We start from the raw sequence: 120,773 nt of genomic DNA, 5'->3' as shown, positions 1-120,773 counted from the left end.
AATGGAAAACATGACTTTATTCCTATATCTTATCTGCTTCTGAACTTTGAGCTCTACTGTTTTTCCAGGAGTGCCTACAGAAGCTCTTCAGACCTCTGTCCTTACAGCCTGATGATTTTTTTTTTAGTGGGCATATAATATTTTTTAGTTATTGTTTCTCTGGGGTACAGGATGCGCTACTGGGCAGAAAACTCCTGTAAGGAGGTCGTGTGTGGATGCGAAATCTGCGTCCTGCTCAGAGCGCGCAGCCTGGAACCCAGAGCCGCAGCTCGGCACGGGGTTTTTACATGAAAGACAGCGAGTCTGGCACTGTGCATTCCCCGAATAATTCTAGAGAACCGTGTCCTGCGTCACTTTCAGCCATTCGGAATTGCCATTTGACGGTGCTGGTGCCAAGAGGGACCGGGGGATGTTGCACCTTCCTCTTCAGCTGCAATTCCAAAATCAGCTGGGGGAGGATTCTGGAGATCTGGGGTGTGTGTCTGTGGTTTGGGGTTTTCCTTGTGCACATGGTTTGGCTTTGGTTTGTTTGCTTGTTTTGGTTTTGTTTTTTAATGCAGCAAAAACTAATTAGTAAAATTTCTTGAGTAGCGTGGGCAGGTTATGGAAATGAGTTGTTGCTCCATTCCAAAGCCATAACTTGGCGTGTTTCTCAGAAATGCACAGCAGCCGTTTTTCCCTACATGAAGAGTTGCAAAACTTATTAAAAGAAGGGAAGGATGGGCATGCGGGGAGCTAAAATTATCAGACTTTCCGCTTTCTCCCCAAGCCCTGTTGGAGTTAACGCATTTAGATTTCTGGTGAGAGCTGATCCAAGTGCAGGAATCCCCCAAGTGAAGTCGGGACAAACTGCAGCACAGACCCCAAACTGGTGACAGCCCCGCAACCAGTAACACGACGTGAGACGCCCGGTCGGGACCCGCGGTCCTGGCTCTGCCGGACTCGCGAGCAAAGCGAGCGCGTTACGGCCAAGCGCCGTTTCTGTTTGCAACCTTCGTTTTGCCGTTTCATCTCCAGGTTGCCGCAGCCCGGCCTCCGGTCTGAGAACAGCGACCGAGGGGCAGCTGACGCTGGGCGGTGACTTTGTCCCCGCGTGTCCTGCGCCGCGTGCTGCGCGTTCCCGGGGATACGCGAGTGAAAACTGGGGCGTTGTGTTTGCGCCGGTGAATCGGGAGCCGCACGAGAGCCGCGGCCGCACGCTGGCAGCTCGCACAGGGAGCCGCCGGCCTCGCCACGGAACCGCTGCCGGCTTGGCTTTTCCAGCAGGAATCCCGGCCGCCTCCCGCCCTGAGCGACGCCGTGCAGGGCCACGCGTTCAAACGTTGTGCTTTCCCTGTGAAATACCAGCGCGCTTGCATCTCCGTGCTTCAGACTCCCGCGCCCCATCAGAATTACTTAATGCCTTTACCAGAAAGGCAACTTTCTCCATAAGCTTTGATAAAGCTATGGGGTTTATTAGAAAAAAACTGTTGAAAAAGAGGACTTGGCTCTCAAAGGGTTTGCAGCGGTGTTAACCTGCGTGTCTGCTCGAGCAGCCCGTGTGGCGAAATCCAGGGTATTCCTGTCTGAGCAGGAGATGTCCCTGTTGTGTTATTTCTGATCTGGTCCTGCCCTGACCGCAGCGTCACTGTTTCCCTGTCAGCTCTTTTTAGGTTTTCTACAGAATTTCCTCCCTAAGGTTTTTCAGACAGTGGGTAGCAGTTGTGAGAAAGGAGATAAGAATCAGTTCGCCTCTTTGCGGTTGTATTAAAGCTACTCCGTACAGGCAAAAATCTGTGAAAAATGATTCCTCCCGAGACAGCGCAAGCGTGGAGGTGTCAGCTTTCTGTGAAGCCTCAGATATCACTGATGGTCCAAAGGTCGCACGATGCTTAAAATTAAACCTGCGTCCTGTTCCAGCCCCGGTTTGGTAACCGTGCCCTGGTTCTTATGCAACCCCGTGATTTCCGCAGGTCCGGGCACCCCGCACCTCCCTCTGACAGAGCGATTTCTGCAGGGTGCGAATAGAAAAGGCGCCCTGTGGATTCGGCGTCGGCTGCACCGTGACCGAGTTCCTGGGCTGGAAGCAGAACCGGTGCCTCAAAAATGGGAGCGTGGGGCAGCACGTTATGGAGCCGCCCGTCCAGTCGAGGTTTGTGATGGAACGTGATTCCCCAGCCATCGCCAAGGGACCGGGGAGGGTGGCAGGACAGGCGGCCTCCCCCAGTGCCCCCTGCTTTGAGAAATCGTGTGCTTAGTAACTTAGGGTGGTGAATTCATAGGAAAATTCCTACTTGGCCTGAAATGATGTCTGGCGGTCTGTGAAAATTTAAGCTTTTTGTTACTACCAGGAAACAACTGGATTTTCTTATACAGTGTATCGTGGATTTTACTTTACTCATTTTAGGCATATATTGATTACAGTAATCCATCCACTCAGTTTAAAAAAAATACAGAAATCCTGTTAATTGTCACAGGAGATAACTTCAGCAGTTTGAATTAACTTCAGCTTTGTGATCTGTTGCTGTTGGAGTGCTGGGCTGTTCCGTCCCATCAGGAATCGGCATCGCTCCCCAGGGGCTGATTTGATCCCGTTGTTTCTGCTGGGGAGGGGGGGGATCTGGGGGATCTGCAGGATCTGCATGGGACGGTCACCCCGTTGGGAAACGAGATGAAACGAATGGAGTTTGCTGTATTATGGCTGGTTAGTTCTGGAGGCTTTTCCTGATATTGACCATATAAATATTTTTCGGCCACCAAAAACTCGTTGCTATAAATGAAACAGGGTGTGTTAGCAGCTGTAATTGCAGGTTCCTTTTCCACGTGCCTCAGGGACTGGCTCCCCGGCCAGTATCCGAAAGCCTCAGTTTGAGCCCCCCCAAAACGTGTGGTGAGCCCATGGGTGCCAGGGCAAGGGGCCCGTTGGGCTTGGGGGCTACTGAACTTGGCACCCAGCCCCTGTGTGCTGGGGGGGAATAAAGCAAGGGGGGGGACCGGGACGGACAGACGGACAGACAGACAGACGGGTCCACAGACACTATGGGTTTGGTGACAAACCAGTTCAGCCTGGGAGAGGAGCGCGGAACCGTGTGTGGTGACACGGGGACGCCCCCACTGCTCTCAGCTGGTTTTGGGGGGTGGCAGGAGCCCCGCGCTGTCCTCGCCCGCCCCGCCGTGGAAAATCACCGGGGGGGATCACCTGCCAAGCTGTCCCCGGGACGGCGCCGGAACGATCAGCACCCGCTGCCGTTCTGGGGACAGACGGCGGAGAATTTGTCCTTTGGAGCGTCCCCCTCGCCGTGGACCCGCTGGCAAGTGCTGGGGCTCCGGAGGGGACCCCAAACCCCACACGGGGCCGGGGAAACGGCGCGAGCTCCACGGACAGCAGCTCAGACTGAACAGGCGATAGAACCTTTTCCTGATAAACCCGGGGAAAGGTCGGTGTCCGTAAGGTCTCGGAACAGCCATGGTCTGGCTGCGGAAATGCTCTGAGCTCTGCTCCTGGAACTGAATTTTGCCAAAATAGGGAAACTTTAGAACATTGGGGGCTACACCAGGCAACGTGGCGTTCGGGAGCCTCGTCCAGCCGCGCTGGGAGCAGAAAACTGCTTTTCACCGAACTTCTGGATTCTGTTTGTGTGCTTCCATTCTTAGACGTTTTTAATTGAAGAGCAGGACAAAACCCAACCTCTGGTGGTCTCTTAACGGCGTGTTTGGCAGGCCGGTCCCCTCCCCGCCCGCACCCTCGCCGGCCTTGGAACAAACCTTGTTTTTTTATCACGGGCGCCTCCGGCACAAATTACACGTCCTGCAAACCCCAGATACCGCGGGACGCCGCCCTGAGCCCCGGAGGGTATTTTGGGGTGCGGACACGGTGCTGGCGGGGCCACCCCGTCATTGGGGCCGTCCTGAGCCTCGCCTAAAATTAGCCCTGGGCCCCGCTGCGCCCGCCGGGGCTCGGCGCGGACCCGCCGGCGCTGGGTCACCGCGGGTGCCCGCTGAGGCGGCTCCTTGGCCCGGAGGCGCCGCCGACCCCCGGGACTGCGGTTTTGGGCGCGTTTGTGCTTCTCCCCCCCCCCCGTTTTGGGGCAAAATCGCCCCAAAATGGCCAAGTCATAAGAAATGCTAAACGCGCTGTTTCCAGGAGCGGTTTCGCCGCTCGGGGCTGCGCGGCCGCGGGGGCGGCGGGAGCGGCGGGAGCGGCGCCTTTATGGCCCCTCCCACCCTCGGGGAGGGGGCGTGGCTCTGGCGGGCCCCGCCCCCTTGGTGTGCGCCAGAGCGGCTGCCATTGGCTGCGCGGGCGGTGACGTCAGGGATTGCCGTTGTGCCGCGGGGCCGCGCGCGGCGCCGTTTGCGTTGCTTTAAAGGGGCCGCGCTCGCTGCAGCCCCGGCAGCGGCGCCGGCCCCGCCGCACCGGACCGCGCTCCCGGTACCCGGCCCCGGGCACGGCCGAGCCGCCCGCGCACCCACCGGCACCGGGGCGAGCCGGGCGCTCCCGGGACGTTCCCACCCGGTAAGGAGGCTCCGGGGGCTGATCGAGGCGTGAGGCTGCACCGGGGCGGCCGGTGCCGGTACCGGGAGGTGCCGATCCGGTAGGACCCTGCGGGGACCGGGGCGGCCGGTGCCTGAGGGTCCCCACCCGGTGCGGCTCTCGGAGGAGCGCTGCGGCTGCCACCGGTACCGGGAGCGCTGACCGGGCAGGAGCCTCCAGGGCACCGGCCGTGCATGAGTCAGCCCCGCCGCGGCTGCCGCCGGTACCGGCAGCACCCGGAGTGACCGGGCGTGAATCGGCACCGGTGCCGCTCCCCGGGCGGCGGGCGGGGGCAGCCGGTACCGGAGCCGGCGCAGCAGCAGCCGCGGTGGGTTCCGGCGGCACCGGCACCGGCACCGGGCGGCGAGAGGCTGCGGGGGGCGCGTGCCCGGGGGGGGACCCGCGATCCCGGTTCGGGCTCCCGCAAACCAGCCGCCGATCCGGCAGCCCCGCCCGCCCGCCGCAGCAGTTTGGGGCCAAAACCACCTGTTTCGGGGTGATTTGTGCTGCGGAGCCGGGAGCTCCGGGCCCGGCGGCGGCTGCGGGAAAATAAACAGCGGAACGGAACATCCCGAGGGGCCGAGCCCGGTCCGTCCCCCGCCCGCGGTGGCGCCTCGGGCTGTGGGGGTCGGGGCTGGCGGGGACGCCCGGGATTTGTAATTAATTTGCTCATTTGCTGCTGCGCGGGGAACTGCGGAGCTGGCCGGGGAGGGGAGGCGGTCGGGGTTTTGTTTCAGGTTTGGGTCGGGGGTTTATCCCAGATTTGGGTCAGGTTTTATTCCAGGAGCGGGTCAGGGTTTTATTCCAGCATTGGGTCACATTTTATTCCAGGATTGGGTCAGGTTTTATTCCAGGAGCGGTGAAATTGCCTCCTCGTCCCGGTGACGTGCCCGATGTGCAGTTTTCCCCTCTGATTTTTGGGCAGCAGGACTCTGTCCTCTGGTTTTGTCCTTAGTACTGTCTGGGGCGGGGGGTTGGACAAACGCATTTGCCAAAGGTCAGTGGTTGGGTTTGGAGTTAAAATCTTAAAAAACCTCAAAGGTGTTGTACACACCAGAAATGTCAAATGGTTTTTGAAGGTTAAAAAACGTGAACAGCAGGCAAGAGCAGAGGACGCCGGGGGATTAAAACCAGCCCAGGGACTGCGCCTGCCGTGGGGGAATGTCCCCGTGTCCCCTCACTCTCGGGGCTCAGCGGTTCCAGTTCTGAATTTGGGTGCTGCCGCTCGTCCTGCGCTGAACCCGGGACGGGATTAAGCCCGAAATCACACAGCAGCACCGAGGTCCCGGGACACTGATCCGTGGAGATAACGAGGGCGTGGGGTGCCGCTGGCTCAGCCTCTCCCCCCGGGGCCTCTCTGGGGCAGAAGGATCCCCAGGGTGGGTGGAGGAGAAGAAAACAGGGAGATTTGGGGGATAAACTACCCTGGGAAGTTATCCTCCTGGTGAACCCAGCAGCTCACCGCTTTTATCAGGCATATTTTGACCCTCATCCCAAACTCAGTTTGTTTAAGTCTTTGCTTGATGTGATTAATGAGCAAATCTCTGCTCTTCTTTTCTGTCCAACATTCAGGCTTCGCATAATGTCAGGAAGCGCGGCCGCTTTGCGTTGGTTTTGGAGGGAGCCCCTTTTGTGCAGAAGGTGGACGGATGCGCTCCGGGGAAGCGGCCGCCGGGTGAGTCATTTCTGTGCAAAACCGCTCTGCCGGGACACGAGCCATGAGCGATTTCCAACCGCAATGATTCTGTGAGTTTGCTGCTCGGTCTGCTGACCTCGTCTGCCCCGAACCCGGGACGTGAGCTCCCAGCCCATCCTGTTCTGCAAAATGCAAACGTTTGGGCCCAGGGCAGCTTTCTGGGGCAGCTCCCCGTGTCCCCACCGTCCCTTACATGGGGTTCACCAGCCGTTCCATCGGTACTGCAACATCTCCTTGAGGCCTAGACCCACATTATTTTTCTCACCACTGGCACCTGTTTAGAATATAATGAAAAAAATTACAGTTACTCTTTCATATTTCATCTTTTTTCAGTTTCTCTTGGTTTGGACCAGAAAATCGTGGCTAAAGCCACTCCTGGGGTGGCTGTTGCATTATTTGGCTTCAAATGGTGTCTGGAAATAAACATCAGCTTTTGGTGGATGCTTCTGCACAGAAATAACTAGTTTGGTTCGAAGGTTTCACAAAAAGCCATTTTTCCAAGATTTCGAGGCAAGTCTGGTCTGGAGAGCCCGCTCCCCTGTGCACCGTCCACCTTCCAGCTGTGGTTTGGTGTTTCAGCAGAGCCGTGAAGCGCGGTTGTGCCCAAAATAGTTGGATGCCGGGATCCAAACCAGCCACATCCCACACGGGTCACCTTCGGCTGGAAAACTCTTCCTATTCTCGTACTGGTGGCAAAAAAAACCATTGAACTCCTCCCAGTCCCAGCTCACCCGAGCTACTGGTGCCCAGTTAAAATTTCCCATGTCCCAGTGAGTTGTTCCTCCCGTAACCATCCGCTGGAATTTCCAGCCGGGCTTGGCCGCCAGGTTGGTTTTTTTGAGGCTGTTTTTTTCTGAGGTTTCTCGTCTCTTTGCTTTGATCACCAGGGACCACAAGAGGTCGGCAAAAATCAGGAGCCGTAACGGGGGCTCTGCCTTCGCTCTGGGGCAGAGACGGGAACATCCTCCCCAGAGCTGCCAGGGAACCACCATCGTTCCAGGATAATTACTGCATTAAAAGAAACACCCCAGACTAATTATACTGGAAGAAAATCAGGGCAATTTTGGCACGGGGTGTGTGTTGCCGGGGTTCAGGGCCGAGCCGTTCGGCTGGCTGCTTTCACGTGCAGCAAAGCCCGGCGGCTCGGGGGAGTTAAGCGGGATCAGCGGCTTTAACCGGGCTCTGCCCGCTCGCCCCCCTCCCGGGCACTAATTCCTCCGTTCCTGGTGCAGAAGGTCCCGAGCGTGGGAGTTCGGGGCAGGACACAGACCCAGCCATGCTGTGACCAACCATTAACGACCCCCAAACCATTAACGACCCCCAAACCATTAACAAACCCCGTCTCTGGTTTGCAGGCAGGGGAGCCCTGAGCCGCCTTTGGCCCCGCGCTGCCGGCAGAGGATGCTCTGAAAATGCGAAGGTGCTGCGGGGGCGCGGGGCTGCCATGCCTGTTTAAGGTCAGTGCCATCGTCACCACCCTGTCCCCTCCCAAGAGGATTGTCCCCTCTGCTCTCAGGGACAAGGAGCAGGGTTCGGGTCCCCGTCCTGCCGACCTCCGGCCGCAGACAGCCAGGAGGTCCCGGGGGCTGTGGGGGCCACGGTGGCTTTAGGAGGCCAAAGTGGGTTTAATTTGGATTTCGAGCAGGGCAGGAGGCGCTCAGGAGCCTGCGGTCCCTGCAGAGCCCGACCCGCCTCTGAGGATGGAGCAGAAATCAACCTGCCAAGCGTCTTCCTCTGTCCTGGCAGCAATAGGGGACCGTGGGGACACAAACACCGTTGCAGAGGTGGGACAGCCCGGGCGGGCGCTGTCCTTGGGAGGACGCCTGCGGTGTCACCGGCACGGTGACCGCGGGAACGGATTAGCGGTGACAAAATGATCTCTTTAGAGGCAGATAAATGGCTGAGGGCGGGAGGGAGGGCCGTCCGTGGGGGATTAGCCCCCGCAAGCCCAGCCAGGTGAACGAGCTTCCTGGGGACGAGGAGCGTCGCTGTCCCTTGCTGTCCCTTGCTGCCACCGTCGCTGTGCCCAGGCTGGAGCCGAGTACCTTGAGCTAACTGGGCCCGGTCGTTCCCCGGCAGGGTGTGGGGATGGCCAGCCCCCGGCCTCCCAGATACCTCCTGGTCTTCGATTTTGACGAGACCATCGTGGACGAGAACAGCGACGAGTCGGTGGTGCGGGCGGCGCCGGGGCAGGCGCTGCCGGAGCGGATCCGCCAGACCTTCCGCGAGGGTTTCTACAACGAGTACATGCAGCGCGTGCTGGGCTACCTGGGCGACCAGGGCGTCAGGATGGGCGACTTCAAGGCCGTCTACGAGAGCATCCCCCTGTCCCCCGGCATGCCCGACCTCTTCCAGTTCCTCTCCAAGAACCACGAGCTCTTCGAGATCATCCTCATCTCCGACGCCAGCATGTTCGGGATCGAGTGCAGCCTGCGGGCAGCCGGGGTCTACTCGCTCTTCCGCAAGATCTTCAGCAACCCCTCGGGCTTCGACAAGCGGGGGTACCTCACCCTGGGGCCCTACCACAGCCACAAGTGCCTTGACTGCCCGGCCAACATGTGCAAACGCAAAATCCTCACCGAGTACCTGGCCGAGCGGGCGCAGGAGGAGGTGGAGTTCCAGCGGGTCTTCTACGTGGGGGACGGCGCCAACGACTTCTGCCCCGCGGCGACACTGACGGCGGCGGACGTGGCGTTCCCGCGGAAGGGCTACCCCATGCACCGCCTGGCCCAGGAGCTGCAGCAGAAGCAGCCGGGGGCCCTCCAGGCCACGCTGGTCCCCTGGGACTCGGCCGCCGAGATCGCCCGGTACCTGCAGGAGCTGCTCAAGAAGAAGGGCTGAGGTTGGGCCGGGGCAGGCGCCGGCGGCCGGGCCGAGCGGGGCTCACGTCCTGCGCCCCGCGTCCCGGCTGCGCTCCCGCCGCCCCGGCTCCCACTCCCCGGGATTGAAGCACTTTCTCCAGGTCCCACTTCTCCTTCCTTGTCCAGGCGAAGCCTTCTCTATGCAGCTCGGACATCCGCCCCGCGGCGGGGTGGCAGCACTAATAGTGATTTCTTTTTTTTTTTTTTACTTTTTCTTTTCTTTTCTTTTCTTTTCTTTTTTTTCTTTCCCTTTTGGCTTCACAAGAGCAATCCCTAAAAGCCGTGATGCCACCAGCCCCAGCTCAGCAGCTGAGCCTTTGCCACGGGGTTAACTGTCCCTTGAGACTTTATTCTCTGAAATAACATGACACGAGGAACAGGAGACCTTTGGGAAAGGTGGTACCTTGGAAATAAAACCTCCTGTAGTGCCCAGGACAGGGGCAGAGCGAGCGCGTCCCGCTGCGGGGGGACCTGCCCTTGGCTTCCACCTCCATCTGCTGCTGCTGCTCCCAGGGAAACGTCCCCGTGTCCGACAGGTCACCCCGTGTCTGCTGGATCACACCGACCCCCGGGGGAATCTCCCCCTGCCCGGGGCCAGAGGTGCTGAACCCCCGTGAGGTCCTGGGGCACTTTGGCATCAGGTCCCCCCTGCCTCCCCCAGCATTAATTGCCCTGTCTAATTGCACTCTGCTGGGAGCCCTGCTGGCAGCTCTTGGCTTCTCCCGGATTTCTCCGCAGCCTTACAGGTCTGAGGGCGGCTCGGGACCCCCCAAAACCGCAGAAGCCCCAACACACACCTGAGCAGCGGGAAATAACCAAAGCAGCCCCGAGTTGTTCCTCCTCTGTCACCTCCCCCCTCTTCGCTCTTCCTCCTCCGGCCCCTGGTCAACTGTGTGGAACTTAAAGCCATGGAATTAAAACGAAACACATATATACGTGTATAGATATAGATCTGTATATTGCAGACAGGTACACGAGTTGCATCCAGGACATAAACCTGGGCGTGAAGTGGCTCGGAGCCGCACAGACATGTTGTTTCTCTTCCTCGGGGGGCACAGCAGAGCAGGCCGGGCTGAAGCGATGCTCGGGGGGACCCTGCGGGGACCCGCGGCTGGGGCCGGGGCCCGGCCTTGGCCCCTCGGAGGCTCAGGCCGGGGGGACAGCAGGCAGGTCCCCGGGCTGCGGCGGGCGCTGCTCTCCTGCTCCCCGTGGGCGTGTGGCCCCGTGTCCTGGTCCCGCGGGGCCGAGAGGGTCACCAGGACCAGCCCAGGGGCCCGAGGTGCCACCCGCTGCGTCCCCATCGGCCGGGAGCTGCGGTGCCCAGTGCCGAACCTCCCAGCACCAGCCACGGTCAGGGATGCTGCCCTTAAAAATGTGAAGAAAAGGCAAAGGGGAGAGGGGCTGGGTGCTCCAGGGTGGGGGCTGCGGGATGCGGGGGATGCTGGATGTGGGGGTGCAGGGGATGCGGGATAGGGGATGAGGGGGACATGGGGGCTCAGAAGGGCTCCACGTAATTGGCGGGGAAGAAACCCGCTTCCTCGCCCATGACGCCCTCGCACCAGCCGTCCGAGTAGCGGCGGGTGACGAAGAGGAGGGCGCCGGGCGGGAAGGAGAGCTCGTTGTCCTTCTGCCGCGTGTAGGGGTACAGGGCCACCACTGCGGGGGGACAGGGACCGTGGGGCTGGGGGCACAGGAGCAGCCCCCGGCATCGCCCCATCCCAGTCCCGCCGGTGCCGGGGCAGAGCTGGGCCCCCAGTGCCGCGGTTGAGGACGGGGGCTCAGCCAAAAGTGTACGGCAAAGGGACGGGGAGGGTCTGGAGACCACTGTACCTTTCTCCAGGTAGCTCTCGGGGACCCAGGGGGGGTCCTCTGCGGCGGGGGGTGGTGGGGGGGCCACATCCTCAAAGGCGGGCAAAGCCGGTGGTGGCAGCAGCCCGAGGTCGTCAGGGGCTGCAAAAATCACGGAAAAATCACAGAGACAGCGGGTTCCACGGGGAGCAGCGGCCACGTGCAGCCCCCCTGTGTCCCCACTCACCCCCCATGTCCCTGCTCACCCCCACGTTTGGTCCCCACTCACCCCCACACTGAGTCCCCGAGTGCTCACCTGGGGACACGAGGTCCAGCAGGGACACGGGCAGGTCCCCCGGTGGCGGGGGGGGCAGGTCCCCAGGGAGGGCCGGGGGTGGCGGGATGGTGGCCACAGGGAGTGGCGGGATGGTGGCCACAGGGGGTGGCGGTGGCCCCGGCGGGGGACACACATCTTCAGTGGGGGCTGCCGGGGCTCCACTCGAGCTGGGGGGGGCGGCAGTGTCAGGGTGGGGGCGGCTCTGTCCCTGCTTTTTGAACACAAACACTTGTCCCATGCCAGGACGAGGTGCCACTTGCCATGGTCACCACGTGGGCAGATCCTGGTGTCTGCGTGTGAACCCCAAACAACCCCACGCCCCCCAACAAACCCCCTGAACGCCCTGGACAAACCCCCTCCCCACCCCCAGCAAACCCCCGTCCCCAGCAGGGACCCTCCGTCAGGGGATAATTTTGCTCTAGAGAGACAAGTGCTGCCCAGGGCAGCAGATTTCCCACTCCCAAAAACCGTGTTTTGTCAAAACGCCTTTGCAGCAGAACTGCCCTGGCAGCAGTGACGGTGGCTGCCCTGGGCTCCCCTGAGCCCCCGGCTCCCCCGTGCCCCCCAGAGCCCCCGGTACCCGGCAGACGCCAGCGAGGAGGAGGAGGAGGCCGTGGAGAGCTTGTCCTCGGGCACCACGGGCGGCTGGACGGGCTCGGGGACACAGGCGCTTCTCCTGGGGACAGAGTGGCTGCTGACCCCCCTGGCACAGGGATGGGGACAGGACCCCCACGGCAGCAGCATCGGGCGAGCCCGAGGTGCAGCTGGGGGCTCTGTCCCCACCCTTGTCACCTGCTGGGTGACACAGGTGAAGCCCCCGACCCGCAGCCTCACCCCAGGGTGCCCCCCGCCTGCGCCGCCGCCTTCGTCCCCCTGCGAGCCAGGGTGCCGGTGCGGGACAGCTGGGTGCTGTGGTCCTGCGGGACAGGGGACACAGGGACACCATGGGGCAGGGCAGCTGCAGCTGCCCCACGAACTCGTTGAACCCCAGAGGGCTGCACCCCCTGTGGGAGCAGCACCCCGAGGTCCCTGTCCCCCACGTGGGAGCAGCTGAGCGGAAGGAGCCGCCGGCGCTGGGTGCGGAGGCGGCCGAGAGGCACCAGCCACCGTGGGAACCGCGGCCCCGTCACTGTCACTTCCCCCGCGGTGGCTTCACCCGGGGCTGGTGCCTCCCAGGCTGCCGAACCCCCCCACGGGTCCCTTCCTGCGCGGGAGCTTTTGGGGGTGGGAGAAGCACCGTGGGGGGGAGGGCAGCTTAGTCCCCCCACACCAATGGCCTTTGCTGAGCATTGTGTGCCTCAGTTTCCCTTTGCCACACATGACCGTGTCCCCTCCCCACACTGGAAGCCTCGGGGGAGAGTCTTGGCTGCAGGACACGGACAGACCCCGCTGCTCCATCAAGGGGCGGCTGAGCCCCCGTGTGCACCCACCAGTGCCACCCTGGGGACACTGGGGACCCAGAAAGCCCGCCCGGGGTCCCAGCCCCTCGCTGACCTTCACACCGTGGCCGACGTCGTCCAGGACGCTGAAGCTGAGGGGTCTCCTGTAGTAGGGCTCCAGGCAGGGGGGGCCGGGGGGGGGCACGATCTTCTGGTGGGACGGGAACGTCTTGCTGGTGGTCAAGGAGCCGATCTCGCGGCGAGACACCTTCTCCTTGTGCATGTCCACCCTCTGCGGAGGTGACACTGTCCCCACTGCCCCTTCCCGGGTCCTCCCCACATCCCACCACCCTCCCCAGCCCCGTATTGGCAGCAGGATTGAGCCCGAACCCCCTGGTCTGGCTAAAACCGCAGGGACAGATCCTGCTCTGCTCTGTCACAGCAGGACAAGTGACACCGTCGATGCCACCACAGGGGACTTGGCCTGTCCAGGAGCAGGGGACAGGGGACAGGGCAGTGCCGGGGAGACGCGTGAGCCTCTGCCACCCAGAAGCTGTTTTCGTGCCGTGACACGGGGCTGGGTGACCCCCCCGGGAGAGGCTCCTGCATCCCCCTGCAAGGGGACGCTCCGGGGGTGAGCGCGGGGAAGGGGGTCCCCAGCCCCTCCAGCTGCCCGAACCCCCTCCCAGCACCCAGAGCCCCCCGGATGGTCCCACCTGGGCCACGCAGCCGACCGCGGCCTCCAGCTGGCGCAGCTCGGCCGCCTGCAGGTCCAGCAGCCGCAGGAAGGCGCCGGCCAGGCTGCTGACCTGGTAGGTGACACTGGCCAGGGACTGCGTGCTCAGCGCCATCGTCTCCTCCAGCGCCCGCCGCGCGTCGCTCGCCTGCGGGGAAGCGGCCGCTGGGACGAGCTGCCCGGTGTCCCCACGGGGTCACACGGGGGCAGAGATGCCTCCTTCTGCTTTCCAAATGCATCAGCCTGCCTCCAGCTCCGCAGCGGGACACACGGTCACACAGACACACGGGCAGGCACCCACCGGCGGTGCCACTCGGCTGTTCCAGCTCTAGGGATTCCCCGGGATTCCTCCCCAAATGCTGCTGGTCCCACAGGTGACAGAGCTGAGAGCCCAGCTCAGCCTCCTGCCACCCTTGGGGACAGCCAGCTGTGCCACCAGCGGCCACACCTGGGGACAGCCGGCCATGCCACCGGCCAGTCACACCTGGGGACAGCCGGCCGTGCCACCGGCGGCCACACATGGGGACAGCCGGCCGTGCCACCAGCCAGTCACACATGGGGACAGCCGGCCGTGCCACCAGCGGCCACACATGGGGACAGCCGGCTGTGCCACCAGCCAGTCACACCTGGGGACAGCTGGCCGTGCCACCGGCCGTGCTGGGGATGGTGTCTGTTCTCATCAGACCCCCAAGGCCTCGCCCTTCATCCCAAACCCACCCAAGAGCTGAGCAGAAAAGCTGCTGTGCAGCAAGAGGGGAAACTGAGGCACGAGACAAAAGCCCGAAGACAAGCAGCAGCACACAGTGCTCGGTGGGACATGAACAGGGATGCTCAGGCTCCCGTCCCCGTGGGCAGAGCCACCCCCCAGGACCCCCCATCCCACCCGGGCTCCCCGCTGCCCCCAGCATCACACCCAGCCCCAGCGCCGCCGCTCGTCCCGCGGCGTCCCCGCCGTCCCCGTCCCCTCACCTGCAGGTAGTTGCTCTCGCAGTAGTCGGCCACGCGCAGCAGGTTGCCGTGGTGGTCGCGCAGCAGCTGCCGCCCGGCCGGGATGTCGCGCTGCCGCAGGCGCTGCAGCTCCGCCATGGCGGCCCGGGCCCCACTTCCTCCCGCCCGCGCGGAGCCGCCGGCGGAGCTGACGCAGGGCCCGTGGGCGCCGCGGTGTCCCCGTCCCCCCCAGGGACACCCCGCGGGCGGGGAGCCCGCCCCGCCACCTTCGCTGCGGCTCTTTGGGGTGGCCAGGGGAGGTGGGGACAGGCTGGGGTCACCCCGGTGGGGCAGGGGGTGACAGCTGTGACAGAGGGACTGTCAGCACAGGGTGGGGTGAGCGCCTGAGAAGCTGCCGAGACCCCAGCCACCCCCTCTGCCACCCGTCATGAGCCACCGGCACCGTCCCAGCACGCGTGGGGCTGAGCCGGGCTCGGGGACATCCAGGGACGGCAATTCCCGTCCCCTCGCCTTTGCCACCCAGAGCGGAGGGCAGCGCTTGGTCCTGCACCGCGGAACGGCCCCGAGCGCCCTGCGCACCCCACACGGCATCGCCGGGTCACCCCGGCCCTGCTCAGCGCAGGGCATGTGACGATGACACCGCGGAGGCTCAGGACGGCGTGTCCCCCTGTGCTTTGCTCGTGTTTCACATCCCCGCGGGTGAGGCCGTGGCGAGGGCAGGAAATTCTCACTCTGAGTGCTTGGAAATCCCCCCGCCCTCCTCCTCCTCCCAGGCGCTTCCTCAGCCCCCCCGGGCTCGCCCCCAGCTCTGGTCACTTGGGTGAGGAGCGAACTCCTGCCAAGGCTCGGCCCTTCCTGGCCGGGGGTGAGCGGAGGGATGGATTTCCTCCCCAAACCTGAGGGAGCAGGAGCCACCCCAGCTGCTCCGGCCCTGGGGACAGCCCCAGCCAAACCCCGGGGACCCCCAGCCCAGCTGCCCCCTCGCCGTCCCTCCCGGACCCCGCAGAAGCTGCTCCCGTTCCCACAGGGGACGGTCCCTCTGTCCCAGGTGGGGCAGGGCACCCATGGCCAGAGCCCAAGGGCCGCCCCACCCGCCCTTCCTCCCATCCTCATCCTCCCCCACCGATTTCCCCGGCCTTTGGGGCTAATGCCCAACACCTGACCAGCTTATTCCTGAGTCTATTATCAGCTTAAGGACCAAAGACATCTGCTCCCGCAGAGCTGACGGAGTCTCGGAGCGCGAGGTGCAGCCGGCGCCGTCTCCTCCCGGACGGGACGGTCTCTGAACATCTCTGCTGCTGAGCGGGGTGGCCCCGTGTCCCCAAGGTGAGTGGCTTTATTTCCCCCACGTACAAAGAGCACCGTGGGGTCCACGCGGTTTGGAGCCGCCTCCGCCGTGGGTCGGTACCGCGGCTCTTGGCTCTGCCGCGAGCATCTCCCGGGGCCGGGATGGGCTCGCACCCGCGGGAGCCGCTGCACAAACCCGGCAGGGTCTGCGGAACACAAGCCCGAGACCTCCCAACGCAGGGCCAAGGCACATCCCAGCTTAACCACCGTTATTGTTTTATTTAAAAGGTTATGGCCAGGCTTTTGAATCCAAGTTTTAACATGGGAGGAGATCTTGGCAGTGCAGGCGGGCTGCGCGGGAATCACACAACCCTTGGATGGGCTCTCGGGAAAAAAACAGGGCTTTTCCAACGCACATGGCCCAAAACACCTTCTGCGGCAGCAAACAGTGCCTCTGCGTGCAAATACCGGGTTCACAGCAAGGAAGGGGCCATAATCCGTGTTATCACTTACCTGGGGAACGCATAAGGAGGGGAGAGAAGGAAAAAAATATATATATATATATATTTAGTTCCTTAGCAAACCTGCAAAGATGCTCTCACCCAGGCACAGGACACCGATTGGGAAGGTCTGGTTTGCACATCTGGGCATCCATGTGAGTTCAGCCAGCCCCAGCTCCTTGTGTTTTGGGGGAACGGCCCCTGTGGCAGCAAAGATCTCCTTGAAACGCAGGCTGGATCCTCCTCTGCTGCCCTCAGGCCGCCTCTGGCGCTCGCTGAGCCTGCGGAGAACAAGCAAAGTGACAGCAGGTGCTGCAAAGGGTTTGGAAGGTGCCTGGAAGGTGCCTCCCGCCTTGGTGGGGTTTTAGCACCAGCCCGTGTCTCACCACGGGGCAGCTCGGACACGAGCAGCATTTGCAATGTGATCAGGGCTGAAGCCACAGTCCTGCTGTGCACCAACCTGCCCTTTCCCCGCGGGTACAGGGAAAAATGGCTCAGGACATGACGGAGAAGGAGCTGCTGAAGATGGAGCTGGATCAGCTGAAGAAGGAGGTGAAGAACGAGAGGCAGATGGTGAGTTTGTCACCCAAAACACAACAGGGCCATTCCCCGGGGCAACTTCCTGACCCAATCATGCTGCAAAGGGGAAAAAAACCGCAACCCCTGACATTAGCCCTCAAATACAGGCAGAAATAGGGGTGTTCACACCTCTCCCCTTGAGCGAAACCCCTGCGGGGTTGCCCCATGTCCTGCAGCCCCGCGCCCACCCAGCTGCCCGGGACACCCTGGGGACACTCTTGGGGACACCCCACGCTGGGTGGGGTGTTCACGGCCGCGGGTCCCCCCTCCCGGCCCCACACGCGGGTGGGTGGGCAGCCCACAGCGAGGGCCCGTCCCCGGGACCCCCGTGCAGCGTCTCCTCCCTCGGCAGGTGTCCAAGACCGGCAAGGAGCTGAAGGAGTACATCGAGTCCATGGCGGGCGAGGACCCGCTGCTCAAGGGGATCCCCGAGGACAAGAACCCCTTCAAGGAGAAGGGCGGCTGCACCATCAGCTGACCGGCCGCCGCTGTCCCCGCCGGGCACGGGGACGGTCCCCTGCGCAAGCCAGGACTGGCGCAAACCTCCGAAAACTCCGAAACCTGCTTTTCCTGTAGTCTGACCTCAGCGCCAGGGAGTCCAGAACCAAAGTGTAGCATGTCTGAAGCAACGCAACAGAAGAAAAAAAAAGAAAAAAAGAAAAAAAAGAAAATAAAAAAGATAAAATGAGAGGGGAAAAAGGAAAAAAGAAAAAAAAAGAAAAAAGTAGAAAAAAAGGAAGGAAAATATTTTTTTAAAAGAAAAAAAAAAGGGGGGGGAAGGAAGAAAAAGAAAAAAAAAAAAAAAGGAGAACGACCACCTGCCAGCACAGATGAGGCTCGGCAGCCAGCGCTGTGCCCCTTCGTGCTCTCACAGCTGATTTTCATTCGGTTTCCTGCAAGCAAAACTTCTGCATGTTTGGCCAGCAGCTTTGCAAGGCCAGAGCAGCTTTTCCAGGACAAATTTCTGCCCCCCGGACAGGCCCAGCGGAGCCTGGGGGCACAGCCAGCGCTTCAGCGCACACGTGTGGGGTCTGCTCTTTGGGGTGGTTTTTTGGGGGAGGACATTGGGTTTTTCTAAGTCCATTACATCTTTCAGCAAACTCTCCCAAACATCCCCAGATGTTCAGCCCCACACAGCAGCTGTTTATTTCAGAGTCCCTCGGGTCCCCACGAGCCCCGAGCCCGGCCGGCGGCTGCTGGGGGGTCACATCGTCCCACGGCGCGTTCAGACACAAAGATAACGGCTGCGAAGCCACAGCAGCACCGGGGCTCTTCCAGCCGCGGGCGGGCTCTGTGCGGCGGCGGTGGGGCAGCCGCACGCCGGGGCGTCGGGGGCGGGCGGCCCCGATGCGGGGGCTGCGGGAGCGCGTGGGGGCGGACCGGGACCAGCTCAAACACGGTGCTTGCAGGAAAACCGCCTCCCACCGCCCCCGGAGCAGCGCTTTCCGCAGGGGCCGGCGCCGCGCCCGCGGGGCTGGGGGTTCCCCACGGAAGAGGCTTTTCCTGGGGTGGGGGCTCCCCCGCTCCCTGCAGCCAGCGTCCCCCGAGCACAAAAAAACACAAAGGTGGTTTGGTCCTTTTCTCGCAGACGCTAAATAAACCCGCCAGCTCCACCGCGGCCTCTGTCGTTCTTGGGGCCGAGCTGTGCCTAATCCGGGCCGATCCTCCGCAGCGCGGCCACGCCCAGAGGGGATTGACCCGTTAATCGCCGTTAAACGGCTGGAAACCTGCGTCAGAGCCGGCTAAGCCGCTTCTGAAGGGATTCGGGACGCTTCTGACCCAACCCCGGGTTACGGCAGGGCCGAGACTTGGGGGCTGCTTCCCCCAAATCCTACACTACCAACCCCCATGACACCGGAAACGCCACTGCGCCCCGGGAGGCAGCGCCGCCGCACTTTAAGGCGTGGGAGGCGGGGCGGAGAGCACTTCTAACCAATAGCAGTGCGGGAAAGCGAGAGTGTCATCCCGCACGCCCAATCAACAGCGTCATCTGGCTGTGGGCGTGTACCACCGGGCCCGCTTTCACGCATGCGCAGTGATGAGCCGGCGCCGCCACACTTTAATGCGTGGGAGGCGGGGCGGAGAGCACTTCCAACCAATGGCAGTGCGGGAGGGTGAGAGTGTCATCCCGCACGCCCAATCAACGGCATCATCTGGCCGCGGGCGTGTACCACGGCCCCGCTTTCACGCATGCGCAGTGATGAGTCGGCGCCCCCGCACAAAATGGAGCCCGGCAGGGACGGTAGCTCGTAAAGAGTGACACCGGTGACACCGGCTGTCCCCCCACTCCCCGTCCCGCTTCGCAGCCGCCTCCGCGCCGGGAGCGCGGCGGAGACGAGCCAAAAAAAAAATAAATAAATAAAAGGGAGAAACCGCGAGGTCCCACCGAGATTTGAACTCGGATCGCTGGATTCAAAGTCCAGAGTGCTAACCATTACACCATGGGACCGCTGCGTCCTCTTTGCGCCGCCGCCCCTTCAGTCTGTCACACCCGCGGGTGACACCGACCCGCGTCCCACACCCGCAACCTCCGGACCCTCCCGGGGGGGCTCAAGACCACCGAGAGCGACCGAACGGTCGCTCTCGGTGGTCTTGAGCCCCCCCGGGAGGGTCCGGAGGTTGCAGCGCACTCAGGCCCGTAGCATCCCCGGGATGTCCCCGAGCGTCACCGCTGCCCCCCCCTCCTCGTCCCCAGCCTTCAACACCCGGTTCCCCCCCTTATTTCTCTATTTTTTCCCTCCATTCCCCCCTCTATTTCTCTATTTTCCCTCTATTTCATTCCCGTATGTCTCTATTTTCCCTCCATTCCCCCATTTATTTCCCTATTTTTCCTCATTTCACCCCTTTCTCTATTTTTTCCTCTTTTCACCCTTTTATATCTCCTCTATTTCACCCCTTTATTTCTCTGTTTTTCCCTCCCCCAGCTCCATAAAAAACCCACAAACACACTATTTTATTTTTTTGCTTTTTTTTTTTTTCCCTCTTTATTTTTGAAGATGAAACAGTGGAGAAAAGCGGTTTGTGGCCCCCCCAAAAAAATAAAAAAATCAAGCTGTCTGGAAGAAAACTGGAGCCCCCGTCCATCCATCCCCAACTCCACCCCCCACCCACAGCCAGGGAGAGCACGGATTAAAGAGGCAAGAGAGGAGGGGGAAAAGCTGGAAAGGAAACAAATCAGCTGAAAAGAGGAAAAACATCATTACAGGAAAGTATGATTTTTTTTTTTTTTCTGAATAACCTGAACTTGTCCTGGGGGGGCTCCCATGGGTGGGGAGGTGTGGGGTGCTCCCAGGTGCGGGGTGATGTGGCCCCCAAATGTGGCTCTGCGACCCCCCTCGTGTTGCTGCTGTCCTGCCCCCAAAACAGTTTCTGGGGAAAATAATAATAATAACAAAAATGAGAAACATTGATTGCAATTTCCCCAGCAAAAAATGGGTTCAGCCCTGCCGGGCCAGCGGAGCGAGGAGGATGGGGGTGAACTGCTGATGGAAGAAGTGAATACCCATGTCCAAAAGGAAAAAAAATATAAAGAAATGGAAGATCGAGCATGAAGAGAAAAAAAAAAAAAAGCGACAAAACATTAGTCACAACCAAACATTTCGAACTGCTGAGGTCTGGAGCTTTTACAACTAATGACCACTTTAAAGTGAAAAGAAATCCCAGAAATTCTATTTTTAAAGAACATTTTTCTTTGGAAAAAGAGAGTAATTTTTTTTTTTCCCCTAAACTACAGCCCGTCGAGTTGCCCCTACCTGGGTTTTACCTACTGGCGCTAAGAGGTAGATAAACAAACCAGAATTGGTTACGGATCAGGTCTGTGGGTTCCGTCAGCGCAGGAGCCGATGGAGGGGACAGTGACACGGGGGTCACGGTTTGGGGCCGGATTTCCTCCTGAGGTCGAGGAATTTGATCCCAAGGTGAATCCGGATGCGCTTGGAATGAACAGATGCAATTAACTGCTGGGTAACGAACGCTCACACCAATTATGGCCGTTGGAAAGATCACCCTCTGCCGCGATTCCAGGCAATCCCATCGATTTCCCAGGACGATGGGAGCGCCTGGTGAGCCCCACACCATCCTTGTCCCCTGTCCCTGCTGCTGGACCTGGTGGCACTTTGCAGAGACTGTTCCCAAACCAGGCCAGAAAAAACGGCCTCAGCTCTGGCACACGCTCTGGCACACATCCACCTCCCGGAGATTCCATTTGTTTTTTAAGCCAAAAAAAACCCTTTTGCTGTTGGCTTGTGCTGATCTGCAGCTCCCAAATGCTTTCCACAGTTCATAAGCCACCGCTCTGCCGCCGTCTGGCACAGCATCCCACCACCACCGTGGTCTGGCACAGCATCCCACGGGCACAGCATCCTGCTGCGGTCCAGCAAAGCATCCCACTGCATCCCATGGACACAGCATCCCGCTGTGGTCCAACACAACATCCTGTGGACACAGCATCCCGCTGTGGTCCAACACAGCATCCCGTGGACACAGCATCCCACTGTGGTCCGACACAGCGTTCCCCGGACACAGCATCCCACTGTGGTCCGACACAGCATCCCATGGACACAGCATCCCACTGTGGTCCAACACAGCATCCCGTGGACACAGCATCCCACTGTGGTCCAACACAGCATCCCGTGGACACAGCATCCCACTGTGGTCCAACACAGCATTCCCTGGACACAGCATCCCGTGGACACAGCATCCCGCTGTGGTCCAACACAGCATCCCGTGGACACAGCATCCCACTGTGGTCCAACACAGCATCCCGTGGACACAGCATCCCGCTGTGGTCCAACACAGCATCCCGTGGACACAGCATCCCGTTGTGGTCCGAAACAACATCCTGTGGACACAGCATCCCGCTGTGGTCCGACGCAGCATTCCATGGACACAGCATCCCACTGTGGTCCGACACAGCATTCCATGGACACAGCATCCCGCTGTGGTCCAACACAGCATCTCATGGACACAGCATCCCGCTGTGGTCCGACACAGCATCCCATGGACACAGCATCCCACTGTGGTCCAACACAGCATCCCGTGGACACAGCATCCCGCTGTGGTCCGACACAGCATCCCATGGACACAGCATCCCGCTGTGGTCCAACACAGCATCCCGTGGACACAGCATCCCGCTGTGGTCCGACACAGCATCCCATGGACACAGCATCCCGCTGTGGTCCAACACAGCATCCCATGGACACAGCATCCCGCTGTGGTCCGACACAGCATCCCCTGTCCAGCCCTGGGCTCCTCGCCAGCTCTGAGGTAGTTTGCACGTGCACATTCCCCGCTCACAGCACCTGCACGGCCTCCAGAATAAAAATAATCGTGGTTTAAGAGCCTCTGGCTGGTTTTGTTCTGCTCCACTCCGGATCTCATCCACAATCACAAATGAGTTAAAAAAAGAAGCAAAATTTTTAAAAAATAATAATAATTTTTTTAAAAAGCCTGATTTCACCGAATGGGGACACATCTCTCTCCTCCCCATGCACTGCAGATGCGGAGCTGCCGCCGGGCATCCCAAATTAATTAATCCCGAATTAATCCTGCCACCCCAGCCCAGCCCGAGCAGGCGCCGGAGCCAGCGCCTTGTCCAGTGGCTGTGCCTATCAGGAGAGCGCACGGTTCAGGGGATTACACCGACTTCATCCACGCAAAACAAAAAGCTACAGTGGAAAACAGAAATGGAAAATGGGGAAAAAAAAAACAAAACCAAAAAAACCCACAACAAACACCTCAGTTACTAAATTCTCTGAAAACAAGAAAGTTCCAAAAATATCAGAAGCCTATGTTGCGTGGAGCACCAAGGGACAGGGAGGGAAGATCTACATCAATAAAAAGAAATGGAATTAAACTAATGTCTTCAACTGCCTAAGAGCAAGTCTGTATTTCTGATCTTTTTTTTTGTTTTAAGTCAAGAAAGCACTCAAAATAGTTGGAGCTAAAAATTAAAAAGATTTTTTTTTTCTGGCATTGATTAACTATCTGACTAACTTTTACTGCTTTTTCCCCTTTTTTTTTTTAATGTGTTTAAAAAATAAAACCAACCCCCAAACCTAATGCCCAGGAAACATAAAATGTCGCTCAGAGGCAGGTTCTTTGCAGTATTTACAGTGGATTTTCCTCTAGTTGGACTCCACAGAAGGGCTGGGGGGTCACCGCCCTGGCGTGGCTCCGAGCGGCCGGGAACGAGCACAAACAGCACCCGCCACCCGGGGATTTTTCCCTTTTTCTTTTTCTCCAGCTGAATGGCAAGAGGAGACACCATTAAAACGAGGCGAACCCCCAAACCCCAGCCCCCCGCGCGGCCGCTCGTCCCAGTGCCACTTCGCAGGGGACACGGCACCGAGGGGCACCCCGCGGGGGGAAGCTGAGGCACGGAGAAGTGCTTTGGCTGCCCGCAGCCCCCCCAGCAGAACCCCGTTTTTCCCGTGCCCCCCCTGCCCCACATCAACCCCCATCCCTCCCCACCCCACGGGCGCTTCCAGACCCCCTGGGGCAGGGCTGGGGCTGCTCCTTGATCGTGGGGGAAAAACAAATTAAAATGAAAAAAAATCAGCCCAGAATTCTTTCTGCTGGGATAAACACAATTTGGTTCCCCCAAATCCCCGTTTGTTGGGGTGCGAAGAGCAGCCGGAGGAGCTGCTGCGGGGCCGGGGGTCCCTCCTGCTCCTTTTGGGGTTTTTAGAGGGTTTTCTTCTGCTTTTCCACCCCAGGCCTGACCCAGGGGCTCACCCGCGTCTGCTGCCCCCCACCTCACCCACCCACATCCCAGCTCATCCCAGCTCATCCCAGTTCGTCCCGCTGTCCCTCCTCCCAGCTCAGCTCCAGAGAAAGACGGGAGATGCTCGGAGGCGGCTTCCTTACTGCAAATCACTTTATATAAATAATTTCCCTTGGGAAAAAGAGATTCCCCCCCAAAAAAGCACCGACCGCTTCTACCTTGGGGCAGCAGGACCAGCGTGGAGGGGGAAGCACCAAAGGTTTCCCTGAATCACCGGATTTTAGGTCAAATCTCACCGCAACAACCAGATGGACAGGACGGGGGGTGCTCGGGTGGGATTGGGGTGGTTTTCATGGTTTGGTTTTGTTTTGGTTTTTATCCCTCAATGATACAGTTTGAACCAGTTATCAAAAAACGCTTGCTGTTGGAAAAGACAATTATAATCACCGATGTCTGAATACAGTTCTGTGCAAGGCTGAGAAAAAAAAAAAAAAGTAGAGAGCCAGAGATTTCAAGTAATAAACTGGTTTTTTCCAAGGACAAATGCCAGTCCTCCTTAATTAAAAAAAAAGAAAAAAAAAAAGAGCAAAAGCCCATGGAAGCTCCTCTCCCAGGGAGGGCCAGGAGCTGCCAAGCCCAATTTTGCTCCTTTGACCCCACTTTTCTGGGAAAAAAGGGTCAACGCTTCCCTCCAGCAGCGATGGGCACAGGGTGGCGGACGGGAAGGCAGCGCCCCCCACGCCAACGTTCACTGCACCACCACCGAATTTTGCATGATTTAAAAATAATGTTCAAAAGAGGGTCTTTTTCCTGCAGGTACAGTGAAAAATACCAAGATGGGACTTAAAAAATAAACCAAACAAAGCCCGTGAACCTTTTGGAGCAGGAGAGAGGGTCAGTGCTGGGGCTGGGCTCACCCCCCTCCTCCACGTGCGCCTGGAGAAAACAAAAATTGGCTCCCGTTCGTTTCTCTCTTTCTCACTTTTTTTTTTTTTTTTAAAATCGCTTATCCTCGGTAAAACGGAGGCAAATCTCTGTAAAACATTTCACAGCATCATAGTGGAGAAGATGGTTTGACGCTGCCCCCGCGGCAACACGGGAGGCCGATCCGTTTGGGTTCGGAGATATATATAAATATATATATACATATACATATATATGGCTTCCAAGTGTTAGAAAACAAATGGCCTGAGCTGGTGCGGTTTAAATCCCAGCAAGCCCCGCGTCCCTCACTTTGCATAGTCCCCGTGTCCCGAAGCGGAACATTCCTGATCCCAAAGCTCTTTCGTAACCTGATTTCTCGATGGAGTTGGATGAGAAAAGCTTTTCAGCCAGTGGCAGGGTTGGGTTGGGTCTGGTTTGGGTTTTTTTTTCAAATTTAATTTAAAAAAAAAAAAAGAGAAAGAAAAAAAAAAGAAAGAAGTTGGGTTTTACCAATTGCAAAAGTTGGTGGGCTCCAATTTGTCCAAGGTCTCAAAGAGTCGCGACATCCGACAGCTCGTGTGTGCTGGTGAAACTCGTGAACTGGCATGAAAAGGCCCCAAAAAGCAGCTGCTGCTGCTGCCATCTTTTCCACTATGGCTGAAATCCCTGTCGTTCTCCATAGAGAGCTCATAACACCTGCTTACCTGCACATAACTCCTGGCTCATAAGAAATTATGAAACTTAACTTCTCTTTTCATTAAAAAAATAAAATATTCAAGACTATCAGCTTTTATATAAAATATCAGCAAGCCCCCCAAAAAAAAAAAAAAAAAAAATCAATTGCTGAGGTAACTTCATACCTTGAGGTAGCTTTTTTTTTCCTTTTCTCTTCTTTTTTTTTTTTTTTTTTTTTTCCTGTTTTTCTCCTCTCGTTGCTCACACACAGCGATCCCTGCCCCCCCATCTCCCCGGCGCCGCGATGGTTTGGGGACAGTAACTGCGGCCGCGGCCCCTCGGCACCAGCCCCCGGAGCCGCGTTTTCCAGCCGGGTTTGGCTTCGGGAAAACGCCGCTCGAGCCGGGGGGGCCGGTCCCCACTTGGGAAAACAAGGGCTAAAACATCAGTGCGAGGTTTGTTCCAAATTGCCTCCTTCCAGCCCCAGACCGGCTCGCCCAGGGGGCCGTGCAGGATCCAGAATCGTCCCTCTCCTCCAAAATTAATCCCAGTTTGGCTTTGCCACCCTCCCGTCCCGATTTGCAGGAAAATCAGTGTAAATCCGTATTTGGGCTGGATTTGCAGCAGAAAAGCGCGGGGAGACGAGCCCTTCGCCTGCCCGGGAGAGGCGGTGGCAGCAGTTACTGTCCCTGCCAAATCCTCAATATTAAAAACAAACCATTAAAATATATCTGAAATATAAAATCCACATAAGAGTGACGGGAATCAGTGACCATATTACATTCGGCTGACATATATATTTGGTATCGTCTCATGAGAACAGTTTTTCTTACCGCAGAAAGGAGGGTGGTGGTTGGTTGCCTTTTTTCTTTTTTTAAATAGTGAAAAAAAAATGGTTTTAAACTAGTAAAAATGTGCCAAATTTCAAGACAATTTTTTCCCCACCTAGAGAAATTTGGAGCGGGGGAAATAAGACACGAATTGCCCCAGGGGGGTTAATGCGAGCTGGCACCTCCCTGGTTTGCTAATAAAAATATTCCCTGGGTGTTTTCTGAAAAACAACCTGTAATTGCCCATGGCCGAGCCCTTAGAGGCTCTGCCGGCACTTCTGCATGCACCGAGTTACCATAATCCAATTGTTAACCAAATTAATCCAGTATTTCCTACCAAGCAGGGGGTTCTTTGCTTCTCTGTTTGTTTTTTTGGGTGGTGGTTTATTGCTGTTACTGAAGGGAGGAGGGAAAAGCAGCTCGTCCCTCGCCCCGGACACTTCACCTCGTCTAGGACGGGTCGTCTCCTCCGCAGCGGAGATCACTGAGAAAGAATCACGTGTCCCGTCTCTGACGTTATTTCACAGGCTCAAAACAAAAACAAAAAAGTAAAAAAAAAAAAATAGTATTTCTTTAAACTAACCTAAAATGAAAAGAAACATTTGAACATCCAAAAAAAAAAAAAATCATCCTGGAAAACAGAGGTGCTGTCCTGGGGTTTTATCTTTTTTTTTCCCCCTGCAATGGATCTTGTTATCAACAGGGGTTGGTAAGAATTCACTGGAACTCGTCTTGGAAAAAAAAAATTAAAATAAAATAGGTAAAAAAAAAATCAAACTTAGAAGCTCCAAAGGCTGCACGTGGCTCTGGGAACGTCCAGCAGCTGCCGGGGGGAAGCGAGAGGTTGGGGCTGGGGCGGGACCCCAAAGGCGACTGAAATCTGGGGCAAATTCTGCGCCCGAGAGGGGCCCTGAGCGGCACCTCTCGCTCCATTTCAGTAGCTGTCCTGGCACACGGAGCTAAAAAAGGACCCAATTTCTTTTCTTTTTTTCTTTCTTTTTTACCCTAGCATCTACCCGGGAAGCCAATCAAACTGCCTTTCAATCTCGATCAGTTAATGAAAAAATTATCATCTGTCTACGGTAACTGATTCCCAGCCACTCTTAAGCCCGGCCTTGGCTGCTCGGTGCTGCTGCAGGAGCCGCTCTCATTTCCTCCGCGCTTGCGTCTGGCTCTGTCCCTTCTGGTGCTGCTGCTTCACCTGCGCCAGGATGTCCCGGATCTTGCGCTGAGCCATCTGCGGGGACAGGGACAAAGCGGGGAGCTGGGGGACCCTGGGGCCGGCGAGACCCCCGGGACAGGGACGTGGCTTTGCACAGAATCACAGAATCACTTTGGTTGGAAAACCCCGTCAGGATCACAGAGTCCAACCGTAACCCAGCCCCGGCACTGCCCCGTGTCCTGAGAACCTCATGTCCGTCTGTCCAACCCCTCCAGGGATGGTGACTCCAGCACTGCCCTGGGCAGCCTGTTCCAATGCCCCACAGCCCTTTGGGGAAGAAATTGTTCCCCAGATCCAACCTTGACCTCCCCTGGCGCAACTTGAGGCCGTTTCCTCTGGTCCTGGCGCTTGTTCCTGGGGAGCAGAGCCCGACCCCCCTGGCTCCCAGCTCCTTTCAGGCAGGTCAGAGATCAGAAGGTCTCCCCTCAGCTCCTGTTCTCCAGCTGAACCCCCAGCTCCCTCAGCCGCTCCCATCACACTCGTGCTCCAGCCCCTCACCAGCTCCGCTCCCTTCTCGGAACTCTTTGAACGCATGTGGACACAACCCCGTACGAGCCACCAGAGAACCCCGGGGTGCCGGGGGGGCTGCAGGGCCATACCTGGCTGGCGTAGAAGTGCCCGATGATCTTGACGATGACCTGCTCGTTCTCGTCGGGGGTCTGGTCCCGCGGCACCACCACCTCGGCTGCCGTCAGGTTCTGCAGCTCGTTCACCTGTGGGGAGGGACCGTCTCGTTGAGTCCCCCTGGGGAATCCCAGCCGGTTCCCCAGGAAATCTGTCCCTGGGACGTCCCCAGGCACCCCCCCGGCTGCTCCTGTCCCCATCCCAGCATCGCTCCACGTACGGTTTTGCCGCCTTTGCCGATGACGCGGCCAGCAGCCGAGGCGGGGACACGGATGTGCGTCTCCAGCTTCACTTCTTCCTTCGGCCCGAAGAAGTTCTCCTCCTTCAGCTTCCCGTAAATCCGGCCCTGTGCCTGCGGGGGGGAGCGGGGGGTCAGGGGCCATCCGAGGTGTCCCACCCCCGCATGCCCCCACCATCCCCGGCGCGGACAGCATCCCGTGAAACCCCAGTTCTTGGGCTTTCCAACCAGCTCGGCCCCAGGGAGGTGCTGGGTTTACCGAGCCACAGGCCAGGCTCAAAATTGGGGTCACTCCCGCTGCTCCCCCCTCCCAGCTCCAGGGGGTGACAGAGGGACACCCCGAATTTCCCACAGTGACGGCAGCGCGGGGGGAACCTTGAACTGAGCTTCGGGGGGGCCGGTGATGACGACCATGCGCACTTTGGAGTCCGGCGTCTCCGGGGGGGCAATCTGGAGGGGGAGACAGACGGTGGCTGTGGCCGTGTCGCCCCCCGCGCCGCAGGATCGGGCCCCCAGCCCGACCACCTGGGCTTTCCAACTGGTTTTCCCAGCCAGAAAGGCCCCGGCTCAGGGTGGGACTGGCGGGGACGGGGTCCCCACCCTACCTTGATGGAGGCACTTGCGAAGCGGGAGAGCTGCTTGATGTGCTGCCCCTTCTTGCCGATGATGGCGCCGACCGCCTGCGCGGGGATGAAGACGTGCACGGTCTCCTGCTCCGGCGGCTGCGGGGACAGTGTCACCACCGGGGCTCAGTGTCACCACGCGGACGGGGCTCCAAGCCCCCCCCGGTGATGCCCACTCCCCTCCCAGGGCTGCGGGGCCGAGCACCTTCTGTGGTGCATTTGCAATAGTTTAAAGCCCGGATCCTGGGCTTTAAGAATTTCAGAAATTTGTTGGCCCTGCGGGTGGTGAGAGCCTGGCCCAGGTTCCCAGAGAGGTGGTGGCTGAACCATCCCCGGAGACACCCCAGGCCAGGCTGGACGGGGCTCTGAGCAGCCCGAGCTGGTGCAGATGTCCCTGCTCACGGCAGGGGGGGCACTGGGGGAGCTTGAAGGTCCCTCCGACCCAAACCATTCTCTGATTCTACGATTCTCGGCGCAGGGGACACCCCGGGCCGGGCGAGCGGCCGCTGTTCACCCACCATGAAGGAGCTGTACGGCGCGGCCCCGGAGACGCTGCTCGGCGGAGGGGGAACCGCGCTGGAGGAGGCCGGGAAGAGCCCGACCGCCGCCAGGTTCAGGCCAGGGATGAGGTGAGACTGCAGCTGAGGGCGAGAGGAGAGAAGAGCTCGTTTGTTGGATCGGGGCGGCCTCCCCGAGAGCCCCTGTCGGCCCGGAGCCCACTCACGCTCATGGCGGCCACGTCGTTCTCGTAGGCTTCCCGCACTTTCTTCATGATCTCCTGCTCCGCGCGGCAGCAGTTCTCGATGGAGCCCTTCACCGTGATGGTCCTCTCGGGGTTGTACAGGGTCAGGTCCTGCAGGCTGCAGGGAAAACCAGGTCAGCGCTCCGTCCTCTGCTCCTTCCCATGGGGGCTACCGGGGACACGCGGTGTCACTGTCACCACGTCCCCAGTCAGAGCAGGGACCACATCACAGTTTGAACTGGGATGTCCACTCTGCTTTCACCCCAAAAAATAGGATTTAAGAGCAAAACCCCAGTCCCAGGCATCAAACCAGCCGGTCCTGAGCTCTGCCCGGCTGGGGAGGGGACACCGAAGGGATGGGGAGGGGACACCGAAGGGATCAGGGGGACACACCAAAGGGACAGAGGGAATACAGAAAATACAAAGCCAAGATATTTCAAGAGAGCGTTGCAGAATAAAGCACCCGGCCCACAGGTGCCTTCCCAGCTGATGGGCAGCATCCCTGCCCCTCTCGCCGCATTGCCCGTCTCCTCCTCATCCTCGCCCCCGCCCCAGCCTGAGGAAGGTCAGCCCGGGTGTCCCCAAAGGCAGCGAGGAGCCTTACGATGAGATGGTGATTTTTGTCTCCGTGTCCTGCTCCACTTTCTTCAAGTTCCGCCCTTCTTTGCCGATCAGGCGCCCCACGAAGTTGTTATGGGCCAAGATTTTCAGAGGCACTTCATCAGCTCTGGAGAGGGGAATGGGTGGAAAAAAAACCCCATGAAGGATGATTTCAGCCAGGAGAGGCAGGGTTCGGTATAGAGGGACAGGGGAAGCTCAGGTCCCCCTGCTCCAAGTCCCCCGGTCCCCACAGCAAAGCTCCTGCACACAAGGGAGCATCACCCGGCGCTGGGACGGGACCTGAGCCCAGCGAGGAGCAACACAAACGCGGGGGGAACCTTACGTCTTGGTGTCCTTCGCCTCCTTCTGCATGATCTCCAGAATCATCTTGCAGGCGGCGGAGCAGCCCTCGGGGGTGGAGTGGATGCTGATGGCTTTTTCGGCAGCTCCCGCGTTTTCTTTCCGGTGCACATCGATCCTGCAGGGACAGGACGGGTACTAGGCTTGGGGGGGACTCTGCAGCTGCTCCGCTCCCCCCACGTCCCCGCAGCCCGCCCGGAGCTCACACGCAGCTCTCAGGTTATATGCACCCCGGGAAGGCAAGAGGAGTTAATTCTGGGCTCAATACTCAACATGGACGCAGCAGCTAGGGGCTCGAGTCACAGAAATCCAAAGGTGGCACCAGCATCTCTTTAGTTTAAACAACGGGAGTGATGAAGTGGTGGAACAAACCCATGCCTGGGGGGCAGGATGGGCCATCCATCACTTCACACCTCAGGTGAAGCCTTCCCTGGGGGACAGGAGCCGCAGCCAACACGAGCTCGGGGGCCAAACGCAAGAGCCGGCGGGTGAAGCTCAATGAGCTCACGCTAAATGGGACCAGCTGAAGCAGTGACGTCCCCACGCACCCACCCAGGTCCTGTCCCAGCAAAGGAGACATGTGGGAAGCACAGCCCAGAAAGCCGGGCTGGGGCCTCAGACAGCCCGTTCCCCCCAGAAAAATCAATCCAGCCTCATGTATCGCCACAGAGCCCGCCGCTCAGCGACCGCGAGACAAGGGACTCACTTGGACTGCGTCTGCTTGGTGATGTTCCTGATGGTGGCCCCTTCCTTGCCGATGATGGCTCCCACATACTGGGTGGGCACCAGGAGGCGGAGGGGGATGTCCACCGGCTGCTGCTTGGCCGGAGCCCCCGCGGTGACGGGGGAGCCCTGCCGGGGAGCGCCCCGCGCCCCGAAGCCGCCCCGCCGCCCGTTCTCCGGCCCCTGCGCCGACTGCTCGTCGGGGATGTAGGAGACCTTCAGCGTGTGGTTCTCCAGCTGGTGCCCGTTCAGCTTCATGATGGCTCTGGAAAGGGACAGGGGGTTGGGGGGGGTCCCACGCCAAGTGGCATCAGCATCAGCTCGACTCAAAACGGGCCAAGCCCTCCCTGGGGTAACGCCCGGCGAGGAAGCACCGGGAGCGGGGCAGACATCAGATGCCGTGGGGACCTGGTGGGACTTCCCAGTCAGCCTGGCTGAGCCGAAGGGTTTTCAGGGGAACGTCTCCAAGCAGGGATGGGAGCTCTGGGTGCAGGACAGGACCGTGCTGCGAGCGGTTCCCGTGTCCCCTTCGCCTGGTGATTTTTGGCCGGTGTTTCCACCCCGCTCCCGGCAGGAGCTCGGGGCTGCAGGAGCCGGAGCTGTCGGTAGATGGGGCCGGCAGCAAGAGCAATGCGAGCCAGAGCAATGCGAGCCTTCGGCTTCAGCCACAGCTCCCGCAGCCCCAGCAAACCACCCTGGCTTTCTGCGGAGACAGCACAAACTGCAGCTCTCCAGAAAGCAGTTAGTGACTCAACTCTTGGAAAAAAACACCCAAAACACTCTAAAATTGGCGGAACAGGGACTTCCCCTGCCAGCAGCCCCATCCCTGCAAGATGCGAAGGGACCAAAGATGCTCGATGAAGCACACGCAGCCCCGGAGAGGGAAAACAGGGAGAAGGGCTGCAGATCTGAGAGCAAAACGACTTGCACAAAACTCTTTCACCGGGTGCTTCCTGGCGAAAGAAGCCCCAAATATTTCACCTTATTGGGTGCAAAGCACAGGGCTGGTGTGGGTGGACATGGGATGGAAACCTTCCCAGACAAAAACCCCTCAATCGCTCAGTCCCCTCGCCCCTCCGTGCTGCTCCCGTCCCCTTCCCAGCTCCCCAGAGCCCTTCATCGGGGCAGAAGGAACATGAAATGGTGAAAACACGATTCCTTTCCCATTTGCATTCAGTGCAAAGCTTCATCTTCCCGGGCAGGACGGGGAACGGGGCTGCAGGTCCCTCGGTGACACGGCCACCAGCCAGAGGGGACACGTGCTGCCCAACACCTACCAGCTCCTATGGTATTCGGCCTCATTATTGCTTTTTCTGGAGACAGAACTCCCGACATTGTATAAGTACAATAAAATCTTTACTTGTCCTTGAGCAAAAAGTTCTGTTTTTACTCCCTGAACTGCAGAGAAAAGCCTAAAACCAGGAATGTCTGATGGGCTTTCATCAGAGGTAAAGGAAACCAAGAGTTCTGGGGTGTTTCCTCAAAGATTTGATGCATTTTTAGCTGCAATTTAGGAATTCTGGCATAATTTGAGTTCCAGCACTGGAAATCCTGTTCTCTGCAGGGAGAAGGGGCCGGAGCGGCAGCGGGGGGACAGTCTGGGGACACGAGGACACGGGCACTTACTGCCTGGTCTGCTCCCGGTTGGCATAGGTGACGTTGACAACGGCCGTCTCGCTGTCCGTGTTCACTGCAAGAAAAACGGACAAAAATTCGAAAGGCAACGCAAGCGCCTCGGGCTGAGACCCCCCAAAAAGCAGAGTCCCCACACTGTCCCCCGAGGGTGCCGGTGGTACCATGGGGACGATGCCAGCCCGGCGCCGGTGCGGGGACCCCCCCGTGCGCTCCCCAAAGCCACCGCAGGACTCGCCTTGTAGCAATGGGCAACAATAAAAAAAAGCCCCAGTGACCAGGCTGAGACCTCCTGACATCTGTAGCTGCGGCTTCTGCTGACAAAGGGAAACCGCGTGTCCGTCCTCCTCCTCCCCCCTCCAAACAGCTGGGGCAGAAAATATCTGAAATGCGGCTTCTTTTGCCGTCCTACCTTGCTCACAGTTCTCCACGGTGCCATACTGGGCTAGCAAACCATCCAGAACCTGGAAAACGGAGGGAAAAAAATAAAACCACTTTACACTGAGACCGTCAGGACAGAGCAGGGAAATAAAATCAATCAATAACGGCAGCTTCCTAGTCATTAAGGTTTCACAAGCAATTAGCCGGAGGAAGCTCCCGCCTGGCCCAGGCCAAGGGGCCTCGGAGCCGGGGGGACGGGAAGAGTCGGGAACGTCCTGGCAGCGGCGGGAAGAAAGGATCCATTCTGTCCCTTACACAATGGATAAATCACTATAAATTGGTATTAATGGGGATTTTTGTTGGTGTAGCTTACGTTGCTTCTGCCAGTTGAATTTACTCCTGCAATGGGAGAGGAATAAACCACATGGACACAAGGACCTGATATAATTAGACCCAGTGAATAAGAAAGAAAAGGGTAAATGAACTTTAATCCCAGGTACAGAAACCTGGTGGGGGAACAAGTCCTTAAGCCTGGTCTCCACTTCTCCACTTGCTCCTCTTACCTCCCATCGCAGCTGGGGCGGGATGTTTCGGATTTGAATTTTCCGGCTCCTGAAACAAACGAAAAGCGATCAAAAAAGCAGCTTTGGTGTCCAAAACGTGGCCGTTTCGCATCAAACCGTTGCACGTTGGTGTATCTGACCAAATTTTGCATTTCCACGTGCTACCCAGGTTTCTGACAGCTTTTGGCTAATTCCACCCAGCCCAGTCAGTGCTGGATTTACCGAGAACACGATACCAACCCCCCCGAGCCTTGGCACCGGCCGGAGCCCGGACGTGGGCATGGCTGGAAAGGCTTCGGCCACATTTAATAGCGGGATTAGAAAGCAAAAAGGGAGCCCTGCGTTCGTGCAACCTGCCCTCCCGCACCGCTGCACGCGCGGACGACCCCGGGATGTCACCAGCGGGACCAAAAACCAGCAGGATTTTCACCGGGGAGCCCCCGGCTCCACCGCCCGCCCTGCTCCCAGCCGCCCCCACCCTCGCGCTTCTGGCTCTTCCCAACCTCCCTTTTCCCGAAATAGAAACTCTTTTTTTAGCTCCCATGCCAAATTTACCCCGGGGGTGCTGTTCCCCCCTCGCCGGCAGCTGCTGCAGACAGCTGAGAGCAGCCGGGGGCTCGGCCAGCGGCCCCGGCACCGCTGTGCAGCCCCCCCGACCTGCTGCCAACACCCCCCGACCCACGGCTGGCACCCCAAGCTGCTGCCGGACCCCCAGAGCCCCCACCCAAAGGCAACGGCACCTTCGGGTGCCCTGCGCTTCGGAGAACGCAGCTCTGTGGGTGCAACCCACCAGCAAATAGTGCCAACCCCCCACACGGCCGGTACCCCCCGTCAGCCTCTGTTTTTCAGCAATAACCAAACCCACAGAATTTTAAGGTGCCTGGAAGACAAACGCCAGAACCACGGCAGCACCACGTGGGGTAAATACCCTCAGAGCTGCTCATCGCAGACCCGGGCTTCACATCCAGACTATTCGTGAACACGTGAAATAATCCAAAAACAGAAAGAAAATGAGATTCCAGATCCTTATCTTCTAATTGCAAAACTTCAGAAGGTGCCTCAGCTCATTTGTCAAGGGTAGGAATTTGCCTGGGTAGGAATGGCCCAAAGCCATGGGTGGGATTTTGCCACCCAGGTGAGGACGGATCCTCCGCACCCCCCATCCAGGAGCAGCCACCAGCATCCCCCCGATCCGGGTACCAACACACCCCAAAAATCCCCAGACAGCCGGCTGGGTCGGCTGCTTTCAAACAGAACCAGGACTGGTGCTCCCCAAAGTCACCAAGGGCTTCCCAAAGGCTGGAGGGATGGGGCAGCTCTCCCCTCTTAAAGTCAAAACGAAACACAAAAACCACGATTTTCAGCACTCCCGCCCGCTCAGCCACCAGGAAGGCTCCAAAACGCCAAATTTTGTCACTGCTACAGATGCAAACCAGGTGGATGAGAAAAAAGAAACCAAACCACCCCTTAAAATCCCAGCGCGCCGCGGGGGCTGCAGGAAGCACAGAGCGGGGGGGAACGCTCTGAAACCAGACCTTGCGTTTCCATGCTAATCCACATCCCAAAACGAACGGGAGAGAGATTAAGAAATTCAGAATGCGGAGAATGTCAGAGTCCAGGGAGGGTCAAAAGGATTGGAAGTGACAGAGGAAACCCCGCGGTCTCCCCCACCCGCCCCCGCCACGGAAACTTCTCCAGATCGCGACAAGCATCTGCACGGGCAGAGCATGTGTTCCGCACAGACGTGACCAGCATCCAACGCGCTATGGAGAGAAAAGAGCCATTTATGTCCTCGCACCGTCATTCTGCTGGTGGCATCTCATTTTCTCCCCCTAAAAATAAAAAAAATAAAGAAAAAAGCGTCGGGTGTCCTTTGCAGAGGCGGCTGGAGCGCCCGCCCGGGCAGAGCATCGCCCGCGTCCACGCCGGGCACGGCCGAGGGGCTGCTCGGCGCCTCCCGGGGCACCGGGCTCTCATTAATATGTTAATTAACCGGTAATTCCTCCCCCTGCGACCATGCCACTGGGATTATTTGCCGCTCCTAACGGTCTCCATCACTGACAGATATTAATCCCTGCGAGGAGGGGGAGACGGGGCTTTCCCAGCCCAAGGGGGTGAGCAGGATCCCACACCCCCCAGGCTGAGCCGGCACCCCGAATATGCGACCCCTGGCCCGTGGGTGCCCCCCTGCCCGGGGGGCAGAATCGGGGCCGCGTCCCTCAGCCCCCCGGGGGTTCTGGATCTCGTGGAGCCGCCCGCGCTGGGTGGGAACCCCCCGCGCTGGGTGGGAACCCCCGCTCCACCCCGGCTGCGTCCGAGCGCTCGGCCGCGGCTGGAATTACAGAGGAAGTCATGAATAAATAAACCCGCTCTTGGCTTCGCCAGCGGCAGGTCCGGCTGTATTTAAATCCCCGCCGTGGAACATCACCCGACGCGACAGCGCGGTCCTGCGCGCGCCCACCTCTGCTCCCAGCAGAGCTTCACTCCAAACAAGTAACTCCAAATGATGCGATTCCCCGGCTTTTGATTGAGGATGTGCCAAAGGCGGGAGCAGGTCCCTCCCGTGCCCGTGTCCCCCGGGTGACGGAGCCGCGGAGCAGCCCCGGCATCGCCACCCCGGGGCACACGGCAGCAGCTCTCGGGGATGCTGCCGGGCTCGTTCCAGAGGCAGGAGCCTCCTGGATCCCCGGGCTGAGCCGCGGAGGCTGATCCACCTGCTAAAAAAATGTCGACTTGCAAATCTGGGTGGTTTCTGCCACGTGCTGCTGGCTTGGTGGGGTTTTTTTTCTGATTGGGGGTGGCAAGAGGAGCACAAACGGCTGCAGGGCTGTGAAGGGAGAGGGACCGCATGTCCTGGGGACGGAGCCCGGCATCGCCCTCCTGCTCCGCACCCACAGTGCTGCTGGTGACACCGGGATTGTGGCATCCCCTGCGCCCAGCCCGCGAGAACCGGCCGCGGTGCCCGGCAGCCCCTGCGGCTCTGCCCAGAGGTGACGGGAGACCCTGGAAACCTCTCGACGCCCTCGGTAAATCCTCCCCTTCCCGTCGCCCACCACGAGCTTCCCCGAGCAGAGGTGACCGACGGCAGCGACCGCTGGTGACAGAGCAGAGAACTCCGGGCTGGCCCGGCCCCGGCCCGGGCAGCTCCTCCCCAAACCATCTCTGCAGCTCCTCGGGGCGGGGGGACGGCCGGAGCCCCAGACACGAGGGGACCTACTAGAACTGAACAACATTAATGACGGCTTTTCAATCAAATGCAAATGTTATGCAAATTTGGGGGCTGAAAACACAGTGCATCCCTGATTCAATTAACAGCATTTCATTTATCTAGTTAGGCTTTGATTCAGGAAAGCACTTAATCCTGTGGTTAATGTGTTGTTGTTGTTGTTTTTTAATGTTTTAAACATTTTTAAATAGGAAAAAGTGGTTGCTAAGACACAAACGTTGCCAGGGGGACTCAGAGAAAAGTTGTAGCTGAAATTACTTGCTTTTGCCTTATAAATTGATAGGCTTTCCATTTGCTGGCACCTTGGCGAAGCAGGAATATTATTCCTATACTCCCTCCCTCCATTGACAAGGCGATAAAAGCACAAAAAAGAGGCACCTGCTAAACCCCCAGCACAGCCCGAGCGCAGCCCGGCCGGGATCTGCCTCCAGGATTCGGGGTCTCCCACCTTTTGCGTCGCCCTCCAAGCCACCACGTCTCCCGGTTCCCCCCGAGCCGGGGGGCTGTTGCACTATTGAACCCCTCCAGGACCAGGCCGACCCAGATGTTTGGCCTCTCACAGCTGGAGGGATGCGGGAGTGAACCAGCCACAGGATCACGGACAAACATGGACAAACACGGACAAACACGGACAAACACGGACAAACGTGGACAAACGTGGACAAACGTGGACAGGTCCTCCACACACAAGCCTCCCACAGACCCGCTCGCCTGGGCCGGCCGTTATCTCCGGCGAGCAAGCACGATGTGATTAATCCTCCCCATCAATCATCTCGGCAAGCAGAATTTGATCTTGGGCTAATAAATCTGTCTAATTGGTTTCTCCCCATTAGCTCCTTTTTTTCGGAATCGCTTTGTACACGGAGGATCATGCCTAATAACGGATGAGACTTTTTCAGGGAGCTGCCAGGAATGAGGAGTCGTCCACGAGCATCCTTGGAGAACTCGTTCCTGGTTTTAGAACCTCGGGTGCAGAAGGAAAATGGGTGATGCCCAGAGCTGGGAAAAATGCTCCGTTTTAAGTTCCCTCCTCTATTCAATGGCTGTGCTACCTTTCTGCACCAACCTCAGAGAAGTCAACACCGCGGGGCTTCCAAGGATGCCAAAAATCTCCAAGAAATCGCAAAAACCCCTTATCCTCAACCTGCCCAGAGGAAGACTCCAATCACCCCCCAGACTTGTGCTGTCCGTCCTTGGCAAAGTCAATACATCAAGGGTCTGCGAACAGGACGAGTGTAACAGTAAGTAATAGAGAGGAAAGATGGATGAGTTTTAGACAATGCATCCATTTTGCATTATCTTGCCATTCTAATTTGCTGGCGGCTTGCCACGCATTGAAAGGCTCTTTCTGATGCTCTGAACATGTCTCAAAGCCAAGCCCAGCTAAACCCGGTGGGTTCCCAGCCCCAAACCTCTGACAAACGGGTGGCAGAACACACACCAGCTCCTCCCAGCCACCTCCAGCTCAGTCCCACCGTGACCCGGCAGCCAGCCAGACTCCATCGGGTTTTCATCCCACAAGGAAAACTGAAAATTTCAGTTCTCAAACCGACCTTAACCAAACCTGAGCCAGGAGCTCGCACCGGCAGCACCCGAGCAGCAGCACCCGAGCAGCGCCGGGACTAGGAATACACCAACAAAGGTGACATTGAAAGGCAAATTTTCTTGCAGATCAGCACACGTGGGGGGTGGCAGAAGTTCCGCTGACACCTTCCCTCCACCCCTGACGCTGATATAAAAACCCAAACAAGAGCACACATTAAATAAAAGTACATTCTGCATTTTGGTGCATTCTGCACGTTTCTGAGCATCTTCCTTCACCCCCTGGGGCTCGTGTTCTCCCTCCTGCCTCCCACCAATGCTCACACCGCCAGGTTTTACCAGCACAAACGGTGGCAGAGAGGAGCTTCCAAAGCTGCACAAACAGGTATTTGGGGACATTAAATATAAAATTTGCGCTGTGCAAATACTCCAGGCAGGCACAGAGCAGCATCACAGGGCCGGTAACGGCTCAACGGGGCAGGCGCTCCATTCATGCCGCGGCTTCTAGAGTCACAAATATTCTCTCCCCTCAACATGTATCACACATAAAAGTCTCAGCCGCTTCGCATCTTTGCCATAAGCAAGAAGAGGCTGCAGATGTCAGAGAAATTTGTTGCATTATTAGTTCAGCTGTAACCAAACACTAAACAATGACTACATCGAGTCCATAGAAAGTTGTGTGTTTAGGCTCCAGTTCAGCACATGCCTCATTTTACCACTGAAGCCCCGTTAACTTCAAAAGGACGGGTTCCCTGGGTAAAGCGCTTCCTTAGGAGCCTCGGGAATGTCAGCCCAAAAGCAGAACATTTATAGGAGGTTCTTGGCTTCTCGTGAAATGACACCCCAACAAACAGCCCCATCACGGCTCCCCCAGCCGCCAGCTCTCCAGCCTCGGGGAGATCGCCCTTTGCTCTTCATCTTTGCTCATTTGAGCAATTTGTTTGTAAATACTTTTATGCTGCAGGCTGGAACCACAGGAGTTTACAAAACACACGGGAGAGTCTTCATAGCAAAGAAAATAGATACACTTGGTGTATACATACAACGCTACCCACCAAGTCTGGTTGGAGGTGCCCAGGATTAACCAAGGAATCATTTGGCTGAGACTGACAGCCCTGGTTAACTCAACTATCGTTCAACCCCAGGTCGTTCTCCACACACAACACAACCAGAAGGTCCGAACCCCCAGCTTTGGATCGCTCGAGTTTATGCAAAGCCGGAGCTTCGCGGGCGAGAAATGCCGGAGGGGACGAGGAGCAGGAGGATGGAGCGTCTCGGGCATCACTCCTCACCCGCAGGTCCCACCCTTGGCCGCGTGCACACCCGAAACTCCCAAACACTTGCACAAGCCTTTCGCCGCAAGCACTAAACACAACGCCTCTCCATGTAGCTAAGAGCAAAGAAACAGGGGGACAAGTAACGTTTTGGGCCCTGCCAGCCTGTGCCCCCGGCATCCGGCCCCTCCTGGGGCTTCGGGGCGGCAGCTGCGTCCGCGGCATCGGGGGGCGAAGGGGCAGGAGCCAGGGGGCCGAAACCCCCCGGTGTCAGCTGGCGGATCCAGATCTCCAGAAATCAGAAGGAATTCCAACAGTCAGATTTTTCAAGAGTGCTCAGCACATCAGGCGCTAATCACTTCTGAAAACGGAGCTTTTATTTAGATGCTTAAATGCAAGTTGGAAAAATGTGGCTCCAATTGTGGGTGAAAATCTGGCCCTGAGAGCCTTTTTTTTTTTAATTCTCTTCCCTTTTACTTGGCTCTGGATCACAATTCTTCTGTCTCTGTTACACTCCGGTCAGGGAGGCTGCTCCTCCAGGATCGCCGCTTTTAACTCGGTAAGAAAGGAGCCTACAGCGGGACCTTCATCAGAGTCAAAACTTTCTCCTTTTAGTGCAAATCACTCTCCCTGTGATCTCAAGTGCTGTTTACACACGGCGACATCCCCGGACCGTGCGGGCTTTGCGTCTCGCGGTGCGGGTGGAGCTCTGCCAGCTCCCGGCGGCCGCGGCTCCTACACACCCATCGTGTTCAGCACGGCTCAGACCCAACCTGCCGCCTTACTCTTCAAAACAAAACTCGGACCTCATTCTGCCAGGGATGCCCATGGATTAGGGGTTTATTTTCTCAAACGGGTTTGCTCCACACAGACCAGACAATTACAGTAGCCAGCAAAGTGTGAAATTTCAGCTCTGACCATGTCAGGGCTCCCAAGTGTCAGTCACAATAAAATAAATGACCCATTTCCTGACGGACCGCGAGGGCTCCTCCGAGACGGACGGACAGATTTTTTGTTTATTTTCCTCTTTTTTTTTCCTTTTCCTGACAGGCAGGCTGCGCTCCCCTGCTCTCTCGCATCGGGAGCTGGGAGCGGAGCAGGGACGCTCTCGCCCTGGCAGCGCCCTCCCTCCTGCTCCCATCCCGCCCCCTCGTCCCCAGCCATGTCCCCGCTCCCTCCCAGCGCCACCAGCCCCTCGCCACAGCCAGACCCTCCAGACGCCGTCGCCCCGCTCTCCGGTTTTCTGAGCCTCCTTGGGGACGTTCCATGCAGAGGCTGTAACAGCAGCTCCACTCGAGGCACCGAACGGTTTCCCAAAAGCACCTCCCGACCACCCAGGTACCCCAAAGCATCCCCTCCGAACAGGCACCAGCACCCCAAAGCTGCGGCAACACTGAAAGGCATCCGGTTTCGCTTCAGGTGCTCCTAGAAGGAAGGCAGAGCCCAGGGAAGGGGGCGAGGTCGGGCAGCGTCCCCCGCGGGAAGGGCTGCGGGACCCAACCCTCACCAGACCCCCTCCCCAAAGCCCCATCCACCACTGACTCTGTCCAGACAAGACAACCTGGCGGCTTTCAACGGAAGCACGATTTTTTCTTTTCGATCTGTATACTTAAAACCGTGAGGACCGCTCAAGCATCATCGTGAGCAGGTGATGGGCACTGGACACAAACCAGTGGGGAACTGGTTTCCGCTCCCCTTCAGCAGGTTATTCCACCAGAAGCAGAAAACGCACCCTGGTTTTAAGAAAACCAGCTTAAACCAACACTTCCCATTAACTTTCCCACAGCTTCGCAGGGGCAGCACCGCTCGGGTGCTGTAAAACCTCCAGCTGCCTCGGTGCGGACAGCTGCCCGGGGCTCGGGGTGCGGGGACCCCCGAGGTCACCCCAGCAACCCCGACGTCCCCCAGCCCGTCCCCTCCGCAGGGACGCGCGGCTGCTGCCGCCGGGGCGGAACATCTCCCGCTGCAGCAGGAAACGCGCGAGGACAAGGACAGACGGACAGAGCCACGGACACCTCTGGCAGAAAGAAGGAAAACCCTCCAGCGAGACCCCCGTGACCCCCCAGCTCCACCACCTCCGGGAGAAACTCGCCATTTCCAGGTAAAGCCCAACAAAGCTTTTGGAGCTGAATTCCCCGCGGGGTTCGTGCGTTGATGGGTAAGGAGTGGAGGAGCTGGGGAGGCAGTGGGACAAACAGCTGCTCGTCTCTGGGGTGGACACACGCCCCAGGGCTCTGGGCTCCTCATTTCACCAGAAATAGGTGAAGAAAAACCTTCCCGGTGAGCGGGTTATTCCACGCCTGCCTCCAAACACTCCTCGTCTCTCTCCCCGCAGCAGCCCAAACCCATCCCCAGCGGACACGGGACAACGTGGGACACCAGCCCCGTCCCTCACGCATTTTTCTCCTGTGCTGCTTGTTTTCTTAACTTTTTTAACCTTGACTGAGCAAGTGCAGTTTTTATCCTCCCAGGCACCCGGTGCAGGACCCTCCCGGGTCACTTCCACGCTTCACACTGGGCAGAGTAAGAACTGAAAGATGCACAAAGCTCCTCTCTGGTGAAGAAAAATAATTTTAAAAATACAGAAAAGTCTCTGTGACCTCTTCAAAAGGCTTTTTTTCAGAAGGAACCTGCAACCTTCAGGTTTCAGGCTCCTCAACTTTTCAGTTTTCTCCTTAATTTTGGGGAAGGGGGAGACAGCAGCACCCCCCGAGGCTCCCCTGTGCCTCTGCTTTAGGCTCCCAGTTCCCCCATCAAACCTGTCCCATCAAACTGGTGCCCCCCCAAGCAGCCCAAACCCCCCCGGGAACTCTGGCAAACATTAACAGCGCTGGGGGCTCAGAATTTTTTTTTTTTTTTTTTAAATTCTGAAAGCTCTCAATTTTCAAAGCGAGTACTTTAACCCCAACTTCCCTTGGCCATATCTCTGTTTGCTTGGGTTTTAACCTAAAAAGTAAAGAGAGAAACAAATTCCACGGGAGGAGCAGGTTCAGTCCCAGCAATTGCCACCCAGGTTCTCTAGGGAATTCAACTTATTCTTTTCTTCGGAAGCTAAAAATCACCAAACTCTTAACAAAGCACATCTACACACGATGGGCTTCGTCTTCTACAGGTTCAAAATTTGAGGCTACAGAGTTTACGGCTAAATTGCAATTTCTTGAATGTATTTGTCAGTTATGGCTCCTACGTGGACGGGAGAAATAAAGGCATTTCCCTCACTTCGGGCTGTAAATTGGCAAATATATTCTTTCTCCCAGGTATGTTAAAATTTATTAAATTATCTCAGTTTTAAACCTCATGGATGAAATTTACTGACAAATTATTCATGACTAATCTAATGACAAATCATTTCTAGATTTTCTAGCTGGAAGCCATTGAAATGCGCTAATTCCCACAGAACCGCAGCTCTCAGAGGTGTCAGGCAGAGGCTCTGGGCTCCAAGCTCACGAGAACAAAGCAAAGAACAACTCCAGATTCTGCCCCTTTCTGGTGCTCAAAACGCCCCATGAGTCCCAACCCCAACAGCTCAGCCCCGCTGCTCCTGCCCCCGTTCCAAACCCTGCTGCAGACACAACCGTTGTTAACGACACTGGAACTTGTAGACCAGACCTGTTTGAAGGGGAAGAGAATGATCTGAGGATTGCATTAAAAGCGCATTTGGTCTCAGCATTCAAGACAGTGTCTTTATTTTAAGGGAAAAGAACTAGTAAACTTTCCTCAGTTCAATTTTCAGAGAATTCAAACATCAGGAGGGAGAAAGGAGCACTTTTTGATTAATACTGATTAAACAAAGAAACCACACTTGCTGTTATCAAAAATTTTAAAATATTTCGTTACAAACAATTAACTGCATGGTTACACACATGCAAAGAGCACTTTTCTTGGGTGTGAAAACATGGATTTGAAACAAAGACTACAAAGAAGCGCCAATTTTAAGATCTCTCCATCCATTTCTACACACGACACAAAATCCTCGCGTCATTAACAACGTTTGACAATTCCCAGCCCTGCTCAGGAGCCCCCGCACCCTCTGAACCCCCAACCTGTGACTGAGCTCGGTCTGGGGCCCCTGGGCTGGATCTGGCTCCCCCAGCCCCGTTTCATCCTCTGGATCCATTTCATCCTCTGGATCCATTTCATCCTCTGGATCCATTTCATCCTCTGGATCTGGCTCCCCCAGCCCCGTTTCATTCTCTGGATCCATTTCATTCTCTGGATCCCGGCTCCCCCAGCCCCGTTTCATCCTCTGGATCCATTTCATCCTCTGGATCCCGGCTCCCCCAGCCCCGTTTCATTCTCTGGATCCTGGCTCCCCCAGCCCCGTTTCATTCTCTGCTCCCCCAGCCCCATTTCGCTCTCTGCTCCCCCAGCCTCGTTTCGCTCTCTGCTCCACTCACTTCCACATTCCTCAGATCTGGAATGTCTGCGACGGATTCACTTTTTTCCCCTGCCTCCTCCTCCCCTCATTCACTCATTCTTTCAACCCCAGCGATTTTTGCAGCTTCCTAGCTCCAGCCCCCACCAACCCTTCATCTGCAGCAGGAAAACTGATTTTTTTCCCCCTCCTTTTTTTAACCTCCTGAAGAATAAAGCAGGTGATCATTTTTAAGGTTTTTTTTAAAATCCTCTTAAGTTTCTCCAAGTTTTTCTACCAGCAAAGTTAAAGAAAAAATACCTCCCCAACAGCGATGAGATCCTTTAAACAAATCTAAACAAACTTTAAAACTCGGGGTTTTTTAAATGAAACGACATATTTATCAGCAGTGACTTTTCTTTACAGTCTGACACTTCTAAAGTACTTTGTTAAAATGGTTCCCCGTGATCATTAACATAATTTGCAGCTTTAAGGGTTATTTGAAGAATCACTGTAATTAAACAGCTCTAAATCAGTTTATCTTTCCTGAGTATTTTGGTGCAGCAGCTACACACACACCAATCACTCTTTCCTCTGCCATATTAACACACTCGCTATTTTCTAATCCATTTCTGTGATGAGCTGAGGGACAGGAGAGATTCTGAAGAAGGAAACACACCACCAGGAAAGATTTATTTACAACGCACAACATTCATTTCTAAACCCACCCAAATCAGTTTTCCTGAGCATTCCTATTTGTACTTGAAACGAGAAGAAAACACAACCAAAAAGTCATTTTTAAAATGTCATAAATGAGCTGGGAAGCGCACCAATGCTCAGGACTTGTTTTCCCACATTTCTAAAGGGAAAAAAAAAATTAATATCAGGTTTGGGGGAGGGGGAGGGGGAGCTTGTTTGGTTTAGATCCCACCAACCCCATCCCATTCTGTCCTCACTGCTCACACTTAATTAACCGTTTCCTGTTCCATGTGCCTTTAAACTGGAAAATCCAGTCTTAAAAACAAGCAGAAAGGAAAAAAGAAGAAAAAATTAGTCGCCTTTGGGGCCGCCCCCCCATCACCTCAGCCCTCATCCGGGCGGCGGGGGGAGCAAAATACACCGCGTTACCCCCGAAAGCTCTCGCGGGGCGACCAACCTGCCCAGTTTACCGGGAACTGCCCACAAGTTGCCTTTTGCCGACCCAGAAACACAAACCACCGTCCCCAAAGTGAGACAAAGTAACCGCGGCCCCGGCGGAGGGGCCCAGGCCCCCCCGGCCCCCGAGCCCCGGGCGGCCGCGGCTCCGGCCGCTCCCAGCGCCGCGGGGGCTCATCTAAACCCCCCAGCCCCTAAAACGGCGTTCGGCAGCAAAACGTGAGAAACGTGAGACGTGCCCGTTCCGGGGGGACCCGGCAGAACCGCGACCCGACCCCCCCGCGTTCCTTCGCGCTACAGACACCGGAGACGCTCCCGTTTGCAGCGAATGGCGCCCCCGCGTTCTCGGGGGTGTCCCCCCCGTTCCCGGGGCTCTGCTCCCCCAGCCCAGCCATTATCCAGCAGCACTAAGGAAATAAAACCAAAAAAAACCCGGGAGTTTTTTGGCCTGTTATTATGTTGCCCTTCCTGGGGTAATTGCCTTTCCAACACCACCCGTTGCTCATTGATAATTCAGCCCCAGCAAGTAACGAGCTCCATCGCTCACCTGCCACCAGGTCCTAAAAAATAAATAATAATAAAGACCTTGGCTAGAAGATTATTCGATGGGTTTGGGGTTTGCCTTTGGGATCAGCTCCCGCTGGGGGAGCCCCCTCTGCCGAAGTTTGTCACCCCCCAGCCAGCCAGGACAAGCGACCCCAAAACCGGGCTCCCAAGCGGGGGCTCGGCAAGGGACGGGTGACCGGGGGGTTTGGGGGCAGAGTTGGCGTCGCCTCCTCCCAGCGCGGGCGCTGGAGCGAGCGCCCGTCACGTGGCCGACGCGGGTTTGGGCTGCGCGATCCAACGTGGACTATTTGGGCTGGGGTCTAACTCGCCCGCAGCCCGGGCGGCCCCTCCTTGGGGAGGGGGGGGCTCTGCAAAAAATAAAAAAAACCCCACATTAAAAAAAATAAAATACAAACACTCTTGCTATTTCCTGGCGAAGTCCCGGCAGGGCTGGGGACCGCGGGGCCGGGGCTGCTCCGGCGTCCTGCGCGCCAGCAACAACAAAGGGCCAAGAAGATGGAGATGATGGAGAGGGCCGCGCTGGGCCGGGCTGGCGCGGCGGGAGAAGCCCTGGGCAGGTAGATGGAAACCACCAAAAAACACAGCTCTTGCCCCAAAATCCAAGCCGCGGGTGGGCAGGAGCCAGGGCAGCGCCCACGCTCACCGGGCTTTAAATCCCTCCCCGGTACGGAGACACCAGCCTCATGGCGGGTTTTTATTTTCTCCAAGTGCTCACCACGAAATCCCGGCAAATTTCACTTTTTAAAAAAAAAAATTGTTTATGTATATATTTTAATGTTACAGTTCCTCTTGAAAACAAAAGATTTCGCCCATTTCACCGCAGAGAAGCCAAGCGAGGTTTGGAAATTCTTCCAGTGCCACAAGTTTGAAAATCCCAACCCAAACCGCCTCAGCCACCCAACAGCTTGGGCGAGCTGCTGGATAACAGTTCAACCATTGCCTTTTTTAAAAAACTTGCTCACAGATGAAGTTTTCTTTTATTTTTTTTTAAAAAAGAAATTAAACCTTGATCCTCCAAACCGCCTCTCACCTCGCTGGGGACGTATCTAAAGCCAAATCACCAATATCTCTAATTTCACATGCACGCACTTGGGTATATTTTTTTTGCCTCCTTTATCTTACATGATTTTTTTCCCCCAACAGAAATGAAAAAATAATTAAATAAATAAATTAAAACACTGTATTACCTTTGCTTTTTAGGTACTGAATGTTCAATCTCTAGCTGTTTTCCATGAAGCTCCACTTTCCCTAAAAACAAAATGTGTCTGTTTTTTAAAATCTGGGTGGAGTGGACAGAAAGCTTTGGATAACATACTATCACGTGAAACCTTGCAATTTAATTCAAATTACGACGAACTATGCACGAATACGTTTTCCGATCCCTTTACAAGTGCATTTTATTCAATGTAAGACTGGCTTCAAATGGGCAGCGGTGGGAGTGGTGAGTTCGCTGTCTGGACAACGTTCCTCAGGAATATTTAATTCCTTAGTTCATCCTGCTTTGAGCGAAAGAAAATGAGGAATAATATTTTGAGACCAATTCTTCGCCTTTATCTAATTCAGCCAGTTTAATGCCTGCACGAAGTCCTTCGGGCAGCTTCCTTCCCCCCTCCCATTATAAGGCTCACAAATTGTAACTCCATGGCAGAAATGGATTTCTCTTTGAAAATGGAGCGGGTTTCTTTGCTGCTGGGTTATGATAATGATTTTTTTTTTTTTTTTTTCCGGAAGGGGGGCAGAGCCCGGCGGGGGGGGCGGGGGGAGCCCGGCTCGAGAGGAGGGGTAAAAAAAAAAATTTTAAAAATTCAAATATTTTAAAAATTCTCTGCTTCCCGGGGAGCTTTTTCTCTCCCTGCGAGCAGCATGGCGACCTTCGCGCTACTCCACACATCACATGCCCCAGGAAACCCAGTTTCAAATCAAAATGGCCAAAGTCCCAGCCCACCCCCCCGGCCGCGACGGGACCCCCGCGCCGAGCCCCGCGGGGCGGCCTGGGGGACTGCGGGAGGGGCCCCGCTTTTGCCTCCCACCCCCCGGGTTATTTTTGGGGTAGCACTGAGGAGGGAGACGGGGATATGGGGGGTCCCACCCCAGCGCTGCTGCAAACCCCGACGGGGCGCAACGGAGCTGGGGGGACCCCGTGTTTGGGGCGGGGTGGGGGAGGCGGTGAGCCCCGGGGGGGTCCCGGGAGGGGGACAGGAGGCAGCGGGCGGGAGGGAAGGCAGATAACGCCGCTTACCCGAAAAAGTTTCGATGGCTTTCATGGCCCACTGCTCGTCGGGGCAGTCCACAAAGGCATAGCCCGACTTGACCAGGAAGGGGCCGCTCACGGAGATCTGGTGCTCGGTGAAGACTTTCTCCAAGTCGGCCGGAGTCACGTTCTCGTTTAGGTTCCCGATGTAAAGCTTGTTCATGGTGGCGGTGGCGGGGGGCGGCGGGCGGGGGGCGGCGGGGCCGGAGCGCGGCTCCCGGGGGGGCTCCACCGTGCGCCCGCGCCGTCGGGCTCCGGCCGCGCTCAGCCGCCCCACAGCCGGCCCGGGGCTGGCGACGGGGGGCTTGCTGGTGTGGGGTTTTTTTTTAACCCCCTCTTTTTCGTTGTTTTTTTCCTATTTTTGGTGGATCCCTTTTTTCCGTTGGGGAGGGGGGCGGCGGCCGCTGGAGCAGGAGGCGGGGGGGTTCCTCGGGGAGGGGGCGGCTCCGGCGGGTGGCGGCGGCGGGCAGGGCGGTGGCGCCGGCGGCGGGGGCCCCCAAGTCGCGGAGCGGCACTGGAGTGTCACCGGACGCCTCTCGGCAGCCGGGGCACCGCCTCTAAATAAAACCGACCTGGAAAATGAGTGAAAATGTTTGCTGGAGGAAGCCACGTGGTGATGCGGGAGGGCCCGGCCCCCGGGGGGAGGGGCCGGGGGGGGAGGGGGCGGCCGCCACTTATTTATTTATTTTAATTTAAATACTACGGTATTTACCTCCACGCACACCCCCCTCCCGAGCGAGGAAGCGCATCCACGCCCCGTCCCGCGTGGGTGTCCGTGTCCCCCCCCCGCCCTCCTCCGCCCAGCCCCGTCCCGTCGGAGCCACTTTCCCATCTGCTGCAGCCCCCCGCCCCCACCGCGCCCCTCCCCCACCGCGCCCCTCCCCCACCCCTTTCCCCCGGTGCCTCAATGGGATTTTTCTGGGTGTAAAAAACTTCAGCATCAAAGGGACCGGGAGGTCCCCTGGCGCCAGGGGATTGGGGATGGAGGGGGGGAGCCCCGGGGGGGCATTGTCCCCGGCATTGTTTTAAGCCCTTCATGTGCAGCCCCGCGGAAGCCTTCGGGGAAGGGGGCGGGGGGGGCTCCTCCCGGCACAAAAGGGCCCCACGAGGGAGCAGAACCGTTCCCCGACGGGGCCGGGGCTGAGCTGGGGCGGGGGGGCGCCCGTCGGCGAAGCGGCGTGTGCGGAGTAGCACCCCCCCTCCGCTCTTTCCCTCCCCGCCTGCCTTTTCTGGAGACTTTTATTTTTAGGCTCAGGATGGGTTGAAAATAGCAGCGATCCCCCCACCCGCCCCCATTCTCCCACCCTCCCGCCTTCCTGCCTCCCCGACGGGGCGGGCGGGCAGCGCCGGGGGCTCGGCCCGCGATCCGCCGGGCGGGGCGGGGCGGGGGCGGCCGGGGCTCCCCCCCAGCGCTGCAAGTCGCGGCCCAGAGCGGCCCCTCCGCGCCTGCGGCTCCGTGTGACGCTCCCCGGGAAAACTCGCTCCCGCCCGCCGGGCCGGGGGCTCCGCGCTCAACCGCCCCTCCGGGAGAAATTTAAAAAATAAAAATTACCCAAAAAATCGCGAACAGAGAACTTTTGCCCGTGCAGGGAGAGCGCGGCTGAGCGCGTTCCGGGCGCGGTTCCCCCGGCAGCTCCGCGCCCCCCACCCCCCGCCGCCGCTCGGGGCGGCCCCGGGGCTGGGGGGGGCGGCCCGGACCCCCACCAGCCCCGGCAGATTTGGGGGTTCCCTCGGTGCTGCTCCGCTGGGATGTGCTGTGTTCTGTTGCTATTTTTTTTTTTTTTTTAATTAGCCAAATATTTTAGTATTATTATTTTTCTCCCGGCTGAGGAAGAGCCACGCGGAGAATTTGTTAGTAAATAAATGTGATGTTGTTGAGGAGTCGGAAGTTGTGTAAACCTTACAGAATAGATGGACATGCCCAGAGACGTTTGTATGTGCCCTGTGCTACAGCCCCCTAGGAAACTCAGTAAAATGAATGATAAAAATCCTGGGCACTGGTCAGTTAAAGCAAAAAGCCTTTAAGTTTCTCCCCTGTAGCGGGTCCCCTGTGTTATCCCGGGATCTCTGCCCCCCAGCCCGGACACTGGGGTTCCCACCCCTCCCGCTCACCCCGGGCACCTCCGACCCCCCGGCCCCAGGAGCCTCTTCGGGCGCGGGGTGCGGAGCTTTGCGGGGGGGGCACCCGAGCTCAGCGTTCACAGGTGAAGAGAAAAGAGCAATGAAATTGGGAAATGAATTTCCTGCAGCTCAGAAACTGTTTCAAGCCTCCCCTGGCTGGAAACGTGGAGCAGGAACCTTCCTCCAGGATCCGCACCAACAGCCCAAAGCAGGGACCCCGTCTGCTGTGGATCCACCGCTGATCTCCAGCACGATGCTTTTGCTGCTGCTTTTATTGGTTTACCCAGTACCTGCCCCACCTAAGGTAATCCTTTGCAAGAAAGAAATGAAGGAAACCAACCTAAAAAAAAATACAAACCCACCAACTCCAAACAAAGCGGGAAGTTTTCAATTCCGATGTGACCCCAGCAGGGCAGTCGGTCACCCCCCGCAGCACCGCGGGTGGGAGGTATGTGGAGAATGCAAACAGCAGAGCCTGCAGCTCGGGCCGCGGGGGGAGCAGAGCTGCGACGGGACCCCCCCACCCCGAGCCCGAGCGAACCTCCCCCGAGCCCCCCGGGGCACCGGTGCTGCCCTCGCTCATTCAAACTGGGGCACACTGGGATTCCTGGAGCCAGCGAGGGGCTGAGCAGCAGTTTGCACCCAGACTCTGGCCACACTCAAACCCTCTGCGGCCTTTTTCCTCCCCAGGATTTCCTTAAATTGGGTTGTACTTTTAAAAAAAATCACTCTGAGAAGTTGATTTTTTTTTTAATGATTTTACAAACATTTTCAAATTTTACTGCCTCACTCTCCTATCAACATAAAGCTGCTTCTGATTTTATACATAAAATCTGGCTTGGGCAAAAGTTGAGGGGTTTTAAAGATTTAAATCTTTTAATCAGGCAGAAGTGGTCTTAATGAGTTTTTATAATTTATCTACAATTTCAAATAGTTATTGTCGCCTCTTAGGAGTTTGGGGAAATTTCTTAAGGCGGGAGGTTGTAGCTGGGTGGTAAATAATGCAGCAAAGATTTCACTGAAATGTGGGTTTGATACAAAAGGATGCGATTACTGCAGCCTGCTGAAGTGGTGTTCATCTGAGGCAGAAAAGAACTAAAACAGGACTATTTTTAATGACAGATTAGCAGTAAACAAGAAGAGATTATATTCTGTTACTTTTCTGCCAGTTATCACTTGAATCTCTCTTTAATTTGTTTTTTTGGGGCATGGGTTTTTTTAAATCTCTGGTGATATCACTAATATTTAAATTTGGACAACATCAGAGATGCGCTTAGAAACCCCAAAACTTTGAAAAAAATCTTCATTTTTGAAAGTTTGAAAATATGTATTAATTACTATCTAATAAGTATACTTGAAAGTTTTCAGGAAAATACAGAGGTCATAAAAGAAAAAAATAAGAATTTTGTTTTCATAGAATCTGTATCAATCAAATCTCAACTAACAGAAATAATCTGAACATGGACCAAGCCTGTCCTTAAAACGTGGGTGAGAATTGAACAGAATAAGGAGGGTGAGGGCTGCAGTTGGCAAATATTTCCTTTGCCTTAAGTGGAATCCCAGTTTGAACCACCTTTTGTTCAGTTTTTATGATGTGGAAAATATGCATGACTGGAAAAAGTAGCTCATATCTAAGAAGATCCGGCTGATAAAAGCTCGTTTTGATAAATTGGTTGAGAATCAAACTTGCTATGAAATTGATAGTTTGCTTTAAAACCAAATCCAGGCTTGCAGTGGGCTGTTCTGGATCCCCTGGTTCTCTGCACCTGAATTCCCTCCCGCGCACTGAGCTGCTGCTGCTGGGAGCTCAGGGGGGTCCCCAGGGTCCCCAGGGTCCCCAGGGTCCCCAGCCCAGAGCCTGGGAAGGTCCCTCAGCTCCGGGGGCAGCAGCTCCAGCAGCACCAAGGTGGGAATGGTTAAACCTGCAGCTCGCTGGAAGATCTGCCCCTTCCCTAAACACTGCAGTGCTTCAGTTAAAAACAAAGCAAACACTGCAATAAACCCTGCCTTCAAAAATCAACTCCCATCCTGACAAATCCTTTCGTTCTGGTACTAAAAAGCCAGGGGCTCTTTCAAAGCAGCCCACCAGAAGAGCACAACCAGAGGAGGATCCGCTGCTCCGGGCTGCCCCGGGACGAGGTGCTCGGCTCCTGGAACACACGCCCAACTCTCTCTTGGGCTTTGCAAGTGCCCAGAGAACTGTCCCAGTTCCCTCCAAACAAAGCCGCTTTGCACAGGTTTAATTTTTTGCCCGCAACAGAGATGGTTCGGTTTGGGGGTTTTCTGTCCCTTTCTTTGGGTGAGTGGTAAACTTGAACTGCGAGGAAAGGAAAATGCTTCTCACGATGAGCCCTGAAATGTTGTTGTTCTCATAGTCCCTTTAACGTTCAGTTCTTCCGCCACACGAATGTGCCACCGCTTCTTTGTAGCAGACCCTTCTAACCTGTCAAAATGTAGTGGGTTTGTCCTCAAAAATCAGGCAGAGCAGCTGGGCAGGAGCTGGAGCAGCCGCTTCTCCTACAGATGGCTGGGGCGGTGGGGGAAGCTCTGGTCTTGGTACAACGATAAACTAAACTCCAGGAGCGGAGGAAGCATCGTGGGGGATGAATCCTGCCGTTGCTGAACTCCCCCTGACCCTGTTCCGAGTAGGAGCTGCTCTTTTGAACCCCCCTCCAAACATTTGCAGCACTTACAAAGCACAGATGAGATGTTTTCCTCTCAGTAACTGTAGGTATCTGTATCAGATTTCCTCCAGTCTGAAATAAATGCATTTATATCAGACTTATGCTCCGCGAGTACAAATTTGGGGGCCCTCGAAATTTCGAGTCGCTCTTGAGTTCTTGCTGCTCTTCATCCCTCCACTTTTCAAACTCCCTGTAGCAGGAGGCGACAGACGGCTCAGCCACTAATGCCGTTGCATTTTTGCCTAATTCTCTATACCCAAAACAAGTGTCTCCCGGGAGGTGGGGAGCTGCACAGCAACACTTGCTGCTGTGGGTCACTTTGAAAAAAGAGATGGGTCATTTCACAATGGAAACCTTGACCCGTTCCCCGCCGCCCGCGCCGGGGCACCCGCACCGCTGGGCTGCGGGACCTGATGCGAGCAGAGCAGCGAGGGCACGAGATGGAAATAATTCCACGTTAGTGAACCGGCCACTTGGGCAGGCGCCTTGCCGTGGACCGGGCGGGCTCGTTGCTCGTCCTGCTGGTACAGACTTGGGATTTAGTGGGGCTGATTATTTCCTCTCCTCTCCTGCAGCTCCCGCGCTCCGACCTCCCCAGCTGGGCGGTTCTGGCTCTGCCTGTGCTCGAGGAGGGAGCACAGGATGGTTTGCACATGGCAATAACTGCGCAAGGTAAAGCGCCGGCGGGGTGAACGCAGGTGGGGTTAGTGCGGGGGCACGTGGGGATCATCTCTCCAGCCTCTGGAAGCAGCAACGGTGCTCACCACGCAGAGGGAGAAGTTGCAGTTGTGACATTTTTCATACGCAGCTCCATGGTCCAAATAAATCTTCCCCATACAGATGTCACGGGTGCTGTTGCGGGTTTTTTGTTACAGCAGTTATGTCCTGTATGTCCCTGCTTCTGGGGGTAGGACAAGAGCTTAAGAAAAAAGAAACAAGCAGAGCATGGAACAAGGAGAAGTCCATACTCTCCATGTTTTCTGGTTCCCATTTTTAGCTGTTGTGGGGTTTTTTTCCCCAAAAAGCACTGGCAATCAGGAAGGTTCTGAGACAGCCACCCCAGTGAGCTGAATTCATCAAGAACAACTCCCCGAGACTGAAAAGGCCCTGGCGTTTGTTTGCAGTTAAAAGAGAGCGCTGGCGTCTAAAACCACGCCTGGGGTTTTGCCATTGTGACAAAACCTGTTTGATTCCCACGAGCGCTGCAGGGGCCAACGGGTCTGAACCCCCCGAGAGGATGAAGCGGGCTCCTCATGCGCTGCCAAGGTGTGATGGGACGGGTGAGGATAAAGCACCAAGAGTTAAATCCTCTGCGAGACTTTGCTGGTGTTCGAGGGAGAGGAATGAGCTCCCAGGATGAGCTTTGAGCTTCTGCTCCTTCGACAGCAGCAAAGCTGAGTTTAGAGCAGAACTGGTCCTAACTCAGGACCGGAGTTGGGATGACAGTCCAATGCCTGTGATTTCAGGGAGGGGATGGGGGTGAAGAACTTAACCATCCCTCCTTCCTCTCTCCCTGTGGTTTGGGGAGCAGAGCAAATGCTAATACCCGTCGACTGTAGCCAGATCGAATCTCGGATCAGCCTCATGCTTGGACACAAAATGCAGCAGAAAGCGCTGCTTTCACCCGGGACACGCAGCACCCCAAATCCCTCCCTGGCAGAGCGAGGTGCCCTGAGAGGAGTCACCAAGACAGCGACCGGGGACGCTGCTCCAGAGGGAACAGGGAAATCCTGCTCCCCGCATCGCCCGGGAACAGAGAGAGATGCCAATTATGCCATGGAAGGCGAGATGTTAGGACTAAACAGTAAGAGCTTTCTTGGGAAGTTTGCAGCACTTCAGTTTCTGAAAACTTTTGGGAATGGATCAGACTTGATCATTCCGAGCGGCTGAAGCGGAGCTGAGGCTGCCTGGGAGCCGGGGAGGGAACCAGTGACCTCTTAAGGTCACCTCAAGCCCTATTTTCCATTATTACAGGGACATCTAATACTCGAAACGCTTTGTAACCGAAGTTGCCCTTGAGACGTCTTGGTGTCTGGGAGCAGGAGGACAGTTTCGGTATCGCAGCTGTGATCTTCCCAGCACGTTCCTGGATTCCCGAAACCCCGACTCCTGGAGCCGGCTCTGCAGAGAAGAGCCGAGGTGGCTCCGAGCCGAGGTGGCTCCGAGCCGAGGTGGCTCCCCGAGCACGGGCGGGACAGACGGGGCAGCCCCCGCTCTGCTGCTGGCTTGGCAGGGACAGAAGTGCCCCGGTGGGGTGAGTTGTCCTCCGTCCCACGCTGGGACCCGGCCGGAGCTTGTGGAGTGGCTGGTGTGAGCGGCAGAGCACAGACAACACGACAAGGCTGCAATGGGCTGAGGCTCGAGACAAGCAAGGTTTGCAGCGTTAATTAGACCTCGTTACCCTGGGGAAAGCAGATGCGGACACAGGGCCCTGAACGGGCCGGCAGAGGTGCAGCGCCTTGGGCATCGCTCGGCGGGGCTCACAAACACAGACACAGCCCAGAGTCTGCAGAAAGAACTTCTGCACACCCGGGGGGTTCGCTGTTGTGAGAAATCCTAGAGCGATGCTGCCGTCCAAACCGCACCACGAGCAGATGCCCTGAAATAACCGTAGCTGCGAACCCTGGGTCAACATTTAATGCTGCTCGATATTTATTTCACTCTATTAACTTTACGTCCTACAGAGGCGCTTAATGAGAGGAAAACAAATAGGTTGCACTTTGGAGAAACAAGATATCCGAGTTGGCTGGGAGTGAAGTACCCAGAATACATATAATAAAGACACCGGGATAAACTATTCCATTTTATTGATTAGCAACTGTGCTAGGAGTGCAAATTGGTTACTTGTAACTATTATAGAGCCTCATTTATTGCAGCAGGAATGACGCTCCTGCATGGGCGAGCAGCTTTTGGAGACCCTGGCACGCGCGTGTGCTGCCAGCGAAAGGACGAAGCCACGTGTTAAACAGCTCCTGTGAAAGTCGTAATTACTCCCTAATAGCACTGAACTCTTCATCTCCACTAATAACATCCTTCTGAGCCTTTAGCTTAATGCAATAGAGATGCAACGGCTTTTGCTGGCGGGGCTGGTTGTGCCGGGAGCTGCGGAACGACCGAGCTCGGCTCTGCCAGCGCCGTTGGTTCTGCGCTCGGGGGCTGGAACCAGCCTGTGTCTGACACTCTGTCCCTGCAGCACTTCTCAGGAGAGCAGAAAACCACACCTTTTAGAAATAACCTACAAAACGGACAGTCTTCACGTGGAGACACAAAGCTCTTCACGGTGCTGCGAAACCCTCTCCCATGCCAAACCACCGGCACTTCAGTTTTGCCATTGTCACCGCGAACCCACCACGGGCTGCTTCTTGCTCAGCCCCATCACCCAAAATCCCGCTTCTTCCCCACACAATCCCTGACGCGGCTGAGCCAGCACAAACCTGGGAGAACAGACACACACACACAGGTCCCTCCTGTTCAGGCTCCGCAGCTCAGCTCAACTCCACCAAACCGGCAGCAGAGCCGAGCGGAAGGCTGTAGCTCCGACGAACTCGCGCAGAAGCTCCGGCTGCCCAGGGGAACCGAGGCATGGACGGGACCGTGCTCTGCAGGGCAGAGCCAGCCACGGGCGCTGCATCGCCTCGGGAGCAACGTGAGCAGAGCTCAGCTCCCGGGTTCGGCTGGCACGGGCATAATCCTGCTCTGCTGCTTCCGCAGGTTGCAGCTGGGAGTGACCGCGACCCTAAAGCAGCGGGAACACACCTGGTAGCGGTCCCTGAGCAGACCCAGGGAATGTGGGGCAGGTCGGACACGGGGAAAATCTCTTACCGGGACAGTCGCAGCAGAGCCGGCAGGAAGCGGATTTACCCCTTGTGCTCTGGTGGCACAATGAACATCTGCAGAACATCTGCTCTCCTGGATCCAGCTGTGCAAGGGCAGGGGGAGGTGGTGGCCCCGCTGACCCATGTCCCAGCAGCTGCAGAGCCCCAGGAACCGCTTCACTGCTCCATCACCCCCCGGAGCCGCTCCATCACCCCCCGGGAACTGCTCCACCGCTCCACCACCCCCCGGGACACAACCAGGCCAAACGGGGCTTGGGTGCAGCTGCTGCCCTCAGCCCGGGGGTGGCTGTGGTGCCACCACTCCCGCTCGTTGACCGATCCTGCCTCCCCAGCTCCTACTCGTTTCCTCTCGGAAACTCTCCATCCCAAGCTTTCTCCTCTTAGAACGTGCATTTTTGGTGACAGACACTGTTCTCCGTACCTGGGGTTTGCACAAGGGGTTGTGGACCACAGCTGGGATGCCCAGATTTGATAGTGACAAAAATAACAGTGACGAGAGCTACTGATTTTAACAAAGTTATGTCTCCCATAAGAAGGGAGCAGCCTGGATCTCTCACTTACACTTGGCAAAAGAAAAGATGGAAATAAAGGCAGTTTTTACCAGGGAAGAGGTGGAATTAAGGTTTAGACCAGTGCCATATGTATTACCCATGTCCGTTCTTGATTTTGTGATATAGCGATGTTTAATTGCCATTAATGTAAACATATTTTAAAAGGTTATTTTCCTGCTCTGCAGGTCAATGGATCTAATGAAGCAGCTCTAAGTGGGTTTGAATTGCTCTGATTAGGGGTTTGATTTCCTGTTTACGCCCAGCAGAGGGTTTGGTCCTGCAGAGCCAACACTACAAAAGCCCCAAAGGTCCCCCCAGCAGCAGAACCTGCTGAAAGCCTCGGGGCAGCACAGAGAGGAGGAAGGTAAGAAGCTCTATGGCACTCTCTCTTTTGAACTACTTTTTTTAAAAAACCTATTTTCTCCTAAGATAACCATGGGGTGAGCAAGTGTGAGTGTCAGGCAGGAGCCCCAGCAGAGCAGGACCAGCTCACACCTTGGGCTGAGTTTTTCCCAAAGTGCGACAGGATTTGCTGTTTCCTGCACAGCTTTGGGCTGCTCTTCCTCCCTGTTTGGGTAGATTCTGCAGAGGAGTGCTGCCCTTCCTTAAAGTTAAGGCTACAATGCATTTCCTCTCCTAAATACCCGAAGTAGAACAATATTCTTGCACAACTTGCCTGCTTTCAGATCCATCATCGTTGCCACAGTTATATCACCAATATATGAAATGAAAAGCAAATAGGAGGGGAAACCTCTGTTATTTAATCATTATTTTCTGTTCTCATTTAAAATATTCCTCATCTTTCTGTATAATGGAATTTACTTCCACTGTTAACACACTCCATAACTATTTGTCTTTTATTGCTTTAGCTCTCCATATTTGGGGGATTTTGTCAGTGTTCAGTGTTACACTTTGCTTTTGAGAGCGCTCAGAACTTGAAGCATCTGAGATCATGTAACATGTTCAGTATCTTTCTCACTTAACAGGGAGGGCTGACAACATTTGTAAAAGATGTCACAATTTTGCAGAAATACAAAATGCCACAATTGCAAACAACATCCAAATTTTCAAATTCTCACTCTTTCCAAAACAATAACTGGGCTGTTGTGAGGGTACCAATAACTGCTCAGGAGTGAAGCTCTGCCGCTGCGTGAGGACACTTCTGGAGGGTGGGATACCCAACCCGGAGCTGGTCCTTTGGCTTTGTTCCCGTGTTACCCCTGTTAGCAGCAGCTCTCCTTTGCAAACGGCTCTAACAAAGACTGAGGTGAGGGACGACAAAAATCTGTCTGTGAGCAGTGATCAAAAACATTTTTGTACGGGGTTTGCAGGGCTGGAATAGTAATTAAAAGAGCTCAGATGTCCAAGGGCTGATGAGCTGAACTGTGGACGTGAGGACCAGGAACAGATAGAAACCAGTAAATCTTGGAATCCATCACTGTCCAGGGGCTGTTTCATAACTGATATTCCTGCCTGTGGCTCCAGTCCCTATGTCAGGCAGCATCCGTCCTGACAGAACAGCTCCCAGAAATCAGCTCAGGATCCCAAATCTCAGCGTGGGACACGTGGATGTGGCTGAACTGCCCGATCCAGCCCTGGTCCCCGTCAGGCTGGGACTGAACTGACCCTCCAGGCACAATGAGGCACCCCCAGGGTCAGCTCGTAAACCCGGGAGGACAAAGCGCGTGCCCCACAATGAGTTATTTACAATAAAAGTGCAGGGAACCGACGTTAAAACCACCAGGGTGGGAAAGAGCACTGGCATTGAACGAGTGATTTAACGGGGAGGTTTGCGGGATGGAGCCGGCTGCTCCGCGCAGCCGAGGAAGCGCGTTTACAGGCACTGGCACGTGCCCAACCACCGCGGGTCACCCCCTGTCCCCTCTGTGTCCCCTGTGCCACAGCGGCCGGACATCTGCGCCGTCCTCTGCCTCGGGACAGAGAAACCGGCCGAGAACATGCTGTCTGTCAAAGTTCTGTCTCTGCTCCTCGCTTCTCTGGGCTTCGTTCTGATGGAAGACAACGTCTCGGGGTAAGTGTTTTGGAAAGCTCACGGTGGATTTTGAGCCTTTTCCAGCTCCCCGCCGGAGGCAAATTGACTTTTTCCATTGGCGTCTTGGTAAGCGGGTGAGAACGCGAGTCCTGGGGTGGATCTCGGATAACAGAGACAGCCAGGCGTGCGGAGATGAGCAGGTGATACGGGAGATACCAACCCAAAGCCCGGAGCCTCTGAGGCAGAGCCAGGAACTCCCCAGATTCCCCTGCGAACGTCCCGGCGCGGTTGGGAGGGACCGGCTGGAACCCAACCAGAGGAGGAGGTTGACTCAGAACTAGAAACGAGATTCAACCGTCTCCCGTGAATGAGGCTGGTGGGCATCCAGTATCTGGGAGCTTCTGAAAATGTGACCATAGAGCAGGTGTAGAGCAAAAACTTTCCCTCTTTCCTGCCGCAAAATTTCCAACTACACCCAGGAATATCCAAAAAAATCCTCACTGGAGCAGCAGGAGCTGCCGCATTCGTGGCTGGTAGCACTAAAACCAGATCAGCCTTGAGACCCTTTGCACCCTCTCTGCTCTCACCAGTGCTCCCAGTGCCAGACCAGTGCACAGACGCTACTCGGAGGCCACGCTGGCCAGCGACTACAGCCGCACCATGGACACCATGCTGAAGAAGAACTTCGTGGAGTGGTTGCTGGCCAGGCGGGAGAAGAAAAGCGAGTAAGCGTGCGGCTGTGGAGCGCTCGGAGCTGTCGTCAGCCGCCCGACGGCTCCGCGCAACGTGGACCCGAGGGTGTTTTTCTTGGCCAGCAGCTGCGATGCTCCGGGGAGGCGGGTTTTCTTTCTTTTCTCTTTTATTTTTCTAAGTCCCAGAAGCGTTTCTGGTCTGTCGGCACAGGGCGCGACCATCCCTCTCCCTGGCCAAGGCGCCTTCTCCTCGGGCTGCTGTATGGGGTTGGGGGGGGAGCTGGTTTTTGGTGGAAAAGCAGCATTTTGGCTCCATCTGGCGGAACCTGCCCTGAGCTCGCCCTGTTTGGCTTTTCCAGCAACATCATCGAGCCCTACAAGAGAGAAGCGGAGCCCCAAGTGTCGGCGGCGAACGGGCAGAGCTGGGAGCTGGGCACCCAGGAGCCCAAAGAGCTGCTCCCCTGGCTGCTGAGGGCGCGGGAGAAGCCCAGGTGAGGCCAACGGGCCGGGCCGGCCGAGGCCCCCGCGGCTCCAACATCCCGGGTTTGCGGTGGGTCGAGATGGCAACGGTGTCGCCCAGGAAAATGAGGGGATTTTCATTTCACAAGGAAATCTTCACATTGTGCAGTTCTGTCTCGCGAGGGAGGAAAAGAACAAAGACAAAAAAAGCCTCTCTAACCTTGACATTTCTCGCAAAATACGGATTTCAAAACTATAGACGACTGGGGTCATTTTTGCCTTTGCGAAAGCCAGAACAGGCTCATCAAAAGCCAATGGCCTGAACCACTCCCGACACGCCTGTCCAGCCTGTGCTGGGGAGGGAAGGGAAACTTTTGATGCTGGAGATTAATCAGCTTGATTAGCTGCATTTAAAAAAAAAAAAAAAAAAAAAAAGTTTTCCAGTGTTTCCCTTAATTGCAAATAAAAGATGTGACTTGCAGGGGAAAGTCCTTCTTGGAAACAAAGGCTTTCCTTGGGAGTTTATGGCACATTTCTTGCAGTTTTACTTCTCCGGAAGGCTCAGAAGGTCTGAAGGACGTTTTGAACCAGGAGTTTCTGACATGGCTGATGTCGACTGATCTCTGCAGAGCAACGTGAGTGGCTGATCTACCTGTCCCATTGTCACAAGTGTCCCCAGATCCTTCCCCAGCCCCTGTCCCCAGCCGCACTCGCTGTGGTGCTTAGCCCGTGAATTCAGGATTTCTGAGGTGACCACCGAGAGTTTCCGTGCAGCGCGGCTGGATTGCGCTGCAGAGTTAAGAGCTCTGCCCAGAGGGTGGTTCTGCACAAGCATCTTCAGACCATTCCTACAACACAGGTGGGGGAAGACACACATTTCAAAACATTACTGTCTGGAGAAGAGAGGTCAGTAAATCCTTTTCTCCTCTTTAATGAGAAAAGAAGGTGTTAACCAAACCACTCGCAGGAAATACATTTTCTGTGCGTTGCACACTGCTGTGAAAGGCGTTTGGAGAGAAACACAAGAAACTGGGATGCAAAAGGTGCAGGGAAGGGCCCCAAGGAGGCTCAAGGGAAGGGCGAGCCCGTCCGATGCTCAGGCTGACAAAGTCACCATCTGTAAAAAAACAGAGCGAGAAAAGAGCTCTTCATGCTCATGGCAGAAGTTGGCACAAGCACAGACAGGGATGAACTGGCCGTGAATAAATGTAGGTTGGAAATAAGAGGCAGCTCTGAGCTCTGGACAATTCCACACGGTTTGGTCAGTGAGCTGAGCAGCCAGAGAACACAAGTGACTGCTGAGCTCGTCTGCAGCCTGTCCTGGGGAGAAACGCTTCTTCACACCTCTCGCCTCTCACCAGTTGCTGATTTTTTTTCTCAAACTTGCAGGTAGTTATGATGAGATCCCAACCTCGGCCCCTGCCTTGCTATCCAAAGGGGTCTGCGGGGTGTCGGGGGGCAGAGAAGGGAAGAACTGACGCGTTTCCTGCAGGAACCAGATGAAAAGCGTTAAGGGCAGCACCGCAGGGACTGATGGTTTTGTCTCCTCTGCTCTGCCAGGACCGTGTGACCCCCGGATCCCCCAGAGCTCCCGTCACCTCGGACACCACGGAGGACGGTCTGACATTCCCTGCTCTGTGCACAGCGTCCAGTTTGCTGCATAAATAAAGAATTTAGTCTGAAGCTGAAATCAGACTCGGAGACTTGATTTGGGGATGGACTGTAAAATATCAGTAAATTTCTAAAACCAAAGTGTCCTTGCACACAAGGCTCACAGGAGGCGCGAGGCCTCAGTCCGTGAACTGACTGACCCACGGCGTAATTATCCCGGTTTGGGGGTTTTCGAGAGTTTGGGACCCACCACTGGGTGATGGCTTAAAAACACATGTTGGCATTGGCTGGGGGGGGATCCTGGCTTGGGGGGGCCCTGTCTGGGCTGGGGGGATCCTGGCTTGGAGGGGTCCAGCCTGAGCTGGGGGGGGTCCTGGCCTGGGGGGGTCCAGCCTGGGCTGGGGTGGCACAGCCCTGGCCCAGAGGAGCCCTGAGCCCCCCGCTCCCTCCTGACCCCCCAAGAGGGGACCCGACCCCCCCAGGGCCTCGCCCCCACCCCGGGGGGCATCACCCCCCGCACTCACGGTGCCCCCGCGCGGCCCGAGGTCCCCGGTGTCCCCCCATGGCCCCGGTGTCCCCCCCATGGCCCCGGTGTCCCCCAGGCCCGGGGGTGACCGGGGTGTCCCCGTCACGTGGGGGGGACCAGGACCGCCCCCAGTGCGTCAGCGCCGCTCGGCGCGGGGTGATGACGTCAGGCGGAGCGCGCCGGGCGGTGGCGCCGGGATGCACCGGCGGGGGGTGGGCGCGGGCGCCATCGCCAAGAGGAAACTCGCGGAGGTGACGGGGGGACCCGGACCCGCGGGGGAGGAGGGGCCGGGCCCGGGGGTGTCGGACCCGGGGAGCGGGGGCCGGACCCGGGCCGGGGGGTGTCGGACCCGGGCCGGGGGTGTCAGGCCCGGTGTGAGGGGCGCCAGGCCCGGGGAGTGGGAACCGGGACGTACCGGGCCCGTGGGAGGGTGCCGGACCCCACCGGGCTCGGGCGGGGGGAGCCCCGAGCTGCCTGGCAGCCCCCGCGGGTCCCCGGGAGCAGCTCCGTCCTCCCGCGGTACCGGCCCCAGCCCCGTGTTTTCCTCCCGCAGGCCAAGTACAAGGAGCGCGGGACGGTCCTGGCCGAGGACCAGCTGGCGCAGGTGGGTGAGCTGCACGGGTGAGCCCGGCAGCAAACCGGGCGCGTGTCCTCCCGCCCGGCCGAACCCGGGCACGTTTCCCCCTCCGCCGTGTCCCGAGCGTCACCCGCGAGCGCTGGAGACAGCGCTGGGACGCTTGCTGCCCGAGCGCTTCTTGAGGACTCTGCTCTCTTAGTGCCTTTTCCTGTGCTTATGGAAAATCTGCATTAAAGAAGCGTCCAGACAGAAACACTTCTCTGCGATTCTCTTGCAGATGTCTAAGCAGCTGGACATGTTTAAGACCAATTTAGAAGAATTTGCCAGCAAACACAAGCAAGAGATCCGTAAAAACCCAGAGTTCCGGGTGCAGTTCCAGGACATGTGCGCGACCATCGGCGTGGATCCCTTGGCATGTGAGGAGCAGGCGCCAGGTTAACGACCGGGGCTTCGTCAGCTGCAGCTTCCCTGGGCAGAGCTGGTGCTGTTTCGATTCTTGGGGCTTGTGAATTGGTGTAACATCCCTCTGAGTGTTATTTACTGAAAGGGTGGGGGAAAACGGGTGGAGTTAACCAAACCGGAGACTTGTTTGTCACTGACACATCGGAGTCTCCTCACAGCTTCGCACCAGCAGCTGTTCAGGCCCGATCACTTTCCCCTTTCTCTCTTCACAGCTGGGAAAGGATTCTGGTCAGAGATGCTCGGAGTTGGGGACTTTTACTACGAGCTGGGGGTGCAGATCATTGAGGTTTGCCTGGCTCTGAAGCACAGGAACGGAGGTGAGGACCCCCCAGGCTGGTTTCCGGGGGACGCAGCAAGCCGGGGGGCAGCCGTCCCTGAGGAAAACGAGTTGTGTCACTCCGTGGAATGTTCTGTAGTAGATTTTACAAAATACTGAGATGGCAGTTTTGTCTTTGTTGCCCCCAAAAGCTTGTTCTGTTTGTACAAGGGTACAGCTACTCCCCAGTGGCAAACACACAAAGGACCCTTAGAGTGACTGGAGTGATGTTGTCGCTGTGCAGTGACACTTCGCTGTCCCCTTTTGTCCACTCCTAGGGCTGATAACGCTGGAAGAACTTCATCAGCAGGTGCTGAAGGGCCGGGGGAAGTTTGCTCAGGACGTCAGCCAGTGAGTGTCTTTCTGGGACAGGGACGGGGAATCGAGTGGCATTTGGGGAAGAAAAGGGGTAACTGGGCTCCAAATGTGACCTCCAGCAGTGGAGCCACATACACACAATCCACAGTTAACCCACGATTAACGACGTTGCAGAAAGCAGCGCTGTGCTCTGGGAGCCCTGAGGCACAAAGGGCTGTTGCCTTGAGCTGGAGACAATGAGTTCTCCACAAACCCAACTCGCTGCCGCGGTCTCTGGAGCTGCGGGGAAGGGGCTGAGACGTGTCCTGCAGGAGCAGATTTCAGGACACAACTCACCATTCATTGGGGCTGAATCTTGCAAGTTCAGCACTTGCAGCTCAGGTGCTACAAGTGTGTGTCTAACACAAGTCTGCACTTCTGAAAGGGGCACAGACAGGCAAACTAATTCTAAATTGCCCTATGAACACTTTTTCAGCTGTTGATTACCTGAAACTGCAGCAAGCTCCGAGAAGCTGCTCTTGCTCGTAGCTTCTGCACATCGAGTCTCCCTCATTGCAGAACGCAGCGTGCCGCTGGGGAGCGGCTCCCGCTTGACAGCCTGATATATATCCCTCTGCTCCGCAGGGACGATCTCCTGCGGGCCATCAAGAAACTGAAGGTCTTGGGGAACGGCTTTGGGATCATCCCTGTTGGGGGAACGTACCTGATCCAGTCTGTACCCGCCGAACTGAACATGGATCACACTGTCGTCCTGCAGCTGGCAGAGGTACCGAGCCAGGAGGTTTTAAAATACAACCACCTTGAAAGAACCTTATTGCTTCTGTGACGGGGAGCTGTGATTAGGCCAGGCCTGAAGGCAAAACTGTCCACGCTCTTCTAAACTATGGACTTAAGTCTCACCTATAAGCACACGGTATTTTTCCTCTCATTTCAGAAAAAGGGCTACGTAACGGTGAGCGAGATCAGGTCCAGCCTGAAGTGGGAGACGGAACGTGCAAAGCAAGTGCTGGTACGTATGAAGGTCTCTCATGCGCAGCAAGTTCAGGGGCAGCGGCCGCTTGGCTGGGGCTGCATTAGTGCAGCAGCACGGGGGATCCTGCGCCAGCTGGGAGACCAGGGGCTGGGGGCACACTAAAAATTATTGTAGCCCAAGCTCTACACCCTCCCTTGCCCTGGAGTAAAGGTGGGCTCAGGCCTGTGTTGTGAACGGCTTCTCACCCGTTACATTTTGCTCACAGTTTCCGCTCTGTTTGTGCAGGAACACTTGCTGAAGGAAGGAATGGCCTGGCTGGACACACAGGCGGCAGGAGAACCTCAGTACTGGCTGCCCGCGCTCTTTACGGAGCTGTACGCCCAGGAAATCACTCCGGAGGAGGCCAAGGAGGCGATTCCGTGACTGCTCCGTGCTCTGTGCCCGTACAGTCCTGCCTGGGAGGTTATTTGCATATCACCTGCAACAGGGACAGGGGACTTGAAATAAACGTTTTGTAAGAAGTGTCTAGCTTGGAAGGTTTAATAGGACTGATTTGTACTTGCTTACCTCTGAATTTTCTCCTCTGTTGCGGGTGGAAATGCCACTTACCATTACAGACAACTAATTACCTTGTCCCAGCAAGAGGCAAATGACCTGAGCTGCTCTTGCAGCTGCGGTCTCAGAGGCTGCAACTGTGGCAGCAGCGACACTGAGAAACTGCCCTGTTGTCTTCTCTGCTCTCATCGAGTCATTGTTCCACTAAGGAGCACCACAGGCTGGATTCTGCCAAAACAAACTTTATTGCACAAAAAAAAAAAAATCTTATGTACAATAGTATATAAACAAGGTATCTTAGAGTGACTCTTGTGCATATATTTTCAACTCAATTAGGTCTAAAAATCTGTTGCTAAAACATCTCTGCCTAGAGCAGTCATTGGAGGATTGTCACTTTGAAATGGAAACATTTGGAAATGGCAGGACAGACGACACCAGAGCTAGAAAACTAATACTTCTCTTTTACAGCCACATGCGCGTTATGTGAATAGTGTCCACAATAAGGCATTTTCTTGTTCTGTCGGGTTGGTGGATGGTAACGCCACATGCATCACAGACAGATTTCAGAACCAGCTCTGCCTCGGAAAGGCAGCAGAGTCACAGCTCCACCCACAACGCTACTGAACGGTGACAAATGTGACATTTACAATGGGATCAAAGAAGCGGTGATGTAGCACACAGTTCATGGCTTCTCGGGAAACCCCGCTGCCTCTCCCAGACCTCGCATCAGGGTGAAACCCACTTTGTTCCCTCTCATCTGGTGTATATATGTTGAGTGAGTCCTACGTAAGTTCAGCTTTCCCTTGAGGGAGACAGAGTTTAAGTCTAAAGCCAATGACAGACCCAGGGGCGTTTGCTCGCTAAAGGGAAAAAAGGTTCCCAAGTCGTTAAGTGGCACCTTCACAATTCAGAAACGTTTGCAGGTTTCAGTGCCGCGGCAGCAGCAGTGCAGGCTCCGCAGTTCTGCGAGACGGGTGGAAATCCCAGAGACTGAAGGTCCTTCAGTGACGCGGGGGCATCGCTGTCCTGCCCCGCGCACGGTGGGGGCTTTTGGCCCCTCCATCCTGCACTTTTTTTAGAATCAAGGTGACTGCGTTGGGAATTCTCCCACCATCGAAAGTCTGAAACAGGGCCGAGCTGGTGGGAAGGTGTCACAGAAACTGGGAGAGGGCCCAGGACAATGTGCAACTCTGTGCTTAGCTTTCTATTGAAGCTCCCATAAAAATCACTAAAAAAAAAAAAAATAGATTAAGCTCTTTATCAACAAACATTCTGCTGCTCCACTGACTCATCACCAGGCTCCTTTACATGGGGAAACCGGGTGTTTCACCTCCACCCGGGTTACACCGAACACGTCCTGGGTGCAGCGGCACCTGCAGCCGACTCTTCGCTCCCAGCAAAAAGCTGCTGCATGAATCGGTCAAAGCACTCGAGCGTTCAACGTTTCACTCGGCCAAGCTTGGCAAAGGAATTTGTGGGTACCAAGGCGCACACCTCTGCAGAACTCCACCCACAAACCGTGGCTTCCTTCACTAGAATCGCCCCTTTTCTAGCGGTTCAGTCTGGTGGATCAGGGCAGCAGGAGGGAGGAGGGACGAACATCAAATATTCCACTGCCCAGGTGGCAAGCAAAGAGCGCTTCAGTCAAGGAAACTAAATAGCTCCGTTCAGAGCAGCCAGAACAAAATCTTTCCAGAATGCTAAATTCAAATCAACACCTTAAAAAAATAATACATAAACCAGACTTATTTTTAAGTGCTCCCCCATCTGTGACCAATGATTTGCTCGCCCTCCTTTCCCCACAACGCCAGGACAAACACACCTGCACTGCATTCGGGGATTCTTGCAGTTTCCACTTTTCATCCACCATTTTGCACCTGGAGTCTCAGTGGCCAAAGGCAGGGCTCCAGTAAAGCCTTCGGGGAGGAGCCCAGACTCCAGCACTGCTCCTGATCTTTGGTCTGTCTACAACAGCGTCTAGAAGAACGCCATGGGCCGGGTGGGCTCCCCGGAGCAGCGAGGCTCCGGCTCTCACAACCCGCACAAAAAAAGGTTCCGCGTGGGCCCGTCAGACCCTGGGCTCATCGCGGGCTCCCGCAGCTCCTCATGCAGCCCCAGGGAAGGGCTCGCTGTCTAGGAACAGAAAAGCTGTCACGAGGATTTGCAGTCGAGATCTCATTCTTTAATCAAATGGAGGGGAAAAAAAAAAGGAAGAAAAAAAACCAACCAGTGTAGGCGTTTCCAAAAAAATAACCTGATGCCACATGCTCCGGCTTTCTAGGGTAGTCAGTACCTTTGAAGAGTAGCCTGCCACAAGCTCGGCTTTGTCTAGCGTGAAGTCTCGCTCAGCGTTATCCACCAGACCAGCACGAGGAGACAGAACATCCCACAGTTCTCTCCGCTCTGGCCTTGGTTGGGTTGAGTCTGTCCGGGGTACGTGAGAGGGTGAAGACAGAACATCCCGTGGGCAGCACAGCTCTAGGCTTTCGAGCAACCTTGCGTGTCCGTCTCTGTCTCGGAGGAGCTGCTCTCAGAGTCTATTTCTGTCGTCTCCTGCTGGTGTTTCTCTTGCACCTTCTGCCGGATTCCTTGCAAACGCACTAGTAGGGACAGATAGTCAAAGTGGCCTCGTTTTTCACCAAAGGGATCCTGCAAGAAAACCAGAGATAAGCCCATTAATATAGACCATTATCCACCTGGCAAGAGGCAGAACAAAGAAAGCTGCGTAGTAATTGGGCAACAAATGGTCAAAGCCTTAAGGGTTAAATCCCATCTTACGATGGAGAGGCCCCTAAACTTTCTACTGTCATGGCAGACCTCCCCTGTGGGAATTTCTCACTCCACACATCAGCCCTCCTGCTTTGGGAGTGCTTTGCATTTCTGGATTACACAGCTAGTGATGGCACTGACAGGAAAAAAGGGCTCGGAGACACAAGATCATTAAATCAACCACCTCCATCTTTTCTCAGCAGCGGAATTTCTCAATGAGTCAGACAAGAGGTGGCTGATGAGGGAGGAAGACACGTCTGTTCAGACGCAAACAGCTCGGCAATCTATTCTGTACAGCCTGCAGAAACAAGCTCCTGTGTTCAGCCTGTCTGAAGCATCTGCCCTGTTGCCACTGCTCCTCCAGCCCTGCCCCTCCAGCAACTTCTGACTCGGCCGCTTTTGATCTCATCTGCCAGAACAAGGAGCGTCAGGGCAAAGTTCCCACCTGGAACCTCAGAAAACAAGAAACTCTACCCGTGTGGCAGCAGGAAACACTGCTGCGGAGCTCAGCTGCCACCAGCACCACATAACCTGCCTGTGCCCTCCCTGCTGACCCGGATCCACGGGAGAGCAAATGGCCCCGGCTGCGCTGCTGGGAGAAGCACCTGCCTGCCTGGAGTGGCACCGGCCCCGCGCTCGGGGGAGTCCCACAGCCTTGAAAACACCACGTGCAGCCTCCAAACTTGGGGCAGGTCGGGTTTTATCCACAGGAATGTCTCCATTTCACGATTCAAAGTTGGAATGTACAGTTCACAGAAAGATCCAGATCCACCCCCACGTACCTCTAGGTGCTGCACGTTGTTGTTTGTCACTAACCACACACCTGTACCTAAAGCAGTGTGTTATCAACAAGAAAATTGTCTGCCACCCACCTGCATTGTCTGGCCTTGGAGATAAAGTCTCTCTTTACACACCCCTTCATAGAAGTCGTAGTATTCCATGAAGGATTTTTCCATGACGCCCCTGAACGCAATGAGAGAGCAAACAGTCACCACAAAACAACAGCGACATCGCCCAGGGTCGCCTCCTCCCACTGAGCTCCAGTTCGTGTGACCAGTGTGGACACCTGCACCGCGTGTCCCCAGCCAGTAACAGGGGGCAGCGGGGCAGGACACAGCAAAACCGACTGCAGCGTCACCGCGGCTGCAGAGCTTCTGCACGTGTTTCCACGAGAGCTCTGCTCCCCTCCTGTGAGATGGTTTTCCCCGTAAGAAAAGGCACATTTATTCTCCCGCAGCAGTTGGAGGCTGTGGCCATCGCGCACATTAACTCAGCCCTTGTCAGTGCACGGATGCCGCCGGCCGCTTCAGGGAAACAAAACAACTCTTGGCTGGACCAGGGAGAGTTAAAGACCCACTCGTCCCTGGAGCAGCTCTCAGGACTTCAGGAAGGGCAGCTAGAGTTTATTCTGCCTCCTATGCCCACGTATGCTCTCTCCACGCCTCCTTTCCGTACCGTAATGGCTCAGGACAGGGACACTTCCCTTCCAACATGTCACACACCGCTACACGGATGGTCTCGTGCCGAATGCACTCGTTGTAGTTCTTGCTGTCCCCGGGGTGCCTCTCCTGGAAACAGAATTTGGGGCAGTGAGTCCGTGCGGTGGGAATGGCTCTTTGTCTCCTGGGCCCGGTGGATTGCACTGAACCCACCGCGGCTTCGTCTGTTCAGTGTGTACTGAGCTAATTGCTGCTGCCAAAGCAAAGCTGGCAAGATGTTACATGTCTCCAGAGCCTCAGACTGCACAGCTGTGGAGACGGGTCAACTGGTAAGCCAGCACAGAAACGCGCCTCGCTTCGAGATGCTGGAGACCACGAAAACCCGAGCAGTTTGCTCCCTGCGTGACAACATGTCTCTAGAAAGGCCACGTCAGGAGTCGTGTAGCAGAGCAGTGAAGAGCCAACCCCTCCCCAGCACCTTCTCAAACGCCACTTGTTCCATTAGCTCGCGCACTGGGAGCCCGGCAGCCCCGGGGGCAGAGCTGCCCGTAAATCCCCCCGCGCTCTGCCGAGGGGCACAGCAAGCGGAGAGGAGCCAAGCGCCACAACCTGCTTTTGTCCCCGTCTCCAGAATGGGATCTGCCACCAGCAGCGAGGTGTGGAGGGAAGAGAGAAGGAGCTGCAGAACCTCAGGCTCTCACCTGCTCAAAGCCTGGCTCGTTGTGATACGGGTTCTCGGTCATCAGAGACTGGATGGAGATGAGGACTGAGGAGATGCTCTGTGCTGGGCTCCAGGCAGGTCCGGTCCAGGTGCTGAGGCATTAAAACAGAGAAGCATTGGTTAACAGCGCAGGACTGGCCCGGTGAGCACCATCCCTCCAGCCACCAAAGATCGGAACGCTCGGGAAACCGCATCTCTGCCCTACAGAAACGCGACAGAACAGAAACCGCTGCTACAGACACAGAAAGCACCGGGCACCGAGAGAGTTTTCAGGGTGAAAGCAGTTTATTCTCTCAACTCTTGAGCAAGACGAGAGGCTGGTGAACGTCACTGCTACGACACACAGGGCATCACACAGAGCTGAGGAAAAGCGACATTTCTGAGCATTTTATGGGCACTTTAAGCTCTGGGCTGTCATCTCGCACAGCAGCCCAGGGCAACACAAGCCACCGGCACGACCTGCAGCAGGTCAAAACCAACAGCTCCTTAGGAACTGAAATCTGATTTTCAAGCCTCAGACGAGCCCATCACTTGCGCAGCCGGCGATGCCAACGCTCCGCACCGGGACTGCCCTCAAAAGCACCGACGGGAGCTCTGCTGTAGGGATGAGGTGCCCGTTCCACACACATGGGGTAGCAAAAACCTTTCCATGCAACAGCAGACGCAGAAAACGCTGTTCTGCCACTTGCCCTTCACATCCCAGCTCAGACACAGGCCTGTCCCCTGCGAGCTGAACGCGGCTGCGCTGACCCACATACGCTCTCCCTAAATCCTGCTGCTCACGCTCCCCCTGCGCTTCTCGGTTCTGCTGCAGCTGAGGCTCTTTGTTCACTCTTCAATAATTCAGCTCCAGGGCTACAATTGCCAGAGCGACACTGCTTCACACGGTTAAAAATCCAGCAGGTAAATAAGGAGGGTTTGCAGCAGCGGAGCCTGTCTGAGCAGGCAGCGAGGGAGCAGCACTTGTGAATCGTTACACCCACCGCTCGGCCCCACGTCTGACGTGTAGGTGGAAGCCCAGAGCAGTCAAATGGCTCTCAAGGAAGTTTTTAGCGGCTTTTAATTTTTTTAATTTATTTTTAAACCCACACGGAGAGAGGAAATTAAAACCACGAAAACCTACATTCAAACAATATTGAGGATCAGGCTGCAAAGTGCAAAAGCAGAAGAAACGCAGCGCTCGGGCTTTGCGACGGGAGGCGGGAGACGAGCGGCAATGGCCCCTGCTCCATCCTCGGGTGCTTTTAAAGATAAGTTTGACTCTCATTCTTGCCGCTTTATGACCCTGATACTGTACACGACTTTGCAGCAGCATAAAGGCGCATCCAAGCACGTGTGTGGGGCAGGATCGGGGCACAAGGCACAACCCAGCCTGCAGCCGCCTCCTGACTCCCCAACAGAACAGCCAAAGTCTCCTCTTACCCCAGAATACTCAGGCAGACTTTCCCATTGCGGTAGAAGTTGGGGTTAAACCTCACTGTGTTATTTCCTGTTGTCATCAGTTTGACCCGCGGAGGGTGGATGGGATAATCTGGAGGACAGCGAAACAGGAACAAGAAGAAACCCCCTTCATAAGGCGTGTCAAATGGGCCTGTGATCAATGCATGAATCTGCAAAACAAAAGCCCGTCTTGCGCACCCGCTGCCAGGCTGTGCAGCGCCCTCCAAACCTCCACAAACCCTCCGACGTGAGAAACCTCCACCCGCAGCAGCATCTTCCACCAGCACCTGCCGTGTGCGACCCACGCTGACCCCCCCATGCCCCCGCTGCGCCCCTCGGTCCCCTCTGCGCCCCTTCAGTCCCCTCTGCGCCCCCCGATGTGCGGAGGGGGTTCCCAGCACGGGGTTTGGATCGAGGCCGCAGCAGCTGCCTCCCATCCAGCTCTGCACAGCCCCAACCAGACTGAATCGCAGCTCAGCTGGTAAGCTCTGCTTTAAAAAAAAAAAAAAAAAAAAAAAAGAAATCTAATATGAAAAAAATCTAATTTTAGAAGGAAAAAATCCACAATTTCTGCCAAAACCAGAGCATTCCTCAATGTTGTGGTCTTGTGCTGATCTGGTCTTATTAAAATCAATCGTTCCGTTTCCTCTGCCAGGATCCAAAATTAAGACCCTATTCTCTCCATGATAATTGCCCTCAAAGATCCCAATTGTACAGGAGGAAATCTGCTCCCTTGGGCTACTAAGGAAGCTTGTACGCCCAGGTGATCCAGGCAGCCTCCTTTAACCATTCCCTGGGATTTCAGATCAAAGCCCCCAGGTTGGCGCTCCAAACCCCCACTTCCACCAAAGGGCGTTTGGACATTTCCAGGAGCCCGCGCTGCAGCGCACACCCAGGCAGGAGGTGGCCAAGACCCCGCGTTGTGCTCCCTCCAAACCCCGCGGCCACACGTCAGGCAGGGGCTTCCCTGGGGGTGTCTGGGGGAATCCGGGGGGGGCCACGGTTGTCAGGGGGGTGGGAGAGCCCGGCGGCAGCTCCGCAGCAGGACGGGGAGCAGGTGCGGGGACAGGGACACGTCCCGCTGCTGCCAGCCCACGATTCCAGAGCTCCGGGTGCCACAGGAGGATTACGGACACCCCAGCACTGCTTGTCGCTAACGGATGCTTCTCCTTTCCAGCTTCCCTGAGAAGCCCCCATGGCCAACAGCTTTCCCAGGAGCTCCTTCTTCTCTGAGCTGCTCTGTTGATGGTTTTCAAACATCCATAGGGCGAAAGGAGCTGGAGCAGCCCCCACTGGGTCACGGGGATGCTAAAGTGGAGCTGCCTTTGTCTGGGGAAGCTGCTCAGAGCCCTGTGACGGCATCTCGCTTTCCCCGAGAGCCTCCTCCCGTGTTAAACGCAGCCCAGCTCAACGGCACAGACAAAACAGGAGCCTCGGTATGCTCTTGCAAGGCTCACCCTGACTTCTCTCAAACCACTACAGGAATAAACACTCCGTTTGGGCAAACACTCCCGGCAGCCATCACCAGCAACACACGGAGATGCAGAAAGTTGAACCAGGTCCAAACCTCTTACCTTGGTCATGTCGTGGGGATCAGGCACAACGAACATTCCTGGGGGCGGTTCCTTGTAAATGGACATGATATCCCTGAACAAAGAAAACAGGAATTAGTCAAGATCTCCCTCCTCAGCCCTCGAGGCACAGAATGTTCTAGATGCAAAGAGACAGACTTTTAACACAGAAATTTGCAACTCGTGAAGAGCTGGACATTTTTCTTTTGCCTCTGTTTGCTGGCTGAGCTCTTACAGCTTGTCCCCAAAATAAATGAGGCGTTCCAGGAGCACAAGCGGCATTCAATGGATCAATGCTCGAGACATCAGTCCCAGCGCACCACGACTACTGGCCGCCTTGTCTCTTACCATCTGCGGTACATAAAGCTTTAGCTATAAACTCTCCCTATGGCAGCATTTAAAAGTCCTCGTGGGCAAAGTTCACTGTTTCAAGGATGACTTTCCCACCCCGTGGTTTCCCTCTTCACGCTCAGGCTATTGACAGGACCCCTTTCGTACACCCAGGCGTTTGTTTTCCCCAAACATAGCGGGACTCAGCTGTCTCTGAGAACGTTACTGCTCTGATAGGTTTGGTCTTGTGCTGAATGAGGGTTCACAAGTAGTTGGGATGCACATACACACACACGACTAGACCACGATGTTTCCTTAGGAATGTGGCCTCGATGAACTGAACAGGAACAAGTCACCTACAACTCCGTGCAGTTTACAGATAAACCAAATGCCACCCACTGCCTTGAATCCCCAAAACGCCCCCTCCCGTGACCCGAGCTGTGCTGAGCTCCAGGACAAGTTCCACCTTGACCTCCCCGCTTGGGAAGCAACCAGAGCTCAGGGAGGTTTTGGGGCAAGAACGAGCACAGGGGCACAGGAGCGCACAGCCTTGCCGCCACCGCAAGCTTTGTGGTTTGGGCTGGAAAGCGCCCAAATATCTGGTGCCATCTTGGAAAGAGATTCCAGAAGCTCCAAAGCAAGGATGAGCAAGAGCCTGGCAGGCAGCGATTCCTGCTCCGAAGGAAGAGGAAGGACTTGTTGGAGCAGCACCAGCGTTTCTAACAACACCAGATCATATCGCTCGTTATAGCAAAGGCCGTCACCACACCGGGGTGCACCAGATGATGCTTTAAGGAGCTGGAGCGGCAGCGGTTGGGAGGAGCATCGCTATGGGCAGGTTTAGGACAAAGATCTGAATGTGGCTGTCGGTGGGGACTGAGAATCCTGCTCCCCTCCCCATTTGACAGCGTCTCCGAGGAGCCGCCAGCGACCCCGCGGGCAGGACTGGAGCTGAGGGGCTCGGCTGGACACGGCCCCAGTGACAACCTGATGGTGGGACGGGCGTCCATGGCCGCGGGGCAGGGGAGACCCCGTCCTCCCCAAACACCTGGGCAAGGGGAGGCTGGGGGCACCATGGGGACCGGGCTCTGTCCCCAGGAACCCCCAGGACCCCCAGGGCCTGTCCCCAGGAACCCCCAGGGCCTGTCCCCAGGAACCCCCGGGACCCCCAGGGCCTGTCCCCAGGAACCCCCGGGACCCCCAGGGCCTGTCCCCAGGCCCCAGCCGGTCTCCAGGCCCGCAGGCGAGGTCCAGGGGCGCGGGGGTCCCGTCCCCGCCGCGTTCCGCCCCCGGCTCCGCGCCGCTCCCGGCCCGGCAGCCCCGGGGGCCCGGCGGGCCCGGCCCGGCCGCTCTCACCGCTTGATCCGCAGCAGACAGGCCGCGCTGGGCCGCTCGCTGTCCCAGTCGCCGCTGACCGTGGGGTCCCAGAAGGCCGAATGCGTGAGGAGCGCGGCCCCCGCGGCCGCCGCCGCCGCCGCGATGGGGGCCCCGCCGCTCCCCGGGCCGCCGCCGCCGCCGCCGCCGCCGCTCGGTGTCGCAGCGCCGAAACCCGCCGCCGCCCACAGCTCGGCCGGGATGAAGACGCCGGGGCTGGCCGTGCCGCCGGCGGGCGGGCTGGCCGAGCCGCCGCTGCCCGTGGCCGCCAGCACCGCGGCCGGCGCCGGGGCCTCCTCGGCCGCCGGACTCTCCGCCATTCCGGGGAACGCCGCTTCCGGGACTCCGCACCAGCGAGCCCGTCGGCCAGAGCGGCCCCCGCCGCCCGCCTCCACCACCGATGGCCGGCCAGAGCGGCGCCTCCCCCGCTTCCCCCCCTCCCACTGCCGGCGCAAACTCCCCCCGGCCACCATAGAGTCTTCTCACGGAAAAGCCTCGTCGCAGGCTAGAGCGTCCCACTGCGGAGCAGCGCGCCCCCTGCTGCAGCGGGGGTTTCCTGGGGTGGAGGCAGCAGAAACCGCGAGTTTGGGGCTTTTTGCGGGGAAAAAGCCTCGTTGCGGGGAAAAAGGAAACAGAACTGAGCTGTGGTGCTTTGTGCAGACAGATGCTCTGAGGAGGCACATGAACAGTGTGAGTCTGAAACCAGTTCTTCTGGGCGAAATGAGAAAACTCAGAGGAGGTGACAGCACATCCCGTGTGCACCGACTGGTGATTTAACGACGCAAACACCAATACACTTTTACACACATGCACCTGCACCTGCCACCTCATTTCAGTGAAAAAAAAAGAATGTAAAGCATTTTCAACAACACTATGTTACAAACCCCACCATTCTGTCAGCTCATCTGGAAGCATTTGCTTAACCAGTGCAGCGCTTGGTGGGATTTTCGCACAGATCTGAGCTGTCCAAGGACATTCTCACTTTTCTGACTGACTTCACATGAGTTTTCCTCCCACCACCATTTCACATTCCTCTTCTGCTTTATCGTAACCAGGATGTTCACCCTCTTAACCATCAAGTCACACAAAGTCTTCCACACCACCGGCCCAGAACATAAGGAAAAAAAATAAAGAAAAAAAAAAATAAAGCCACCAGTTTATTTAGAGAAATCTTTTCTTTAATTGTCAGTCTGGGGCGCTCAGGTGGAAGCAGACTCCAGGCGCAGAGGACGGGGATGGCCGCCGCAGCCGGCCCCGCGCTGTCACATGGCGAAGAGGATGAGGAAGGCCACCATCAAACAGAACAGCCCCATGGCCTCGGACAGCGCGAAGCCCAGAATGGCGTAGGAGAAGAGCTGCTGCTTGAGAGAGGGATTCCTGAGCGGGGACACACCAGAGAGAGGGGGGAAAAAGATCCACAGTGAGAAATTAACACCCCAAACCAGAGTCCAAATCATCCCATCACAGAAACCCAGGAGGATGTCACACCGGCAGCACATTTGGGAGCAGTTTTAGGGCAGGCGGCCACTGGTGGGACTGAGAAAACCCAGATTTTCCTCTGGTTTTAGAAATGGGGACACTGTGAACCCTGTGGGCCGCTGTCACCTGCCCTGGTGGCACCGAGCAACCGTTCCAGAGAGTTTCATTTCTCCTGGAGATGGGCAGAGTTCAGCAGAGCGGCTGCATCGCTCAGGGAAGGTATGGGGTGGATTCGCACAATGCAGGCATTTTTAAATTTATTTCAATAGAATAATCGATTATAACCACCACTTTCTGTTCCAAGGAGTACCACTGCAGTGAAACAGCGTCTGCTCACATGCACCGCTCACGTAGAGCTGGACATATTCCTGAGAACGCTCCACTGATCTATTTAATTTAGTGCTGGGAGACGGGGATGAACTGGAGTGGGCCCAGCGCCTGGCTCACCTGGCATAGCCAATGATCAAGCTGCCGAACACTGTCCCGATACCGGCTCCCGAACCGGCCACCCCCACCGTGGCTGCACCGGCACCAATGAACTTGGCAGCTGTGTCGATGTCCCGGGAGACGGCGCTGGTTTGGAACCCGCGGCGGGACAGCTGTGGGTGGGACACGCCGGCAGGCTGGGGGCACAGGAGAACAAACAGCCTAATGACACACTTTTAATTATAAACAGAAGAATTCAATAAAACATCATCTCCATTTATCCTCTACTCAAGGCTGAGCACGACCAGCCGAGCTTGCTAAGCCACCACCGCTCTGGGCTGGAATTTATGTCCCCATATGCGCTACCCTCGTGATAAACAAACGAATTCCTCCTCCTCAGGAGGAACCGTCACGTCTCATAGGCAGCGAGCAGGGAAATATGGGACCCGGTTCACCCCACAAGTCTCACCTGTACGGTCTGAGCCTCAGGCCGGCTGAAAACAGACACTGACACAGGTCTGGCCAGCGCCCTGGAGCAGCAGCGGAACTGAAACAAAACACAATTAACTCCTGTAATTGGACGCATCCACAATAATCTGCAGAAAAGCGCAGTTATTTTATGCAGAACAGTCTTAGAATTTTTTAAAACATCTCAAGAATGAAAAAAGACTAAAAAGCAAAGGCTTGTGCAAATGTAGAGCATTTCTAGTTTAGCCAGTTGGATTAAGACCACGAGTAATGCTGCCCCAGAGCACACGTGCCGCGGCTGCTACAGCAGCTCAGTCGTCACTGCAGCTCCACATTTCCTTCCTAATTCACACCTTGACACAAGGGGCTGAACCGGCAGCTCTGGGACGAGCAGTTGATTGTGGAGCAGCCTCGGGGCTGCAGTTCACACACGGCTCAGCTGGCAGGTCCCACCCGCCGGGCACCAGAGGTCACCTTGTTTCCCCTCCTCGCCAAATCCACCGTAAAACAAACCCGCACGATCCCAGCTCAGCTGAGGGCGTCTGGGGCAGCGTTTCGAACCAAGCAGCACAGAGAACGGTTATCAATGACACATCCCGCTGAGTGTCACCGCAGCGCTCTGCGGAGACGCCACTCACCAGGGCTGGGGAGCTGAGGAGCGCCAGAGGAGCCTGCATCCTGCTTCACCTGCCACACAACAGAGACGCGGGTTGGGATCCCCGCGCCACCGGCCAGCGCGGCTCCCGGGGCCGGCACACGACACGTCCCCGAGGCTGCTCCCGCCGCCCCGCCAACCCTCGGCCGGGCCCTTCTCCCTTTCCCTGACCCGCTCCGACCCCCGCCAAGGCCCAGCTGAGCCCGCCCGAGCCCCAGGGGGTACGTGGGGACAGCGGAGGCGCCGCCGCTTCCCGCGCCCGCCGCCTCCCGCCGAAGGGCACGGCCCGCCCGGGCCCCAGCCCCACCTCCCGCCCTGGCCCAGCGCTGCCCCGCGGCCGGCGGAGCCGCTCCCCGCTGGGGCGGGGCGGGCGGGGCGGCGGGGCCGGCGCGGGGCCGGTGCGGGGCCCACCTGCGCGGGTCCGCCCGGGGCTGCGGCGGCTCTGCGGGCAGCGCTCACCTTGCCGTGTCCCCCCGCGTCCTCCGCGCTCATTGGTTGCCGCCGTGCGCGGCGCGCGGCACGCTGGGACAACATCCGCGCTCCCCATTGGCTGAGACCCAGCCGGCACCTCCCACCAGCATCCGGGACAGCTCACGGGGCGGGAGGGCGGTGCCTCCACACGGATCGTCATTGGTTGGTTATTTTCTCTGCGTGCTTGCTGATTGGCTGGCGACCTGGAGGTCTTCCAGAGGACCATGAGGCCGCGGGGCCGCTCCTCGCACCATAGAGGTTACCATGGAGGCGGGCGGCGACGGCGGCGGCCCCGCCCTCCCGGTGCGCGGTGGCTTCGCCCGCCCCCGAGTCTCTCCCAAAGGATCGTTTTGAACCTTTGAACGTTTTCCCGTCGTTTATTAAAGTGCCCGATTCAGCCGAACGTCTCTAGGGCCGAGGCTTAGCGCCGCCGCCCCGGGGCGGGCCGGGGCCCCGGGAGGGCTCGCCGCCCCCGGCCGCGGTGCGGGGACAAGCGGCTCCGTGCGCCGGTACCGGCAGCTCAGGGCCGGAGGCCGAGCTGGGGCCCGCCCCCGGGTGCCCCGGGAAGGAGCGCGGCCGGAGGGGCCTCCCCAGGGCTCGGTGCCGGGACTGAAACTCCCCGAGCTCCGACCCCTCCCGGGCTGGCGGCCCAGGACAGCCGGCACCGCTGGCCCCGGCCCCGGCCCCGGGGGGGACACGGGGCCCGCCCGCACCGAACTACAAGTCCCGGCAGCGCGGGCGGGGCAGCCGGGGGCGGTGCCGTGTCCCGGGCGGGCGGCACCGGCGGCTCCGCCTTTTCCCGCTCGCTCGCAGCCCCGGCGGTTCCAGCCGTTCCTCCCGGTGAGTGCGGGGGAGGTGACGGGGTCTCCTGTGCCCCTCGCGGGGTCCGACCCCCCGGGGCCGGGGGGCGCGGGGCTGCCCCGCTGCCCAGCGGCGGCGACACTTTCACTTTCGTTTCCCGGTGGCGGAGCCCGGGGGGGGGGACACGACACGCGACAGCCCGGGCCGGGCCCCGCGCGCGGGGCTGCGAACGGGGACCCTGGGGCTGCCCGGGGTCCCGGTACCGGGGGTCGGCGTCACCGGAGAAGGGGCACCCCGCGTTGTCCTGTATCTGCGGGACGCAGCGGGCTCGTGGCAGCAGAAAACAGCGAAAAAAAATTTTAAAAAAACCAAACAAACAAAACAAACCAAGCGATAGCTGTCGCGATACCTCGGTACCCCGAAGGTGCTGCTGTCCCGGTCCCGGTCCCCTCAGGGGCCATCACTGGTGACTTCCGAGCTGTCTGCGAAACAAACGGAGCGGTGATCAAACGTCCTCCTGCTCGCTTCCTGGAGCCACCGCGGCCCTGGGCACCCGGGCCCAGCTGCCTCTGCCCTCAGCATCTTGAGGATTCCACCCAAACCAGCACCTCTTTTTGCAGCAGGACACGTTGGTTTTGCAGCAGGCACCAACTCTTCATTTTCTTTACAAGTTGCTTTTAAGCCTGGTGGCAGCAAGTGCTGTGTCCTGTCCTGAAGCAATGCAGGAACATGATTAAGGTGCTGTCCTTAAATTTCTTTTTAAGTTTTTTTCATCCCAAGGCAGCCTGTCAGTGCAGTTCTCACTCCTCTTCCCAGCTCTGGTGCCTTTTCCTTTCCCAGCACAGCCCCGCAGTCCCCATGTCAACTTCTGCCTGGTTTCCAGGCTGTTCTTTGGCACACAATATGGATGATCTTCTGGGTGATGCCAAAAAAATTTAAAAAGTGGGTTCCAGGGAGTTCATTTCCCTGTGAAACATCTGGATTGGAGATGACCTGAAATGCTCCAGTGGGCTGGTTGTTCCTGATGAACCTTCCCCTGGTTCTGAGTTCTGTCCTTGCTGCTGCTGCAGTCACTGAGAGCAGCTGAGAAGATTCTGCTGGGGATTCCTGGAACTGCCTGGGGCTGGCGCAGGGTTTGCCCTGCGCTGCGGGACAGAGTGGCACAGAGAGGGATTTTGTGTCCTGTGTCCAGCCCTGCCCTGGCTTTGGCGCTTTGGGTGCCGGTTGGATCGATGCACCCGCTGCAGATTTATGTTGTGTGGTGTTTAGTGTCACAACACGCTGCAAAGTTTTCTGTACTGGGAACTCGTGTGAAAGCTTTAGTGCTATTTGTTGACCCTGCTGTCACCCAACGTATTCATTTCAATACTGGGAATCATCTTGCAGTCGCAGCGCAGCGGTCACGAGTCACAGGGCTATAACAGCCTCATGACATGGGCTGGTGAGACAGAACCACAAGGACCTACCCGGCCAGGACTCCTCCGTTTGCACTGTTCCACGGGAGCGGAGCTCAGCGAGGTACCTCTGCCCTTGGAGCCGGGGAGCTGGAGGTGAAAGATCTGTGTTTGGAGGACAAGTCGTTGCATTGGATTTGAGTGCAGCAGACGGGGAGGCTGTTGGGTTTTGTTGTGTGTCCCACCACGTGTGTGAGGGCTGGGACTGCATGAGCCATGCAGCTCTGAGCACGAGCGATTGCAAGCTGCTGGTTTGTACTGTTGGAGCATTTCCAGACACAGCGAAACCTCTTTCTTCTCAGGCAACGTGTTAGTGTGCAGGTTTCAGAAGAGCTGATGCAGCCCCACATTAACTACACATGGTGAGGATGTGCCCGGAGCATCAAATCGCATTTAAAACATGCTGTGAGGCTGCGTGCTGGGCCAGTCTCACCCATGGCTGCTGGGGAGGACCTGCAGCTGCCGTGGGTGTCGGGAGCAGCCTGGCCACAGCAGCAGGGCCACCAGGGAGCTCGTGTGGCTGCTGAGACACCTCGGGGTGTGTGCAGCGGGTCTGGACCTCGCAGCTGCGTGACTCACGAGCCAAACCTTGTCGTACCCTTCGTGGACACAACTGTGTTGGCAGCATCTGAAAATGAGATAATCCCCTTCTTCTTTCCTCTTGCAGACCTCCACGATGGACAAGACCTCAGATGAGCCACCCACGTCCGCTGTCCTCTTGGACAACTGCCACTTCTCCCAGGTGGTCTTTAACAACGTGGAGAAGTTTTATGTTCCCGGAGGAGATGTCACCTGTCAGTACACCCTCACGCAGAACATGGTTCCTCGCGGGAAGGACTGGGTGGGCATCTTCCGGGTGAGTGAATCCCGTGAGACCCCATGTGCCAGGCATGAGAAGGCAGCAGCGGGAGAGATGGACGGCTCGGCATCTGCTTTATGCTTCATTCTAAGACGGAACTTAGGGCTTTGATAAAACATCGGGGAATTGTTTTCAGTAGTAACCTTGTGTAACAGGACATCTTTGTTGTGCCTAGGGACAAGGTGCCAGGTCTGTTGTGACCTGAACAGCTTCAGTGCTACTCAAACACTCATTATCCTGTCATAGGATAATCATAACCTGTCATAAGTCAGGATATCAATGCAAAAGTCCTCCCAGTAACTGATCTGTGTGGAAATACAGTGCCTTTACCACAGGATAAACATGAACTGTGTGACGCCGTATAACAAGTTTACTGTTGCAGGTGGGATGGAAAACAACCCGGGAATATTACACGTTCATGTGGGCTCCTCTGCCCAGCGACACCCACAGCGACACCCGCAGTGACGCCACTGTGCAGCACCAGATCCAGTTCAAAGGTGCGTGGGGAGCTGGTGTCACTCCGGAGTGCACACATTTTCTGTGCTATGTAGTTAAGAGACTTGAATAATTAGAAGCTGCATGTGACGGGGCTGTTGTATTTGTCTGAAGCTTACTACCTCCCCAAGGACGACGAGTACTACCAGTTCTGCTATGTGGACCAGGACGGCGTGGTGCGGGGAGCCAGCGTGCCCTTCCAGTTCAGAGCAGAGACCGAGGATGACATCCTGGTGGTGACCACGCAGGTGTGTGTCCCCCATCCCCAGCTTTTTCCTGCCTCTGCTTTACTGGCGTGTGCTCACTGCCAACACGGAGCGACTCAGTAAATGGGATGCCAAGACTTGGATTCTGTTCCAGGCTTTGCTGCGAATCTGTCGCACAGGTTCGGGCAGACTGGGGAGAGTGAAGCAGCAGCCTGGTCTGCGCTGGTAGTGAAAGCGTGGGGAGGTGCATGGGGTTCCCTTCTGCAGAGCTCATCTTCCTTTGCTCTTCACACTGCGCTGTTTGGAATGTGGCTTTTTGGTGCTTCTGTTGTGAGTGAACAACTTTGCTGCTTGCCAGGGAGAAGTGGAAGAGTTGGAACTACAAAACAAAAATTTACGTGAAGAAAATGAGGGGCTGAAGGCGAGCCGCGCCAGTCTCCAGCAACAAAACATCGACCTGCAGGAAGAGCTCAAGAAGACACGGGTAAACAAAAAAGTTAATCTAAGTCAGCAGCTTTAAGTCTGAAACTTGAAGAGGGATTGAGTTGGGTCTTGTTCCACTGTACGCTTCTGGGAGAAAACAAAAGAGGTTTCTCCACGTCTTATCTGCTTAATCTTTTACCAAATCGTACACCACCTCTACTGTGATGAGGACAATCATGATGAACAAGAGGCAGCAGCAGACATAGAAGTCAGGAACATATGGGAAGGGGAGTGTTCAAAAATGTTTTGTTGGCTGTCCCTAAATCGCATTATTTTGCTCCTTCAGTTCTGCTCAGGGCTTAATATAAATTAAACGGCATCTGAAAGACGAGTCAGAATGCAAAGGAGAGATTTTCCTCCTTCAGACGGGCTGCCGGGAGGTGTTGCAGTGGAGGGATTGTGAAGTTCCAGTGCAGAGCAGGACTATTGCTTCAGTCCCGTTTACCTCCGGTCAACCTCACTGTGATTTTCAGGAGCTGCAGAAAAATGTGGAGTCTCTAAGGAGCAACACAGAGAAACTGGAGCTGGAGCTGAATTCCCTGAAAAAGGAAAATAAACATCTAAAGGAGCAGGATGACTGCAGAGGGGCAGAACTGCACCAGTAAGTGTATTTACAGCATATCTCAAAACAGGGTTTCGTGTAAGCACCTTGCCTTTATGGATTAAATTTCCATCCGTGACAGTGCGGTGTGTTTTGATTTGTTCTGAGTAGACTCAAAGAGCAAATTCAGAATGTGAGCTCTGACAAGGAACATCTGGCAAGCAGACTGAGAGCAGCCCTGGAGCACATGGACCAGCTGCAGGTAGCAAACGGAGCTGCCCTCCCTCGCTTTGCTTTGCCTCCGACAGAACTGAGCAATCTTGAGCAAATATGTGGTGTGTGAGTTTCTTTTTCGATTACGTAGGTTCTGTAGGTTCTTTATCTCAACCTTTGATGTGATTTGACCTCCAGGAAACCTCAGCAAGCTGTCTTGTGGAAGGGCCGAGGGGGATGTGCAAAGAGAAACTGAGGGTTTATTCCCTGCAAGGCTCCCCTTTGTGTGCTCATTAAGTTGACCCAAGCCAGACTGTTGTTCACCTCCTGCCAGCTAAGGATCCAGGCAGAAAACATTTCTGTTTGGAAAAACATTCTAATACATTCAATACGTGGGTGAAAACAAGACTTCTAGCTGGGAGGTGTGTGAAGGGAGAAGGGAGACTGATAATAGCTTGGTGTTAGGTCTGGGACCTGGGACAGCCGGAACGATGGGCTGAGCATCGGCTCTAGAGTCCAATAGACCCCCATGGAACTAAGTTTCTACAAAGGTTTTAATGGAAAAACATTTGCAGAAAAAAAAAAAAATTAAGCAGCCATGGGTTGTGGAGCTTTGCTTTCTGCAGCAGAAGGTGCCTGTGCTCCTCACTCAGAGATATTTGATTTTCCCTTTCTGCCCACCCTTCTTTCTCCCCAGTCTCAAGTGCTGAATTATGAGAAAGAAGTGGAAAACCTGTCTCGTATGAACCATGACAAGACAGAGCAGCTGGAAAGTCTAAAGGAGGAGAATCGCCGGTTACGCATGACCAGAACTCAAGAGGTAGAGCCGTCCCTGAGCACCGCGGTGCGTGGGGGAGCCGGGGCGGGAGGCTGAGGCATCCTCGGCACTGAGCAGGGACAAATAGTGCTCAATCCTGGGAGAATCCAGGGGATTCCGTGACAGAGACAAATGTTCATGGGCCATGGGCGTCCACACAGGCGGCTCTGTGAGCACACTGACAGATTCTCATAGTACACAGATATTCTTATAGTGTACACAGATGGTTTAGTTCTAGCAGAAACACCTGGATAACAAGACACTGTAACTGGGATTCTCTGTAGGAGGAAGGTCAACCTCTGTCTTGATCTCTTTTGGGTCAGCTCAAGGCATAAGGTAAATCGGTGGGAATTCAGGATTGATATTTGGCTGATTGCGAGTTGGTTTATTTGCCCGGTTGCCATGATTTACCAAATAACACCCTTCATAGCGACACACCCACTCCGTTGCGATCATCTTATCTGCTGTTCTTTGCAGAAGCCGAGGGACGAGAACGACGCGCTCCTGAGGCGTCTCCCATGGGCTGGAGAGGGTTCCTCCTTCTCCGGTGTTCCTCAGGCTCCAGTTCCAGCTCTGGAAGGAGGAGGCCTTCTGTTTGGAAATCCATACTGTGGTGAGATCACTCTGTCCAGAACCGCAAACACGTGGCAGTGAGAGCCCCAGCAAACTCCCCTCCCTCCAGAACCGAGTGCTGGAGAAAAGCTGTTGTTGGCAGCACCTCCGTGCAGCTTTGCCTGTGCGCAGGTGACTTGGCAGCTGCAAAACGCACCAGGTGTGACAGCTGATCAGTGATGGGCTGTTCCGCCAGGAGGGACGGTGATGAGCGAGTTGGTTCAGCTGTGAGGCAGCCAGCTCTGTGGCTTATGTCCAGTTTCCATACTCCTAAATATAGAGGTTTCAATCCAGAGCCCCATCCTCAAGTTTCAGGAATGACTCGTTATCAGCACATTACGGTGTTAATCATTTTGCTCTGGCTAAATTGACCACTTCTTTTTACAGCTGCAGGAGCAAACCTGGGGGCAGGAGCTGCAGATGTAGTAAGTAAAGTGGACATGAATTTGTGGTTTACTGACACAAGTTAGTGCTTGGAAATAAAAAGCTGCAAGTTCAGCTCTGTAACCGATTGTCTACATACTGGTTTAGTCCCGGTAAGACAGTGGACAACAAAATGGAGCCAGAGATGCTTAACACATAGAATTAATGAGAGTTATGTGTCTCAAAGAAGAGAAAGGAAACTGTTGACCTTACTCTGTAAGGACCAGCTCTTGGCAGCACCTCATGTCAGAACGAGCAGCATGCGGCTGCTAACGACCGTGTTTCATACCGGAGACGTGCACACGTGCTGTGTAGGATGGAAGGTCAGAGTGGCTCTCAGGAGCTCGTCACTTTTAAGTGGTATTTAGAGAAGCTTGGAGACATTTGAAAACTTGAGTGTGTTAGAAGTCTGAGAGACTTGTCTAACAGTGATAATATTTGGCTACTAAACTTGTCTGTTTCTTCTCTTTGAATATAACTTTTAAACTGACTTTATTTGCATTTCCTTTGTACTTCAGGCTTCTCTACGGCAATGCCCCATGTGCAATGAAGTATTTCCTGAAGACACGGAGACAAGTCAGTACGAGGCACACGTGCAGAGCCACCTCCTGCAGTGCCCGCACTGCAGCCAGACCTTCGACAAGTCCAACAAGCAGGTGTTTGATGACCACGTGCTTTGTCATGGCCTGGAATAACACTGAATTGGTATCTGCACTGTAGAATAGGTCCAGAGGCTGCAGTATAAATAGACCAAAATCACTGTATAGGCTTAGTTGATGCTAAGATCACGCAGACCAGACTGACCGTGCCACCGGTGTGGTAATTCTGAGCTTTCTGTTCCATGCAGGACATGAGCAACACATAATGGGGTCAGACGTCACATCCCAAAACTGAATCACTGGTGTCCAGCCTCAGTCCTCTGTCTTGGATCAAGTCTGTATGCTTGTTAAACGAGCCCGCAGAAAAGCAGGAGCTGAGTTGTCTGGGCAGCACAGAGGATCAGTGGTCTCTCAGTCAGAGACCGGGCACCATCATTTAAAGGAAATTATCAATTTGGATTATTTTTTGTTTCTAAACCTTCTTTATTTGACAAGAAGAGCGTGTTCTCAAACCAAAACATTGTAATTCGAAACTAAGTGCCTTGGGATATTACAATGCTTTGTGCACAGATTATCCAGCTACTATCTTTATTTCTGCTTCTGGATTTTCAATTTATAATCAGCAGCTCTTTTTTTTCTGTGCAGACACAAATGGGTAAATGTTTATTATCCAGCTGTATTAGACTGTGTTTCCTGCTGAATATCTGAAGCAATAGAAAACCCTAAGAAGTTTATATAGAGTTTTAAGAATACTTAGAGTAACAAAGGCTTCAAAATGGATTACTGTTTTGATTCAACATAAAGTTTTTATCAGTTTAGGTTTAGAGTAGCTATTTTGAGATGTGCTATGCTGGTAAGCATTATTTTTAAAAAATGTAAAAGAAAATAACAGCAAACAAAAATAAAAGCTATATGAAGAAAATCTTTGAAAAAGATGTCTATGTTCATTCTTAAAGAAATAAATTGGAGGAGTTGATGGGGCCTTAAGGGAGCTATTTGCTCTTTGCAGCCTTTCAGGTACTTTCTGAAGCTTCTGTCTTAACCGAGTCCTTCAGCACATCTCTGGGTAACCCCGGATCACCTCCCGCTTGCCCGCTCCCGTCATCTCTGCCAGTGTTGGAGCCTGGTTGAGGTGCCGGCCCTGGCACACAGGCAGCAAGCGGGTGACCGGCAGAGGGGGTCAGACTGCAATCAATCTCGCGAGGATGCTGCCTTTTGGAAGGATTTTAGGGTATGTCATTTGTTCTCTGTACTAATGACCCAGATTCTGAGTCGCAGCCATCTCCTTCGGCCTGACACAGGTCACACCTTCCCCGGCCGGGGCAGCCAGGCGCCAATTTACCCCTAAGCACAAACTACATCATATGTTTTCTGACCAAGTTTACATTTTGCTTGTAATTTACAGCATTATTTATGTTACTGCTGCATTTAGCCTTTGGAATCATAAGAGGTTTCAATCCTATCTCAGTTTTATGGTTTAATACAGAAGTAGCTCAAATGGCTGATAATTACATACAGTTACACTTTGGGTGAGATCCAATATCACTTTGATGTGTGTTGGACAAGGACCCTGACATACATTTTCTAAAGGGACAGTAGGGGGTTGGCACAATTTATGCCCAAACTCATGTCACATCTGAATGGATGTTCATTAGAAATGTGTCTAAAAGGCAGAAGTTCTACTCTGTGGGCCCAGCCTCTGTGAATCTCTATCTTTTAAAACCTTTACAGGGTGTGGAGCAGGGTCCATCTGGCAGTGCTGCTGCTGCTGCTGCTTCACTTCACCTTAATGAGGCTCCTGTGGAGAGCGGAGGAAGCAGAAAGGAAATAAAAAGATTCCCAACAAAAGGAATAGAAAAGATGCAGGTGAACAAAGGAGGAAAAGGAAATCTGTGGGCAAGCCAGCAATTGAGTGGTTATACTCAGTAATCAACTTGTCAGTTTGATTTTAAGACGCAGCAGAAGAGATCGATAATTCTTTACAGCAGCATAATGCACATCCAGGGTTTAAGGTATTTTGATAATTGAAAGCCTCATTTCAGAGATCAGTCCTGTGCTCGTAAGTGGAGCGGCTTTTGTATTTGGCATGGGAGGGGTGAGAGAGCAGAGTCGGAATGGTGGAAAAGATGTTCTAAACTCAGCCTCAGACAGACTGCCACGCTGGGTTAGTTGGGCAGCTCAGGATAACCTGGGGGAGGAAATGCTCGCAGGCCCCTGTGACACTGAGAAATGAAGATATGACCCTGACACGGAGGCGGTTTTGTCACTTACGTTATTTGGTAAGGACCCAGCGTTCACCTTTGTTCTGCTGTGCAGATCCAGACTGACCTATTCCTGCTCACGCAGGAGTCAACCAGCCCCTTTATCTCTAGTGCACTTGTACAAATCGAGAGTGCGACGTGGGTATATAACGGCACGAAATCCAAACGCTGACATTTATCGACCTCTTTGTACTGAATTCAATCACTAACGTGAAACGCACTGAAGAATGGAACCTTTATTGTTTTGTTGGTGAAAGGATTGGGTCCCAGAATTACATCAGTGTTTTCTCTAAACAGCTATTAGCCTCCTCCATTATACCAACGGAACTGGTTTCCATCCTCTGGCTCATTTATTCCAAACCAGCATTATTGAAGTGAATGGGGTCCAGGCCCTGGATATTAGAAGAGCTGTTGGTCTCCTCATAAATAACAAGTTGTCAAGGATTTTAATGGAAACCCTTAGAGTGCTGTAAATCTGTGCAGTTCTGCCCACATCCCCTCCCTCATTTCCATCATAATATCGCTCCGGCGGGACTGCAGCTTGCAGCATGTGCCAGGCAGCCCAGATTGGTGGGACACAGGGGAAGGAGGAGAAAAAATAAAAATTAAAAAAAAAAGCTGGAGATGGGGTGGGGGATTCAGAACAGTTGGTACTGCGGAAGCATCTGCTGGGTGGCAGTTTTGGAGTCACTTGGCCCACATGGCGACAGGGGCCAGGGCTGTTCTCGGGGGGAGCGGAGAGGGGAAGAACAGGAGCAGGGATGCTCATGGAATAGAGGGATGTATCACAGTTTATGTTTCACTCCGTTGGTCTGTGAAGCAGTAAATCTCGGCAAGGAGAGGGTTTTGTTGGGTTTTGATCACAATTTAAGTGGTAGAGCTGGTGCAGTGGTGCTGCATACACTGGCTCTTGCTGTCAGGCAAAGAGGACTTTCCCTTTCCAGGTGATTTTTTTTTACCTTCCCAGCCAGTCCAAACCTCAGGGAAAATGTAACACCACATCCTGATGCAAACAGCAACTGTTCTGCAGTTCACTGGATGTGGCCAGAAACCAGGTTACTACAAAGGATTGCCCTTGACCTCAATCATCCCCCAAATACCTGTAGCTCGGCCGCCTGCTCAGCTCGCAGCACCCGCTGCATACACCACTGAACCCTTCTAGGAAGGAACCTGAGCTCACTCGTCCGTTCTCCGCTGGCAACATGATATTATGGAATATATTACGATTGGCACAGCCCTGCTCATGCCCACCCCACTCAGAAAGCAGGTGGGACCGCACGGGGCCCTGGTTAAGAGATCGTGTAGACTCTCTGCCCTCTGAGGCATCAGAGCTCAGTAAGATTTGTATGCAAGGTCAGTTTAGGCTTCAGTGTAAGCTTGCACCCTGGCTTACCATGTAATATAAATAAAAAATTACGTTGGTGACAAAGCTTCTACGAGCTTCAGAGTGCCCAGGGTTTATAGACTTATGTGATTATTGAGAGTCTAAAACACAGCAAAGCCATCAGCAACGCAGATCTCAAATTAATTAATTTTAAAATAGCTCCTTTCACGTTACAACCTCACATGACAAGCACTGAAGAAGCAGGCCTTACGAGACTTATGCTCTACATAATTAAATATTACTCCCATAATTAAATATTGATCCTGTGTTACAGACAGGAAAACAGTAATGCAGACATGAAGGAATTTGGCCCAAGTCACTCAGAAAATTTGTGGCATAATCCCCCTTTCCCTCGCCAGATTTAACACTCATTTTGAGAAAGGCTGCACAGCACAAGAAGTGAGCCAGGATGGAGAAAAAATGGACGCCTGCCAAAAGGGATTGATGCCCTTCAGACCCTGGGGAGTTTTTAACCCTTCCCAATGGTTTTCCCAGCCCAAAAAACCTGGTGGGGTTCATCAGGCTGCGCTTCTCCTCTGCTGAGCCAGGAGAGATTTGCCAGTAGGAGCAGCTGCTGCGAGAACGAGTTGATAACTGGAGCCCTGAGGCACTTACATCTGTACGGCTCGGCCCCCGCCGGCTTCTCTTCCCCCGTAACAGGAGGAGGCTGGAATATTGCGTGCGCTTTCAGAACGCGTATTCCTCTGGGGCCTTGGTCATGATTACAGCATCTAAATGCAACCAGAAACAAACACTGACAATGAAAAGGACAAAAAAACACACTCAGCCTGAAGACTCTGAACGTTTTTTACACTAAATTTGTTTCTATTTAATAATAAGTTGCAGTTTCATAAGCCATATAGTGTAGTTAATTCCTTTTTTAATAACAGTTAGAGTGGTTGTGAGAGCAGCTGCTGCACATGTTCTGTAGTACAGCTGAGAGAGCCATATGGATTTTTAATTCCTAAGAGTTATTACTTGGTTATAGCCATATATATGAACCCACGCCTGCCTTAATGGACTCATTAGGCTTGACAATCCTCCCTTAAAGAGGGCTATTGTTAGACCAGAGCTGATCCACAATGTAGGAAAGGTTTGGAAGAGGGGCTCTTCATTATAGCAGAGAACACCAGTATTTTTTTTAGGCAGCTTAGTGGTTTTTACACCTTTAGGAGGTTCTTTCTCAGTCAGTATAATTTTAATGAACTGTACTTTGTCTTTTCAGAACTACACCTAGGAAGTGGGCCTTGACCTATTATTGTTGCTTTACACTGGTGGATTTTTTAACGTTAGCTTGGAAAGAGACATTAAATAATATTTCTCAGTCAACTTTTCCAAAACAACCCCCAAACACGAGTTTCTTGCACTCTATCCTAAAACATGTGGCCCAGCAGAAGAATAGACCAGAGGCATCACTGCAGGATCCTGAATGAGAATTTCTTTAGTCCCAGAAAAGCTCCAGTCCTTGTGTTTACAGGCAGCAGAAGAGAAAAACACGCTGCTTTAATGCAGAAGCGATATCTACCTATATATCACTTGGATGCATCCTACTGAGCATGCTACAGATTGCTCAAATAAATCTAAGGAGCTCACTGGATCTTTAATTCTATAGAGAATGTTGGAAAACTCTTAACCTTACGACACATATCAAAATCGTAAAATTCAAAATGAATCCTAGTAAATCTCTTGCTGGCTGCCATGGAAATGGAGCAGGTTAAAGGAATCGGTCTCACACAAATAAAGGGAATCCAAGCTTTTCCGGTGTGTCCAACCGTTAGAACAACCTGCTCCATTTTGAGCCATCTCGGCCTGTTTCCACAGCAGCAGGAACTGCATTCATGCAACTGTTGCAAGTTCTGGATGTAAACGGTGCTGCCCATTGTGTCAGCAGCACCACCAGGCTCCAGAGTCTCATTTCAGCATCCTAAAGCTGCTTATTTTGGTTTGTTATTACTTATTTAGGATTATTTTGTGCCATCTTAAAGACCTACAACAACTCTGGACGGGAAGATCCCGCACGCCCTTTGCTGCCCAGGGACCAACACTGCGCTCTGTCAAGGCCCTTGCTCTGTTGTACCTGAGGCTGCCGTGGGCCTCACACACGCCCACCTCCAAGATCACAGACCCGAAGGCAGAGCCCTCCGCTGGCAGCCCCCCAGGAGGCTGCGGACTGCCGGGAGCAGGGCCCCGAGCTGGGGAGCGCTCCGGTGCCCCAGGAGCCGCCGAGCCGCGAGGAGAGGGAGCAGATCCTGTCAGGAAAATCCCCCCAGGCGCCACCGCCACCGCCACCGCCATCCCCCACAACCCCCCGCGCGGCCCCGGCTCCCCTCGTCAATATGCAAATCACCCCGCTCCCCGCAGCTGTGATTGGCTGTGGCCGTTCAAATGAAGCCACGCCTCCCGTGACGAGGCGGGGCCGTTAGCGGGCCGTTAGTTCACTGGAATGCGCATGCGCATATCTGGCGCACGCGCGTGACGCCAGCGCGTCCTCTGGTTGCCGTAGCAACACCTCTCCCTTGCCGTTTTTATCCAATCAGAGACCCCCCTGTCCGCTCGGACCAATGGAGAGGCAATATGTTAATAAAGGGGCGGGGCGGGAGGAGGATTATGCCTGTCGTTTCGACCAATCAGAAGGCGGGGAAGGGTGGGGTGTCAGCTCTCCGCGGTTGTCCCGGTGTTTTACCCCAGCGGCTCCCGGTTCGGCCCTGCCGGTGCCTCCGTGTAGGCCGGGGGAACGCGCTCCGGTCCCGCGGGGGTGAGATCCGGGCCTGCGGAGGGCGACGACTGGGGATGGAGGCCCCGGGGAGGGCGCTCAGGAGTCTCCCGCTGGCGTTCAGTTAGTGCCACGTCCTGTGCGACAGGTACAGGGGTGAAACCTCGGAAAAAAGGTGCCTCAAAGGTTGTGCTGTAGCCACAGGTGTGGATCTGTTGGGTTCTCAAGTCTCCCGGCACAAGGATGGAGCATTGAGGAAGCGTTTCTGTCTTCTCTTGAGTGGGGAAGCCAAAATAACTGTGGTATAGTTGACTCCTAAGGGACCAGTAAATTTACACAGGGGCCACAGCATTAACATACCCCTGGAATTGTTAGAAATCAAAAGCTTTAGCGTCCGCGCATCTTGTTTTGCGCAGGGTTTGGCAGCCAGGCTGGGAATCCCAGCTGAGTTCAGGCCCGGCGGCCCTTGTTGTTGTAACACTCGCTCTGTGCCAGTGCGCGCTATCCCTAATGTTTAATCTCTCTGAAGTACTAACTTGTCTCTCGTAATGACTGAAGTCAGGCACGATGTCAAAACTTAACACGCCTGCGATCTCTTGCCAGTGTTTGCTGGACTCGTGCCTCAGAGAGGAGATGGAGCAGCGCTGAAAGTGGCTCCGTTCCCAGCTCAAAGAAAGCAGCATTCAGAGCTGTATTCCAGGAATCTTTATTTTTCACCACTCGTCAGAAATATCAATGGAACTGTTTGTTCCAGCAGTTATTGCTAGATAGTATGAAGCTTCTGAAACAGTAAGAAATTATGGTGTTATTTGGTAGTAATTTCTGACTAATTGCCCAGATTATTATCTAAAGCAGATGGTTTGTAAATAGTACATCCACAGTGAGCAGAAACAGTCCCCCTGACTGATGGCCGAGGTCGGCAATGCTGTGTTATTCCGGTGCTATTCTTTATGAAGCAGTATTGTGAAAAAAAAGTAAGAAAAATAAATCTTGGAAAGAAAAAAGGTCATATATGCTGAGATACTTTGCTTTACTTCTTTATGAAAAGAAGTAGTGGCTTAGCTGATGGCTGGAAAAGGTTCTGATTTGCAGTTCTGGATCATTCCAACACAGAATTAGCTCTGCTAGTAAGTGGTTGTAGAACGGGGCCTGGCTGAGAAAGGGGGTTTTCTTCCATCGAAACTGCTGATTTCTCAGAAGCGATGGAATTGGAATGCTGATGAGATTGCAGTGAAGTGAAATTGAAACTGTTGAGCCTCATTTATTGGGTTCTTTAGACTAATGGGATCAGTATAGGGCTGATCATATTTAGTGCCATTAAATCTTCTGTGCTTAATTAAGATTCTGTGTACATCACGCAGTGTGACCAGGATCATGGAGAGAAGAAGGGAGGAGGCAAATACCTTTCCAACCCTGCATCTTGTTCATTCATTTGCAGGATAATGTATGCACGCATCGGACGAATTGTTCCATTAACAAGGACAGAGTAAATTCTGCCGGAGAAAAGGACACTGGTGGGAAGAAGAAAAAGGAGCCAAGAGGCCGGCAGAGGGGGATAGACTACACCGAATCGGGAGGAAAGAGGATTTTGCTCCTGGCTGCCTGCAGGAGCTCCCACCTTCGGACCCAGCCGCACTCCAGCTCTCTGCACACAGAAATATCCATATTTCAGTTACCCCTGGCCCTGGTGGGAGCTCCTCGCTGATGGGAGGCGCAGACTGTGCTTCTCAGCACAGCACAGTACAGTAATGCAAATTCCTCCTTTTCTACTCCCAGTACATACCAGATTGGTATCAACTCTGCATTCAACCTCAGGCGATCACTTCCACCTGAGTGTGTTACTTATTTGTTTCCCTCTTTGCGCTAAAAAACAGCTGGCGTCACTCTACCAAGAACACGCTGGATAAGAAGGTGGGTTTTCCCCAGCTTGTTCACAAATCCTCGTTTAAACCGCAGCAAACCACGTTTCCTGTGTCACCTCTGAGCTCAGGTGCTGGGGTGGAGCACAGTGCGTCCCCTGGCTCCGCTCCACACATCCCTGTCGCCTGTAAGATACGTTTAACTTCCTAGTACACCCTATAGCTTGTGTTCTAGGTGGGTACAACTCCGATCCAGCCCCAAGAGACTGTGCAGGACATGGTCATCACCCTGCAACACATCAGAGAGTCAGATTAGCAAGCACAAAACACTCAGAGAACCACATTCACAGTATGTTTTCTGTTTTCTAATTCCAGTCCTCTAAAACCTTCATCCCCCGATGAAAACACTGACTGGCTTGGGGCAGCAGCATATGGGATATTTGACGCAGAGAGGAGCAGAGCGTGTCCTAAGTCATGAACAGTGGAAGCTACAAATGAATGTGAGGACAAAGGAAGAGGAGGGGCAGAAATTAGGTGGTGATACCTGTCTGGCCAAGAACTGCCACCTTCCAGAAGTGTTCTGCAAACAGCGGGCACTGGGCAGCCAGGAGTGGAAAACAGTGCGTTCCACTTCACGCTGGAGTAAGGAGAGACATGAGTTACTACGTGGGTGATTTTTCTTCCTCTGACTCAGCATTGTATCCTCAGCAGACTCTTTATAGATGTTAAGGCAAAGCATTAAAAGAGCAAAAGATTCCTAATTTTAATTTTAAAGGGATTTAGGAATGAAAGATTGAGCACTGCTGAGAGAGGAACTGATTGGCTTTGTGTGCTAGGTGATTCATCAGCAATATTCAGCGTATGATAGCTGTCTCAGAAATGATGTATCGACTGGACAGAAGTTATATGTAGAAGGGAAAACCTTGACAAGGGAGGTGCCGCCTTCTGCTGCCTTCACTTTCATCATTGCGTTGTTAGTGGAGACAACACAGGACAAATACAGTGCCGGGCAGAGGATGTTCAGGATCTGTTATGTTCAGTGTTGTATTTCCTTCCTTCTGGGGTTTGAGCAAACCTCTACTCCCAACATTTTTGTCTCCCCAAATCAGAGAGATCCTCTGTTCTGTAGACAATGTCGTTTGTCATGAACTGACAGAACCGTTTTGTTGTTTCTTTGTTTTTAAATATGTCCTTTGGCAATTGCCTCCATTTTTACAGCTTTGCTGGCTCATAACATTCCTCAATAGACGACCAGTGAAATTTGCCGTTACAAAAAGAAATGTCAGGAGTTTGTGGGTGTCCTGACGTGGAACTGCTGTACTGGAACTTGACGTGTATATGTTTGCTGTGCTGGTATCTGGCTGCTGCCAGCTCTCGCTTTGCTCAGTGACAAATCCTTTGCTGAGGACGCCAGGTTGGCGTCTGAGCCACTTAGCGGAGCAGAGTTTGTGAGGAAGGAAGTTCTTTGTGCTGAACTTCAGCCGGACAGCCGAGTGCTTGCACCGCAGCTTGAGAATCTTCTCTTCACAAGGAGAGACGTGTTGAAAAACAACCTGTACATTTATGAGTTTTCATACGGCTATAAAGATGAATCCATGAGTGTGGTGCAGCAGAGGCTCGTTTCTCAGGCTCAGGGAGAGTGAAGGGTGGGAGAGGCCGAAACGTGGCCCAGCGACTGTGATCCTGCGCGGCCAGGCTTGGCGGGATCCCTGGTTAGATTTCTCCATGGAGAGTAATTCATTGTGCACTCAACCCTGCTGGGAGCGCACCGGGCGCAGATCTGCCCTTCCCTGGCCTGGTTTCCAGCTGATCAGAGGCAAAAAGGCCTCGTGCGTCTGACAAATAGCTCCAGTGGATAAGGCAATTTCTTTTTCAAGCTCCATTTCAGATAATGTACATTTATTTACTGCATATAACAAAACTATGGATAAGGAGGCACTGCCCTTGTCCAAAGCACACACATCTGCCCCGGTAAAAGAAGGATTTGAGGCTGTTGTTTCATCTTCCTCCTACCAGCAACTGAACAATACGCCCTGGTGTCTTTGTCCTGCCTGAGCTTCATCCCCGTGTGAGGAGTTCAGTGCTCGTGCTTTGAACTTTGCCAGTGAAATTATGCCAGAAAAATGGTCGTTTGTGGTGATTTTTAACAGACACGCTTTCCGGGTCCGCTGCAGAGGTGGCTGCGGATGCTGTTCAGTTGGTTTGTGGTCAGTGGGTTCAGTTCCAAGTGGGCAGTCACTGGGGGAAGGTGGGGACTGAAAACCTCTCCCCCAGCAAAACAGCACCATGGAACAAATTAAAAGGTAACCAGTGTCTCATCCTCACTTTTTCTTAGCTCATTTTTAACAGCAGCCACTTCATAGCCTGAGCTGATGCTCTGCGTTTCCCTGACCTCAGCAATGTTGCTCCAAGAATAAATTTCACCCATACCATCAATCTGACTTTGAATCAGCTCCTGGTACAAGCTATTTAGCCTCGTGAGACAGATGTGTCTGCCTTAAGGGAGATAATTCCAATGTCAGACATCAATAAAATAGTAATCTTTTCATATATTTTAATAGAAGTTCTGGTAGAAATTACGCTAGCCACTCCAAGGCTGTTCCTATGTAAAAATGCACTATGACGTAAGTCGCTGGGAACTACCACATACACAACGTGCAGTTAATCAGTCACTCTGAGAAGGATCCTGTGAGCTGGAAAGGGGTCAGGAGTCCCCAGATGAGAGTCAGACTCCTTTAAAAATCTGATCGAAAGACACTACAGCAACTGCACCTTTTAATTTCAGTTGAGGAAAACCAGCCAAGCTCATATTAAAAAAAAAAAAAAAGCCACTGTCCGCTTGGTCTGGCTGCAAAGCCCATTTTCAATAAGTTTATGCTCTAACAAGCTGTATCAGTTTCATCTCAGTAGATCTGATGGTTATTGAACAGTGTTCAATGTTCTGGAGGGTGCCAGGCACATAATTGTTTTTACAACACTGTAAAATGAATCAGACTGAAATTAGTGTCACTCAGCAGAATCACTTTCCTTCCCTTTAAATTACTTCATCTGAGGGTTAATCAAAAAGAAAATGAAGTTTTGACACTGCCCTTCAGCTAAGGGCAAGTGCAGGTTCAGTTGTCTTCCCTTCTTTTTTCTCTTACAATATCTGCGCTTGTCTGTGCACCCCTTCCCAGGGAGCAGGACGGCGTCCCCTTCCCAGCCCTTCCCACTCCGAAGTCAAACAGGCAGAGGGTGGAAACTGGTGCCAGGAGTGTTGGAAAGGCAGGAAAATGTTATTTCAGTCACAAGAACAGGCTGGCAGCTCTGTCTCTTCTAAAACACAGAGACTCTCCCCCGGCTTGGTGCTCAGGGGCTGCGAACAGCCAGCATCCCTCAAACTGTCCCTGTGCGCAAACTTCAAACCCGTATCAATCGGCTCCTTGCTCACATGAACCAACCCTTTGTTCTGCCCACGGTGAGTCGTGTATTTTGGAAGCAATTCCAGGAAACGTCTCTGCCTTCAAGGCTGTCAGGTCTCACTGGATGGAACTGTTGCTTCCTTCTGATCATTCACTGCAGCAGGTTTATTATTTTTCACTCCGTCATATTTTGTATGCATGCAGGTTCCGGTGGCATTTATTAGTAGTATGTTTCAGAACGTCTGGCTGATGAGTTATATCAATAACAGCTGGGCAAAGTAAGATGATCATGAGCTATAATTATTATATACAACAATACTGGCAGCTAAAGGCTCCGAGAAATTATCTAGGCTAGAGGATATCTGTAGCTTCAATAGCGCATAATCCCTTTGCAACAATACAATTATGCAAAATGAGATTAAAGGGTTTATCTGCATGTGAAAATTGCATCAGTTTCCATTCCTATTGCTTTTCAGCTGCTGAAGGTAGTATTTGCCTTCTGACAGCTGCAGTTTAAGAGCGCAGCAGGACTCAGCTTCCATTTTTCCCACTTCCCCAAAAGAACTGGGACATCAGAGGCGTTTTGGTGCTTCTGGGCTGAGTTCAGAGACCCCTTCTCAGACAACGGCTCTGCCAAGGCTCAGCTGCTGCAGTCAGCCCTCGGCCGTCCTGCAAATGGCCAGTTCAGCCCATTTTAACAGTCCTATCAAAACCGTTGCCGTCCAGCTCATGAGCCGCTGCAGGATTCGGGCAGGGCTGTCGGGATAGACCCACGGAACAAATGGGAACATGAAGGTAACACCAGAAACATGCCCCCCATACCCACCCCAGCTTTGGTACAAGTAACAACAGGAACAAAATCAGAACAACAGAGGCTGAACTTGGGTCAGGAGCCAAAACATTTGCTCAGCATCTTTCCGGGGCCTGTAATTCCTGCTGCCGACTGAGTAGGAAGGTGCGAGTCCCTGCCTGTGCGAGGAGCTGCGCTGCTCCCAGGACATGTCCCCTCTGTTGGGAACATGCGATTGGGACTTAATTAGTTCCAGTGCAGATGGGATGGCTTCTTTCATTACAACATATATCTGAAGATTTATATTCGAGTAGAGGCAGGGAGGGATGTAGCTTGTGCGGGGCTCTGGCCCCTTTCTGCTGAAACTCATCTAGATTTCCTTCCTCCCAGCACAGCCAGAAGACGCATTGTGCCCAAAATCCTGGGTTATCATACCCAGGAAGTGCAGGGATCAGGGGGAGCCAATACAGATATTTTGGAGTGTCCAAGATAAACCCCCTCTACCTTTAGCAAGGATACCAGCCGTTATGGACCAAGAAAAATATCTTCTCTACAAGCAGTAAAAGAAGGAGTTCAAGAGAAGAAACCATTACAGTAACCCAGCCATGAGGAAACAATATTTACTTCTTAATCTCTTAAGCAACAATCAATAGTGTTTCTGACACATGTTCAGTAAGGAATGGAAAGTATGAAGCCACTGCTGGCACTGTCACACATGCAGCTCCCGACAGTTGGGGCCTGGGCACAGAAATCCATGACGACACCAAGTCACACGGGTGGTAACATCGCTCACAACCACCGAGAACCAGCCAGCAGCATTTATTGGTGCTGGCGTTGATCAAACGAGGCGGCACTGCCTGGTGTCTGGCGGTACGTGAGCGTTCAGCAGGAGCTGTACGTGGCGCAGTGCATGGCAGAGCAGCTGCCGGGTGGGTGCTTCGGAAAGGCTCCGATGTGGCGAATGTGCCGCGCGAGGAGGGAGAACCCAGAGCTGCAGCTCCTGCTGCTGAATGTGGAACGATGTGGGCTCAGGTACTAAAAACTCGAGGTGATCTGGGCAGATGCAACCTCCTGCTGCATGCGTGCACAAGAGCCTGCCCAGGGTTTGTCCCTTCTGCTGGAAAGGAACCAGCCTGGGCGACGCTGGGAGGACGTTTGTCAGCAGGAATGACTGAAAAAGGACCTCCTAGGGTGGCAGTGAATAACCTTGGCATTGTGAATCTTTTTTTCCCCATATTATGCTCCGGAAACCAGTTATTCCCCAGCTGCACTGACCAGCAGCAAGGACTGGACTGAAGGGCTCTGGGAGCTCCAGGTGTGGGAGCAGCACAGGCAGAGCCGGGGCTGAGCGGGTCGAACTGCGGCTCCTTGGGCAACGCTGGCCATTCAATAGCCAGACTGGTCAGAACAGCCTGCAAGCTGCAAGAAAATCAGAATGTTGCAAATGGGGAATTCTTGACCTGCAGACAGCTCGGAGCAGCACACAGACACCTGGCGCGAGGACACAGAGAATGCTCTGGGTGAGAGAATCGCACCAGCCAGTGGGAGCTAGAGAAAATCCCTTAGGCACACACAGAAATAAATGGTAGAAAAAATGTGTAGTTTGCATGTTGCTTTCCTAACACCCTGTACATGTGGTTTATTCTTTTATTTATGATTGTGCTGTAATCTGTTTAATTTTTTACTTCCTGATTGCTTGATAATTAAGAAAGTTGATTCTCCTTACCGGAGGACAAGAAGCTGTAGAGATCACCTGGAAATTAAGATGTGCTAAGGTATAAATCGAGTTGGGAGAGGTTGCTGAAAGATGCGTTATCCTTTTCTGTTAATGTTTCATCAGAACACGAATGATTCAACAGGGAAAGTTTTGAGTTTTTCCAAGGGTTCGTTCCCTGTTCACACCCGGGATCTCAGGGACCCCCGGACCCCACAGGATAAATTTGCCGGGAAAAAGAAAAATTAAAGAAAACGAAACCGAAATCAACCCCGATGTAGCCGTGGAGGTGGTGGGGTCGTTCACAAACCAACCTCTGATTAAATAAACGGCTAGATTGGCACCTTTGGGGGCACCTGGGGGCACCTTCAGTTGGGGCTTATTTTCAATAATCCGGATAATTAAGGTAAAAGAAACCTCTTACCTCGGCGGGTGTGGCTTATTTTTAATAATCCGGATAATTAATGTAAAAGAAACCGCTTACCTCGGCGGGTGGGAACTCGATGTCTTTGGCAGCCTGAGAGGCTGGTTAATAACGGGGTTAATAACGGTCCTGCTGTGACAGCGTCCCCCCGGAAGGGTTTGGGGGCGAGCGACCCCCCGAGCCCGGCGGGGGCTGCGGGGAACCCGGGGGGGCGCGGAGTCGTGGGTACCGAAACGGGAGAGGAAAAATCACCGTTTGCCCAGGACGGCTAAAAAAACAGGTAACGCTGGAATATTGTAGAGAGGGAGGGAAGACCTCCTCCCCTTCGGGAACTGGGGTAATTCGGGAAACACAGGGACTGAGTGGGGAGAGGGGGGAATGAAAGTTTAGAAAGAAAATCGATTTTATAATTATTTCTCTGTTTTGCAGCGTTATCCCAGTACTTTGTTGGTGGCGTTTCGGGATGTTTTTATTGGTTTGGGTGGGGGTGTTTTGTTTTGTTTTTTCTTTTTGGCACACACTAATCAACTAAGGGAAGGAACAGCAAGAGCCTTCCCGAGCCGCTGCATCGGCTGCAGCAGAGAAAACGTGTAATTGTTACTTCAGTAACACGGTGCTTTCTGAGCCCCCACGCTCCTTCCTATGTGGTCATCTGCGGGTACAGGTATTAAATAAAAAGTTCTCCGGGATGATATTCTGTCAATTATTATTATTATACAGATAATACAAATCTCTGGAAATCTGGCCATGGGAATAGGGATTTCCTCCGTTTCTAGCGAAAACGAATAAAAGGGCTCGTGGGGCCGATGCTCCCGGTGCCACGGGCTGTGAGCCGGGTCCCGTCCCTGCTGCTCGGCCGCGGCCCTGATTTATCGGAGGGACATTCCGAGCAGTGAATATCAACCCCTTTGTCCCCACGGAGGCAATGAGAGGTGAACTCCGGCAGGTTCAGGGTTGGACGGATTTACTGTAAACAGGGACAGTGCCCTTCTTCTGTAACTGCAGCTGCGGTGAACTTCACAGACCTGATTCCTTCGGTCCGAAAGCAGCTACTTCTGCATCGACCAGAATTTCTCCTTCTGCCGGCCCGACCTGAGTTCCTGTGCTCAAACCTGCGGGTTTTTGAACATTCTCTGGGTGCAAACGGCCTGAACTGCCTGAGAACCCCCCGGTGACCCCCAGAACCGGCGGGACGGGAGAGGAGCCCAAATCGCCCCTCCTGGGCTGGAAAGGAGAGAGGAAAAGCGATTGCAAAGGTTAGACTCGGGTAAGGTGCTCTCCCTGTGGTTTGCCCTTTGGAAAAGGATGAAATTATGTTTCTGCAAAGCAGAACACAAAGCATCCGATCCTATCGTCCTAAAGCAGCAATCCCGCCATTGTGGGGTTAATGTAGTCTGGCACTTGTAAACAGACAATTCACTCACCCATCGGCTGATACTTGGAGTTATTTTTTCCTCCATTCTGCAAGTAACGTTTGGGTGTTCAGTCGATTCACAGCAACGCATTTATCCCCCAAACCAGACCAATTCTCCATCAGCCGCTGGTCCTCACAGGTGGCACCGTGTGACGGGGAAGCTCCGAGTCCAGCGCTGAAAATGCCGGGAAATACCTGGATTTGGACATCGGCTCCACTGAAGACTAAAAAGCTGTTTAGGTGTCCACAGCCCCGGAGCCCCCGGAACCCCCGAGTCCCGGGGAGGGCGGCGGGAGGCGGCTGCGTGTCCCCCGGCCGCCTCCCCCGCTCCCTCCCGCCTTCCTCCCCACCGCCTTCCTCCCCACCCTCCTCCTCCTCCGGCCGCCGCCCCTGCAATAAGGAAAGGGGCAAAGAGGGGGGAAGTGCGACCTTTGAGCCCCGTCCCCCGCCCGGGTTCGGTGACTTTCCACGCTGCGTCCTGCTGTCCTCGCCGGAGTCACCCTGTGCCACAGGGCAGTGGAGGGACCTCCCCAGAGCTGGCCTGGCGGTGACAGTGGCAATGGCAATGGTGAGGGCAGCGCACGGACCATCTCCCAGCAGCTGCAGTGATGTCTTGGCACGGTGGAGGGTTAATCACAAGGTGTCCCGAGACACTTGCTGTGGTCTCTGCTCTGCTGAGCCCACCCTGGGCCTGGTGGTCACCCCCGGTAAGTATTAATTATTGATCCAGCACCAGACTCAGGAAGGCAGAACCAGCCTGAGTGAAGCGCTTGGCCGCTTTTTGGATACACACAGAACTCTCCCTGCAGCACGGGTGAGAAGCACACAAGATTCTGCAGAACAGCAGCAATGCTGCACCCTGGACATCTCTGCAGGGCATTTCCACAGCGTGGTTGCCCTAAGGAGGTTCTGATCCCCAATATTTTACCTGCTCTGAAGACCTTGGCCCCAAAGGCCTGTGGAGGTTTTGCCATGAATGACAGGAGACACAATTCCCACTGTGGCAGTCACCACAGGCCTGGGGACCTCAGTCACCATCCCGATGTCCTGAGCACCTCTGTGCCCAACCTGGGACCAGGAGCAGCATCACTCATCTCGCCATGATTTATGATCCATCCTACTGAGAATTCCTTGAGTGCAGGGCGTGAATCATGCCAGGCACACAAGTCAGGGCCTGGCCCTCGCTAGTGACCACCATGTCGATGGCTCGGTCCAAAAGACAAAGTTCTCATGTTTGAATTTCTGCCCTGGGGAGAAATCTCTCAGCTACCAGAGAGACCAGAAAAGAGCAAGAACCCACCAAGCACTGCACCAGAGCAGAGGGACAGCTTATGGACTTGCCTACAGCTTTATGCTATGAGGGAAGGGGATTCCCCTGGTTCCCACTTCCGGGCTGCCCCGTATCCAGTGTCCTCCAGCAGCAACAGGGCTGGATCCCACCAAATTCACCTCCTGCAGGGCACAGTTTAGAGAATAGGCCTCAAAATTTTCCTGATTCCACCAAAAATATGGGACTGGCTGCAGGCTCCCACCAGGGAAGCGGAGAGGATCCCAACAGCTCTTAACAAATCAAACATCAGAAGCAGGGTTTAGAAGCCAAGCACAAACCAACTCCCCTTTTCTCCCACAACAGCTGAAATAAATTGAGCAGGAACTGGGGAAACACAGAGTCAGTCCTGGTGCGTGCAACGATGGGTGCGGGGTGCCGGGCTCAGCACCGACAGGGAACGTGCTCAGGAGAAAGGGCTGATCCAGCTGGGCTGGGTGGGATGCACTGAGAACCAGGTTAACCCAACCCTGAGTTCGAAATCACCCCACATCCCACTCCAAAAAAGGGGGCTGGAGGTCAGAAGTGCATTGCAGTGATTGCGGCGCCGGGACTTCAGCACAGAGTGGGGATAAAAAGAGCCCAGAGAAGCCAGGCCGGGCTCTCTGTTCCCCTGCCAGCTGATTTGTTCAAAGGATCCACGAGAAATGCGCTATAAAGTACAGATTCTGGCCCCCCAGGCAGAGAAATATTCGCACCTACATCCTCCGGGCTTCTGGGGATGCCTGTGGGGGGGAAGGAGGGGATGGTGGTGAAGGGAGAAAAAAAGAAATAAAAGATCAAAATGTTTGCCTTTATTTGATTTTTTTTTAATTCCCGGAAATATTGCCAAAATCAGAAACCAAAGAGCTGGGATACCTTCCAGATCCAGAATCCAATTTTCCAACAATTGATTGTTTCCAAACGTTAAGTCTTTAAGTACTTCTCTTTTTTTTTTTTCTTTTTTTTCTTTTTTTTTTTTCCCCCCTTCAAACTGCTTTGGGGTTTGGGTTGATTTTGAGGTTCTTTTCCTTGTATTTTATAACGACGGCCTCAAACTCAACTGTTTAAAAAAAATCACAGACTGTTAAAAAGTTATTCTCCAGCTTTTTCAGATTCCAGACGGCATAAATATTAAATGGTTCCCATCGAGAATATAATAAAATACTAGTTGAAATCTTATAAGCGCATTTGGTAAAATTTAAAGCTAGATTACAGAGAGGAACTAGTAAAAGAAAACTTTTTTTTCTCTTAAAATAACGCCGTTCCTCTTGCTTTATTGTGACCGTAAGTATTACACTGAATTTTCTCCGTGAAATTGTCAAAGAACGGAAATCTTAATATCAATTCGGAAGCCGCATTTTAAACTATTTCCACGGCAAAACGTGCTCTACATTTTCCGAACATGTTCTGAAGAAGTTGAGCTGAAGGGAAGCGCGGTTTTAAAAGCACGAGGTAAAGCTGCAACTTCGGAAAGAGGTAATGCCTCTCAATAAATTAGGCGAAATGTCGGTTTTTTGTGGGTGAAAAAGGTGGATTCCTCCCCGACGCTGCTCCTGCCGGGGACGCGGCTGCCGGGACGGAGCCGCCGCGCACCGGCTGCCCGGGAAACGAAATGAAACCCCGTTTCCATCAACCGGACCCTCATTTATCGGGATGTCTGTGCGCGCTGGGCGCTTCTGCCGGTGGATCGCGCTCCTCTTTTTGTCCCGCTTGGATTAAAAACAAAAAAAAATAAAAGGAAATAAAGTGACACAAACTACCAGGAAAATGTGCAGCAAGTCGCTCTGTCCGCGGATCCCGCTCCAGCCTCAGCCCGGGACGTCTCGGGAGCTTCTCCCCGCGAAGCCGCGGCCGCAGCGAAGCCCCGAAGTCAACAGGCTTTTAACTTTCAACTTGGCCTTGACCTCCGGATTCAGCCCGACCTGTCAGCGGGGGCGGCAGCGGCCCCGTCCGCAAACACCCGCCCGGCGCGGCTGCCGTGCCCGGTTCAAAGCAAATGGTGAGAGGGGGCGAATAAAAAGGGCATCAAAGAAGGACTGCAGTCGTTAAAGTGCAGAAAGCAAAGAAAGGAGCTTTGAAATCGGAAAGGTGAAGACTACAAATAAAGGGATTCCCCCTCCTCCCCCGTCCCCCGAAAAGGGAAATCGTCGATTTTGGTGAGTCTGCGGGATTTTTAGCGGACGAGAAGGGCCGAGGAACGAAGATGCAGCTTCGCGATGTGGTTTATTTCCCTGGGAGAGGGGACGGGTTGCGGGAGCGGATCTGGCCGAGACAGCCCCGGACAAAGCCCCTGCAGATGTGGGGGCTGGAAGGAGATGAGGTTTGGGGGGACACCTGCCCCCCGCAGCGAAACGGAGCCTTTTGTCCCCTGGGCGAGCTTTGCAATCATCACTTCTAACCCCTATTTTCTACCGGGATTTCTGTCCCTGCGTGTCGATCCCTGTCGCGGCTCCTCTGCGCAGATGGGTCATTGCTTTCATGGCCCAAAGACGTGGCAGAAGAATTTTTATTGCGATTTGGTAGTCGGAAAGCAGAAATCTTTCCATTGCTTTGCACAAAGGAAACAAGGCAGAAGCTCAAGCTGCCTTTGGGGAAATTCCAGCAAGACTTTTCTTCAGACAAGGCCTTTGGCTGAAAACCCAAGAGTAAAAGGAGCAAGAAATGCCGCTGTGTGTGCTCGTACCACGTGTGCAGACGATTATAAACATGCGTACCAGAGTAATCTATCAGCACACACATAGGCACAGGCCTCAGTGTATTTACCCCAGTGTTCCAAGCCCATGTAATCCCTCATCGCCACGTCCGTCTGTCTTTCACTGCTCTGCCTGGCTCTCCACCTGCCTGCTGCCCCCGGACTCCAGAGGGGCTCTCTGTATCGTTTTCCCCCTCCTCTTTCCAAGCTCTTTCCCTTTGGGATGGTTTTTGGCTGCCAGCGCTGTGCGTGGCGATAGCGTGTGAAAGCAGATTGATTTCCACACACACCTTTGCAGTTCTTTTTTCAGAGTACTGGAGACACCCTTTTCCCTGTCTCCTTGCTTTTGGGGACATGCCCTGTCCCTCTCCCCAAGGACACAGGTTTTGGCTTTTGCAGCTGGAAGGAGGGGAGCAGGACTATGTGCAGTGGATAAACCCCTCGAGCGGGGCAGAAGGAGAGGCCGGGGCGGGGAGGTCGTGGCTGCCCCACGGCTGCCCCACAGCTGCCCGCTGTCACCCCGCTGGGCCGAGGGGGTCTCTGGGTCTCCTCAGGCTTGACCGGGCTTTTCCCAGGGCAGAACCCCCAGACCTGGGCGGGACGCAGGGGCCACACACACACACAGAAAAAAGGTTTTAATCTGAGTCCGTATTTTTCCACGGGGACTGCTCCTCCGCGCCACTCATGACCCTCCCTCCCCTTCCCCTCCCTTCCTTCTTCCCCATCATTCCTTCCCCCACCTCTGCCACTTTTTCTTTTTTATTTTTTTTGGCAAGATGCAGCGCAAGAGGCGCCTCCCGTGTACCCGCCTGTCACGTGCGGGGGGGTCCCCTCCTCCTCCCATTGCAATAAAAGTATTTTCGCAATTTCTGCAGCCAGAGTTTATTGAGGCTGGAGATTTTTGTGTGTGTGGGGCTGGGTTTTTTTCCCTCCTTCTCCGTCCTTTTCCCCCCGAGCGGCAGCCAATGAGGCAGTGCCCGGCCGTTGCGTCAGGGCAGCCCGGCGGGGAAAGGCAGCTCTCGGCAGCTCGCAGCCTTTTAAAAAGATCCGGGGACCCCCCTCGGGCAGTGCCCGGGTGCTGCCGAGCAGGCTCTCCCCATGCCCCGGCCCCCGCGCCGCCCCCCATGCAGCCCCCGGAGCCCCGCGGCCCCCCGGGCCTCGAGGGGCTCCTGGCAGCCGGCGGCTTCGCAGGCGGCCAGGGCAGGGGGGGGCTGCTGCCGCCTCCACCCCCGGCCCTCGGCGGTCCTTCGCCTCCCCCCGGGATGAACCCCGGCTACCCGCCGGAGGGGCCGGCCGAGCCGCCCAAGCCGTGTCCCGCCGCCCCGCCGCCGCCGCCGGCCGCCCCGCCGGGTCCCGCCGCCTCCGCCCCGCTGCCCTACGGCTACTTCGGCAGCGGTTACTACTCCTGCCGCGTCGCCCGCAGCGCCCTGAAAGCCGGCCCGGCCCAGGGCCCCTTCCCCTCAGAGAAGTACCTGGACGCCCCCGCGGGCAGCGAGGACTTCCAGAGCCGCCCCGCCGAGTTCGCGTTCTACCCGGGCTACGGGGCCCCGTACCAGCCTGTGGCCGGTTACCTGGACGTGTCGGTGGTACCGGGCTTGGGAGGCCCGGGGGAGGCCCGGCATGAGACGCTGCTGCCCGTGGACGGTTACCATCAGCCGTGGGCTCTGGGCGGCGGCTGGAGCAGCCAGATGTGCTGCCCCAAAGATCAGGGCCAAGCCGGCTACGTCCTGAAATCCGCCTTTGCAGGTAAAGTCCCTGCGCTGGGGCTGGGAGAGGGGACGTGGGGTGTGTGGGTCCATCGTGCGGCGGGGGAAAGTGGGACCAAGGCTTAAAATAATCTTCTGGGGAGCTGCTTTGGACAGTAACACTTGTTTGCGAGCTGGCCCACATTGGCCACGCCGGTGGGACTGAACTCGCCCCCGACCCTGCCCGGCCGCGCACCGACGGCGCTGAAACCGCGGAGCGAGTACGCGGGAATTAGCGCGGGTCTCCCCACGTCGGTGTTTTGCCGATACCTGGATTTCTCCACGAAAAAAAAAATCAGGGAAGAAAAATAATCTTCAAACATCTATAGGGAGAATATATAAGTTAAATGTCTTCGAATATCATCGCTGTCAGGGAGTTTGGAGGGAAGAAGTGGGGTGGCAGGGCAGGAGGGTGTTGCTTGCAGGGCAAGATGACGGGAGGTGGGTGCAGGGTGCGGGGGGGATTCCCCGCTCAGCCCCATCTCTCCCCTCGCCCAGACTCCACCGGGCAGTTGCCCCCCGACGGCTGCTCCTTCCGCCGGGGCCGCAAGAAGAGGGTCCCGTACAGCAAGGGGCAGCTGAAGGAGCTGGAGAAGGAGTACGCCAGCAGCAAGTTCATCACCCGCGACAAGAGGAGGAAGATCTCCGCCGCCACCAACCTCACGGAGCGGCAGATCACCATCTGGTTCCAGAACAGGAGGGTGAAAGAGAAAAAAGTCGTCGCCAAAATCAAAAGCAACAGCAGCAACACCCCGTGAGGACACGGCCACCGCCAGCCCGATCGGGTCCCCGCCTGCCCCACCCCGGGGTGGGGGCTCCGGTACCGGCAGCGGCGGGAGAGGGGGCGGCGGGGACACCGCTGGGAACCGCTCCCGCTGCTCCCGCGGTGAGACCCCCCCCAGAAGAGGGCGAGTTGGGAAGATGCCCCATCTCCGCCCGCTTTGCATGCACAGGACCCTGTACAGTTCGCTCCCGTCGCCACGTCGTGCTCCCCCCGTCTCCCACCTTTTTGGATTGAACAGCGTCCTCAGACGGCTTTTTTTTTTTTAAAAAAAAAAAAGGTGCGGAGAGAGGGAATGTCTAATTGCATTCATGAAGCCCAATCCGCAACTCCCCGCTCGCTGCGTCCAGCGGGAGCGGCGCTGCCCGGGGTTGCGGGGATCACACGGAATTTGGTCTTTGGATACAAAACCCCGTACTTCTAGCAGAAAAATAAAATAAAACAATCTCCTTAATTAAGACAGAGGTATCAAAATGCACGTCTAAGGGAGAATAAATATAGTGCAGGTGTGTTACATAGAAACACACATGAATTGTTTGCATAAATGTACAGTATATGCGTGTCCCATGTATGTACCGAGGCACACATTTCTGAAGGCACGTACTACGGTTTTGCGCGGTTATATATAAAATATACCTATACGTATGCATATGCATCTATCTAGCAATACGCATTATTATACCTTTTATCATATCCGATATTTGTGTTTGTGTGGTTATATATACCCAGCTACGCAAACGTATGCAATATAGTACTGGATGTGTGGATATAAATATATACTCAGATAAAGGTGTATATACATGTGTTTGTATACGTCCTTATACACATACTTATATGTATGTTCACGCCTATATTTTGATACAGGTAAATGCAACTCGTATAATTCTATACACACTTTCGTTCGTGCTAATATACGTGTATTTGTACACACATTTTCCTTCTACTAATACAGAATTCTAGTGATGCCTTTCGTAGCATGTGCTGAGATAATCCCCATACAATACTAAATGATCTTGGTTAATATTAAGAAACGTCGTCGTCCTTTTCAACAGAATAAATAGGGTGAAATTAAATATACGCGAACACGGGTTTTTCTCTATTCTTTTCGGGTTATTTACAGCTTCAGGAAAGCGCGAACTCCACGTACACAATTTCTTTGTTTAATATTTCGATGTTTGAAGGCAGTGGCGGGTCGGCTCGTGTTTAAACCTGCCTGTAAACCCCCCAAAGCCTCTGAAAGGGCGATTAATCTCCAAAACACCGTTACCACCACAACCAAAAATGTGCCCTTTTTTCTGCCTTTTCTTTCTTGCATAAATTCGAAGCAGTATAGCGCAGCGTGGCCTAAATAATGCCCATTTTAAATAGTGATTTTGCTCTTGTTTAGTAGCATATTTCTTAACTATTTTAGGCTTGGGCGGGCTCTGGCTTCCAGCAGGTTCCGGGCGGGGAGCGGAGCGGAGTCGGGCACACTCTCCCCGGGATTTTTTCCCCAGTTTTCCCCCGATATTTTCGCCCCTGGGGCGCAGCCTCTCCCCGCCTGGGCGGGCGGCACTCCTCCCGTGACGTCACGCCTGACGTCAGAACCCACAGGAGGGGAACAGCCAATGGCGCTTGGGCTGAGCGTTCCGAAGAGTGACGTCATCGGGGGCGGGGCGGGGCAGACGAACTAAACCGCTCCCCCCCCGGAATGCACTTTTCCCAATCCGGATCCTGCTCTCAGTTACTCGGCTTTGAACGGATTCGGGTTTATTTTCTTAATTTTTGTCCCGGGGGGATAATCCCGGCCGGAGCGGCTGCTCCCTCAGCGCTAGAAAGCGACTGGGAATGTTTGTCTGGTTTTACTGAACGGGCAGATGGATGAAAAAAATCAAAATCCACTTTTCTTTCCCCTTGTGTTACCAATAAGGAATATTCTTGCCCTGATTTCGGTCTGTCCGAGGAGGTCCCAGAGCAGAAGTGTCTCTACCCAACGAGAAGAAGCCCCTCGGATGTGCCCAAAAGAAAAGCAAATAATCCAATAAATTAAAAAAAAAAAAAAGCTCATATCTGAGCGCGACTTCAAAATAAACCTGGTCTGTTTACGGGTTTGGACAGGGATGCTCCTCTTAGAGCTATGGCGCGTTAAGGGTTAATCCCTTTAGCGAGATGTTTCTTTTTCCCATAATTTTTTATTCTCCCCCCGCCATGTAGGGATCTTTCCCTGATGTCCTCAAACCGGCACTGGAACAACTGGAAACCCCCGGATACCTCCAGCCCAGTTAAGATCCCCGACCCAGTGGGAAACTGGGCTGAACCTGGGAGACGTGACCCCCCCTTCCCGCCCCCATTCCCCCACTCCATCCCGAATCCGAGGCGGAAAAAGCAGCTGGGAAGGGGAGGAGGAGACTCCCGGGCAGAGCTGTAAAACCTTGACGCGGCGGCCCCAGCAAAGGGCCAGAGAGACCCGACATCCTCGTAAACCGCCGGGAAGGAGCCGCTGCCGGGGGGGGCAGCCCAGGTGAAGGCTCCCGCCCCCTCCCTTTGCCGTTGAACTTGAAACTCCGAAAACTTGGGGCAGAGCAGCACAAAACGTGGGACAAAACAGGCTGTAACCTCGGGCAGCGCAGCGCAAAACGCGGGGCAGAGGAGCCCCGGGAGGTCCCGGGGGCTGAGGGGGCTCTGATACGAGTTTGATAAGAAAATTGTACCCGAGATCCACCTCCGAGCATGAGAAAGGCATGAGAGGCGCAGTGGGGACACCTCTCCTTCCCCCCCGCCCTTCTCCCCAGCCTTTGACTCCTTTCTTTTGTTCAAGTTCATGCCCACCGCACAAAGTGTCTGGGCTGTTGGGATTTTTTTTCCTTCCCCTTTCCCCTTCAAAGGATTTTGTCATTGAACTTGAGCCCACGTTGTAAACATTCTTGGGTCTTACAAGCATCTTGACGGGATGTCATTAACAGGGACCTCAGACTGCTCTGTCTTGCCCCGCTTCTCCTTCAGCTGAATCAAAGGTACATTGTTTTACGTCCTCACTCCATTTGTTTTCTAATTTTCGTCCAAAAATACAATTAAAAAAATAAAAGGGAGCTCTACCTCACTCCCTCTCTTTTAAAAATTATTAATATTATTATTATTATTTTCGCAAACGCTAAGATGATGTGATCTCTTAGTGTGTGTGCTGCCGTACATCACTGTGTGATTTTAGACCTGTAAACAAACCAGGAAAATTCATCATTGCAGTTACATCCAATAAATTTAAAATGAAATTCGTTACTCAAAAGCACTGCCAGGGAAATGACTTTGCAATATATTATAGTGTTGCACTCTGTAAAAGGCAAAATATAATTAATTTTCCACCAGAATCAATACTATCTTTCTCTGCTAGATGACTTAATTGTTTTTTAGAAAATTTTTTAAAGTGTAAAAAAGATTAATCAGGTTTATTGTTTGCAAGCGGACTCGCCAGCAATGGGTCTCATGCCGTTCTGGAAGTGCCACTGGGATGAAATATTCCCCCAACAGCAACTGAAGTGCTCTGTTCGTTGGGGTTTTCGCTCTGATCTGCAGAATTAAGCGTCCAAGTGAGAAATATTTCAATTTTCCGAGCTGAAATTTAATACAGTCATCGTTTTCTAATGGGTTTTTCTTCATTCACACTCAAACCCATTTCATTCCTACTGCAGAGAACCGTGTGCTGAATATTAATGTCCACTGTAAACTGTGAAATATCTGCATTATAGATCTGTGTACGATTTCCTTGTGCAACCAAAAGACGGAGAAAAAGGGGCTCTTTTCCTTTCCTTTCAAGCACCGTATTTTCTTTATTCTGAGAGCTAAACACTTTTTAAATTATTTTTTTTCTTTTATTTAGGGGCAACCAGAAACCCTACACTGCCTGTTTGCATTTCGCCGCATCCCTCAGCCTCTATCAGCCCCTTCGGCATCAATTTGCGTGCAAGGAAGTGCAAGAAAGAGGCAATTCCTCCTGCTCTCGGCCGGGCAGGAGGAGAAACCAGAGCCCGGCGGAGAATCGGGGGGAAACCCTGATTTGTTGGGTCCCTCGAATGTTTGCTCCGGCTGAGGCTGCACCGGAGCGGCTGCGGCCCCAAGAATGGGCTACAGGAGGAGGGAAAATCACTTTAAAATACAATTTTACCCAGAAAGAGAAAAGCCCTGGCTGCACCTGGACTCGCCTTGCAAGTATCTTCTGTCCCCTTCAACAATTTGCACCCCAATATATTTTTTACAGTACCTGTAGGCTTTTTTTTTTCTTTTATTTTCCTAAACACCAAAGGCTGAAATAAATTTTTCTTTTTTCTTTCTTGTTGTCGTTTTTTTTCCTGAGGATGCACCCACTTGCTTTAATTTTTTTTATTATTATTTGTTTTTTAGCAAATAATAAAGCCTCCCTGTGCAGACACAGGAAGGGTATTACTTAATTAGGAAAAATATGTGGAAATCACTATGTCAGTTATTAGGAGACTGCAGGGGATTTTGCACAGAGAAGGAAAAGAAAGTCCCGGTGGTGATTATTTTCAGTTGCATAAAGCAACAAAAGCAATCGAATTAAGGGATCTGTTGCTTTTCATGCCATTAATTCCTCAGCACTGCATAGGAACGGGGCTGGTGAGGGGATTTGGGGCACTGAGGGACAGGACACTTGGTGTGTGCAGTGGCCAGAAGAAACACAGGTCCCACCTGGGTCACCTTCCAGTGACCATTTATCAGAATCTCAAAGGGATCAAGGGATCTAATTCACTCAAATCCACCTCCAACCCCAACGCGCCCCTGAAGACCCCTGAAACTGTCAGGGGCCGAGCTTGGGTCTGCAAACCAGAAACCAGATCCTGGCGAGAATATTAAACATGAAAGGGAAGGAGATGTGGAAATGTCAGGGACAGACCAAGCCCAAAGGCAGCAGACATGGAGCTTACAGCAACGCTAAGTCACAGAAAATGGAAACCAAGTGCGTGGGCTCCCTGCCTGCTTCTCATCGAAATGCATCGAAACATACTGAAACGGAGCGGGATGGAACTGGGAGGGGTGGAAGTAAAGACACGTCTGTGTTTGCACTGAAGGAGGAGACTGGGACCGTCGTTTCATGCACATTTGCGAGGAATGAAGCTGAGCCTTTCTACAGCATGAGCCATTGTTTTATGTCACCTTATTGTGGCTTCTCTTATTTGTCCCTCCACAATATCCCTCCGTTGACACTGCTGAAACACCGACCCAGTGCTGCAGATCCACTGGGGATGGAATTGTTGCTTTTTCTCCCACAGTAACTGGGATTCCTTCTCCTCCATCTCTTTTCTCCATCTGTCCTGTGCAAACAGTGGCCCGTTAAGACAATGTCTTTCAGATGGGTAAGACGTTCATGACCTTCAATAGCTAAAGTAGCATGTGCTCTTGTGTTCTTTCAGATGTGCACCCCGAAGTGGTCCCCATGGGCCTGTGAAGATGAGACTGAGCCAGAGAGTTGAGAAAGAGTTGGGAATTCATGGCTTCACCACTTCTCCTCTTTATCCAGCAAGAAATTTTGCCTTGAAGGAAGGAGAGGAATTCACTCCTGGTTTTTGGACATCCAGAAATACAGAACAAAGGGAAGTAGGGAGGGATTAGCTCCATGGAGGTCAGTGAATCTGATGCATTTGGGCCATATTGGGACCCAGCCGTGCAGAGGCACCAGCAGCGAATCCAGCGCCGTCGGACGCACCGTGTGCTCCATCACCTCCTCTTCGTGTCGAGGATTTCCAAGCTGTGACCCTCCTTCCTTCCCCTCCTCCCTCCAGCACTAACTTCCTCCCATTTTTGGATGCTCATTTTTAAACTCTGGAGAATGTTTGTTAATGCAAAATCTTTCCTCACCACTGCATTTGAAATGCATCCTGGCAAACACGTTGCAATCCCGTTTCTGCAGCAGCGCAAGAGGGTGATCTGGGCCACCTCTGGGGACCATTTGCTGGGCTGATGCTTCTACCGGTGTCACACAGACACAAAGCGCGGATCGGTTGTTAAGTCAAATGCCTTTACCATCTCATCATTTCTGGCCTATGACATTCCTCAAGAGTCTGCATGAACTCTTGGATGCTGGTGCTGGGAATATACAAGTTCCTGACTCAGGGCACAGCATGCCAACAGCCCGCACGTTTCAGCTGATTGATATATTTTTAAAAAATGTTAATACACCTTAATACTTTCACCTATATGTAAAAAAAACACCCATAGAGAGTTTAATCATTAGAAACAATACATAAACTGATGTGCTTGATTAAATTTAACAATGTGTGTAAAGCCATAAAGGCCAGTGCTGAGCTAGAAGAGGTGGGCAGGTGCTTCTTGTTAAAATTCCTCTGCTGAATTACATGGCAGGTTGGGGTGAGTTTCCTGTCATTTGAAGACTCACCCTTTTTGCAACAACCATCGATCTCCCCCAAGATTATAAAATAGTTCTTAACATCTCTGTATTTCTTGAACATACTTTTGAATAATTACATTTTCCTTCTTTTAAAATATATCAGCCTATCCCAGATTATTTTACTGAAAAGACCCAATCCTTATGTAGATGGCCCTAAACAATTATTTTCCTCCTATTTCTCCCTCCAAGAAGTTTGGCACCGGTATTTAGCACCAAGATAGCTTCAGTGTATTTTCCCACAACCAAAAGAAAAAAATTTCTCATCTCCAGCCCTTCACAGCAGCATGTTTGCCCAGCCCCAGGGTACAGAGTCTCCTGAGCAGACCAAAGGACCGGCATCTAAATAAATGTTTGCATAAAAATCACACACCTTAAGCTTTATGGCACATTCTGGGTCTGTGTGCGGTCTGGGCAGGCGATGCAGGGAGTGTTATGTACACCTTGCACAGCCCGTGGCTCTGCCAGGGGAAGCAAGAGTGACCGGACACTTGTCCTGCTGCCCAGATAGGCAAGGTTGAGCCCAACATGTCGCAAATAGAGAGACTCTGCTCTCTTGGCACTTCATTCTCATTAACAAATGGGCTTCTCCTCCACAATGACTCAGCTCAGTGCAAATGAAAAAAAGGACAAAGCTCATTTCTACAGCGTGCACAGTCCCAGGTCAGAGAGGAGAGTCAGGTAAAACCAGCCCTTCTCCGTGCCCTGTCAGTCCCTGAGTCCGGAGAGCTTGTGGTAAAGCATCAGACCACTTTACCTGTGGTTATGCTTATTTTGCCTTACCTCCTCAGTCTGAATTTTGCTGCGTTGTGGACCACTGGCACCTGGGAACTGGTGTTCTCCCAGTCTATCTCTGTGGTGCTTTCCATGCCCTGGGACAAATCATTGTCACTGCAAATCAATTGAGAGAGTAGTTTTCAACACAAACCATTGAACCACTCTCATTTCTTTACTTCTGATTTCCCACTTACTCATTGTCGTTGTTGCTAAATCTAATGCTGAGCATATTTGTGAGCTGCTGCTGGTGGGACACCAGCCACCCAGTTTCCTGTCCCTCTCCCAAGTTCCCCATCACCATCAGTCCACAGAAGATGTGAAATGTGGCACAAGATTCCAGAGCTCATAGCCTCCATTCCTGCTGATGCAGCTCCGTTTATTGCCACTTCCATGTCCTTTCTTGGAATGCTTTTGGCAACCTTTTCCTACATCTGTGCTCAACCATCATTCAGGCACATTCCACTAAACCTTGGGTTGCACAAATGCATGAAACAATGTGATGTGTATGGATAGAACTGGAAACGCACTGAAGGCTTTCAGTATTCGTCGCATCTCACCACTGCCACTACCTTCCTCTGTACTCCACATCTTAAAATTCCACAAAGAGATAAAATAGTTACATTTTAAAATCTCCTTAATAAAATAATTGGAGATTTTTAATTTGACTGTAGCTATCCTTTATCAAAATACTTCCCAGAGTAAAGTCAGTTCTTCCCCTTCCCCACCCAAGTTTTAGACTAGGATTTCTCAAAGACAAAAATAAATGTTGGCTTGTCTCTGTTCTCAGCAGTGGAATTTCTAGATCTAGACTCTATGAGAAAAGCACTTTATTGCCACCTGAGAGCACAAGGGCCTTGGGCTCCTCTGCATGATGGACCCCAGGATGATGCGCGGGGCCGAGTCCCCCCAAGCCCACCCCAAAGGCCTGTGTCCCCTCCCAGGCTCTCTCCGGGGGAACTTGGGTGTGTTTGACCCTTTTTGCCTCTCAGGAAGCATGATTCAATCTAATAATGCCTTGGATATAAATTAGGATCCCTCCCTCATCAGACAACCCGTGTGTGCAGGGACTGACAAAAGTGGGGGTTCAGAGCACTGGGTCAACACTATGAGTGGGAGGAACCGTCGGGGGAGCTGGATCTGACCCCCAGGAATAAAGCTGCAGAAATTAAGGGGCTGCAGCAGCGAGGTCCCCCTCTGCCCCCCGCCGCGGTTCAGTTTGCTCCGTGCCAGATCGGAAATTTATCGCCGCCCGAACAAGAGCACATTTTTTGGGCGACAAACCCCGGCTAAGTGGCATTCTCCGACTTTCTCGCCTCAAGTCCCCTCCGGGGAAGGCCGCCGCGACGTTCTACAGTAAACCCCGTGCTTCGGTTTCCAACGGGCCGACTCGCAAATCCAAGTCCCCGCCCCACCCCGCGGCTCCGCGGCCGCGCAGGGAAAACGCGGAAAGGACAAACCGGGGAGACCATTTCCGTGGAAGGCGGGGGAAAGAGATTGGGGCTGATCTGTTAATAAATGAAATAATGCCTTCCCTTGCCCCCGAACGCCGTGAGTGCAGCCCGGGTCGCCTGGGAGCCTCGCCCCCCCCAGGAACTCCCGGCCGGGATTGATGTTCCGGTTAATCCCGGCAAATCCCGGGTCACATCCCCCGGCCCAGAGGAGCCGACAGCAAAGCCACATCCCCGCACCGACGGGCAGGGGGGGGCCCGTCCCGGCTCCGCACCCGCCGTTTGCGGGCAGAATAACCTGGGGAGAAAGAAAAAAAAATAAAAAAGAAAAACGAAAAAAACCACAAACTTCAGGGAAACGGCGGAGGGACTCACCGGGCCAGAAACGCCCAGGAAAGGGCTGTGGGTGCAGCCGCGGGGGGTCCGGACCCGGACAGGGGGGACGGGCGGTTTGAGGTGGGTCTGGGGGGTGCGGGAGGGTCACCCAGCAGACGGGACGGGGCGACCGAGCCCTCTCTCACCGCCGAAACAACCCAGGGAGCTGCTGTTGTGGACGTTTAGAAGCACAAAAATCACCCCATTTAATTTGCTTTACGTAGAAAAGAAAGTCATCAACACAGAAGGGAAAGAAAAAAACAAACAAAACCCCGCAAAACTTGCTGTATTTTTTGTAACAGTGCAAACTAGCAAATTAAGCCGATTTTAAATTATTTTGGACAACAGCAGCTCTACAATATGTAACCCAAATATCAAACCCCCGCAAGCCGAATCCCCATCTGCCCTTGCACTCGCCAAGCCCCAGGTCCCGGGTCCTGGCGCGGCCGCAGCTCTAGGAAAACCTCCCCCTTTTCGTTGTTTTCGTTTTCTTTCAGTATTTTTTAATGTGCACACACAGCAAATAATAAGGAGGCACTTTTAAAATAACATCGGGGACACATCATTCCCGCCGGGGTAAGGCTTTCACAAAATACAAATTTCAACCTTGAAAATATTTCTGTAAAAATATTCGTGCTCATATTAGCCATTTGCGCTCTAGAAAATGTTGCACTAATTCACACCCGCAGCCACTATTATTCTTCCAGAATCAGCAATAAACCTCTCCCTAGATCTAGACACCGAACTTCTAGACTACAAATTGTTATTTGTCTCTATTTGCAGTTGCACTTCTCTCAGGGTCAATAAGTTACCCGCACCGGTTTCTCTGTGTGTGGGGGACTCTTCTTTGCTCGCTGCCTGACTGAAGAAGAGGAAAGCGAATCGGGTACACACAGTTAAATAACAATAGAAAGTTACCACTGAGGATAAGAAGGATCCTGCAGCCCGAAGTTTCTAAAGGAAAAGCAAAGAGAAAATCACTTTCAGGATGGTGAGTGAAAGGGCAGCAGTTCCCTCATCCGAAATATTCTCAGACGCACTTGAGAAAGCACAAATCAGTCTGCAGAAAGCACAGATCCATCGCAGCACCTTTATACCTTTTTTTTACCACTTAGTTTCTAGATTTTTTCCCCCTCTGCGGGAAGAAGTTATTCTTTCTGTCCCTCCGTGTTCAATGCCGCTTAAGGTGAATCAAATGTTTTTATTACTATTATTTGTCTTATTTTAATTTGTAATTCAAAATGATGGTGTTCTTTTACTCCTGTAATTTCAGGTGGTGGTATTTCTGTCCTGTTGCATAGCGACTGCATGCACAACTACAAATATAGAGATGCAGGGAAGAAAAGCAAGTGCCAGGCCAAACAACTGAGCTTTCTGAGCGCTGGTGTTGCTGCAGGAGAGCGTGGCCGTCCCAGAGCAGGGAGGACCTTCCCCAGTTGTGGACTGGGGAGGACTCACAACCAGTACAGCCCTTGCTGATCATACCCAGCATTAGCGCTGGCTGCGTGTCACAGAGAGAAGGCCCAGACCCTTTCAGAGAATTAATTTGGAAAACAAGAAGCGCCCAACCTGGTGGAAAGGGAGAATCCCCCTCCCCGGCTTGGCGGGCCAGGGGGAGCTTTGCCGTCAGCTCTGAAAGCTGCGAGTGTCAGTGCCCAGCCGGAATGCTGCTCGCATACCTGTGTGTGTCTATAGGTGTGTCTATAGGTGTATCTATACATCGGCCGCGGGGTTTCCTGCAGCCCCCGCCCCCGGGCCGCCCCGCGGGGGGGTGCGGAGCTCTCCGCGGTGCTGCCGGCCCGGGGGGGCGGGGGGAGCACGGTGCGCGTTCGGAGGGCTCCTGGAGGGCCGGTTCCTGCTGGCAGGGGCCGGGGGGTCGCTGCGGGCCTGCCCGGCCGTGCGGTGGGTTCCAGGCCCACATCTGGGCACGGGTGTTGCTGCAGGACTCATAAACGTGACAGCGTCTGATCATCGCTCAGGGCTTCCATGTCCCGGGTTGAGACTGTGTATTGTCTGAGCACTTTCTGGGTAATTAAGTAAAAAGCAAAATTTATTATCTATGTTCTGTCAGCATGAGTATGGAGTCGGACATGATTTGTTTATCATTTTCTCTGTGATCTCTCTCATCAAAGGAACAAGACCCATCTGTCGGGCAGAGCAAAGCTGCTCGACTTTAATCCATAAATGTTACCAGCAAAGGGTGCAACCTTTGACAGAACATAGTACATGTCTTTGAACAAGACAGTTGTGTAACTGGCATTACATCGCCTAATTGAATCTGTCACTAACCACACACGCTTGCTTTGGGCAAAGGTTTTCTCTGTGCAAATATGATCTTGTCCATTTGCTACAAAATTTATTACCTTTCCAATCATGTGAGTTCCATACTATCTGCAGACTTAAAAGCTTAAACATCATGGATACATCTTCTGCATGTCCACGTGTTTCATTAAGGTGCCTCATAAATTCATTCTGACTTTCATTAGTTTGACTTTGCTTCCATGTTACACTTGTTTCTGTCTTTTCAAAGCATCTTACTTTGATTGTCCCTTTCAGCTCTGCCTTTCTGAGTTAGAGGCATGATATTTGTTCTGGTGTGTGTTAAACTCAAGTAATTTCTTCTGGCTGAGCACCTACCATTCAAGTGGAGCACCCAAAATATTTTTAAAACATTGGCCACATGCTTTCTTCTTCCTCCCAAAATGTCTCTGAACACCCGTGATCCAAACAGAACTGAATTACTAATAATTCTCAAGTCACCGTTTCATGATCTCCTATCTCTCGTTGTCCCTGGTTCATGCAAATGAGCCCGAGCCGTGCACCGAGGGCAGGATTCGAGGGCAGCTCCCTCCAGCGGGGTTTCGTCCTCCACGTTTGGGAGCAGGGGCAGGATGCAAAGGCCAGGAGCAGAAGGGGAAATGGGGACAGGTCAGGGCTGGTCTGTAATCTGCTAATCAGCTGCTCCTGGCTTACGGGATGAGAGGCAAATAAAGACACTCTGCAGGGGAAGCAGGAAATGAGAGTGGTAAGAATGATTCTCGTACCCTCTGCATAGGATTGGAGTCCTGGTCTCAGTTTGCCACTTGGTCCTCCTGGACAGTTTTATCTTGTTATCACCGTG

The 120,773-nt window shown here is 54.5% G+C and overlaps 10 protein-coding genes and 1 non-coding gene across 24 annotated transcripts; 6 read left to right on the top strand and 5 right to left on the bottom strand.

Moving 5' to 3' along the window:
- The first annotated feature begins 1,956 nt into the window (after window positions 1-1,956).
- PHOSPHO1 (phosphoethanolamine/phosphocholine phosphatase 1) lies at window positions 1,957-10,002 on the top strand. 3 transcript variants are annotated; one of them, XM_065651183.1, is made up of 4 exons: window positions 1,957-2,131; window positions 6,083-6,185; window positions 7,562-7,663; window positions 8,286-10,002. In XM_065651183.1, exons 3-4 carry the CDS (start codon window positions 7,619-7,621, stop codon window positions 9,045-9,047), a joined length of 807 nt encoding a protein of 268 aa, XP_065507255.1. In that variant the 5' UTR covers window positions 1,957-2,131; window positions 6,083-6,185; window positions 7,562-7,618; the 3' UTR covers window positions 9,048-10,002. The 3 variants fall into 3 exon arrangements, with proteins under 3 accessions (XP_065507255.1, XP_065507256.1, XP_065507254.1); XM_065651184.1 differs by lacking the exon at window positions 1,957-2,131 and adding an exon at window positions 4,379-4,492; XM_065651182.1 differs by lacking the exons at window positions 1,957-2,131; window positions 6,083-6,185 and adding an exon at window positions 7,852-7,990 and having other exon boundaries at window positions 7,571-7,663.
- Window positions 10,003-10,007: 5 nt separating this feature from the next.
- Window positions 10,008-14,403, bottom strand: ABI3 (ABI family member 3). The gene is made up of 8 exons (XM_065651180.1): window positions 14,277-14,403; window positions 13,288-13,455; window positions 12,687-12,863; window positions 12,027-12,109; window positions 11,773-11,868; window positions 11,172-11,359; window positions 10,898-11,017; window positions 10,008-10,723 (listed from the first exon to the last, which is right to left on the bottom strand). The coding sequence occupies exons 1-8, from the start codon at window positions 14,391-14,393 to the stop codon at window positions 10,563-10,565; spliced, it is 1,110 nt and encodes a 369-aa protein (XP_065507252.1). The 5' UTR covers window positions 14,394-14,403; the 3' UTR covers window positions 10,008-10,562.
- Window positions 14,404-15,195: 792 nt separating this feature from the next.
- On the top strand, window positions 15,196-17,230 carry GNGT2 (G protein subunit gamma transducin 2). Its single transcript, XM_065651248.1, has 4 exons — window positions 15,196-15,303; window positions 15,475-15,581; window positions 16,526-16,615; window positions 16,974-17,230. Exons 3-4 carry the CDS (start codon window positions 16,532-16,534, stop codon window positions 17,097-17,099), a joined length of 210 nt encoding a protein of 69 aa, XP_065507320.1. The 5' UTR covers window positions 15,196-15,303; window positions 15,475-15,581; window positions 16,526-16,531; the 3' UTR covers window positions 17,100-17,230.
- A 1,768-nt stretch (window positions 17,231-18,998) lies between these two features.
- On the bottom strand, window positions 18,999-19,070 carry TRNAQ-UUG (transfer RNA glutamine (anticodon UUG)). Its single transcript has one exon. It is a non-coding gene; the product is annotated as a tRNA-Gln (tRNA).
- Window positions 19,071-26,853: 7,783 nt separating this feature from the next.
- Window positions 26,854-48,014, bottom strand: IGF2BP1 (insulin like growth factor 2 mRNA binding protein 1). 3 transcript variants are annotated; one of them, XM_065651008.1, is made up of 15 exons: window positions 47,840-48,014; window positions 46,788-46,848; window positions 33,483-33,531; window positions 32,951-33,002; window positions 32,533-32,596; window positions 30,890-31,171; window positions 30,167-30,301; window positions 29,828-29,950; window positions 29,206-29,341; window positions 29,000-29,122; window positions 28,464-28,580; window positions 28,234-28,308; window positions 27,841-27,972; window positions 27,596-27,709; window positions 26,854-27,011 (listed from the first exon to the last, which is right to left on the bottom strand). In XM_065651008.1, exons 1-15 carry the CDS (start codon window positions 48,012-48,014, stop codon window positions 26,922-26,924), a joined length of 1,728 nt encoding a protein of 575 aa, XP_065507080.1. In that variant the 3' UTR covers window positions 26,854-26,921. The 3 variants fall into 3 exon arrangements, with proteins under 3 accessions (XP_065507080.1, XP_065507082.1, XP_065507083.1); XM_065651010.1 differs by lacking the exon at window positions 29,000-29,122 and having other exon boundaries at window positions 28,464-28,606; window positions 29,181-29,341; XM_065651011.1 differs by lacking the exons at window positions 30,167-30,301; window positions 30,890-31,171.
- Window positions 48,015-58,941: 10,927 nt separating this feature from the next.
- Window positions 58,942-60,826, top strand: GIP (gastric inhibitory polypeptide). Its single transcript, XM_065650824.1, has 4 exons — window positions 58,942-59,075; window positions 59,627-59,761; window positions 60,088-60,219; window positions 60,730-60,826. Exons 1-4 carry the CDS (start codon window positions 59,002-59,004, stop codon window positions 60,824-60,826), a joined length of 438 nt encoding a protein of 145 aa, XP_065506896.1. The 5' UTR covers window positions 58,942-59,001.
- Window positions 60,827-62,493: 1,667 nt separating this feature from the next.
- On the top strand, window positions 62,494-65,754 carry SNF8 (SNF8 subunit of ESCRT-II). 3 transcript variants are annotated; one of them, XM_065651284.1, is made up of 8 exons: window positions 62,494-62,575; window positions 62,878-62,928; window positions 63,179-63,335; window positions 63,576-63,680; window positions 63,958-64,030; window positions 64,622-64,763; window positions 64,932-65,006; window positions 65,256-65,754. In XM_065651284.1, exons 1-8 carry the CDS (start codon window positions 62,522-62,524, stop codon window positions 65,391-65,393), a joined length of 795 nt encoding a protein of 264 aa, XP_065507356.1. In that variant the 5' UTR covers window positions 62,494-62,521; the 3' UTR covers window positions 65,394-65,754. The 3 variants fall into 3 exon arrangements, with proteins under 3 accessions (XP_065507356.1, XP_065507357.1, XP_065507358.1); XM_065651285.1 differs by having other exon boundaries at window positions 63,179-63,317; window positions 65,256-65,752; XM_065651286.1 differs by lacking the exons at window positions 62,494-62,575; window positions 62,878-62,928; window positions 63,179-63,335 and adding an exon at window positions 63,342-63,382.
- Window positions 65,755-65,762: 8 nt separating this feature from the next.
- UBE2Z (ubiquitin conjugating enzyme E2 Z) lies at window positions 65,763-75,574 on the bottom strand. Its single transcript, XM_065651283.1, has 7 exons — window positions 75,152-75,574; window positions 73,469-73,541; window positions 71,877-72,064; window positions 70,435-70,546; window positions 69,750-69,862; window positions 69,167-69,257; window positions 65,763-68,174 (listed from the first exon to the last, which is right to left on the bottom strand). The coding sequence occupies exons 1-7, from the start codon at window positions 75,487-75,489 to the stop codon at window positions 68,004-68,006; spliced, it is 1,086 nt and encodes a 361-aa protein (XP_065507355.1). The 5' UTR covers window positions 75,490-75,574; the 3' UTR covers window positions 65,763-68,003.
- A 751-nt stretch (window positions 75,575-76,325) lies between these two features.
- On the bottom strand, window positions 76,326-78,718 carry ATP5MC1 (ATP synthase membrane subunit c locus 1). 2 transcript variants are annotated; one of them, XM_065650812.1, is made up of 5 exons: window positions 78,657-78,718; window positions 78,181-78,229; window positions 77,544-77,621; window positions 77,096-77,271; window positions 76,326-76,546 (listed from the first exon to the last, which is right to left on the bottom strand). In XM_065650812.1, exons 2-5 carry the CDS (start codon window positions 78,217-78,219, stop codon window positions 76,432-76,434), a joined length of 408 nt encoding a protein of 135 aa, XP_065506884.1. In that variant the 5' UTR covers window positions 78,220-78,229; window positions 78,657-78,718; the 3' UTR covers window positions 76,326-76,431. The 2 variants fall into 2 exon arrangements, with proteins under 2 accessions (XP_065506884.1, XP_065506883.1); XM_065650811.1 differs by having other exon boundaries at window positions 78,609-78,695.
- A 357-nt stretch (window positions 78,719-79,075) lies between these two features.
- On the top strand, window positions 79,076-87,082 carry CALCOCO2 (calcium binding and coiled-coil domain 2). 7 transcript variants are annotated; one of them, XM_065650797.1, is made up of 12 exons: window positions 80,872-80,987; window positions 81,591-81,779; window positions 82,165-82,279; window positions 82,392-82,525; window positions 82,842-82,967; window positions 83,440-83,567; window positions 83,679-83,769; window positions 84,418-84,540; window positions 85,015-85,150; window positions 85,537-85,574; window positions 86,091-86,277; window positions 86,420-87,082. In XM_065650797.1, the coding sequence occupies exons 1-11, from the start codon at window positions 80,898-80,900 to the stop codon at window positions 86,265-86,267; spliced, it is 1,347 nt and encodes a 448-aa protein (XP_065506869.1). In that variant the 5' UTR covers window positions 80,872-80,897; the 3' UTR covers window positions 86,268-86,277; window positions 86,420-87,082. The 7 variants fall into 7 exon arrangements, with proteins under 7 accessions (XP_065506875.1, XP_065506869.1, XP_065506868.1 ...); XM_065650798.1 differs by adding an exon at window positions 81,226-81,285 and having other exon boundaries at window positions 80,914-81,019; window positions 86,091-87,082; XM_065650799.1 differs by adding an exon at window positions 81,226-81,285 and having other exon boundaries at window positions 80,971-80,987; window positions 86,091-87,082.
- A 17,861-nt stretch (window positions 87,083-104,943) lies between these two features.
- On the top strand, window positions 104,944-108,635 carry HOXB13 (homeobox B13). The gene is made up of 5 exons (XM_065650823.1): window positions 104,944-104,956; window positions 105,247-105,439; window positions 105,580-105,760; window positions 107,089-107,878; window positions 108,376-108,635. Exons 1-5 carry the CDS (start codon window positions 104,944-104,946, stop codon window positions 108,633-108,635), a joined length of 1,437 nt encoding a protein of 478 aa, XP_065506895.1.
- Window positions 108,636-120,773: the final 12,138 nt, after the last annotated feature.

This window comes from Caloenas nicobarica, chromosome 24 (assembly GCF_036013445.1).
Source record: "Caloenas nicobarica isolate bCalNic1 chromosome 24, bCalNic1.hap1, whole genome shotgun sequence".
In the NCBI taxonomy this organism is placed as follows: Eukaryota; Metazoa; Chordata; class Aves; order Columbiformes; family Columbidae; genus Caloenas; species Caloenas nicobarica.
Note: the sequence above shows the minus strand (reverse complement) of the source record. Positions and strands in the feature narration are given on the sequence as shown.

What these genes read in the sequence shown, in the direction of transcription:
- PHOSPHO1 (XM_065651182.1), top strand. Translation starts at nt 7,907, where the DNA reads ATGGAGCAGAAATCAACCTGCCAAGCGTCTTCCTCTGTCCTGGCAGCA. An exon ending in ACACAAACACCGTTGCAGAG is followed by an intron (nt 7,991 to 8,285) that starts GTGGGACAGCCC and finishes GTTCCCCGGCAG; the next exon opens with GGTGTGGGGATGGCCAGCCC.
- ABI3 (XM_065651180.1), bottom strand. Translation starts at nt 14,393, where the DNA reads ATGGCGGAGCTGCAGCGCCTGCGGCAGCGCGACATCCCGGCCGGGCGG. An exon ending in CGGTCGGCTGCGTGGCCCAG is followed by an intron (nt 12,864 to 13,287) that starts GTGGGACCATCC and finishes TCACCTCCGCAG; the next exon opens with AGGGTGGACATGCACAAGGA. An exon ending in GCTGGACCTCGTGTCCCCAG is followed by an intron (nt 11,018 to 11,171) that starts GTGAGCACTCGG and finishes TGATTTTTGCAG; the next exon opens with CCCCTGACGACCTCGGGCTG.
- GNGT2 (XM_065651248.1), top strand. Translation starts at nt 16,532, where the DNA reads ATGGCTCAGGACATGACGGAGAAGGAGCTGCTGAAGATGGAGCTGGAT. An exon ending in TGAAGAACGAGAGGCAGATG is followed by an intron (nt 16,616 to 16,973) that starts GTGAGTTTGTCA and finishes CTCCCTCGGCAG; the next exon opens with GTGTCCAAGACCGGCAAGGA.
- IGF2BP1 (XM_065651008.1), bottom strand. Translation starts at nt 48,014, where the DNA reads ATGAACAAGCTTTACATCGGGAACCTAAACGAGAACGTGACTCCGGCC. An exon ending in ACCAAGCAGACGCAGTCCAA is followed by an intron (nt 30,302 to 30,889) that starts GTGAGTCCCTTG and finishes CTGTCCCTGCAG; the next exon opens with GATCGATGTGCACCGGAAAG. An exon ending in GGCACTTCTACGCCAGCCAG is followed by an intron (nt 27,012 to 27,595) that starts GTATGGCCCTGC and finishes CTGTCCCCGCAG; the next exon opens with ATGGCTCAGCGCAAGATCCG.
- GIP (XM_065650824.1), top strand. Translation starts at nt 59,002, where the DNA reads ATGCTGTCTGTCAAAGTTCTGTCTCTGCTCCTCGCTTCTCTGGGCTTC. An exon ending in ATGGAAGACAACGTCTCGGG is followed by an intron (nt 59,076 to 59,626) that starts GTAAGTGTTTTG and finishes TGCTCTCACCAG; the next exon opens with TGCTCCCAGTGCCAGACCAG. An exon ending in AGGCGGGAGAAGAAAAGCGA is followed by an intron (nt 59,762 to 60,087) that starts GTAAGCGTGCGG and finishes TGGCTTTTCCAG; the next exon opens with CAACATCATCGAGCCCTACA.
- SNF8 (XM_065651284.1), top strand. Translation starts at nt 62,522, where the DNA reads ATGCACCGGCGGGGGGTGGGCGCGGGCGCCATCGCCAAGAGGAAACTC. An exon ending in ATGTGAGGAGCAGGCGCCAG is followed by an intron (nt 63,336 to 63,575) that starts GTTAACGACCGG and finishes CTCTCTTCACAG; the next exon opens with CTGGGAAAGGATTCTGGTCA. An exon ending in AACGTGCAAAGCAAGTGCTG is followed by an intron (nt 65,007 to 65,255) that starts GTACGTATGAAG and finishes CTGTTTGTGCAG; the next exon opens with GAACACTTGCTGAAGGAAGG.
- UBE2Z (XM_065651283.1), bottom strand. Translation starts at nt 75,489, where the DNA reads ATGGCGGAGAGTCCGGCGGCCGAGGAGGCCCCGGCGCCGGCCGCGGTG. An exon ending in ATCCCCACGACATGACCAAG is followed by an intron (nt 72,065 to 73,468) that starts GTAAGAGGTTTG and finishes TTTGTTTTGCAG; the next exon opens with ATTCATGCATTGATCACAGG. An exon ending in TCCAAGGCCAGACAATGCAG is followed by an intron (nt 68,175 to 69,166) that starts GTGGGTGGCAGA and finishes GTTTTCTTGCAG; the next exon opens with GATCCCTTTGGTGAAAAACG.
- ATP5MC1 (XM_065650812.1), bottom strand. Translation starts at nt 78,219, where the DNA reads ATGCAGGCTCCTCTGGCGCTCCTCAGCTCCCCAGCCCTG. An exon ending in CTGAGGCTCAGACCGTACAG is followed by an intron (nt 77,272 to 77,543) that starts GTGAGACTTGTG and finishes CTGTGCCCCCAG; the next exon opens with CCTGCCGGCGTGTCCCACCC. An exon ending in TTGATCATTGGCTATGCCAG is followed by an intron (nt 76,547 to 77,095) that starts GTGAGCCAGGCG and finishes GTCCCCGCTCAG; the next exon opens with GAATCCCTCTCTCAAGCAGC.
- CALCOCO2 (XM_065650797.1), top strand. Translation starts at nt 80,898, where the DNA reads ATGACATGGGCTGGTGAGACAGAACCACAAGGACCTACCCGGCCAGGA. An exon ending in TCCTGGTGGTGACCACGCAG is followed by an intron (nt 82,526 to 82,841) that starts GTGTGTGTCCCC and finishes GCTGCTTGCCAG; the next exon opens with GGAGAAGTGGAAGAGTTGGA. An exon ending in GCATGACCAGAACTCAAGAG is followed by an intron (nt 84,541 to 85,014) that starts GTAGAGCCGTCC and finishes TGTTCTTTGCAG; the next exon opens with AAGCCGAGGGACGAGAACGA.
- HOXB13 (XM_065650823.1), top strand. An exon ending in GGGGGCTGGAAGGAGATGAG is followed by an intron (nt 105,761 to 107,088) that starts GTTTGGGGGGAC and finishes TTTCCCCCCGAG; the next exon opens with CGGCAGCCAATGAGGCAGTG. An exon ending in CCTGAAATCCGCCTTTGCAG is followed by an intron (nt 107,879 to 108,375) that starts GTAAAGTCCCTG and finishes CCCCTCGCCCAG; the next exon opens with ACTCCACCGGGCAGTTGCCC.